Below are 144,179 nucleotides of genomic sequence, written 5' to 3' on the forward strand. Positions count from 1 at the left end.
ACCCCTGCAAGTTTATTCTTCAAAATTTCATGACATTTCTGTGTCTCATAGTCAGGTGTTCAAAACCCACATCGACTGACTGTAAGCACTGTGTGTCCTTATACTGTTGTACATGAATGACATCCACAACTGTTATAATGCGTACAATTACAGAGGAAGATGCCTCCTCCATCCTTTGTATTGCATACTGATTGTTTGCAACACAATCATATGATGCAATGACTTCACATAGTTGAAATCTCACAGTTGTGTTAAACCTTCCCCTGTGGTGAATGTGATTTATACATGTTTTTTATTCAGTGGATTTTTGTAGCTTGCTGTTTAATTCCAGCAAAGGGCAACATTATATGAATGTACTGACATCATAAAAACAACCCTGCATCAAGTTATTATTATCCATTTTGATATTGGACAAACAAAAATAAACATATTTTGTAATTTCATGATAGGGAAACTGTTTTTCTGTAAATATGGTGTGAGTGCTCCTGTACCACATGCCTTAAGTACTGGCATGAATAGTATATCTACACAGATAGACTGTAGTTCATTTCTGGGACATTGTGTGTATAAAACAATGGAAAAAAATTTCATTGACCAAAACATTTTGATACTGGACTGCTCATAGTTGTGTGACTATTAACACAGGTACATCCTTGTCATCATTCTGGCAAATTAATATTTTACAAATTATGATCAAAAGACTTTTCGTACTTCAGAAATTAATTTTAATTATTTGTGATAAGCTCCATTGCTATCTCCTGTAGCAGACACAGTTAATGCACAGCTCTGTAGAGTGTGCAGCAGGATAGGCAAGGGTTTGAATCTGATAAAACATGTCTGTCAGATAACTGTGTCAGACAGGACTGACTTAGGAAAAGATCATAGCTATGGCACAGTCAGAGGGCCACATTTTTAAGGCTTCATGCTCCATGATACGGGATCCATACCCATTACAGTATGAACGTGCTGTAAGCTTCTCAAGGATGTTCTTCATGACTCAAAAAGTGTACCTACTTCTGTGACATCAGAGGTTGATCCTCAGCTTTCTGTTATCTGCCCTGTCATGTGTTTGAGTCTGGCAAGATGCAAATGTTGATTATGTCATTGATTACTCACAGGAGTTACTTATTTTCCAAATAATAATGGTCTGTATTGCATGTCTTCATCCAAACAAGTATGTATGTATGACTTTGATTCTTTTCCTCACACTGTAGAGTTTTATAGGACATGAGGGCTTAGATACATATCTTACTGTATGACATGATGCAAGAACATTCTAGAGAATGATTGGGCCTGTGTCAGGACAAGACACTTTCTTGTGTGTTTGTGTTGTTTACATGTTTTATGGCAGTGTTCACACCGTTCTTTTTTTTTTTTTGTTTGTGAGCATGACTAAAATGTCAAGTAGTAGATGCACTCCATTTATAAATGGAGACCTTGAACTAATGTAATGTTATAAGATCTGACTTGTCATTTGTTACTGGTATATTTCAGTTGTTATTATATTACTGTTTAGGATTCACATGGATATACATCACATGTTTGTTTAATACATGTTTAAAGGTAACATACCCCCTTTTTATGGTTGCAAATGTGAAGAAATGATAAATACATGCCCTTTTCCATAGCTGGCTTTGGGTATCAGTGAACCCTGTGGTCAATAGGGGCCCCCTGCTCCTGGGGGGGGGGGGGGCTCCCAACAAGAGCAAGTTATCTTATCTTGATATTTTGTAACATGTCTGTCAAACCAACAAAAGCTAGTATAGCAATCTTGTATATTTAATAAACCAGGTGGGTAATAAGTCTTATTTGTATCTCCTTTATAATTCAAAGAAAGATATTTCTTGTTATAGTTATAGTTATAGTAACAGTGTTTTATCAAGTAACTGCTTTCACAATTCCATTAAATATTTTACCACTGAAATTGTGCCCTGACTTAGTTAAATCCTACTGATGGACGTTCTCTCCACTAAAACTAACAAAATAGCCAGCTTTAGTTACCTGCAATACCCATGGGTGGGGGGATATTAATCATCCTTGACTATGTGGAGGCTGACAGAAGCTGCTACTGGAATGGAAAAAATGTGGAGAAAAGATGTATTAGTTTCCTGATTATGTGCTTTAACCTGAACAGGGCAGTGATATGACTCTGTTAGAATAAAACTAATAATGAACACAAGCAAGGTAAACACTCGTGAGATTAGCAGCCCAGAGTGACTGATCTCAATGCAAACCTTGTATTTTAAGAAGAGCTGATACTTCCAATCTATAGGGATGGTTTTCTTTTTCAGGGTATTTTATAAATACTAGCAGAACATGAGATACTATAACTCTCATCTTCTTTGCTGAAGAATTCAGTGCAGTGATATAAATAATAGCAGAATAAGGGCTCAAAATCAGGAAACATTTTAAATATTACTCCAATTCACTTAAAACTTAATATAATAACACCTTCTGCATCAACGTGCATTTTTTGGACAATAAGAAATATAAAACTCTGATGTCTGGATATACTGACTGTATGTAATCCTGAATGATTTACCAGCAAATCAAACATTTTTGAAGGGCAGAAGGGCAGAACAAAATTATAAGCAAAATCTGGAATCAGAGAAGGTCTGTGAAATCAGGGACAGTGACAGGTATACATTACTCCTCAATGCGGTAAATAAAAGCGACTTACCCCTGCTGCTGTTTGACGACTGCTACACAGCAGTCACTGATCTAGTGTGGAAGTACCAGTGTTGCACAATGTATTGCTATTTGCTGAAATAGGCTAGTGTGTGTGTGTGTGTGTGTGTGTGTGTGTGTGTGTGTGTGTGTGTGTGTGTGTGTGTGTGTGTGTGTGTGTGTGTGTGTGTGTGTGTGTGTGTGTGTGTGTGTGTGCTCGAGCACATGCATGTTTGTGTGCAAAATATCACTGATTATTATCTATGCACACACCCAATAATGTCAGGACACATAAAATATGTCTGGGTATCAGCATAAATGCAGCTAACAAGTAATTATATCTCAAAAGTTAGGCATAAAATGTATCACAGAACATCTGGAAACTTAGACCTTTCAGGACTCTGTTGGCCCCCACTCCCTAGACTATATAAATGGATACCAGGATATCTCTTAATCATCCTTGACTGAGGTTGGGGAAAAATGAGAGGAAAAAAAAAACATATTAATTTTCTGATTATCCATTGTAACCTGAACATAGCTGTGATATGACCCTGTTAGGATAAAGCTGATAATGACATCTGCTCTGGACCACAACCATTCTAAACCCAGCCTTGCTCAGATTTGTGTGTACATAAAGCTGCTGTAGATTATACGGGAGGGGTGATCACTGTGTGGTTATTACTGCTTTAATCTTCACCACAGTCAAACCTTAGACGTGTTTGTGCACATCTACTTCCATTTGTCAAAAACCCTAATCATCAAATGCTATTTTGTCAAACCCTATTCATCAACACCTCAGTCCATCAAATTGGAATTTAAACGAAAAATTTTCCAGTGGGAAAAAAATGCTTGGCCAACCAAGCAAAATTTAAAACCCACCCAGGTGGAGGGCTGCGCTACCCCATAATCCCCTAACTAAATATACCAACTCCCAGATCACACTACAGTGGGGAAAAGGGCAAATTTACACTGATGGCCCACTGTTTCTTTTCCCTGGGAATTTTTTCACTTAAATGCACATTCTATGGACTGATTCTACAATGAATAGGGTTTGACAAAATGTATTTGACAATTAGAGTTTTCGACAAAATAAAGTCGACCCATTTTGGCTGAGGACAGCGTGTTCATTGTTTCTTTTACTTTTCTCATGGACCTCAGAACTCTACAAAGGAAGTTACTATAGCTTGTGTAGAGGGAAGGTAATTGTCTAGGAGCAGAACAGTAGAATACATTACTGGAATCTTCTCACAATTACACATCAAACACATATATAGATGGCTGTTTTTGGGGGTTAGGGGTGAGGAGTAAGGAGACATGCTATGTATATGTATGTCAGCAGTCAGTTGAAATACCTGACTATGGTAAATTGAACCTCTGTTTTCATACCAATCTAACACCAGAGGGATAAATAGGCAGTGACTGTTTTTTTTTTTTTTTTTTTTTATTTGTGAGGGTTAGGGAGGCAGGCAGATTTCACAGGTATGACATGTGATTGGCTTGTTAGTTTATTGTGAGCTACTATTTTGTCAACTTTTCTTTGGACACGACTTCCTTGAAAAAAAAAAATTGAAATACTTTTTACTCCTGATTTTTGTTTAGGTCACCATTGGATTAAAAGGTTGGAAAATGCTCTAAAATGCAACACAGTGCATCTATACCCCTATAGCTTTTTGGGCCCTGGCTTATTTGAGTTATTTCCTAAATGGTTATTACTGTGCTGCTTTGGTCAGGAAACGTATGTTGAAAGGAAGCTAGGAAAACTAAAGCTGAACAACAAAACTGAATTTCGTTCCTTAATTATAATTTCTGGTCAAGCCATCACTGGATGAAAAAGTTGTGTAAAAAGAAAAAAAAACTTAAAAACTTTTAAAGGCACTTCAGAGCACATAAAAAGTTATGGCTTCTTGAAAAAAGTGATGTGTGTGGTATGAGGAGCCCAAAATGGAGGGAAAACAGAGGTGTGGACTGGAGGGTGTACAGTATGGATTTGTAGGGGGGGTAAAAACTTGGCCTAGGGCACCATTTCACCTAAGTACAGACCTGTATATAGAATTGTTGTGATGTATCTTTGTTACAACTAAATGCCAGTGACTGTAAGTGTTTCTTTGTGAGATGAGCCAACACAGTGCGGTCGATAGGCCTGTTGTAATACAAGAGTATTGTAGTTACAGGTCAGTCTGTGCATACTACTCCTAAAAGTTTGCACCATGAATTAAAAGGTGAATGTGTTATATCTGAACTTTGCACCGTGTGTTCAATAAAGTGATGGATTTTATCATGGTTATCCATCCAGTGCCTTTTTTCTGTTTATTGATACGTTTTCTGGCACTTTTTCCACATTTTTTCATTTATTTGAATTAAAAGGTTGCATAGGATGGGAAGCAGTGATGCAGTGATACTTAAACTAGAAGTGCCTAGGGGGTCCCAACTTCACATTTGCTGGGAGCCCCCAAATGCTATCACTGGCCCTGTCTTTTCTGATGTGCATGACTCAATGGCTGTTGGGTTAATTTCTTCTTCTTGTTTATACATGATGAAGTAGAGAATAAAGCGGTACTGTTCTTTAGCACACATACATTTCCTGTATACACATGCCATATTCAGTAACTGCAGTTTGTGCCAATAGCTGCTAATGCATCTACTTTCCTTGCTGTTTTGTTGACATTTATATCACATTTACTCTTGCTTGTTTCACTGTTATTTTGTGCCCCTCTAGCAGCCTTTGTTAGTGTGTCTTTTTATATACGTCCATAAATCAAGAGTTGTGAATAGAATTATTATTACAACAGTTTGGAAGTATTTATGTTGAAAATATCTCTTTGTGGGATAAGCACCTTTGATTGCATTACCTAAGTACATTTTGTCCAGTTACCATCTCTTCTTACTTATTTCTACACTAATCCTATTGTATTGTGTGTTCATTCTTCCCATTTAACTTCCCCTGCATCTTAATAGTTTCCTTCAACTTACCCTTACTTTGTATAAGTTGCCTGTGCATGCTGGCATAATAAGTTTAACTGCAGGCAAGCCATTTTGTTTATATTGTGTGCTTGAGGTTTTCCTAATCCTTTCGATGGCCACCAACAGTTCTGCTGGCTACAAAAAAGAGGTGCTGATAAACATGTAAGAAGAGATAAGCATGCATATTCAATGCTTGCTGCAGATCATTGCGCTAATGTGCTTAAATCATGTAGGTTTCACGCAAGGCCTATGTGATTGTTAATGGATCCCAGGGATTGTCAATAGGAACAGTTAATATTAAAGCTGTTGATGTTCCTAGGCTATTAGAGAAATTAATGTGTCATGTCTGTGAATCAACTGTAGATAGTATTAAAAAGCACAAATTTCAGAAATGGTGGAAATAGAAGCTAATTAAAATATATGAGAAATAAACAGAGGCATGCATAATTTTTAGAAACACTCCACAGGAAGAAATAAGACCATGTCAAACAAATTCAGTAAAAACTTACAACCCAGAATTGAAATAGATAAGAATAGGTTTGAGAAATGTTTATCAAAGATTAAGAACAAGAAAGAATATTACAGTTATATTAACTCACAAAGCAAATACAGCTCAATGTATTACTCTGAAACTGGGAGATGACATGGAGGCCAGCCAAACATTATTATCTATTGTATTTAGTGATCAGTTTCCTAGAAATGTTGAGAATATTCCATGTGAGGAAGAGACTAGCCAGCCCACTATAACAAGGAGTGGGATCTGTCCTGTTAAAACTTCAAGTATGATAAAATATTTATTTATTATTATTTACATTTGTTTACCAGGAAATTCCAACTGGACACAGGTCCTTTTTCAGCAGTGGCCAGGGAGAAAAGCTCCACAGAACAATAAATGAGCAACAGAGTACATGAAGAACAATTGAATATACATACAATAGCAAATAATACGTACTTCAGCAAGCATTAGCTATACATACAATATGAAACATAGTAATGAACAGATATACCAATATCTAGCTAAAGGCTAGGAATAAAGGTAGGATGTATATACAGATAGTACTAAACTCAAACAGATACTGTTCTAAACTCATAAACCTTAATCTTATATATAAATATTGCACTAAACTCAAGCAGATATAAAGCAGGGGCTCCACACGAAGGTGGAACAAGCTAGAAGGGCTAATGAGATGGAAGGGGGAGATAGAGAAGTAAGAGGGGAGACTGAGTGAGTGGTATACGTGGTAGTGAGAGGAAGCTAGGTGTAAGTCAGTTGGATATGTATTTGGAGTTGAGATGAAGTGAGGTAGTTAAGCATGTTATAACATCTCTGAGAGATTGAGTGAAGAGGGAAGGGGAGGGTAACGGGGTGTACCAGAGCCTGCAGAGGAAGGAATGCAATGATTAGATGGTGTGAGGCAGGGCGGGTAGGGGAGGGGAGAGGAAAGGGAGATAAAAAGGAGGGTCAGGATTGGTGCATGGGCATAATCAGAGACTTTTTAAGTGAGTTATATTAAGTGAAATATACATTAAATAAAGTAAAAATAAATAATTCCTTATTACCTGACTTATTACCTGCAATTAGATCATTATCTGTATATCATATTTAGTAAGTTCATTATTTCATATGTTTAATAATTTATTTAGAACATGTGCAGTATCCATGGGATGGAAATTCATTAATATCACCCACCTTCACAAAAAGGGTAAAGAGAATGATGTAAATAGCAACAAACCTATTATCTTCACATCTGTCATGGGAAATGTTTTGAGTGTTGTCTACTTGATATTTTTAATTTAGAGAAATGACATCTGGAAGACATTTATATTTATTGATACGATTTACATTTCTAACCAAGTTGCAATGCTGAATCGATTTAGGTTTGAAGTCTGGAACACTCTTTTTAGATTTGGCTAAAGATATTGACTCCTTACACCAAATATCAGTCCTTAGAGAGTATAATGGTTATTTAATGAAATGGGTATGGAACTAGTTAACAGGGGAAAACAAGTTGTTATTATACAGTGCTTCAGGTCAAATGTAACTGGCATATGGTATAGTGTTCCTCAGGGTTCTAATCTGGGGCTGTTTCTTTTCAATTTGGTTTTTTTTTTGTTTTTTTTGCAAGCTTTGCAAAACACAATGTATTTTGAATAAACAAATATCCAGATGACTGTCAGGTGGGCTTCATAACTGTCAGTGAAAAGGAGTTTGATGAATTAAACAAGTATATTGCAGAAACGTCTGACTCCGCATTAAAGATTGGAATACAATTTTACTCAAATGATTGCAAGGCTTTGTTTTTTTTAACAAAACTTCTACTTATTTATCTGTTGTACCATAGGACTCAACAACAGGGGAAACTGAAGAATGCAAGGATTAGGTATTCTAATTACAAGCAAGTTAGATTTCTCTAAACATGTAGACTCAGTTGTATATCAAGCTAAATGGCAAGTGAGTATGATATTAAGAAACATAACAGCTAGAGATGTTAGCTGTATGATGACCTTGCACAAGATGTATACAAGGCCTATTTTGAAATGTGACAGCCAGTTCTGAACTTGTACTTCAGGACAACATAGATGACTTGAGTGTGTCCAAAAAATGTTCACAAAAAGGATAACAGCAGTATCAAACTTATCATATACAGTAAGAAGTGTTCATCTTAATCCTTTTTCTATATGTCACCTTTAAAGGTATCATTTTATAGGCCTATGAAGCTTTAAAAATGAAAAACTAAAGAAACTGTTATATCTTACCATTTGTGATGGTGAATAAAACATATAAACACTATAATAGTACATTCTGCACTGATCAGTGTAATACTGAATTAAGAAATCAGTTTGTAACAGATGGCATACCCTGAATCTGGAATATACTACCCTGTGCATTCAGAAATCAACTTCCTTTACAAGCTTTAAGAATAACTTAGATGGATGACTTGATAGAAAGATCCAGAATTCTCTGAGTGTTTGTTCCTTGGTGGTTTTTAGGCTGGTGAACAGTACTTAAAAACTTGTGAAACGTGTAAAAAACATGTAACTTTTTTCATTTCCATCCAACCATTGAGTCACAACCTACTGTACTCAGAGCATTAATTTCCAAGGGATGAAGAATTATTTTCAGATCTCCAATGGCAAGATCCATCTGGAGCGACCATCATCTAGGCAAACACCATTGTCTAGGCAAACACAGAGGACTTTATTGTTTTTGCTAGCATCTGGCAATGAAACCTGTTTTGTACAAATGGCCCTACTCTCTCCAGTTGGGTAGAGATGTGGATATCTGCTTCATTGTAGGAACTGTGCATTTTATTCTATCAGTCTATTAGTTTCCCCAGGCTTCTTTACATGGCTAACAGGGACTAAAATTACTGGCTTATGTTGCCACACTTAACTTTTTCTGGTTATCATCTACCCATTTCACACTGATTCTGTCTTCCTGCAGGATTAGGCTTGGATTGGTAGCTTGATCTAGCCAGGACCCACACCTTCCTATAAGGATAGCATACCCATCCTCAGAGCCATTCCATCAAGCACATAAGCTAATAATCAATCACAGGTTACCAGAGTCACACAGCATTACCACCTACACAGGCAACATAGAAATATTCAGGGATCTTATCCAATATCTTCCAAAACAGGTTGTTATTAATTTTGTGGATGTCAAGAAAATGACTACTTACGCTAGTCAATTTTTTGAAAAGATCACAAAAGTTTTATATGATTACCATACTATCTATAGGATAAAGAGATCCAGCAGTTAGTGGGAGTGCTGGCATGCATAAAGACCTATTTATTATTATGAAAACTCTGGCTTTTTTACAATAAGAGATATTGTACCATGAATGACACCAGTCAGCCAGGGTTTGCAAAGGTAGGTTGCTGTACCAGTTGTGAGCTGTCCTCTCACTTCACTTATGGTATTTTTCAATTCAAAAGCTGTGGGTCTTTGGTGAAGTTCTGACAGACATCCCTTTATAATTTCCCAAGTTCCCAGTGCACTAAATAGGTGATTCACATATGTCAATCCAGTGATCATATTCTACTTGTTGGTAGTCAGATGAGATCTTCTTGCAGTCCTGTACAGAGAGTAGAAATCCCTTCATTTGATATCCAATCATGTAAATCTGTGTTACATAAACAGGCAATATAGCGGTGCAGTTCTGTTGACCTACTTGGGCCACTGAAGAGGCCTTTTTGATTCAATGTCCCAGGTTACTGTTGCAAGTTCTGGGGAGAAGACCACAACATGATAGTCCACTCCCTACCATTGTTTCTTCTATAAGAGTACCACTTCCTATATGGGATCTTGGATTTTAGCAAACTGATAAACTGCAGTTTAATGACATTTTATTAGTGAAATTCATTTCAATCATACCTCTCAACTGTACAGATTTTCGCAGAATGTCCAGATTTTTGGCTCATATTTTTGGTCTTCTCTTCATAAAATTTGTGGTTTTCTGGCAAATTCCTGGGATGATCTGAAGTCATTAAATGACATACATTTGAGTTTCAGACTTCAAATCCTTCAGAATATGTATGTTTAAACAAACCCTATTACTCTAGGAGCTTTCTAAGTTTATAAGAGCAATATTTAAAATCTGTCCCTATTTTTGGGCCTTTGTCCCCCATTTTGTTGGGCTTTGTCCAGATTTCTTGCACTTAGAGGTTGAGAGGTATGATTTCAATAGCAACTTGGACGTTATAACTTATAAGATGACTTGTGCACTATTTATAGCTACAGTTGTGTTCCACTTTCATGTACTGTTTGAGATTCAGGTTCATCAAAATATTGCTGCTATCATCAACATTGTTTTTATCATAGTGTGAAGGGAATTTAATAATGCTTCTTGTTCTCAAAAAAACTGATACTACAAAAAATATAAAAGCATTAACTTCTCCAATCAACATAACTTGTGCAGTCACTGCATTGCATTTGAATTTATGAGAAATGAGGTTTGGAACAGACCAATTTGTCCAGGGACATCTTCGGGGAGTGGTTAGATAGAGTAGCAGGAATTGGAAGGACAGAGGGAGGATAGGGTTAAACAAGTATGGATGACGTTTGGGAGTAAGCGAGGTAGGGGTAGGGAGGGGCTTAAAGGAGGTTAGGCAAGTGTAACTGAGGTAGGAGTCACATTTTGGTGTGAACTTGCTACTGCAGGTTTGCGTTCCGATGACCGGTAGGTTTTGTGGTGGTAGGCCTTGGTTGATGCTGGTATACTAGTGTATATGGAAGAGGGTACTGCTAAACATTTTTTTTTTTTGGACACGGTGTACTCAGGGTCTTAGGTAGTTTAAGGCTGTGTTTGACTGTGGGGTTGTTAAATTTGCATTTGGTTAGTGATAGTTGGATTTGCATGCAGTCAGTAATGCTGTCATTTTATAGTGGTTGTCCATTGACGGTCGCTTGGGGGATGCTGCGGGTTGTTGGAGTCCCCCCCACCATGGTCAGTGAGTGTTGGCGGGTTGTTGTTGGGAATTTTGTGGGTTGCAGCTTTTTGCTGGTTTTTGTTGGGGGCCCTTGCCATTCTGGATCGAGCGTGGCATTGCGGTAGAATTGTTGGATTGCTGTGGATGATGTTACGAATGGAGTGGATGTCTCCTTGCTCAGAGTTTTTGCATGTGTGTGCATTGGTTGACAGGGTGCAGCATGGAGTTTGGACAGCATACATTGTTGCAATGCGGATTTCGTGGAGGCACAGAGTTTGCTTTATACATGTTTAGTCCCGGCTTTCATTCAACTGTGGTTCTGGCGAAGTAGGGGTAAGTGATTGAATAGTGAGGTGAGGAATAGCAACAGATATTTTTGGTTTCGGACTTCAGACCATGGAGGGTTATGCTGAGGTGAAACCCGTTCTGACGACTTTGTAAGAGACAGCCTGGATCAGTTTCTTTGTTTCTGACTTAGATATTTTTTTTTTGGAGTCTTGTGTTTCAAGGGAAGTACAGATAAGTGAAAAGGAAGGGTCAGGTTGTCTCACTTCCTTTCAAAATGGCAGCTAGATGATGGGACAGTGCATCAGAACTATGAGGTGAGTGTAAAGCTTGGCATTTACTTGTCAGAATTTTCAGGAGGGCTGTATTTCACCTCAGATTTTGATCTATTTCTCATAAAATGGTGGAATTCTGGAAGGTGGGGGCTCATCATTATTGATGGCAGTTACAAATCACACCAGGTTCACCCTGTTATTATAGCAACTGATTTTCTGCAAAGACTGGTTTGGTGAGAACAAGCTAAAAAAAAAAAAAAAAAAAAAGAACTGTCCCTAGTTCAGATTGGGGATTTTCACATGGCGAGCAGATGTCAATTTTAGTCTGTTCATCATAGGACTTGTGGTTGCAGTGGTGGTGATAGTGTTGGCAGTAGAGTATTGGGGTGATTGCTTTTGATTGGAGAGGTTACATCACGAAGTGCTGTGGTGGCCTCAGCAGGGCTTTTGTGGAGATAGTGGGCCTTCTTCTCAGGAGTCAGTGGATGGTGGGCTGTAGTGAAGATCCGTAGGTGGGCTAGGGCCTAGTGCAGCAGGAGTACCTATTGTGGACTGAGAGCTGTGGGGAATGGCAGTTGCATAATGCACAGGCTTAGTGGGAGATGTGCTTGACCATAAATCCTTCTGCTCAAATTCTCATTCCTTTCTCGGCATGTCTTTGTGTGTTTAATACCAGGATTAGAATGGGGCCCGTCCCTAAGTCAAAGGATGATTAAAGTTCAGGAAATTAGTATTATTTCGCTCCTTGAAGTTAGTCAGAAGTGCTCTTTGCAGCACCCACAATATGCCCAGTATTAAATCCTTCTGCAATTGGGGGAAGGCATCTCTAGTTTATGTTTGCTGAAGTTGACTGCTATAAAATCCCTATCTAGCAAACTGGTAATAGTGCTGTGCTTTTAATAACATGGTTGGTTCACAATGTTGTATTATAGTCTGATAGTTGACTGATACAATTGCTTATTATAGATTGTTTTAGTTGGATGTTTTGGTTGAAGTTGATGTTGCGGCTGAATTTATAAGTAGAGCTCCGTTTAGTGCAGTTTGGCTCTTATGGCTGGACCTTACCCAACCAAAGCTGCAGGTAACAACTTCCAGTGTTTTTTCGGGCTTTTAGTTGATGCTGCCTATTGCACATGCAGGTTGTGGCATCAGTGTTTTGAAGGACGGCAGGGTTAATAAAAGAAGGGAAACAAAAAAACTAATGTGGCAGCTTTTCTGTGCAGGAGGTGGATTTACTTGGTGGCTGTATGCTTGCCTTCTGATACAGGGTGCAGACATGATGTAACATTGTTTGTTGCATCAGTGGCACTAACGGTCATGGAGGGAGGGGGGTTGAGGCACTTTCATCCTTGTGTTGGCCCTGTTATGTTTCTATGGAGACAGTGGGTCTGTAGCTGAAGGGGTGGACTATGGCGCTTATGAGCTCATTTGTTGATTAGTCATTCATTTTAGCTGTTACACATGGTAACACCAAATTCTTTACTCCTTACCTTACTCAGCCTTACGAAGCTGTAGGCAGGGTATGCATGCTCTGCATTTTATGCATTTGTCCTACCAGTTGGTGGGCGTTTGTGTTGGTGGGCTTCTGCTTGCAGATGGGAGGAGTAATGGGGGGGTGTCCAATGGCTGCCAGTCTGCAGCTCGAAGAGCCATGACTGTTTAATGTCAAGTGCCAAAAAAAAAAAAAAATGAAAATGGATCTTAATTTGGAGGTAGGCCGCAAGGGTTCCAGGTCTGTACTAGTTGCCTGTTCATGGTCGGTGAGGTCATTGAAGCAAATTATAATAGTATGCTGCACCATGTTTCTTGATGTACGTATATGTATGTTTGTTTATTTATTTACTTTTACTTATTGCTGAACACAAGAAAAGGTTTCTCGACCCTATGCCTTTTAAGTATAGGACAAATCCTTGTTGTTCATGCTGAGTGGTGCCCTTGTAATTGACTAGGCATAATTCTGGCCACAGGCCGGTGCTCCATGTTCAGAAACTTGTAAATATCATTACAGGCAGAACTACAAGAGAGGAACAATTTTTTTTTTTTTTTTTTAATAAAAGTAGTGAAGGGAGCAGTGCATAACTACTGTGTGGCAGATAGCTGGGGTCCCAATTAGGTTTGATACCATGTACTGAGCAGAACAGAAAGAAGGAGGAGTTGTAGGAGGAGAGTTTGCTCTGTGGTCATGGAGGGGTGCACCTTGGTTGTGGGAAGCAGGGATTTTGAGTCATATCTTTCATCTGTACAGGTTTTCGCAGAATGTCCAGATTTTGCCTCATATTTTGGTCCATCTTTCATAACATTTTGTTTTTTCTAACAAATCATTGAAGAATTGTGTCAGAAAAGAAAGACTTTTGAGTTGCAGACTTCATGCTCTTCAGAAAATTCATGCTAGTGGAAACTTGTTCTATTTACTTTCAGTCGGTAACAGCAATAATTAAAGACTGTCCCTATTTCTGGGCCTCAGTCACTCATTATTTAGTGCTGAGCACTATTAACAGTCAGTGAGAACTTTATTTTCAGCTGTAAGCTCGAAATAGTACAGGTGTCCACATAACATTCGGATGTTGCCTTAGTTTTGGTCTGTTCTTCATAAAACATGGGGTTACCTGGTAAATTACTTTGGCTAACTAATGACATGCATGTTGGTTTTGGATTCCATATTTCACAGGCAAGGCATGCTACACCCAGTTTGGTTAATCTAGCAAACTACTAAGTTTATAGGAACAATATTTTAAGATCTGTCAATATTGCAGGCATTTGTCCCCCCATTACGTTAAGCTCTCTCAGATTCTTGCATTAAGGGGTGGAGAGGAATGGACCCCTATTAGTCTATTTATCACAGAATGTGTTACAAAACCCCTTTCAATGTGGAGCTTCGAGAAGTCCAAACTTTTAGGTTTTAGGAGCAATAGCTGAAAGTTATCCCTGACGGGCCATTTGTTCTTCTTTTGGGTGTGACTTTGTCCAGCTTTAGTGGTCTAAATGAATAGTATGGTTTGGGAAATGGTTATTGCTGCATTGTTTTCCTGGAGTTTTTAGGATAAAAGAAGTGAAATTCATGTGCAAGGTGGCACCTAGCAGTGTCTATTTGTGAAAGAGTTTATGTGCACAGTTATTATTTTGTCTTTTATTTTGCAGATGTGAAGCACAGAGGACCATTAGTTGGTAGATTGTATAAGCGCTCTTGAGAGGTGATGGTTGCTAAGCCTACTTCGTTAAGCAAATCCCCACACATGTTTATTTTATAAGCACTTTCGTGCAAGTCCGATGTCTGCACTTATTCAGACAAATCACAGTCCCAGAATCCAATACTTAAATACAATTATAATTCAATTAATTAAAGTGATAACAATTATTTATAGATATACATCACTATTTTATAATATATGATAAAACATGATATAAATATTAAACTTTAAACTTATTCAACCTTTAACTAAGAATTTTATTTTTTAAAGCTGTTGAAGGCATGTAAAGTAAGGATTATGAAGTCAGATAAAGGTGGTGGACTTATTTTTATTGATGAAGATGACTATACCAACAGAATGTCTAACATGTTGCAATGTGATAGGTATGTTAGAGTTAGTATTAATGAAGCTAATATCACATATAAAAAACTGAAATATGCATTAAATGACCTTCTGTGGGAAAATAGTATAGATATAAATACATACAACTACTTAACTATGCCAGCACCATTAACACCGGTACTGTTTGGATCTCCTAAAATACATAAAGATTTGGCTAATCCACCTTTTAGGCCAGTAGTAGATGGTAGGAGATCCATAACGTACGCATGTGCAAAATTAATAGACAGCAAACTCAAGCCTATCATTAATAACGAATCACAGATCTGTAAAGATTTGTGGGATTTTTTGGAAAATGTTAACAGTCTAGAATTTAATAGTGGCTTTAATTTTTTAACAATGGATATAGCGGATCTACACAGAGTTATTCCCCAAAAGATAGGCTTGGAATGGATTAGGGATTTGCTTATTCTTCATGGAATCGAACATGAAGAAATTAATTTGATTGAGACACTGCTTGATTTAGTGTTGACCGATAACTTTATGATATTCGACAAACAGCTCTACATGTAAAAAACAGGTGTAGCGATGGGGTCCCCTTGTGGGGGTACCTTTGCTAACTGCGTAATGGCTTTCTGTGAAAGATAGTATTTGTTCAATAACATTGTGTTTAAGGAGAATGTTACCTGGTATACTAGATACCAGGACAACATGTCTTTTATATGGAAGGGAACAAAGGCTATAGCAGTTGATTTTATTACAACAATTTCAAAACAAACACAGTTTCTTAAATGTACATACCAGTTCAAATATGATTCCATTAATTTTTTGGATGCAAGGTTAACCAAGGATAAAATGTTTAAAAGATATAAGGCAACTATATTTAGGAAGCCCACTTACTCTAATGCATTTTTACATTTTTGCAGTAATCATCCTTGCCACCAAAAAAGAGCGGTGGTAAAAGGCCAACTGGTAAGAGCATCCAGGATGGACTCTTTGGATGATGATTTTCTACTTGAATGTAATAATTTGAAGAGTATGTTTATTAAAGGGGTCTACCTGTGGTGCTTTTTGAACAAAATTTTGATTTTGAAGAAGTGGTGATTAAAAGAAATAATGGACATTTTAAACCCATTTTATGTAAGGGGTTTCTAGTGCAAAGGGAAGTACCTGGGGAAGAAGAGCATGTTGGTTTTGGTTATCAAGTAAGCAGGATGAGCTATATAACCACTTTCTCCATAGATGCAAATTAAATAAGACATATTTTGAGCAAAAATCGGGCATTATTGCTTGAAGACTCTAATATTAGGAGATAGGTAGGGAATAGCCCACATGTAGTGTATAGGACAGGCCTTAATTTAAAGGCCTTACTAGAATGTAAAAAGAAGATTAATGGTATTCAGACTAATTGGGCTATGAATAAATGCGCGAGGTGCCAACATTGCTAACATATCTTGACAGGTAGTAGGTTTACCATAAAAGAAAAAGAATATTGTATTCATGGTAAGCATAACTATGACACAGTTGGTGTAGTATATGTTGCAATATGCTAGCTGTGTCCAAGTTATTATATTGGTAAAACAGAGAGAGCTTTTAAGCAAAAAATATATGAACACCAGTACAATATTAATAAAGGGTCCACTACAAATGCTTTAGCTAGGCATATATTAGAATATCCATTGCATAAATTCAAGTATGTTATTGCAGAATGTGTTGGTAAGGGTATTAGAGGAGGCCGCTGGCAATTATAACTGGAAGAAAGAGAGCTCATATGGCAAATTAATAGCAACGCATACATGTGCCCAGGGCTTAATGAATATAACTCCATTAAATGCATCCTAAAATTAAAAGCTTTAGATAGGTGAGGAGCATTGTATATTTGCTATTAGATAACACTTAATAGTTACAATTTAAAAGTTAATTACTTATTCTTTTATATAAATTTGGGTTTATTAATATGTCCATTTTTTATGAAATTTAACTTATTTTATATATTTTTGTCATATGAAATAATGCAATTTATTTGCAAAATGTTTTTCTTATGATACAAATAGTGATGATTTTTTAGATTTTAGTATTTATTATGTTTGTGATTCAGTTTCTTAGGTAAAGGTTGAATAAGTTTAAAGATTAATATTTATATCATGTTTTATATATTATAAAATAGCGATGTATATCTTTAAATAATTATCAATTTAATTAATTGAATTATAATTGCATTTTAGCATTGGATTCTGGGATTGTGATTTGTCTGAAGAAGTGCAGGCATCAGACTTGCACAAAAGCACTTACAAAATAAATGTGTGTGGGGATTTACAGCAAGCTGTCCTGTTTGGTATTCAGTTTGTTTGTTTGGATTTGCTTTTACTACTTTGGTAAGTACTTTGACATGTCAGATTTGGGGTAGGGTGCTGAAAGGTGAAAAGTTAACTTATAGGCAGGGTGAAGCAGGATTGGTGGTGTTCAAGGGGAGTTAGGGTAGCTATAAAGGAAGGAATTCTTGTAACATAATTTTGGGGCATGCTTTGGTTTTGGTTATTATGCACTTGTATTTGGAGGTAAGGTATTCTGCTGAGAGAGGCTGGGTTGATGTCTGGTAGATGGTATGTTAAGCATGTGTTTATTTTGTACTCATTAAGGCATATTAGATAATGCCGTGAAATACTTTAACTCTAAATTTCTAACCATTTTAGACAGCCATGCCCCATTACGCAAAGTTAGAATTAGAACCAAACCAGCACCATGGCTCACCAAAACGACCAAACAAAAAATCCTCCAAAGAAATAAACAATGGGCCAAATGGCGCTCAACAAAAAGCTCCTCAGACCACCTGCAATTCAGAAAGTTTAGAAATGAAACAAAAAAAGCCATATTAGCCGATAAAAGAAACTACTACTACCAACTACAACAAACCAACCAAAATAATCCCCAAAAATTCTGGCGAGGTATCAATAACCTCCTACACCCTGGATGCTCAAGTACTCCCTCTCCCTCTGGCTCTGATCACAACAATCCCATCCAAATAGCTGACTCATTTAATACTTTTTCACTGAAACCATACAATCCCTAGCCAACCAGCTATCCCCTAGCATCCCAGGCTCTGCCACAACCTTTACCAATAATTCTCATCAATTTCATTTTCAGCCAGTGCCCACTTCACTTATCTGTAACCTCATACAGAAACTTAAACCCACTACTCTCTCTGCTGATAAATTACCTGCAGAATACCTGCAAAAAGCTGCTAAAGTCATAGCCTACCCCATATCCATCCTCATTAACAGAACTATTTCTGAAGGACCTATTCCCCTAATCTGGAAAGTCTCTCACATAATTCCCCTGCATAAGGGAGGTAACTCCAAAGAGTTGTCCAATTATAGGCCCATAGCTATTCTATCTCCTTTGGCAAAAATAATGGAGAAATGTATACACATACAACTGTTAACCTACCTACTCGATCACAATTTATTAGCACCCTGTCAACATGGCTTTAGACCATTTCATAGCACCACCTCTGCTCTCTTATCCTTCACTAACCATATTAACAGCAATCATAATATTGATACTCTATCCTCAGCTGTTTTTATTGATCTGTCCAAAGCATTTGACATGGTGAATCACCACCTCCTTATAGACACACTCAAAAACCTGTCATTGGACAACCATACTATACAGTGGTTCCATTCATACCTACATAACAGGCAACAGGCTGTACTATGGGAAAATACTTTATCTTCCCACGTCCCAGTCACTCTAGGGGTCCCGCAAGGATCTATATTAGGCCCATTACTCTTCTCCATCTTTACAAATTACCTTCATTCTGTAATTCCTCAAGCTGACTGTATCCAATACGCTGACGACTCCACACTCATATGCGCTGCTGCTTCTCAATCAGAACTTCAGTCACTAACCCAAATGACCTTTAGTACAGTTGAAAACTGGCTCCTACAAAGACGTCTTATCCTTAACCCCAAAAAAACAAAAATGCTACTATTTACCCCCACCTGCAGAACCTCCCCACTTAACTTTACTATTACTTCAAATGATGGAACAATAATATCTCCGGAACCAACCACCAAACTACTCGGGGTACTAATAGATAACAACTTGTCCCTTGAACCTCACATTAATAACACCATAAAAATAGTAAACAAGAAACTAGGTTCCCTCTATAGAATAAAACCCTTTCTTACACCTCCAGCCAGGGTTACTATTGCTCATACCCACCTCATCTCTACCTTGCTCTATGCCTCCCCTATCTATACCAAAATATGTAGAAGTAATCTGAGTAAACTTACGTCCTCCTACAACAATATTGCCAGATTTGCAGATAGGTCCTCCTACAGAACTCATCACTGTATCAATCTGAATCAGTTAGGATGGTTAGAGCTGCCAAATTTAATACTTTTCAGTCAATTAATAGTAGCCCATAAGATCCTGTATTTACCTCAAAATACACCCATACTTACATCCCTAGTCATCCCCAATAATAACCTCAAGACCTTACGCTCAGCTAATAACCTACTTGTACAAATATCAAAATCCAACAACTTAGCTGGTGACACCTTGTTCTCCAATACAGTAGGTAAAGCCTGGAACATCCTCCCAAGCCAGCTAACCTCAATATCCTCTCTCAGCTTATTTAAAAGCAAGCTTAAACCCTACCTCAAATCACACTGGCTATGCCCCTGTGTTAACCCAGACTAAGTACCTAACTATTAACTAGACTCCCACAATTCCTAGCCTATCATGATCTTGTGTTGTCTCACTAATTTTTAGTGAGCTTAACCTTCCTTAGGATTTTTGTCATGTAAATAAGTATATACTGTGGAATGATCAAACACTTTCATATAGTATCACAACCTATGTGTTAAATAACACTAGAAATCCATCCTTGTTTGCTGTTCTTCTATACTCTATCTATTGATCTCTAGTGTTTTTCTTTCTTAGGTTTTTGTGAGACCTTAGTTTCTCTTATCATAAATTACTAGGTGTATCTAATTTTGTAATATGTTATAAAGATTTGTACTACACCATTTCTAATACAAATGTATTAGTCTTATTCATCTATTCTTAGATAAATTTTTCCTTTTTCCTACTGAAATATAAAATATATAATCTTAGGCTTGTACTATAATTGTTAAAACTTATGTACCAAATTATACTGTTATTGTCTTTGTCTTGACCTTTTATGTTGTTGTAATTTGTGGAGCTTTTCTCCCCGGGCCTCCACTGAAAATGGACATATATCCAGCTGGACTAGCCCGGTCAACAAATGTAAAATAAAAATAAAAAATAAATAAATTAAGGTTGGTACAGCTGGGTAGTGTAAGGCCAAGGGAGGATAAGGTATGTTGAGGGTAAGTTATAGCGGGGTTTAAAATTGCTTAGGGGTAGTTTTGAGTTCTTACTGGTGGGAGAAATGCAACACCATTTCAGGAGCAGGGGTAGTTACTAGGTTAATGGCTCTAAGGTTTTGCTGGACTAGCAAGCTTCAGGTAAGTAAGAGTCTTAATCCAGAGGGCATTGCATGTTGCTCTTATTTAAGAGGGACTTGGGCGATTGTTGCCTGTGTTCAAAAGGGATATAGGTAGAGCCGTGGGGGGGGGGGGATTGCACCTCAGGTTTGGTAATAGGCTATAATAACACGACTATGGATGGTTTTCTCTTGCCTTAATTATGGTTAACAATGTTATGGGGAACTATTTGGTTGGGAAAAGAGTGATATTTATTTATAGAACAGGCCTTTTAATGCAATCATTTGTTTTATTTTGTATGGGTATCAGTTGTATCATGAATCTGTGAGGTGTGAAGGACATCTTACGGGTAGTTTTGTTAACACATCTTAAGTTTCATTGGTGTTTTGTACATGGTAGTAACTGCATTTTAAGCAGTTGATGTAGGAGATATGCCAGTAGTGTGCACACTGTCATTAAGAAGTGTGATTATGTGTGAATGAAGTATTTACAGTTTTTTCTTTTTATAGATCCCTCTGAGGTTGCAAATGGTGATGGGCTGACTGGGCATTACTTGGTAGGTTGAAGGAAGGTGGCTTCAACAAGTGTGAGACGGGGTCGAGGATGATGTCGGTTGATGGAGTGGTGTGAAAAGAGGTCATGGTCTCCCAGCAAGGAAGCAACATATGGAATTGTTTGTTATATTTTCTTCCCAATAACTACAAAGTAATGGTTTGTTTTGCTTGTTTTGGGTGGGGAGCATCAGGAGTGAATTTACATTGTATTATTGGTAGTTGGGTTTTATTTATTTATTTGTTTATTTTTTTTCTTGGATTGGCTTAGGTACGGTTGCAGCCTTCAGGCATAGGGGATTACTGGGTTGTATTGAGTAAGTGGGTTCAGGTGGTGAGCTAGATGGGGTCTCCTTGCATGGAAGTGTGGTTTAATTTTCTGTACTTGAAGGAGAGAAAGGGTATGGTTTAATTTCTACATGCTGGATGGAGTTGGCATGTCACTAATCTTGTTTCAACCAGGTGGCATAGGGCATTTTCAGTCTGATATATCATTGGTGGCATTCAAGGGTATTGATAGAGCAAAGAGGGGTCAGACTGCTAAAGTTATCATGGGGTTTAGGTGCCTTACCGTTTATAATGGGTAGTTGGTGTTGGCAAGGTGGTTGTTAAATGGAATTTTTAAAGTTTTCAGGTTGTTTCTGCATGTCATTCCTGGTCCAATAGCAAGTAATGCCCTGGTAAGCATTAGGTAATTGCCAGGGGCTGGTAATGTCCTGGTAATTATTGTACACTGAATGATGTTTGGCCTTATCCCCTAATGGTGGCAAGATGATGGAAGTTTGGTGGAGAGATGGGGAACAGCCTGGTCAGGATGGTGGGCGGAGAAGAGGGACAGGTTTGCTCTTTTCTGTTCCCCCTCTGGTGTTGGATAGTCAATTCAATAAGTTGGGAAAGGAAAGTGAGTGATTACGCTGCTTGAGTACATAAGTAAGCAGAGGAAGCCGTGTTATTTGGTTGAAGGTATAATGCAATAAATGGTAACAGAAGTGAGCGGGTACGCTGCTTCAAAAGTAAGTGAGTGGAGGTATGGATGCTGCTTACTGATCAGGATGAGCAGGTTTACGCTGTCCTGTCCTATGATAATGTTACATGGATGTTATTTCACCCGTATCATGTTTGGTTGAAATGAATGAATATTGGTTAACATTTATGTTTATGGAAATTTAATAAAGGTCGACAAATGTCATATAGTGTGATGTGTTTCTTGAAGGGGACCGGGACAAAAAATAACTCAGACCTACATACAGCTGAAAAACGTACAAGTCAGTGGAAGCCTGGCTTTGGTCAGCAATTGAATTCTGTAGTATTAATGAACTAGGTGTGGGACAAATCTAGTTCTGACTTCACACCTCCCACAACCTCCATCTCCTCCACAGTTTCCTCTCTGAATCTGCTACCTGTTATATCCCTTGACCATATGGCATCTGGTCTTTCACAAACTAAAAACACCAGCTTCATGGGTCCCAAAAATATTTTTAGCTATCTGCTTGCAAGTAACAAAACACTGCCCAGTGCAATGTCTCCAAAATCAAAGTAACCTTATCCTCTCCACCTAAAACTTGAAGATCAGCCAGAATTTTGTTTCCCACCATAAGGGTAATCCCAAACCAGACAAAAATGTATAGGACTGTCAGCCTTAATATTATTATCTTTAGTGCTGTGGAATGCACTGTCATTGAATTGATCAACAATGATTCAGGTGACCTCAAGTCCCCTTGGCCCCAGTCAGTCTAAATTTGTTAAAATCATGTTAGTCTTGCTTAAGCTAGTCAATTATATGACAAGATTACAAAACCTTTGTATGATTGCCATACTATCCATACTGCCTACCTCAACCTTGCCAGAAGTTTTGAACCTGAACAACTTGTTGTTTGTTGTTTGTTCAACATTCAGAAACAACTGACTATTGTCAGGGTCTCTGATTTTCTTACTCCTGAAGTAGGAATGACAGGTGGAGTAAATGTGCAAATTTTCATGTTGGTATTTGTTCTAGCATTACTAGCCCTCACTTCCTCAAGTAACATAAGTATAATTCAGAATATGCTTAAAACATTATCACTTCGCTGCTTTATCAGAGACTTTGTGTCCGTGTCCATGTGTGTGTGTGTGTGTGTGTGTGTGTGTGTGTGTGTGTGTGTGTGTGTGTGTGTATGTAGGTTACTGTAGGTTTGACCTTATATTGTGGTATATAATTACCTGTTATCTGTGAATACATCATTTGTAGCACTGTTGACTTTTTCAAAAATTCTCCATTATGTTGCATGTTAAATTCAGGTTGACCTTCTACCCTGGCCATTGCTAGAAAGGGTCATTATATCAGTCCACTTACCAAGTAAACAAGTGAGAGTAAGTAAATATATGCAATATAATGCAATGAAAAGAAGACAAGATTTGCATGATGATGAACTGGCATTTAAAATTATTCCATAGGTAGTGATGATATAAAAGATGCCTGAAACATTTTGGAAATGTACTGAGAACAATCCTTAGAAGATGAGAATGCATCAAGATGAGGCTGTAGTAACAGCATAAAGCTTATATGAGGAAAGAAATGTAAATATTCTTTAAAGTTAAAGGAAAAAGTAACTGCTTGCAAGTGGTTACTTGTTCCTTTTTTCTATCTATTTTTCTCCATACCTTTATTCTGACAGCTGTCCCTGTGCTCCATGTTCTTGCAAGTTTGCTTGCACTTCAATCTACTTACCAGGGCCATCAAAGGTCTTAAGCTTGTATGGGTGGGGGTGGGGGTGCTGTCCAACATCCATACAGTTTTTTTATTATTATTATTTTTTTGCCTACCCCTTGGTTTTCCCCCTCTTTTCAGTGGTCTCCTGTAGTACTGTCTGTGGGGTGGCCATGCTATGTAGATGTGTAGTGTATCACCCACCTCAAGTGACATCCCAGCTGTATCACTAACCTGTCTTCCCCTCTCATGGAGACAACTCTCATCATTTCATCTCCAGCCTGCACCAGAAATTGACGCAAGAGGTCCACACAGAGCTGTCAACCCCCCCAGGAGGGTAGCACCCATACGTCTTTGCAGATCCTTCAGTTGCCCATACCACTAATAGAATCCAGGTCAGCTGGGCCATCCATGCTAGTAATAATACCCAGTCAGACGGACTAACTGTGCCACTAATAGAACACAGGTTAGCTGGGTGATCCATGCCACTAATAGAACCCAGGTCTGCTAGGCCATCCATGGTACTAATAGAATCCAGGTCAGCTGGGTCATCCATGCCACTAATATAACCCAAATCAGATGGGCCATCCATGCCACTAATAGAACCCAGGTCAGCTGGACCAGCCATGCGACTAATAAAACCCAGGTAAGCTGGGCCATCCATGCCACTAATAGAATCCAGGTAAGCTGGGCTATCCCTTCCACTAATAGAATCTAGGTCAGCTGGGCTATCCATGCCAGAAATAGAACCAAGATCAAATAGTCATATATTCCACTAATAGAACCTGGGTCAGCTGGGCCATCCATGCCACTAATAGAACCCAGGTCATCTGGGCCATCCCTGCCAGTAATAGAAACCAGGTCAGCTGGACCATCCATGCCAGTAATACAACCCAGGTCAGCTGGGACATCCATGCCAGTAACAGAACCCAGATCAGCTGGGTCATCCATGCCACTAATAGATCCCAGGTCAGCTGGGCTATTCATGTCAGTAATAGAACCCATGTCAGCTGGACCATCCTCTACACCACTGGAGAGTCTTAGGTTTCTTGCTCCTGGTTGATAAACTGATAGTGTCAAATCATTTTTGGAGTATTGGGAAGTAAAACAATGAGTAAAAAGGTCACACAGAGAAACCAATCAATAAAAACTACAAGAAAAATCTAGCCAAGCTACAGTTTCCACTTTTCCTTCAACATCTTGTATTAGAGACATATGGGGTATATGCAAATGACCCCTTAAGGACATCAGGTGTTTCAGCAATATGGAAGTTCTGAATGCCTTTGACTTTTTTCTTTTTAAGTTTGTTATGGACAAACTCAGGCCAATAAAGCCAAACCCCAATAGCTGTGGACATGCATGTTTCAACATTCTTATGGCCTTGTCAGCACAGTATAAGTGGACTGTTTGTGTTGTATAAAAGTTGCTTGTGCCATTTTTTCGCATTTTTTCATTTGTTGCTTTTAAAGTTGATTGCAATTTTTAATTAATTCAAATGATTATTAATTAATTAATCAATTATTGAATTATTAAGTTGATGTTTGTTTAAATATTAGTAGAGCAAATGGATTTGTTATTCAGTCTGAGGAAGTCTTTTACAAGACAAAAGCGCTTACTGAATAAGCGATTGTGTTTTCTGGTTAATTAAAGGCTGTCCAGTGGAATTATTTTGAGTAGATTCTTGTTTGTATGCTGTTTGCTGTTCTCCATTTTTGTATAATATCTTTGGGATCGGAACTATGAACAGCCAGCCAGAAAGCAGCTTTTTGGTTTTACCATCGGGTTTCACGCTCCATGATACACCAAATGGGTCTTTTATGTCAGACAAAGAAGACAATGGGCAGGATTCACAAAGGCTTGCACAGAGTGTAAGAGACGTGCAACACTCCATGCAAGCTTCGCGATCCAGGAAAAGCCCTAAACTCCGTGTAAGAGACCAGCTAAAACATCTCTTACATGGACTGGGCGTGGACATGCTAAATACCTCACTTGCAGCCGAAAGGTATGCAAATGAGGTATATTAGTGATCCACGAAACAGAAACCAGTCCGTGTAAGAGACGTTTTAGCTGCAGAAATGTACTCAGTTGACAACTGAGTACGTTTTGGCAAATTCCATAATGGAGCCATGTCAGCCCCAAAAAAAGGGTGCATATGACTCAGGCAGCATGCCAATGGCCAAATATGTGGCCATTGGCAAGATAACCCGATGCAAAAATATTAAAAATATAATTTTTTTTAGCACAGCCCCGCACAAACGGGCTGCGCTGTATAAAAACATAAAAAAGAAGGTTATAAACCCACAAATGTGGGTTTCATGCAATACATGGAATGACAATGCAGGGACCAGCAGACCAAAAACAACATGGCCACCGTGTAGTGGTTGCTAAGGGGGGAAGCTGAGTCTAAGACATGTAACTAAGCATTAGTAGGCAATCTCATGTAAATGAGGGTTAGGATACTGAATCTCACAGTCACATAGCAAATGAGCACAATCTGAGTAGTGTAAGAGATACATAAGGGGGAGGAATAGAGTAGGAGATAGGTGACATCACAGGGGGGAATGGTAGAAAGAAATGCAGTTCATCGGAGGTCAGTGTAACATGACAGATGACAGACACAGATCATGGAAAGAGGTGTGCCACAAGATAAGTCAGGGAAAGTCAAGAAATGGAAGGTGTACACTGTTACTTACACCAAAGTTTCTTGCTGGGCGTGCATGCGCACGTGTGCGCACCATGAAGCACGAGTAGGGCAGTGTGCACGCGTGTAAGGCAGACTGAGCATGTGGGAGTGTGTTGGGAGATGTTTAACACTGTTTGCACTGGTGTGCGCGCGTGTAGGGCAGGCTGAGTATGTTGGAGGCTGTTGGCAGACGTGTAACAGTGTTTGCGCAGGTGTACGCGCGTTTTAACCCGAATAAGTAGATTCTGAACCGTGTAAGCACGTGTGCGCGCATGTAAGCCACTGTGAGCGAGTTTCTGATGGTATGCACGTTGCTCCCCCCTGAGGAAACAGAAAGGAAAAAGGAAGCAACAGAATTAATAGGAAGCTAGCAGGGATAACTGCTGAAGCTAGCAGGTGAAAACAATTAGAAGCAGGCAATTACACAGGCAGAATAGTAACCCAGCCCAGCACTTAAAACTCTGCAAACAGTAGTGCAGGATGTTTCTTCTAAGAGACACTGCAAGACAGGAGTAAGCTAATAGAAGTGAAAACTGAAAAAGCTTCACTCAGAGCAGAAATGTTAGAGGCTGCCATAGCTGTCATAATGAGACATAGGCTACTTGCTGAGGGTGGTGACAATGCAGATGGTGCCAGACAACCCACAGTGAGGAGACGGAGAAGAGTGTACAGGCCCAGGGTCACCTACCACGGGTTACATGAGCTGGAGATAGTAGAGCGCTTTGGTTATAGTAGGTACTAATCCTTGCGGCCAGTGTAATATATGTAAATTTATCAAGCCATATTTTGACAATATTAATGGAATTCCATTTACTCCTAATAATAGTTTTTCATGTAATTCTGTAGGGGTTATTTATTGTGTTAGATGTCCATGTAAATTATACTATATTGGTGAGACAAAAAGAAAATTCAAAACTAGAATGCAAGAACATGTTAGAGATATTAAAAAAAGAGTATTAACTAGTCCTATTGCTGTACATTTTATGGAATGTCATAATAGTAATATAGAAATGTTTGAATGTTGTGTCTTAGAAAATATTTTTATTAGAAAAGGTGATGATAAATTAATTAAAAATATGTTGTTATTTAAAGAAACTATTTATATTTTGAAATATAATACTATGTCTCCTAATGGTTTAAATTTAGAAGTTAATTTGAAATGTTTATTATAAGCTTTGTATGAATAGTATTGTTATTTTTCTTCCATATTAGATATTTTTTATTTAAATGTTAATTTATTTTTTTATTGATCAATTTATGTAATTGCTTAATTAATTGTGTTATATATTGGAGTGGGTGTGTGCTTGTAACTTGTACTCATTGAAGGCTATTATGCCGAGGCGCTAAGTTGTAATAAATTTCATTCATTGAACTGGCGTTGTTTTTTAGGCTGTTGCCTTTCCTTTTTCGTTGTTTTTGTGATTTGGACATGGATACCAGTTCTTTATTAAACACTCCTAGAGTTTTTCGAGAGAATTTTTCTCCATCTGTTAATGGATTCACTGCTAATTTGGATGCTAATTCGGATGGTGACAATGGAAGAAATACTAACGCTGTTGATGGTAACAATGAGAGAACTGTTAACCTTATTAATGCTGCATCCCCTTCAGCTGTTCATGGTAATTGTAGAGGGGTGAATCATTTGTTTCCCGTTACTACAGTGGCTCCTGACCAGATTGTTAGACCGAAGGTTATGAAGGATGTTACAGGTGGGCTTCCTGCAATTCTGCCGACTACTGAAGGTATGGTGAGAGCGAATGCTCCTATGGATGTGCTGGGCTCTTCAGTAACCATGGATATTCAACTAAACAGCAGGTTACATGGTGCCGGCTCCGCTACTAATTCTTATCGAGCAGACCCTGCAGTGAATGCAGCACCTCATGGTAACGTTTCCTCTGAATATATTACTAAATTTTTGCAAGATAGGCAGCAGAAATTTATGAACCCTTTCAGTTCTTTCGGTGGCCGTACTGTTAATTCTACGTTTCCGCAGGACATTCAAGATAATATAAAAGAATTTGAAAAGCTGCTTTTTAGGGAAACACGGTGCCATTTTAATTTGTTAGGGCTTCAAAGATATGTGGATCTTGACATTTCTCCACGAGGCTTACGGGCTTTTAAAAGCCCAGCGACACCGTTTAATAATGCAGACAGTGATGATTTGATATTCAAAGACCGCTGGCTTTCGGCGGCCCACAACTGTGCTATGGAGTATGTTAAGATTCTTGTAGAAAGGGAACAGCTTCTTTTATTGAAATTACAAGAACAATTACATGTTATGCATTCCAAATTATTGGCTGATATTGGTATGTCTAAGGTTAATGATGTTTTTGCTAATTTGAATGATAATTTACACAAGTATGAGACTGAACAGATACAGTATAAATCTGTGAAAATTAAGAGAGACATTAAAGACTATGATAATGGGCGAGCATTCCTTTGGAAACGAAAAAAAGTTTTTCACCCCTCAAAAAACAAGTAAATGTTAAAAATAATAATAAAAAACAGCTTTCTGTATCTTTTGCTTCCTCTGATGGTTATGGTTTAACCACAGATTCAGATACTGATTTTCCACCTCTTCCAGCTGCTAATGATTCGTTAGGGCATCAACAGCGTTTTCGGAGTGATGGCAACAATTCCAGACGAGGATACAAAAAGAAAGACTTTGCTACGGGTTCTTCTCCGGGTGAAGGGCAATTTAGACAAACATTTAAGAGGGGTAGATGGACTTGATTTTTCTAGCCCTGTCTTACTGAGTGATAATAATGTTGTTAATATTTCTGGCTGTAATATTTCTAACGAAGAACAAACTGTATTGCAATATGGTCTTAAATTTGTTCCCACTGTCTTTCCCAGACACCATATATTGAAACAAGAGTTTTTTAAATTTGTTAGAAAACTTCATTTGAGATATTTTTTTTCAAATGATAAAAAAATTTCTGCTTGTGATGAGCCTGTTTCTAATATGTTATATGGTGATACTGATGGTGATTCTAGCATAGATAGCTATTATTCTTGTTTTTCTGATGAATCTTTGCCTTCTCTATATTCTTCAGCTTATTCTACGCTTAATACTGAAGGTATTAATTTTCATAGCAAGTTTATTCCTCCATATAATAATTGCAACATTATTCACTTCTCTGAAATGATTCATTTTTCATTACAAGAAATGTTAAATGTATGTAGGAATGATCAAAAAATATGCAATATGACTAAAAATGAATGGATGGCTATGAAAAATCTTTCAAGTAGACATGATATTGTCATTAAAAAATCTGATAAGGGCAATAAAATTGTTATATTGAATAATAAGCAATATTTAGACATGTGTATGGAACATTTAAATGATTCATCAACCTATGAAATTAGTGATTATGATAAGTATGTGACAGCCTTAAAAGAATGTACTACTTTATTAGATAAGGGGGTAAGATTGGGATATATTTCCAAGGATGACTTTGACAAAAAATTTTGTTTGGAAAATTGTAATCTAGCCACTTTTTATTGTCTTCCCAAGCTTCATAAAAATCTGAATAATCCACCTGGACGTCCTATTGTCTCTGCTAGTAATTATTTTTGTCAAAATATAGGTATAGTTGTCCATAATTATCTGTCATCCTTTGTATTTAAATTAGAATCCTATATTAGAGATTCTTTTGACTTTATTGATAAACTAAGTCATATTACTTGGACAGATAATATGTTTTGGGTTAGTGTAGATGTTGTCAGTCTCTACACTAACATTAAACATTCTGATGGTTTGCAGGCATTATTTTATTTTTTGGGGGATAATCCTACCACCCATTATATAATGGACTTAACTTCTTTCTGCCTTTCTAATAATTTCTTTAGTTTCAATCAATCTATTTACCATCAATTAAAAGGTACTGCTATGGGGGCATCTTTTGCCCCTATGTATGCCAATCTTTTTATGGGTAAATTTGAGTTGGAATATGTATATACTAACAAATTCTATAAAAATCATGTTCTGTGTTACTACTGCTACATAGATGATTTAATTTTTCTTTGTAGTGGTGGTATTGAATATGTTTATGAGTTTTTCTCAGACCTTAATAATAATAAATATAATTTACGTTTTGATGGTCTACAATTTGGCAGTAAAGTCCATTATTTAGATATTATGTTAACTGGTATATTGGGTGATCAGGTTCATACTACAGTATATCGTAAGTTTATGGATGGTCATCAGTTTCTTTATGGAACTAGTTGTCACCCCCCCCCATACTCTATCGGCTATTCCTTATGGAGAAATTATAAGACTATCTAGACTATGCAATAATGAATTTGATTTAGAACAGAATATCTATGATAGTATCATTATGTTCTTGAAAAGAGGATATAGCATAGATATATTAGATTTCTGCATTAATAAATTAATGGGTAAAACTAATCCTATTAAAGGTAATAAATTGATTATTAGTAATAACATAGAAATAAGTAATTTTCTGCCTTTTATGAATGAGGCTAGTTCTGTTAGCAGGAACAATAAATGTTTAAGGAGTTCTATACATGAAGTACTAGATATCTATTTTGTCACTATCTATAATTTGTATAGTGACAAAATTTGGAATATTATTAAATATTTTTGGAAATTTTTAATTTCAGATAAAAATCTTTATAAAATTTTCCCTACTGCTCCTAAAATATCTTTCAAAAGAGGTCAAAATTTATCTGATAAATTAATTAATACTTATTATATTTCTCCAGTAGATAATATATATAAAAATTTGGTTATAGTAGGTACTAATCCTTGCAGCCAGTGTAATATATGTAAATTTATCAAGCCATATTTTGACAATATTAATGGAATTCCATTTACTCCTAATAATAGTTTTTCATGTAATTCTGTAGGGGTTATTTATTGTGTTAGATGTCCATGTAAATTATACTATATTGGTGAGACAAAAAGAAAATTCAAAACTAGAATGCAAGAACATGTTAGAGATATTAAAAAAAGAGTATTAACTAGTCCTATTGCTGTACATTTTATGGAATGTCATAATAGTAATATAGAAATGTTTGAATGTTGTGTCTTAGAAAATATTTTTATTAGAAAAGGTGATGATAAATTAATTAAAAATATTTTGTTATTTAAAGAAACTATTTATATTTTGAAATATAATACTATGTCTCCTAATGGTTTAAATTTAGAAGTTAATTTGAAATGTTTATTATAAGCTTTGTATGAATAGTATTGTTATTTTTCTTCCATATTAGATATTTTTTCTTTAAATGTTAATTAATTTTTTTATTGATCAATTTATGTAATTGCTTAATTAATTGTGTTATATATTGGAGTGGGTGTGTGCTTGTAACTTGTACTCATTGAAGGCTATTATGCCGAGGCGCTAAGTTGTAATAAATTTCATTCATTGAACTGGCGTTGTTTTTTAGGCTGTTGCCTTTCCTTTTTCGTTGTTTTTATAACTGCTGAAGCTAGCAGGTGAAAACAATTAGAAGCAGGCAATTACACAGGCAGAATAGTAACCCAGCCCAGCACTTAAAACTCTGCAAACAGTAGTGCAGGATGTTTCTTCTAAGAGACACTGCAAGACAGGAGTAAGCTAATAGAAGTGAAAACTGAAAAAGCTTCACTCAGAGCAGAAATGTTAGAGGCTGCCATAGCTGTCATAATGAGACATAGGCTACTTGCTGAGGGTGGTGACAATGCAGATGGTGCCAGACAACCCACAGTGAGGAGACGGAGAAGAGTGTACAGGCCCAGGGTCACCTACCACGGGTTACATGAGCTGGAGATAGTAGAGCGCTATAGAGTGGACAGAGAGTTCCTGCAGCAAATTGTTGAGCTGTGCAGGCCATGCCTCACACACAGAACCAACAGAGGGGAACCCATCCCAGTGGAAACCAAGGTATGTGTTGGCCTAAGAATACTAGCAACAGGTACCTTCCAGAGACCAACTGGCGATATGATGGGGATATCACAGGCATCAGCCTCCAGGGTACTGCACCAGTTCCTGGAAGCCATGTCAGCACATGTCGGTGATCATGTATATTTCCCCAATGCTTGTGAGGTATTGGCCAGCAATATGTGTCTCTTCCAGTAAATAGCAGAATACCCTGCGGTAGTGGGTGCAATAGACTGCACGCACATACGCATCAAAGCACCAGCCGGTGCTTCCCCTCCATCAACTGCCAGGTCGTGTGTGATGCCCAGGGCATAATAATGAATGTGTGTGCTGGCTGCCCTGAGAGTTACCACGATTCCCACATCTGGCATTTGACGCAGCTGTACCAGACATTTGCCAATGGGGACATCCCACACGGACACTTAGTGGGGGATGCAGGTTATGCACTGGAGCCGTGGCTGATGACATCCATCAGAAACACACACACACCTGAACAGGAACGCCATAATGAGGCACACGCACAAACACGTAATGTAATAGAGCATGTGTTTGGGCTGCTCAAGTCACGGTTCCGGTGTCTGGACACATCTGGTGGAGCCTTGCAATACACACCAACTACATGTACCCAAATTGTCATGGTATGTGCTATGCTACATAATATGATCTTGCGAAAACAGCTGCAGCAGGACCAGCATAGGGCTGGGCCAAACAGCCCCCCACCATTGCCAAGGCCATCACAGGCAGAGCATGACTTGGAGGAGGAACAACCTGAGCCTGCCCCAGTAGGCAGAAGGAGGCGTGCCCAGTATGCCCTGGCCTTGGCAAAGAGGCAACGATAGCACATACACTGGCTCAGTAGGAACCCTGGGAATGATACCCTCTCTGACTCACTCAAATAATAACATGGATGCCTAAAATGACATGACCTGCTCACAAACATGTACAGGGAAGTGTAATATGCGCATCCGACAGAGGCAGCCCTGCAGCACCACCTGAGGCATGAATGCCATGTGTTAAGTAATGTAACACCATGTACTATATGCACACCTGAGCACCCTGACTAACATCCACCCTCACCAAGCATGAAGCCACAAAATGACGATGGGATGATCAAGTGCAATAACTGGCTGAAGTAATGCAGTTAGTCAAAGGGGAGCCAATGTGTTTCAGGCTGGGAAGACATGCGGAGCATGACATGATGCACCACCTGCTAGGGGTGGCGTGCCCCTATCATGCCATGCCCCATGGATACTGGCAAAGGCTGTCAGTACCCACAGCATGCCCTGAATAGGTAAGTCTCAAAACACAAACCCACCTTCATAGGTTCCACAAGGGATAGGAACCTAGATGTAATGCTACCCAATGCCAGAAGTCTAAACAGCAAGATGTGTGCAGTGTAAATGCACACAGTATGGATAATGTAGATACCAGTCCTGTAATAGAGAACTGGGCAAGGCTCACATCAGCACCCTAACACTACCAGGTCACACCTCATACTGTGCTGTACAGCCGCAAAACATGGAACAAGCTACAAAAGGAGGGTGACTAGCAACAAATGTCAAGGATAACCACACCCCCATGTTGGTACCACAACAAGAAGCAGCATGGATTAGCCATTGTCAAATACCAATGGCTAAAACCGCCTCCCAGTATACAGCCTGCTGCAGACTACTGTCCTAATACCAGGAACTGCACCTGGCCTATGTTGGAATACATGAATATATCAAGCCCCCCAAACCACATTATATTGCTTGACTGAAAATACCCAGACATACACCGGGAGCATTATACTAGCACCAACACAGTAGGAGAAAAGTTCCCAGAATCCATAAACCAAAATGCCCAGGAACAATGTACCACTCCCACAAGAGGGGTAAGCATACTAGATGTGATAATCAGCAACATGTGTACTGGATGGCAAGATGAGAAGTGTACCCCTCACCGGTAAGACCAGACCATAGAGTAATCACACTGGATATACACATCCTGACCCCAGTCCCTGGCCAGAATACTACAGTGAAAAACATGTGTAAAGCATAGGTTGCAGCCCTCCAAACTGATGTTGAATCCACGAAAGGCCCTGTGCAAGTGCAGAATATGGGACACACCACAGAACATGTTATACAGGCATTCCATGAACACAGCCAGGAATGCTTGGAGTATGCAATCACAAATAACAACAACACACAATGCCATACAAGCAGGCATCTGGCATGCTGGACTCCAGACATTACCAAACCATGCAAGAGAATGAGGAAGCTACCACATGATAGAGCAAACATAAAAAGGGAAGTAATCACTGACCAGTAGTATGGCAATAACATATGTCCACACATACAATCCACTAAGTCCAGCCACAACAAGTAGAATCTGTGAATCCAGAGGCAATGTGACACCAGTCCCAAGTACACAGACAACCACAACACCCCCCAATAAATACAAATATATGTGATAGATGCAACCATGTATCCAAACCAGAGGTTGATCTCCACCAACTCAGTACTGTCAAAACTAGTCAGAAGGAGAAGGTAACCACATACTCCACAAAACCAGTCCCACATAGACCTATCGCCACTGTAAACCAAACACATAAACACAGACAAATATACCCGGAGGCCTTAATTACAAACACACCACACCAACAGAAGCCTCCAAAGCAGATCACAAGCAACCACAATCTTCAAACATAGCACATGCAACGAATAGTACGCAAAGTTGGTGTGCCAAACAGTCACAGGCCAGAAGGAGAAACAACATGCCTGATACAGTTGTAATAGGTGTCTGTATAGGCAGACACACTGCTGTCCCACTCACCAGACTGAACAAGGGAAAGGGTAGAGTAAGCTGCCTGTAGGCTGCCACAAAATGCCACATAACACAAGTACGCAGGTCACCCCAAAGCAAGCAGAAATATGATCCACTCAATGTCCATGCTGGTGTGAATTACCTGAGATGTACCTCCCTGGTCAACATTAAAAGAGACATGGATGATCCCTATGAGTATGTACCCCAGGCCGGTATGACACTGGCTGTGTGCAGCATCCAACCCTCACCAAGAATGATGCCACAGTACAAACACAGAATGCTCATGTTTAACAGCTGGCACAGTTACAGCTGTCAGTCCAAGAGGGTCTAATGTCTGTCTGCTTGAGATGTCAAGCATGACAAGCCATGCTGCTGTTCCAAGGATGGCTTGCACCTGTTACCCCTGTGCATCTGGATACTGGATAAGGCCTTTGCTGCCTCCATAGAGCCGTATGTAGGCAAGGCCAAAAAGACTACCCACCACCTTAGAAAACATAAGTGGTATGAAACATAAGGGTAATGCTGACCAGTGCCAGATGTGTAAACTGCAATATGCATGCCCCTGAGGCACTTCCCATTATGGAGAACATCGATGTCTGTGCAGTGACAGAAGCCTGCTGCAAGCCTAGTGATAGCACACCAGCACTACTAGGTTATACCACATATCATGTGTTATGGCCCCAACACCTGCACCAAAACATCAAAGGAGGGGGAGTATCCATATGCAGCACAGACACCCATATGGCCAGGTAACTGACAATGCAAAAAGCAGCGGAGACCACCCATGTGCACCTAAGTGTAGTCCAAACTGCTGTACAGTCTGTAGCATGCGACAGACCACACTCTCACACACAAGAACTCCACCCAGACATCCTGAAGACACTGGACAGTATGAATGTCCCACCAAATACCAGACAAGGTACACACAAATTACCACATAGGTGGCAAACCATTATGTATGCAAGGAGTAATCAGGGACCTAGGTACACAGGTCGACAGTAATCTGTCATGTGACACTCACAATGCCAATGTGGCTAGGAAGATTGTCGATATTGGACACTGTATCATGAAAGGATTCACATCTACATCAACAGAGGTCACTGTGCCGCTGTACTGTTCCCTTATCAGACCCATAATCTAGTACAATGACTCATATGGGATGTACCACGTGACACCTGCAGCGGTTCGAAGACCTCATAGTTACCCCACCAACAGGATAAAGGGTGTGAAATATATGTCATATCCTGCCTGGCTGTAGACACCCAAGCTGAATGCAGTCACAGACTGCCTACACAGAGACATTGTATGTCTGTTGTACAAGGCCATGTCCAACACAGGAGTAATGGACATGCTCCACCACAGGAAATCAAAGCCATTGGAGCTGTGAGAGTGACAGATGTCAGCCTCAAAACATAATGAAATAAGATGTGCTGGAGGGACAGATACATAACCCAGAGGCTCCCCACACCCAGAAACAGGATCCCAATCCATGTTAGGCAGAGCCCCTCACTGACACCACTCAACAGGAATATTGCCAAGTGGATGGATGATCGTACATGTATACTGGGGGTCCTCACTGTGTCATGACCAGACAGAGGCACAGTGAAGAAATTCATAAATGGCCATAATAGAACATAGCAAGGGGTGGCGAAAGACACACACACTCTGGCTAGGCTTACTAATGGCCTAGGGTGTATAGCCTAGTATGAACCCATGAACCTATGAAGATACAAAATGTACAGGACACTAAGGATAATCACAAGGCTTACCCAACTGATGGTAGGAACCATGTTGGGCATCCACAGATATGCTCCGAATCACACAGATATTACAAACAACATACCAAACACACACACACATATTGCTAACATACAACCTGTCAGGTGCAGTGCAAACACCCCCAGAGTGCAAAATACCTATCCCAGCAGACTGATGGTCCCCTGACATTGCAGATGCTGAGGTAACAGCCATCATCTGCAAAGCAGAACACACAGCAGCAAAGGTATGTGATGGTGTCCTGGGCTGAGGACATCATGGACTCCAAGAATAATGGAATGCCAAATCACACTACTGCCCAATGTCAGCCTTACCACAGGATATGTGCCCAAAGAGCAGTGTACAACAACAGTGGTCCATCACAACAAAGGTGTTGCCTGAATGGATACTGCAAACTACCACCCCAGGATCCTGACAAGCTTGTTCTGCACAGCTATGGAAAGGATCAGTATGTACCACAGACAGAAGGCTATTGTGGACCTACTGATACTGGACCCTACACAGTGTGGCTGTCATAACTGCAGATCCTGCCCCTAAACATGTTTGGCCCATTTGAAGCAGTCATTAAGGTCATTGATGAGGGCAATGTGGTCCACACAGCGTAGCTGGACCGTGCACATGCTTCTAGACAATACCGTACGAGTTCAGTATGGATATGTTCACCAGCTTAAATATATACCCCTATGTCAGTAGAGGGGTTGAAAACCAGACCAAGGACAGAACTGACATGGTCAGACATGCCGCATCCATGTCAGACTACAAAGCAGATATGAGTGGCATCCCACAAGGCCTGGTCTTGCCCCCCCCATTCTGTATATATGTCCCATAGGTATAGGCCAACATGGAAGGACTGTGACTGAACATGTATGCAGAGGAGTACAAACAGCCCACCATATCCGACCCCCAGCTGACACAAGCAACCCACAAAAGGGCCACCTACAGACAACTGGAGCCATAGCCATGTCAGCAAGCTAATTGCAGAACTGTGTATAGACAACCACCGTGGATATACAGTAAGTGCCCACAAATTACCACACAGGTGTTAACCCATGACGTACCTAACATGTAATGTGAGACCTGGGTACAAAAGGTGATAGATATCCTGCACTGGACAAACATGTGGCTGTAGTGTTCGCAGAAACATATACTGTATACCCACCCAAACATGAAGGTTGGCAGATGTAGATAAGGGGAACTCACTGTGGCTCTGCAGTCATCCTCCATCAGCGTCACAATTGACTACAATAGCCCCTGTGGGATATACCACAGCAGACACCCCATCAACTGTAAAGTTCACAACAGTACCCCACCAGGAGTAGCAAAGAGCATGAACAGATGCCATGTGTTGCCTGAGTAAACAAACTACAGCCCCACACACTGCCATACTGCCCAACTACAGGCAAGCTGTGCCTGATGTATGAAGCCATGTCCAACCTGGAATCAATGAACATGCTGCACCTTGTACAATCTGAATGGCAGTGAGCTATGCACACGAGAGACTTGAACCCCAGCACTGACATACATAGGGCAAGCTGTACAGAATGATCCATAACACAGAAGGCACCCCCACTCTTCAGTAAACTCCTGGTACAGGTCAGCCAGAGAGTCACATATCGACACTCCTCAAGAGGAATCCTGATGAGTGGATGGGAGATGATAGGCTAACCCTGGGTATCACTGTTATGTCAGAGGTAGACGGAGGCACAGTATACTAACCATGACATATGTCATGGCAAACTCCAGTTACAATGTGTGTCGAAGGACAAACACACCCTGTGACTAGCATCAGAAATGGCCTAGGGAACATTGCTAGTGTTTGCCAATGTCCACCCATGTTGTGGAATACACTAGCAATGTTGGACGAGCCTGGTGTAGGTAGTACATATCTGAACATAATGCAACATGGTCATATGTGCACAACTGGCCCCTACACAGTCTGTTGTGCTCACTATGAAGTTGTCAAGCAGTCATAGTCTAAAGCCCAGGATACTGTCCACCACAGTGAAAGTACTGAACCAGTGCACTATACGGTACTACAGTGTTAGGTCATTATGAAAGTATGTTGAGAACTGTCTGCAAAGTATCCCATGCAATCCCTGCAGGCACAGTATAATCCCTGTTGTGGCAGACACGAAGCAGTTGGCCAGTTAGTACACAACATGACACCCAACACACAACCATAAACGTGAGATATTGTTGAAGTTCACACACACCCAAATATGTGGTGGACTTCAGAGTGCAACATATGGAAAGCTCACACTGGGCATGCTCGCACACTTTGATAAATGAGGCATATGTCAGACAACATGCCATGGAAAGGCTGAACTGGGCATGCTCACACACTTAGGCCATATCTCCGTTTAGCAGTTGGCCACACATATCTGGTATTTGTACGTGTCAGTCCAGGAACCAACCACAACACAGCAATCTGCCCAGTGCACACAGTAAATGACTACAGCGACATAAGTGATATAGTGGATCGCCATCATATGCAAACATCTTCCACAGATACACAAGTTGGTCATAGGAACAGGGAATGCTATGGCAATAAAGACCTGCAAACAGTAGAACAGCACAACAAATATTGTGCATCCGACAATTGAACATATGGGTGCAGAGGTCAATACTAGGCTTGTTGCCCTAGGGAATGACAGCTCAGCCAGAGTGTGCTTGGCATCTGCATCCCCAGGACAGTAGGCTACTGTGCTGCTGTAAAGTAGGTCAAAGAAGGCAACATGTGAGACTAGTGAGCTGTGCCTCTGTCAAGCAGGGGCACCGTGGAGGTCCCAGGGATTGAATGTGCTAAGCCACAGCCATGTTGTCGGTGTGTGCTGGGAGAGGGTTGCTGAGGATCTCTGACAGTAGGTGTCCGTCAATAACAGACTGAGGGGAGCCCTATCTGCATTCTCTGGACGATTCCACTGTCAACACTGTGTTGTAATGATTATGTGTGAATGAAGTGCCGTGCCGGAACTGTTCACAGATGTCCTCCCTCTGTGGGCTACAGCTCTGCAATGTATTAGCTCACTCTGTCCGTTGTACAGCATATATGGCTGGTGTACAGCTGACAGGTGTCTTGTTGTGGAGCAGTCATGGGTATATGTGGGATAGCATGATCAATGCAAACCGTACACATGCTCATAGAATGCAGTTGTCAAGGATTATGCTGAGTGGCCAGTATAGTCCCCCAGCATGGGTCCTCTGAAGTCGTCCACCCCAGTCTTCACAAGTGTAGAGTCTGCTTGTGCTAAATACAGTTTGTATGCAGTGACAACCTTGCCTGGGGGTGGAGATGGGATATGGATGTCCAGGGAAAGGTGGGTATGGTCAGATATCAACAATGGTGGTCTACCTCTGGTGTGGAACAGTGAGTACCCACGTTGCAGATGGACAGGTGCAATATGTATTCCCCCATGTGGCTGTGGTGTGTGGTTCTGCCATAGCACATGGACCCACAAATTGTAGTGGCTGCAGGGTAAAGTGGTAGAGGCCTGAGTAGTTCTCACACACAATATGCCTGTACCTGATGTTAACAACTGGAATGGTGTATGTGAACACCTGCATATCCTGGCACTGTCCCCAGGGAAGCTAAGTGTGTGTCCTGGATGTGGGTGTGGTGTTCTGGACTGGTTGTGTTGTGTGTAACAGGCCCTGTGGTCACAAAGTATGGTATAGAACATAACCTGCCAGTGCAATGTGCATATCTGACCCTGACATAGGTGGCTGCAAATGCATATATATGCTATCCCCCACCTGACAGGTAGTACTACATGTACATACCTCTGTAGAAATAAAGATGTCAGCACCCTATAAATACTGCAGGTGCAGAACAGATGCCCAGTAATTCGGATAGTGCGCTCTGCTAATGTGTCTCCCTCAAGTGTCATAATATAGTTAAGTAGGGGTTTGAATCCTGCAAATGCTCAGTGTGTGCGTGTGTGTGTGGGTGAGTGGGGTTTGTGTGTGTGAGAGGGAAATGTCCCTTTTGGCAACTGGGAAAACACACTACAGGATGCACATTCCCCTTTCTAAACACTGATGATGTCAGCACCCTATAAGTACAGCAGGAGAAAGAAAACCTCCCAGTAATGCGAATAGTGCGCTCTGCTAATGCATCCGTTTCGAGTGTCATAACGTAGGTAGGGGTTTGAATCCTGTAAATGCTCACTGTGTGTGGAGGGAGTTGGTATGTGCTCAAGACTGTATGAAAGAAGTATCCCTTTTGCCAACTAGGAGAACACACTACAGGATGCACATTCCCCTTTCTAAACACTGATGATGTCAGCACCCTATAAGTACAGCAGGAGAAAAAAACCTCCCAGTAATGCGAATAGCGTGCTCTGCTAATGCATCCATCTCGAGTGTCATAACATAGTTAGGTAGGGGTTTGAATCCTGCAAATGGCAAGTGTGTGTGTTTGGATGAGGAGGGTTAGTGTGTGTGCAATTATGTGTGAGGGAAATGTCCCTTTTGGTAACTGGGAGAACACACTACAGGATGCACATTCCCCTTTCTAAACACAGATGATGTCAGCACCCTATAAGTACAGCAGGAGAAGGAAAGCCTACCAATAATGCGAATAGCGCACTCCGCTAATGCGTCTGTCTCGAGGGTCAGAACATAATAAGATAGGGGTTTGAATCCTGCAAATGCTCAGTGTGTGTGGAGGGGGCTAGTGTGTGTGCAAATCTGCATGACGGAAATATCCCTTTTGGCAACTAGGAGAACACACGACAGGATGCACATTCCCCTTTCTAAACACTGATGATGTCAGCACCCTATAAGTACAGCAGGAGAAGGGAAACCTCCCAGTAATTCGAATAGCGTACTCCGCTAATGCGTCTCTCCCGAGTGTCATAATATAGTTAGGTAGGAGTTTGAAACCTGTAAATACCATGTGTGTGTGTTTGGATGTGGGGACTCTGTGTGTGTGTGTGCAATTCTGTATGAAAAACATGTGCTTTTTTGAAATCAGGAGATCACACTACATGATGCACATTACCCTTTCCAAACAGTGATGATGACAGCACCCTATACATAAAGCTGGAGAAGAGACATCTGCCAGTACTCAGAATAGCGCAACCTGCTACAGCGTCACTCTTAAGTGCCATAACATATTTAGGTAGGGGTTTGAAACCTGCAAGTGTGTGTGTGTTTGGATGTGGGGAGTTTGTGTGTGTGCATTTCCGTATGAAAAACATGTTAGTTTTGGCAATCAGGAGATCACACTACCTGATGCACATTACCCTTTCAAAATACTGATGATGTCAGCACCCTATAAGTACAGCCAGAGAAGAGGAACTATCTAGTAATCCGAATAGTGCGCTTCGCTAATGCATCTCTCTCACGTGTCGTGACCTAGTTAGGTAGGGGTATGAATCCTGCAAATGGCAAGTGTGCGTGTGTGTGTGTGGGGGTAGTAGGGTGTGTATAAATGCAAGTGTGAGAAAACAGATCCGTTTGACAAATACTACAATACATCAGATGCTGCATATTCCCCCAGTAAACACAGAGGTTGTCACCACACTATCAGCACAGCCAAACAGCGCTAGTTGGCCAGTAATGCCAATAGTGCGCTCTACTACTGTGTCTATTACCATTGTCAGAGTACAGATAGGTATGTTTTGGTAACCCACAACTGCCACGTGTGGTTGTGTCACACATTATGACCTTGTGTGGGTCTTTGTACATAACAATGCATGCCATTGCCTAAACCAGCAATGGCATTGCACACATGATGTATGTGTGTGACACATACACATATATACCTGTGACCTGCAGTAGTTACCATGTCTGACACATGCCTCAAGTGGATAAATGGTATTTGCAATGTATACCAATATGACTGTGTCTTACTGTGCAGGGCACGCGGGTATGTGTCTATACAGTGTGGGTGTATATGGTAAAATACCTACAGCAGGGGATACACATCTGGTCTGGGCCATATAGTCTACATGTAGTCGATGTACAGGTGCTGCATGTTTCCACCTGTTGTGGTAGTGGTAACATGTCATTCCACTGCAATTCAGTGACCACATGCTGTGAACCCTTCAACTAGTGTGTTGTAGCTACAGTAATGCTCAGGCACAATGCTTGGCTGGATGCAGTCCAGCCATATAAAGACAGTTCTTGAGACTGTCATATTGCCAGTGTTGTTATGGAGGATAGGTGGTCTTCCTGTGTATGGGAGGGTTGTGTGTGCCAGGCTATGAAACAGATGGCAGTCCAACACACTGTTAGCTGCACATGATTAGGCCCTGATGCTTTGTGCTGTGCCATCAACCTGGAGGTGTGTGTATCTGTGGTGCCTTGGGATACCACCTCCCTGTCCATGTGTGTTACATGTGTAGGGGACGACAGGCATGGTATGGGGCATAACCTGTCAGTGATGGGTAACACCTGTGAGCCATGAATCAGGACTCTGGTACTGCACAGACATTGCAGTTCACTGTGCTGAGGACAGTGTCCAGTGCATGCATCTTGCGGTGTACACTGCTATTGTTGTGTAGCAGCACTGTTAGTGTCCTAACCTGTGTGATACCCGTGGAGGTGGCTATGTAAACCGTGTCCTGCAGCATAAGGCAATATGTGTGTATCAAGGAGCTTTGCCAATATACATCGGGCCATGGGTGTCACGTGCAAGATGACCCTTGCACATCATTGTGGCTTCCCTAGCATGTAAGCACACATTGACAGCCAGCGGATACCCTATGAATGACATTGGAGACTGAGCAGAATGTAGACATACAACACCCTTCCCACATATAGCGGTAGCATACCTGGTGAGGGTATGTTGGCAGCCAAGATCAGGCTCATACTGGCCTGTGCCACATGCTGAGAGATCCATTCTATGTTCCCTATCATGTCGTCCAGGGAGGTATGTCTCAGGTCAGCCATAGTGGCATGGTGAATGAGTGAGTCATATGTGTCCATGCCTTTGACTGACCTGTATGCATGTGTTCTGTGGTGGACCATAGTGCCCCTGAGGCATATCACTGTGACCTTCACCAGATACAGCCTGCTGAGCGGGACCCCAGTGCAGCACCCAAGACAGGTACCTGACACATCTGTAGCAGGTGTGTTGTGTAGCCCTGCAGGCTGTGAGTGTGTGGCACACAGGATGTGTGTGCCATGTGTGGCATGTGCTCTGTTCTGACGGAACATATGCCTGTGTGCCAGCTGCGGAGGTGTGTGATGCTCAGGCAGGATGCTATTCTGAGTCCCCACGTATGCCCCAGTGTGTTCAGCATGCTGTCAGTGCATGTCAATGTCTGACTTGTATTGTAGTCACTGTAATATTCTTTATTTATTTATTTATTTATTTATCTTACATTTGTTGACCGGGATAGTCCGACTGGATGCATGTCCATTTTCAGTGGAGGCCCGGGGAGAAAAGCTCCAAGGGTAAGCAGATACAGCATTACATAATACCAGCATTACATATTACAAACAGATTATTTACAGAGATTACATAAGTAAGCAAGTTAAACAAGTTCCACAGGTTAAAGTTAGTCCTGAGCACAAGTCAGGATTAAATTAAATTACACAGTAAACTGGTTAACAGATTTTACACATTCGAGTTAGCCAGGCTTGATACATTGACATAGCCAGTTAAGTGACAAATGTTGTTTGAGTCTAGGTTTAAATTGACTTAAGATGGAAAGTAAGGTAATATCAGCTGGAAGTGAGTTCCAGGATCTACTTACAGAGTTTGCAAAGAGAGAATCACCGGCTGTGTTATTAAATTTGCTTGTCTGAATTAGTAGTTTGTTAGAGGATCGAAGCGGTCTAGGATTGTTATAGGGGGTGATAATATTTTTAAGTGCAGGAGTATTGTCCGGATTATAGAGGAATTTATAGGCCATAATCAGTTGGTTATACTGTAGTAGGCTAGGTAGTTCAAGCCAACCAAGCTGATTTAGATTGATGCAATGATGTGTCCTAAAAGGCAGCCCAGTGGCAAACCTGGCAATGTGGTTGTAGCAGATTGAGTGTTTGTTAAGGACAGTCTTGTTCATATTCGAGAGTAGAGGGGAAGCATACAGAAGGGTTGAAAGAAGGTGTGAGCGAGCTATGGCAATTTTAGCTGGAGGGGTTAGGAAGGCTTTTATTCTGTAAAGTGACCCTAGTTTTTTATTGATGGTTTTGATAGTTTGGTTAACATGTAGGTCACATTTGAGATTATTGTCTATGATGACACCTAATAGTTTAGTAAATGGGTCAGGGGAGATTATTGTGCCATCATTTGATTTTATGGTAAAGGTGAAAGCGGTAGACCTACGTGTTGGTGAAATAACAGCAGTTTAGTTTTTGGGATTTAGGATCAGACGATGTTCAGAAAGCCAGTTTTCTATTGTATTAAAGGTGGTCTGGGTAGCTGACCATAACTCTACTGGAGATGTGGCTGAGCAAATCAGAGTAGAGTCATCAGCATATTGGATACAGCTGACTTTTGGGATGACAGTATAAAGGTCGTTAATGATGATGGAGAACAGCAAGGGCCCTAGTATAGAGCCTTGTGGTACTCTGAGGGTGTTAGGTAGAAGGTTAGAGAGTTTGTTCTGCCAGAGGCCAGCCTGCTGTCGACCATTCAGGTAGGATTGAAACCATTGGAGGGCTCCAGGATCTAGACAGAATGTTTGCAGGGTGTGGATTACAAGTTGGTGATCAACCATATCGTATGCCTTGGAAAGATCCAAAAAGAGGGCTGAGGATATATAATTATTGTTGCGATTATGGTTTATGGTGTTAGTAAAGGCTAGGAGGCCTGAAGTAGTGCTGTGATGAGGATGGAAGCCATGCTGAGTGTCTGCCATAAGGCGATTTTGGATTAGGTGGTGCATGAATTGTCTATGAATACATTCTTTCATAATCTTTGCAAGTGGAGAGAGTATAGCTATTGGCCTATAATTGGAGAATTCAGTAGAGCTGCCTCCTTTGTGAAGTGGGATTACATAGGATATTTTACAGATGGTGGGAAATTTAGCTTCTACCATGGTTCGTTTGATTAGTTTTGAGACGGTGTAAGCAATAGCATCAGCTGATTTTTGTAGGTACTCGGCAGGGAGTTGATCAGCAGAAAGTGTAGTGGGTTTTAATGTTTCAATCAAGGTACGGATAAGTGAAGTGGCGACTGGTTGGAAGCTGAACGCAAGTAGGTTTCTAGGGGTGCTACTTTCAGGACCAGGGGAGCTAGGAGGTAGTTGGCTAGCTAGGGCTTGAAATGTCTCAGTAAAGAATTGGTTAAAACTATCAGAAACATCTTCAGGGGTTTTATCAATAGTAGCAGCAGGGACTGGGGTTGAAGTTTGTCCAGGATGTAGTATATATGACATGCCACCTGACAGGGTATGGCATTACTGGGTTCAGAGAGCTCAGTCCCCAGATTGGCTGTGTGGTGGCATCCCACACATGTGTTGTATGTTCCTGGCCAAGGGTGATGGCTGACTGCATACATGTGGCAGCTGTGACATTGCCACATGACTCACATAAACCACAACTGGACCATACAGGTGATTCACAGGTTACCTTTGCACATGCTACCTTAGTAGTGTGATTGCCATGGTGAGTACCAACACATAGGGCCAATGGGGAACAACATACTGAAGGTGTATATGTGTGGGTGTACTGCTACTGATTCATAGCACTGGCATATATGACTGCACACATGGGTAAATGCCAGGTAAGACATCTGCAATGTGTCACAGGCAAAGTACATGCGTACAGGACAGACAGTGATGTTCTGTCATGTGTAAACTTTACATATGTATCGTATGCTATGCAGATGTCACTAGGAGTCTACAGAAGCACTGTAACTCTGCATTGCAGGTGTAAGCAGTGTTCCAGGGAACCCCAAGTGAACATGCATGCAAACAAAGCTACAGTAAGCAGGGCTGGAAGTAGTGCATTGTACAACAAAGAAGGGGTCACAATAACAGTAAGTAACAATGCAAATATGTAGGCACTATCAACATGTACCCAGGAATACACAGCGCAGATGCCCATGGTAGAAATGATATTATGTCATAGTTAATTGTGATTTGGATTACATTGGTACTGCACACATATCAACATGCGCAAACATCCACATTGCATAGTTGTTGTGGGCAACTTGACACCATTACTGTACATGTCCACCATTGCATATCACTACCTGCATTAGCTTCCCCCCTGTGCTACCCATGTATGCGGCTCTCTGTTGACTTCCTTACCACCGGCATGCAATTATGTGCAGCTGTTACACTTTGGTATGTACTATGGGTGCAGATAACAATTCAGGACATTCATACGGTTACTGCATCAGGCATGCTGGGATATACACACAGTCATAGCAGCACACTGTACTGTTACCAACATGATACTACTAATACACGTCTATGTAGTCACCCTGTGCATCAGCAATGTGTTTACCTGTTCCCGCAATGATGTTGGAGATTGCAGGAGGTGGCACAGTGTCATCATATGCACAGGGTGTGAATTCAGTATGCCTGAGTCAGCCACTGATCCCACCAATTGACATGTGTGTGTATGTGTGTTGGTGAGGGGCAGTAGTACAGGGTGGGGCAGTGTTGGTGCAGTGTGTGCATGTATGTGTTCGACCTAGGTGTTAACATTTCGCATGTGTGTATGCACGCACACAGTTCCACCTCATGGCTGCCATATACAGGGGTTTGTGGACAGCCACAGACTGCACCTGGCAGGTCATACAGATCAGTGTCTGTGGGCATGGACACGGTACCTGTGCCTGGCATGGGTGCTACAGACCGTATCCAGTACTAAGCCAGACTGGGTACTGTCATCAGAAGCGGGAGTGTGTTGACTGGACACAGGTCCCTGTTGGGACTGTCCAGAGCCATGTGCACATGGTCTCCTGGGGCGTTCCGATGACAGCACAGACCCAGCATTGCTGGGGCTGCTGCTGGCACTATGGGGGCGTGCGCGGGCCTGTTGTCCGTGCCGGCTACCAGCTGCTGCTGTTGCTGGCATACGGCCACGTCGACGCCGCAAACGCCCACCATTGCCCTGGCTCATGGACATTTGGTTGTGGAACTGCTGTAATATGTCCCCACAACATCTATGACATCGGTGAAATTACGGATAGCATCCGTGATGTCATGCATACTGTCAGTCATGGCTGTGCGACATGCTCTCAGCTCCTTCAGACCCTGTCTGGTGTACCTTTCCATATGTGACTGTGCCTGCATGACAACCCGAAACATAGCTGAGGTTGACAGACCTCTTTGGGCATGTCTGCCAGAGGCAGTATGCCCATGGATGCTCCCACGAGAACCCATGGGCAACTGTCTGTGTGGTACCATCGCAGGACCCTGCCCATGGCTGCTGTGTGGGGACGCATGTGCCACAGGTACCACATTACCCTGGTCAATGCCCACTGTATCCTGTCCATCACCTAGGGACAATGGTGACAAAGGATGTACTGGCAGGATGACTGTGCGCAATGATGGGGTTGACAGCTGTGTACTGTCAATTGGCTGACCAATGGCGGACCCTGACACACCTTCCTGTATTATTACACAAATATCATCATTACCAGTACCTGTGGCACCAGATTCAGGTTCCCTGCTGCAGGACACCAGAGCAGCACCAGAACCTGTGGGAGGAAGACAGGAAACACAGTTTACAGTCTCCACACATTGTTACCAGTGATGCACTTATGCACACATGCACACATGGACACATGCACACATGCACACATGGACACAGGCACACATGCACACATGCACACATGCACACCACGCAGTATACACACAGAACACTACTGAGTTACACTACTGTTACTAGCACTATCAGGACTATTATAGTTATTGTTAAACACACTCACCAGCATGGATGGCCTGCCTTGCTGTAACCCCGGAGGGACCTGCAGAAATGATGAGATTAATGTCAGTTGGCACAACTGTGCCATTGATATTGCATATGATACAGTGCAGTAGTACACCAGTTGCCTTTCACACGTCAGCTGCTGATATTGCCAGTATCACACATGCACAATTACATACTATGATGACAGATACATACCACGGACACACCTTACACATGCATAAACTAACAGTGTACAGAACAGTCAAGTGTACATATGGCATATTACCTGCACGCTCCATGTCGTGCTGCTGTGTGGATCCAGCCTCCATCATGATGCAGGTGTACTGCTGTTGCTGTTCCGGGGCTGGAGCCACAACACTTAGGAGTAGCCCCTCCAGTCTGGTGATGGGGGGATGTGTGGCCACCCCACCTCCTGTGGCAACCTGTTGCCTGTGGATATCTGATGCACGCTGACGGACACTTCTGATTAAATCACTGCATATGTCCTATTATGCATGCCAATATCATTTACCCTATGGACAAGGTCTTGCCACAGTGCAGCCCTCTCCTGCTGATTCTGACTGGTGCGGGAAAACAGGATGTCATACTCCCACACCAGGCTCTGGTGTATCTCCTCATCTTCCACTGCAGAGTAGGCTGGATTACGTTGACGCGCCATCTCCCTGGAAGAGAACACAAACAGGATATCAGCAGACTATGTCAGCAATATATGGCACACATACTATACATGATACTAATGTGTAGTGATATACTACTACTCCCATATGTTGCATGTGTGTGTGTCGTGGTGGATACACAAGTACATGGCCAGATATCAGTGCTCAGCCAACACCTGTGCAACAATACCTGCCACATTCCACACAACATAGTAGCATGCCCCATCGGTCAGCACACACTGACAGGTCCAATGCACAATCTCACTCTGGGGGTTCAGCCCAAGGTACTGTATGTGGGCGCCATCCACTAGTGTGATGTGGACACAAGTTACTCGGCCTGGATATACATATCCCACCACCACCACCAGCACAGTAGACTACTTTGATATGTATGTGATTAGAGAGTTATTCATTTGTTAGGACTGAGATGGTATCCATGCAGCACACTGGGCCAGTGAAAGCCACAACCCACACTGCTGATCCCTTTGCAAATGCTTACCACGGACATGCCACAGATTGCATGGAACTTGCACATACATTTCTAACCCAGACCCTATGCACAAAGGTTAGGCATCCTGTCCGGTGGACCCCAGACAGAGGCAGATTGTATAACAATAGCAGGAGGCTACTGCAGGACAGAGCAGATTCACATTAAGGGAAGGCATCTGTGGTCAGCACTGGTACTATGCTACGGTCCCTCATAACAATGGCCACGGCCTACTCTGGGAGGGAAATGACCACAAACACTATGGATAACCACAAGGCCTTCTTCAGTTATGTTACACATATGGACCAAATGCCTCAGATATGCTCTGTGTTAATACACACCTACTTAACATTCACCAAACACACAGATATTGGCAACATTCTTGCAGACAGGTTCGGTGCACGTATCCCCCTCCTTCTCCCCCACCAGTTGAAATAGTTATCACAGCTGTATGTAACCTCCCTATCATCTCACATGTCCAGGTGAGGGCCGCCCTCAGCAAAGCAGAACACACAGCATCACTGTGACCTCATGGTATCCCTGGATGTGTGCTACCTGCACTCCAAGAGGACATACAACCGCATATAAGACTGATAATTTATCTTGGCCGTACTACAGGATATGTACATGGACAGTGGCATACAGCAACAGTGGTCCCACACCACTAAGGAGGCACCTCGACTGACCCTGGGAACTACCACATCATATGCATAATGGGCCTGGTCTGCTAAGCTATGGAATTATGCAGTATGGGATGCATATGCAGTGATATTGAGTACCTGCAGACACTTGTTCCCAGCCAGTGTGCCTTTGTGATGGGCTGATCCTGCCTTTTGAACCTGGCTGACCTTTGAAAGCGGTCACTACAGCCATTGCTGAGGGCAACGCACAGACAACTGCTGCCAGGATCATGGCCTAACACTGATTGACATGTGATGTATAGTCATCCCCTTTTGGCGGAACTACGTACACACAACATATCACATGGACATACCTATAGATACAGACCTATGACACATTTGGAGGGTTCACAGTATGCACACTATTAACCTGCTACTTTGCATTACCTGTGTTTGTTGCAGCTGGTTGCATTACCACTGCTTCTGATTCCTGCTGCTACTGTCACTGCTGACAGCTTAGAGTCACAGTGTGTATCGTGTTTTTTTTTTTTTCTCTCTGTCTCGGTTTGTCTCTCTCCCTCTGTCTGCTTCCAGACAGTGCAATGAATGTATTGCATGTGTGGAGTGTTAGTACAGGATGCTTTTGTAGGTATCTGCATAGGTCCATGTGATGGCCTCTGCACCAATTGTAAGCCAGCATTTGCTAATTGCATACAGCCAGTTGTGTACTGATTGCAGTTCTCACTGTGATTTCAGGGCAGTGCTATAAAAGGGTATGTGAGATAGGCATTGCCCTTTCAGATTGTAAGGGCAGGGACCATGCTGGTATGCTGTGGACACTGTTCTGTGAGTGTAAAGGTTAGTATCTCTCTCATGATTCAGGCTGTGTTGTAGATTCACATTTCTCCATTCCTCTCTCCTGTTCCCTGTAGTAAGTGTGTATGCACAATGACACCTACAACTATATATATATATATATATATATATGTACATATACATACATTTATATATGTACATTAACTGACATTATTACCTACAAGCTACCAACTAGCATGGCTGTTTCTGTTCACACACTACTATTATGGGAATCCAGTGGTTTTGACAGTAATTCTAAATGACATGCTTTGGGTACTACACATCCTATATTCCCTTTACATTCATCCCTACTATTACATGTTATATTTATTTTAGCACAATGCTCTTGTATAAGAGTCATGGCTTAGTGGTAGGTCATACAGACTACTATTTGCAAGGTCCTGGGTTCGGGACTGACAGTGGGATTTTATTTTGCTTTTGAACTGAGTACAGGACCTGTCAATCAAAGTGACTAAGGCACTTTTAAGCAGTTGTAACCGGGTTAGCACTGGTTTGCGCGGAGCTCACGCATGCGCACTGGCGGTTAGCTCCATGCACACCCGCTTACAACCGCTTAACAGTGCTTACTCTGGCGCACACCCGTGCTATTTTCTTTGAAAGAAATGAAAATGGGGAGACAGGAAAGTGGTGAAAAAGGGGTCACAAAGAGGGTAAGACAGTAGGGAAACAAGCTTGGGATTTGCAGGAGGGATGTAGGTAAGGCCCATAGCTGCCCATTTCTTCATCAGCAACAGCTGTGCATATGTATGTAATTTGGTGTGACATTTGAAACCTTCCACCCCTGAGAGAAGTGTCAGGACAACAATAATACTTGTTGTACAGCCAATTGTAATTGATAGTTTCCATGTCCAGCAGACATGTGTGTGGAATGGGCAGCTATGTATGGGGCGTAATTTTTTTGTGGATACAGAGTGCCCTTTTTTTTTTTTTCAGGTGAGAGTGGTATGTCAGGTGAAGGAAGTCAGTACAGCTGGGGAGGTAGGTTGGGTAGGTAAACAGACAAGACAAACAAGACGCATACAGGGGCAGTGTATGACACGTGTGGGGGGGTTACACAATTGACGGGGACGGAGGTTTGGATATCCAGTGCCCATGAACCCACAGATGGCAACAGTGGAACTGATATCCCCACCCATAGGCAGTTGCCACTGTTCCTTCACTGCCCAGGACGGGGCTGTGCTGGGGGCTGTGTAGGCCGGGCAACAGGCATGCCCATAAGTTGTGCCACCCGTGCCTCAAGCTGGCGTAGGGGCTCGAGAACAGAGTCCCGAATCTCCCTACGCACCACAGTCTGGATGCTACGGAGGGTGAGTGGTGGTTCTCCTCCGGCCACACTTGCAGAGGGGGGGGGCGAGCCCCATCCCCTGCAGCGCTTCCACCCACAGGTGGCACAGGGCCACCGGAGGAGGGTCCAGACTGGGCACTAGTGCCAGGTGCACTCGCCAGCTGAGGTGGGAGAGGTGGATCCACTGGAACCCGCCTTCCCTGTCATCCTATGTTTTGCATTACGTCATGACAGTTTGGGTTAGTGACATATAATACCATTCACAATTAGTTGTAACAGCATGCATTAGTATTCCCATTAACCAAACACCCAGATATTCACACCATTGAACAGCGAGCATAACACATGCATAATTTGAACAGCAATACACAGTCCAACAACATGCAGGGTTGATTGATGGCAACAGGCCATCAGGTTTGGATATATGAACAGGGCAGATGCATCAACGGACATGCAAATATATATGACCCAACAGGACAAATGTCCAGGGGTGTTAATTGTGATTGCACATACCATTTTCACATGGAATGGGTTATATGTGGTTATAGGGTGGGGTGAAGAAAATAATATTAACACCTTGAATACCAATACATATGCTGTACATTTCTAATAGCTGCACATATATACACACTACTGTTCTAACTACAGTTTCCTATATGATAACTATTTCAACTTGGTGATAGGACTGTTACTGCAACATCAATATACATTTTATTGTACTTCATACACATTCATATCTAGCTTTGTTCAGCTACATCATCCTGCTACATTTGCTTTATATAGCTGTAGACAAGTGTGGATGTTTGGTATATCAGACATTCATACTATCTGCATATTGCAGACTGAGAGCAACATATCCAGATTTTGGGATACACATTCCAGATGCAGCAACACTTTGAACAGCTTTTGCTGTTTGGTTTTGATTCTCACATGCATTTCATGCTGTCTTGACTGCAGTATACTTTATTCAGGGGTTATTACTACTGTATTGCTGGATTGGGTTATATGTGGTTATAGGGTGGGGTGAAGCAAATAATATTAACACCTTCGAATACCAATACATATGCTGTACATTTCTAATAGCTGCACATATATACACACTACTGTTCTAACTACAGTTTCCAATATGATAACTACTTCAACTTGGTGATAGGACTGTTACTGCAACATCAATATACATTTTATTGTTCTTCATACACATTCATATCTAGCTTTGTTCTACATCATCCTGCTACATTTGCTTTATATAGCTGTAGACAAGTGTGGATGTTTGGTATATCAGACAATCATACTATCTGCATATTGCAGACTGAAAGCAACATATCCAGATTTTGGGATACACATTCCAGATGCAGCAACACTTTGAACAGATTTCGCTGTTTGGTTTGGATTCTCACATGCATTTCATTCTGTACTGACTGCAGTATACTTTATTCAGGGGTTATTACTACTGTATTGCTGGATTCATGACACTTTCTCATACTCTCTCACTTGTTTTCATTTTACTATTCAGGATGGTACTTACTTCTAGGCTTTATTGACATGTTTTACCTGTAGTTATTACAATCCTTTCCAGCAGTCTCACTTCTGTCATGTTTCAGTATTTCAACAGGGATATATTTCACACATGTGATTTCATCATCTTCTGCAGCTATACTTTTCATCCTGCTGCAGGTTGTGTACTATTTTCTTACAGGTGGGGCATTTTTATTTCAGAATTTATGTCAGACATTTTCATTTTTCTGTTTGGCTTACAGGCTGCAACACACTTTTGTAATCAAGCAATACTTGTAAACACTTCCACACTGTTACTTGCACATTTTATTCCTTAGTGACTACACTGCACTCTTTTGCTGACTGTCATACTTTTATATTTCTTTACAGTTACTGGTAGTGGATTACTGACCTGCCTGGTGGTGCAACCGCACCAGCCTATCGCCATAGGCTCTGCAGTTCGCAGAACAGACACCTGCAGCTGTAATATAAATGAAGTAATATTGGAATACACATCTCCATAATATCAGCTAGTTTAATTTCTTACATACATAATTAAATGTAACTTACTCAGTAGTGGGGCATTGGGCATTTGCTGGGCCTCCTGGATCCACAGGTTCAATTGGTCCTGCTTGCATCTCTTCAGGTCCGCATGGTGGTGACGGACCTGCTCACCAGTCCTTGGAATCCCTGTGGCACTGGTGAGATCATGAGCCAACCGGTCCCACACCTCAGCCCTGTATGCTCCCCACAGGACCTGGCCCTGCATGAGTTGGGCCTCATGATTGTGGACTAGGAGCCAGACCATGTACCTGGACTCCTCAACGCCCCACCTCTGTGCTTGAAAGCAACTACCCTCTCCTACTCCTGTCATTCTGGCTGCAAGTCAGTTCTACAATCGTTTATGCTGTGTATTCCCACCTATGGGGCTTATATAGTCCATTTTTCCCGCACATATCTGTGATTGGCCATTTTGGAATTGTATCAACTTCAGTAAACCTGCATTGTCATGCTCCAGTTTGTATTCATTCCTATATATTAGCTATTAATGCATTTATAGGTACTGCTGTCATGGCTTAGTGGTTCAGTACCTTGACTATGGTGTATTGTATCCTGGGTTTGAACCTGGCCACTACTTTTTATTTTTTATGACTGTCTAGACAAGCTGAGGGGTGTGTCTGTGGAAAGGCAGTTTTGATACGGCTTGCTCAAAGTTGCCCGTCGGTTAGCTTGTTTGCATGGTGTGCAGCTCCGCACAAACGGGGTACGCTGGTTTAAGCCTCATTTGGCTGTCAGCACGCATATTACGCTCAGCTACGGGCACTCATTTTGCACCAGTTAAACCACTGCTCACCTACGGGCAGATGCACTCACCCTGTTAAACTGTAGCTCAGCTATGGGCACATCTGGCATTTTTCATTGTTTTGTTACCTCACATTTCTTCAATATAAATGGGCTATTTCATTACATTTTACATAAAATGTGATTTTATGTGTACATATTTGTCAGGGACTTGTTTCGTGCTTATTTTGCTAAAAATAAAAATTGGTGTTGTGGGGGCTCGAACCATGAATGCCTGCTCTTCAGCCAACATCTCTACCGCTACGCTATTGCTTCTTGGCTTACTTTGCATATTTAGTTCTTATATGCTTTCCCACTGACTGCTAACTGTAGCTGCACTACGGGCACGCCCGCGCAAACGAGCGCACTCACGGTTAAACATCTTTACAATTTAAAAAAAAATTATGTGATGTTCATTTGTACATTTTATGTTCGTAGTCTGTGGGGACGTGTTGTGTTGTGTTTATTCACATTTCCGTGGACTCTGTCGTGGGTGTTTACTTTGGGCACTTGTACTCTTCTGGGGGCGTGTCCGCTTACAGGGCTCGGCCTATGGACACGCCCCCTACTGTCTTACACAGACCGTGTTAGCCTTAGGTGTGATTCAGCATGCTCTCATGAATATGCAGAGCATGCTGACATCACTCCATTTAACTGCAGCCTCCATGTATGAGTTATAACTCTTACACGGAGGCTTCGTGAATCCTGCCCAATGTGTACAGCACTAAGACTGCAAATAGTACTTTTTCTACCAAAGTCAATGCTTCAGTGACTTTGCAGCCTGTTTTTTGTACGACCAGAGATGAACTGTTAAATGGTTGCCTTGCTGCACCTATTAATCCGTTCATGGATAGTTTGAGTAATAAAAACAATGTTCAGTCTACCAGCATTAATCTCACTGAACGCTTCTCATTGTTTAAGAAGTCTATGGTTAAGTTAAAAAGATTACAGTGGGATGTTATGTTTTTTGAGAGTAGCATTTTGGTCAAGAGAGTGCCGAGAGGTTTAAGATCAACAAGATGCCAGTAGGAAATGACCTACCAAAGGAGCTCATTGAAAAATGGGTGGAACTGAATCAAAGAACTGGTATTGAGTACATGACTATGTTGGTAGACTGCTATCATTAAAAAATCCACAAACTAGATGAAGAAATCAAAGATAAATATTTTTCCCTTAAAAGAGATACTACGAATGAAAACTTTGAAACACAAATCTGTCTGATACAAGATTGATTAATCAAAGAAAATGATATTCTTAAGCAAAGAAAGCTTAAGAAATATGAGAGGGATTGTCTTGAATATGAACAGGGTGTGGCTTATATGTCTTATGTTGCAATGGGCAATTTGAAAGAAAGTGAATCAACTACAGGGCCAAAAGTTCAGATGAGGAAGCCAGAGCAGATTGCTAGAGAGAGAGAAATACAGAGTGAGACTATAGAAAATGTTTCTGCAAGTACAAGGGTGTAAACGTCTATCAAGATCCCGGTACAGGAAGGAGATCATGGGCTCAAGTAACTATGGGGCCAGCGAAGGGAAACAGACAACAGAAAAAGAGGAAAGCCCCATCAAAAGAACACATCGTGGAAGAAAAAGAAAAGCAATCACTAGATGAAGGTATTTTTTTCTGAAAGTGATTTTAAAATTGTTAATCTTTCACATAGATGTTTGGGGCATTATGAGATCTCTGTTTTTTGCAGAGGTTGGACTTTTGTACCGACGTCAAGAGCACATATTTGTGAGACTTTAAATAACTTGAGGGATTTTGTTAAAATGTTATATTTGAAATGTATGTATAACAATGAAAACAGTGGTGGAAATGTTGTATTATCGACTGCTTGTATTAAGCCGAATTGTTTTAACCCTCCGTTGAGGCCAGAATTTGAGGCATTTCAAAATGTAATGGAAAAACAGCTGAGAGATCTTTTGTCAAAGAAACCTGTTAACAAATATTATAACATGTCATATGAAGAAAGAAAAGCAATATTAGTATTGTAATATTAAAAGCTGATAGAGGCAATGCTGTTGTGCTTTTTGATAAAATTGCTTATTTGAATGCTATGATTGTTATTTTACAAGATTATAAAAATCTAAACCCAACAGGGTAATAACTAAATAAAACAAACAAAAAAACAAATTCACAGACTGCACCAAGCTGTTTTAATGAAGAGCTAAAAGGCTCCAAAATACTAAACACTTTCACTATCAACTGATGGCTTCTTCAGAGTAAAAGGAGCTCATAATCACATTGTTTAAATACAAAATTCCACATGCATATTGACCAATCAACTTCCTTGATTAATTACAATCCCTATAAACTTACTGTTGTATCTTCCAAATAAACCATAAAACATGCATGCTAAACTTGCTTAAAAGCATGTATTAAAACATCTATGCACTCACTTTAAACACACTCATTAAACACATATCAGTATTGAAACCTTTATTTAAATTATTACTGGCTTTTCCCCACTAAAACAAAGCAAAATGACTTTAAACAACCATAGCCCTTTGCTTCAAAATGGGCTTAATAGAAATATGGTCGTTGAGTCCAGGGTAAGTTGTTGCATCTAAAATCACCTGCCATTTAAATTCTAAAGACTCAACTCTGATGTTGTCATCACCCCCTCTTTCACTTGTCATCACCCTATCAATTACAAAAAATATAAACTTTTTAAAGTTAACACAATTCTTGGAATGTGAATGCAACGTGTTATGATTATCCTTATTCTTAATAGCCCTCTGGTGTTCTGCTATCCTTTCCCTTAATCTACGTATAGTTTTCCCTATGTAAAATCCTGCACATGTCGTGCAAGTCGCAAGGTAAACCACTTTACAAGATGTTCACTACTATAAAAAGGTTAGTTTAAACCAAATAACATGGTCTTGCAAATTTATAGATTCTATGATAAAAGAATGGTTATGTGAAGGGAGGATTTCTATTAACGAAGCAAGTTTTTTTTTGTTAAAGAAAATCCAAATATTAGTAAAATATTTGTTTTGCCCAAAACATATAAAAACTTGGAATGTCCCCCTTTAAGGCCGATTGTGGCAAGTGGAGGATGCAAAACAGAGGCGATGGCCATTTACATAGATAAAAATTGCAAAAGGTAGTGAAAGCTGGAGATACGTATATCACAGATACTTTTGCTTTTGCTAATTGTATTAAAAGAATGGAGGTGGAGCAAGGTGACTATTTGGTAACTATGGATTTTAATTCCTTGTACACCATTACACTCAATGACATAGGGATGGACTATGTTAGTAAGTAGCTTGTGGATTTCTGATGCTATACCAAGGAAGAGATTTCTATTATTATAGAGATATTAGATATTATAGTATCTTATAATGTTTTTAAATTTAATGGCACATTTTTTCAACAGACAGATGGCGTGGCTATGGGTGCAGCAATGGCCCCTAGCTATGCCAATCATTTTATAAACACATGGGAAAAGTTATATATTAAAAATAATAACTATTTTAATTATGTGTTATATTATGGTCAATTTATTCATGACCTTTTTTTTGTCTGGAGGGGAGAAATTAATGAACTTCCTTGTTTTTTGAATGAGATTAACAATGCATGTGATTATTTAAGTTTTACTTAGAACTATAACTGTAGAAGTATTTGCTTTTTAGATGTAGACATCTATAAACAATGTAATAAATGTAGTGCTAAAATATATAAGAAAAATGTTCAGAATAATGCATATCACAGATATGATAGTATGCACCTTGGTTATGTCAAAAATAATATTGTAAAAGGACAGTTGAGGAGAGTGAGTGACTTAACAGATTGCAATGAAAAATTTCAGGAAGAAAGCAAAATGTTATGTGAAAAAATTGTAGTTAGGGGCTACCCAAAGGAAATGCTGACAGAAAAATTAATTGAAGTGAGTCAAAATAGAGAAAATGTTAATAGTTGCAATACAATAGAAAATAGTGTAACAGTATAAGTGAGCTAGAATACTCATAAATGAATATACAAAAGTAATAACACCCAAAGGATGACAAAGCATACCCGTTTCAGCATAAAGCCTTCATCCGTTCCCTCTAACAAACAGTATAACAAATATATATATATATATATATATATATATATATATATATATATATATATATAAAACAGCCAAATAGTGCACCACACAATTATCCAATCACAATTGTTCATTGAGCTGTTAGATAGCACTGATGAAGGTTTTATGCTGAAACCGGTATGCTTTGTCAACCTTTGGGTGTTATTACTTTTGTATATTCATTTATGGGTAGTCTAGTCCACTTATACTGTTATTTAAGTATTTTTGCTAGAATTTATTGCTGGCCTGCTTGTTTTTTTGATCTACATGTTTTGGTTGGGCCATGCACTTTGCCGTACTTGCATGGGTTTCATTGTCCCTGTTTCCAACATGGCTCCTCTCTTCAGATGTTGTTGGTGGTTCTACATTCCAGATATCATTTGTGTGTGAAGAAATTTGGCTATATAGCTTTGGAACCTTGTGTTGGGCTGGCTACTCATCAATGAATTGACATTTGAGGTTATATGTGCACCACAAAGGGAATCATAGGTTTATTTAACCAGTTATTTGAAGGTACTGTTTTTTTGGATTTTTTGTCTTCGATTGAGACTGGGAGTTTGTAACTTGTGGCCATTGGTTTATTAGCATTGGATTTTTGGCTTTCTAAAGCCTCTCTTTATCCGCCTGGTTTTAACACATTTCTTTTGTGCTTAACAGAGCACATGTTGAATAAAAATATTTTTTTATTTTGACAATGTTTGTTATTTACAATTGAAGGGTACCTCCATGGGAGCATCTTTCTCCTATTTATGCGGATCTGTTAATGGGCTATGTTGAATATCATTTAATTTATGACATCAATCATAATCTATTTCTAGAGGAGATAGATATTTGGCACCATTATTTAGCTGATTGTTGGCTAATATGGAGATCAGATGTGCATTATTTATTTGAGTTCATTGAGTATCTCAACAAAAACAAATGGGGAATTCAATTTACATTGAATTATCATTGGGAGAGTGTGACTTTTTTGGATGTGGAGGTCAAGGTATTAGAAGATGGTACTTGGAGCAGTAATGTTTACAGGAAATATCCACAGTTTAACAATTTGCTATATGCTTCTAATTGTCACCCCCTCATGTCATCAATAACATTGCTAAGTATCAGTTTTTAAGACTAAAAGGAATATGTTCCACTATGGAAAATTACAGTCTTCAGGCATGTGATATGGCCCGCAGATTTTATGAACGAGGTTATCGTAAATATGATGTTGATTTAGCCAGCAAGAAAGTCTATGATATTAATAGACAACAGACCCTTTCATATAGAGATAAAAGTTCAAAATCTGAGTTTCATCTTAGGTTTATCATGGAATTTGGGGGTAACACCAGATACTTACAAGATATTATACACAAACATTGGGACATTCTATATATGGAGGATAGATTAGCTCGGTTTTTGCCATTTTGATGTAGCTTTAGATACAGAAGGGGAAAAACATGGGGGGGGGGTTGGTTTAACCATTACAAAAAGAGTAATCAGGTGGTGCAGAATAGTTTGCAAACTACACTACAGGGGAGGCCCAGTTATGGGCAGTTTTCCATAGGGACACTGCAGGTTTTGCAGCATGGTCCTTAAACAAAGCTCATTCACTTCCTTTAATTGTCCTAAAGTATATGATATAAGGGATTTTGGAAATTGTAGAACTGATTGGGTGATTTACTTGGTATATTATGTTGGGCAGACTTCTCACCCATTCAAACTTAGAATATCAGAACATATGAGTGACATTAAATGTCATAGGAATACAAATGCTTTATATAAACATCAGGCATTACATCCTTCTGCTAGGTTTAGGTTTACAGTTATAGATAGAATATATAAACCAAATACCTCTTCAGAAAATCTATACTCTCTGTTGGATTATAAAGAAAAAATCTGGATAATTACATTGGGTGGCCTATATTCCCCAGGACTCAATGAACAATTGTGATTGGATATCTGTGTGGTACACAATTTGGCTGTTTTATCTATATATATATATTGTTATACTATCTGTTAGATAGCACCGATGAAGGCTTTATGCTGAAACCGGTATGCTTTGTCACCCTTTGGGTGTTATTACTTTTGTATATTAATTTATGGGTATTCTAGCTGACTTATACTTTTATTAAAGTATTTTTGTTAGAATTTATTGCTGGCTTGCTTGGTTTTGGAGCTGTTATTAACTCCTCAAGTGATGTTGACATCCTACAGAAAGGCCTCTGAGATCAACGACTAGTGTGAGAACCATGGCCTTAAGCTCAATGCCAAAAAATGTGTCATCATCCCCCTTGGGAAAAAACAGTTCCCTTGAATTACCACATCAATGGTAGTCAACTGAACACAGAAGGCATTATAAGAGATCTGGGAACACAGGTTTACAGCAACCTCTCTTTGACCACCACATTGCCTCTGTGGTCAGAAAGTCATTCTATGTGGCACATCTCATTACTAAGGGTTTTGCATCCAGGAAGAAATAAGGTCATTGTCTCCCTCTACTCTTCCCTCATTAGGCCAATCATTGAGTACAATGCCCCATTTTGCATGTACCTCACTAGACACCTGCAACAACTGGAGAGGCCACAAAAGTACCTCACAAAGAGGATCCTAGGCCTTAAACACTTGTCCTATATGGACAGACTCAAAAAACTCCAACTATTCTCTGTCTCATATCACCTACTTAGAGGCGATCTCTGCTTGACTTACAAAGCCATGTCTGACCCAGCTCTGTTAAAATGCTGCATCTAAAGAAATCTCAATCCCTCCACACCACACACTCCAGAGACTTCATCCTCATAGACACAATCAACAGAACATGCTGGAGGGACAGGTTTATAACTACCCATGGAATAGACTTTGAATACATGTCAAGCAGAGCACCTCACTGGCCTCTTCAAGAGAAATCTTGATGAGTGGATGGGAAATAGAAAATTCACCCTGGGGATCACTCCAGTGGCACTACTCGACAGAGGCACTGGGAACTAAGGTCGGGTGGCACGATGCCAGGGTAATCCTATGGGCTAGGCTTGTAAAGGCTCCAGGGCCATTAGCCTAGTACAGACCTATGAACCTAAGAGAATGTCATTACTATGTCAATTTATAAAAAGGAAGTGCATGCAAACAAGTACACACACAGGACCTGCATGCATGCTAACCATGTGTTTAAGGGTGTATTAAAGAGTCAGCTATTGTGGGTTAGTAGATTAAATACTAGTAAAGAGAGATGTGATCAACAAATGGATGGGATGAGATAATAGTTCTGCTCATTTCCATGCCATAACTGCTCATGCTGTTCTGATATTCTGTCTGATAATGAATTTATACATCCCCTAACCAGGAAAATATGTCTTTAAAGCATCAGCTACATGCAATACTAGCTATCACCAATACCTACCTTGCTACCTGGAGTGGTAGAAGTTAATGGTTGAATGATGTTAGCACATGGTGTTGGGATGGAAATAAGCATGTAGGATGAAGGTTGGACACTGCTTGATGTGTTAGAATAAGTAGGTGGGTGGAGGACACTGCTTATTCAGAAAGGGTGAGCGGTGATACGCTGCCTTGATGAATGGTCAAGTGATGTTTGATGCCATACAAAGAAAATGAAGTTATAAATAATAATGTTATGATGCAATTGTTTTATATGTGCATTCAATAAAGATCATCAAAGGTCTTTTGGTGCTTTGTCTGCTTTTTTCTTTTTTCTTTTTTTTTTAAGTGGAACGTGACAAATATATATAACTTGTAACTACTACATCTATAGTGTATCCTATGGAAAAGGATAGATCTAGTCATCTGTGTGACTTAACACGTGAGTACATAAATTTGACTGGGTGCTACATGTAATGCTTATATCTGGTTTGGAATGAAACTAGACTGCTTGATTTAATTATGTCTTTAACAAATGTGTTTTGCATGGAATACGGTTATTTCAGAAATAAGAAGATGTTGGGGAACTCACCATCACATCAGTGCCAGGAATGGTTGACAGCATTTATTCTAGTAGATTTTGCCAGAGAAATAGGAAAACAATTTTAAAAGTAGATATGTATTTGCATATCTAGTGAAGAAAAGTACTGGGTTTGTCAGAATAAGATGACAAACAGATGTAAAAGGCATTCTGTGACAATCCCCAGTGGAATCTAGAAAGAAGTTGTGAAAGACTGTACCTCACAGTGTACAGTTGACAAGACTGAACTTAATGTTGCACAGCTGTTGGATGCTGTGTGCCAACAAGCAGCACACAGCTGAGATGACCCCTGCTAAATTAAGAATATATTTATAATCAGCTTTCAGAAGAATTGCCAGCTAAGAATTATGTTATAAGGATGATTCACAAAATATGTGGTAGAAAAGTAAAAAGTAAGCTATACATTGCTAGAAGAAGGCTGATGTCATGAACACTTAACTGTTGATTTTTTTAACTGTTAAAAATTTCTCAACTTTATCAAGAACTGTAATCTGGATATAAGCTGGGGCATTCATTACTAAAGACATAGTTATGAGAAAGTTATATTCCATACATGGTTTTCCTGTTATTGGTTCTTGTTATCAATATGTACATCTTATATTCTCTGTGTGATGAATAAGTATACCATAACATTCTTTAAATTAATGCAGGATCATGTATTCAAACTGTTTGTGTGTTGTGACTTACCTTCCTCTCTAGCTTTCATTTTAATGTGGTCTGAGAATTGCTTCAATTAAAATGGTCAGGTGTAACTCTTCAAGATTAAACAAAAGGTATATCTGTTCCATTTGGTCAGGCTGCCTCAAAAAATGACCAGGAGCGTGACTTTACAATGCACTATTCTTTAAATCTTGACTTTAAACTGCTGGCAAATGTCTTATTGCTCTAGGCTTTTTGGATATACGTAAAATGGGCAGTGCTTTTCCTTTGTTAAGAGAAGGGTTTGCTGATGTTGCCTCTGACTTCTGCATGCACTTTGAGGATGTACATACATTAAGAACATAAGGAGAGTAAGACAAGAGCTTGTCATTTGCTATGGCTGCCACCTGAATTTTATCGCCATTGAGGAATGTCACTGACCTTGTGTCCAGAAGATTGTAAAAAATGCAGAACTGCTTTTTCTCTTTTGGCAAGGAAGAACTTTGGTCTGAATGTTGTCTTATCCTATTACACTATATGAGGGAAAAATTAATGGCAAGATGTCAATCGTTATCTGCATGTCATTTTCAATATTTAAAGAGGATCATTTGAGAAGATTGTTGGAACACGAAAAAAAATAATAATCTGCTTGAATTTCTTAATGCTGAAGCATTTTCAACAGATACTTGCTGGTTCATTTTTTTATGTCACATTCACCTGTGTTTATATCTTCATAATCATTTTTTTTATTTTATTTTTTGTCTTTTCTTGATGCAGATACAGAGAATTACTATCACTGCTTAGCACAACAGTTTTTTGATATTAATCCTCATTATGTATAAGTGAAAATACATATATTTACATATAAGCTAATATGTGTATGATAATTGGTGTTACAAAATATTGCAGCACCAACTGTTGATAATAATTTTATTTTTATTATTTATTTATTTATTTAACATTTGTTTACCGGGAAAGTCTGACTGGGCTGAACAGGTCCATTATCAGTGGAGGCCTAAAGTGAAAAGCTCCACTACAATTTTAGAGCATTACAAGAAATATAACAAGGAATATAACAAAGAAATATTTTTACAAGCAATATTATAAGTAATATTACAACAGATAAATGGTCATGCATAAATAATAATAACAAAAGACGTTTGTAATATTAGAGAGACTGAGAGATTTGTTTGAGGAGGCAGGAAGGATAGATAGAGGAGGTAGGAAGAATAAAAATAAGATAAAATATTGGTAGTTGGTAGGGGGAAGTAAAGGTTGGTTGTTTAGTTTGGGTTGGAAGGTGTACAAATCCAAGAACTTGCTAAGTGTGTTTTGAGAATGTTATTGAAGGTTATTTTGTTGGCTGCAGTTCTAATGTTAAGGGGCAAATTGTTCCAGGTCACTGTTTTTTCATCTGGTTACATTGATTAGTGATTTCTTACTGGATAATAGCATGTGTTTGTTTGAGTACAGGATTAATATGTCTTGAAGGGCTGGTGTTTTTTTTTTCAGTTTGGTGAGTTATTTGATGGGACACTGTGAATTGGCTGAGGGTGAGCAGATTTGGTAGTTCTAAACAGGATAATTGTTTATAGGCCTGGCAGTGATGAGATTGATAGGTGAGACTGTTTGCAAATTTTGCTATTTTGTTGTAACAGCAGTTTTGTTTAGTTTAGTTAAGTCGGATTTGTTAAGGTTAATGAAACGGGGTGATGGATAGAGACTAGGTAGGTTCTAGCAATAATTGTTTTAGTATTATTGGTGAGGTATTTAGTGCACCTGTATAGTGCTTCAAGTTTTTTATGCACTTTCTATATAGCTTGGGCAATGCGCATACCAAATTTCATGTTTTATCAATGTTGACCCCTAGAAGTTGTTTTTGGGTGACAAGAGTAATGTAGATATTATTATTAGACGTGATTGTGAAAGAGGTGGTGGGAATAGTAGTTTTGGTGGGTTGAAACAAAATCAGTTTAGTTATGTTTGGGTTAAGTATGAGCTGAGAATTTGCTAACCAGTTTTCAACTGCAGTAAAGGACTATTGTGTTATTTTTTGAAGTTGCTGGAGTGATGAGGCAGATCAGATTAGGGTTGAATCATCTGCATATTGGACTAATATGGCATGTGAGGTGGCAGTATGAAAGTTGTTGGCAAATGTGGTAAAAATATATGGTTCAAGTCTAGAGCCTTGAGGAACTCCTAAAGTAATAGGCAGAAGTGGAACTAGGACATTTTGTCATTTTACAGCCTGAGTATGACCTGACAAATAGTCTTGGAACCATGTAATAGTGAACTAGTTCAGATTAAGATCAGAAAGTGCAGATAAGAGTTTATCATGGGAAACTGTATTGAAAGTGTTAGAGATATCTAGAAAGATAGAAGAAGCAAGCTTACCTTTGTTACGGTGACAGTTAATGGTTTTGGTTAAGCTGAGAAGGCCTGTTGTAGTTCCTGGATAAGGGTGAAAACAATGCTGAGTGTTTTCCATAAGTTTGTTGTGTAAGAGATAATGTAGGATTTGTGAATTAATGCATTTTTCTAGGATTTTTGATAAAGGGGATAGAATGATAATGGGCAGTAGATTGATAGTTCTGTAGTTACCTCCTTTATATAGTGGTATTATATGAGACGTTTTCCAGAGTGTCGAAATGTGGTATTCTGACATTGATTGACTGAATAGAATAGAGCAAAAAATAAAACAAAAAAGAGGCAAACAACTGGAAACAAACTGTTTTTTTCTATGTTAGCACTTTCATCAAGTTTAATAACTCAACTTCTTCAGACAAACAGAACAACTGTATCAGATGCACTTAAATACCAAATACAAAATCACATGATCAAGGGTAAAAGTCACATGCCAAAGCAATATTAAACTTTTAAAGTGACCACATTACTTTTCTGAGAAAACTTTTTTGAATGTATATAAAGTCATTTAAAATACATTTAAAATACCATCTGCCCTCTGAAAAACATTCAGCATCCTCATTTTTTAAAACATACACAAATAATATAAAATTATAAACTTTTCAATGAGTCAAACTCTTCAATTTTAGCACACAGACTATAGAACACAGATCATTTAATCCTGGTTGATTATACGCATGTGTTCTAATCTGATAAATTAACTCACGCTACTCAAGTATTAGGGTATGTGAACTTCCCCTTTCATCATACTCAACTTGATCTATCACTCTGTATAAAAATGAGTGGCCTGGCTGATTGATCACATGTTTAGCTAAAGCACTTTCCAACCTCTGTTTTCTAATATTATATAGGTGTTCATACACACGCTCTCTTAATTAACGATCAGTCTTGCCTATGCAAAAACTAGGACAAGACTGGCACTGGGCTAAATTCACCAATGTACTAGAATTACAGTTGTAGTTACTCTTACAAGAATACTTTCTCCCTTTCACTGTGTATGTATAACCTACATCCATATGCTTACAATAGGCACAGGCCTCACATTTAAACATACCTTGTTGTCTTGTCAGTCCCAAATTTTTAAATTCTAATAACTCTTTCAGGTTTTGAGCTCTTCTAAAAATAAGTTTAGGGTTAGCCCCTAGTTTATTCAGTAATTACCCCTCTGATGCTATTACACTCCAATTCTTAATCAAGACCTGTTTAATGTTGCCAGCATCAATAGTATAAGGGGTTATAAAAGTCAAGGGATAGTTTACTATTTCACTTTGTTGGATATCATCACTCACTGTACCCCCAGTTTCCATCATACATTGTCCACCCCCTAAGATAGCTTTGAAATAGCCGACATAACTTTTCATTTGAACTTCATTCACCAATTCTTCGAGTAAGGGTGCTGGGTAGTGTCTCTTCAAAAAAATCTGGACTAAGAAGTCACATTCAGTCATGAAATCAAAATTAGTAGTGCACATTCTGGCTGCTCTTATAAGCTATCTCTTCACAACAGATTTTTTCTGATACCAAGGGTGAGCACTAGTAAAGTACAAAAAGGAGTTTGAATATGTCTCATTTCTATAGATCTTCACGTTATAACATCTATTCTGTCTATCCTTAGCCAATTCCATGTCTAAAAATGCTAGCCTCTCTGTATTGAATATATGGGTGAATGTTAGAAATTATGTTGTTAAAGAGATTATTACTAAATACAAATTCACTCTCCAAGCATGCCATAAATAAGTTTGCTAAACTAGCTCCTATTAGGGACCCCATGGCTACATCCTTTTTCTGCAAATAATATTTACCTTCAAACAAGAAGAAATTATTGCTCAAAACAATATCCAATAATTCCTGAATAAGGGAAACATTAGTGTTACTAACACCCCTCTTAGCTAAAAGTAGGCTCACCCATTCAATTCCTAGGTCTTGCGGAATTACAGTATAAAGGTCCTTCACATCTACAGTAGCAAAGTTAAAATCAGGATCAGGATTGAAATTCAAACTATTGATGTTTTCCAAAAAGTACCATGAAACTTTGGAAATATGAGGTTCCTTCACAAACTTAGCCAGGGGGTATGTAATGGAATTCCTACCATGCTCAATTGGCCAGAAAGGGATTTTTACCAAATCTTTGTGAACTTTCGGAATCCCGAAAAATGACTGGAATCTGAGGAGCTGGCATAGAGTAATAATTCAGTAAATCAAGGTCAATACGATTTTCTATAAACAAGTCATTCAAGTAAATGTTAATTCTCCTATAAGCATGGTTCAATTCATTCAAGGAAACCAAAATATATGTCAGTATTTAACATATTGAGCATTCTCTCATTATAATCAAAAATGTTCATAAACACAAGTCCCCCACCCTTATCAGGTTTGGAAACCTGCACTCCACTTTTTCTTAAATTTTCTAACGTTTCCCATTCAGCAGGTTGAGCATTAATACAATTCCTCTTTCTGCTCTTTTTATTACTATCAATACTCCTTAAATCTATTTCACAAATACACTCAAATAAATCCAATATTGGGTTTAGTGGTGGATTAAAAACACTTGGAACCCTGAATTTGGAAATTTCACAATTATTCCCATTAAACAACCGAGGTTCAACTTATGAGTGTACAGTTTCAAGTCAATCAAAGTCCTGCTCAAATCAAAATTTTTACTTGGCACAAAAGTCAAACCTTTTGACAAAAAGTCTACTAAGGCAATGTTTACAGTATAGCTTGAATAATTAAATATGTTAATGTCCATGTCTGAATTTTTTACAATATTCAGGGACCAATCATTTCCCCTTCCATTTGGAACCCTATATTCAGTAGTCAATTCAGTTATTGCAGTTTGATTAGAATAGAGACTGGGAATGAAATGACATTGACTATGATTTTGAGGAATTCAGCTGGTAAATTATCTGCTGCAAATGCATACCTCTCAACTGTACAGATTCTGAAAGAATGTTCAGATTTTTGCCTCATATTTTTGATGTGTTCCTCCTAAAATCTGTACTTTTCTGGCAAATAGCTGAGGATTGAAGTAATTAAATAATGATGAACATTTGAGTTAAAGACTCCATATCCTTCAGAAAATTCATGCTAATGCAAAACTTATTATTCTATCAACTTTCTAAGTTTGCACGAGCAATATTTAAAAGCTGTCCCTATTTGTCCTTCCATCATTTTAGGCTTTGTCCAGATTTATTGCTCTAAGAGGTTGAGAGGTATGTGGAAGTGTAGTGGGTTTGAGTTTATTTAGAATTTTTTATACTATTTGTTGGGATGGTTGTATGGAAAAATGGTTTGGAGGAGGTGAGTAGCAGTTGTTATTCATGAGGGCTAGGATAGATTCAGTAAAGTATTTATTAAATTATGTGGCAATATTGTCTGTAGAGTTACTCGTTGTTGGGTAAGGGGTACTAATTTTGCCTGGTTGTCAAATTTTATTGATGGTGGACTAGAATTTTGTGGGTTATTTTTTTGTGTTTTGAGTGTTGGTGTATTGGACTGTTTTATCAAGCTTGATTTGTTTTTTTGTCTTTATTCCTTAATTTTAGGAATTTTTGTTGATTTGTAAATGTCTTATTGTGAATCCATGTCTCCTAAGCTTTATATCCTTGTTTTAAAATACTTTTATCTCTTTGGTGAGCCAAGGAGCATACTTAGATTTGATTCTGATTGTTCTGGTTGGGAATAGTTGATTTAGGATGTTAAGGAAGGTTATGTTGAACTGTTCTACTACATTATCTAGGGGGAGGGTTATGAGTGGATTCAAATCACATTGTTTAAGGATAGATACAAAGGCTTGGGAGATGAATTGTTTTGTATAATGGATTTCTTAGAATGTTTTGTTAGGTTTAGTTGGTGTCAGAGAAGGAAGGTAAGGATGAGGTCACTAAGATTGTCAGGGAGGCACCCTGAGTGAGGTGACAGTTCTGGATGGTTAGTGAGTATTCAGTCTAGGATAGACTCTTTTTTGTTGCTTTATCTGTTCTGGTGGTAGATTGAATCATTTATATGAAACTGTGAAGGTTGATATGTTCAGTTGGGTGGGATGAGTTACAGGAGAACTAATTTATGTTAAAGTCTCTCATGATGATTGTTTCTTAGGGTAGGGTACTTACTGTCCAGTGTACGATAGATTCTAATGTGCTAATATTATTGCCAGGGGGAATGTAGGCTCTGATTATATTTAAGTTTTTCTTTGAGCTGATTTTAAGTTTGGTGATCAGGAATTTTCCATTGTTGAAGACAGGAGGGGTGTGGTTAATAATATCAAGTGTGAGATTATTATTTTTTTATAATAGAGCAATACCCCTGTGTCTCTTTTTTCTGTCTTGTCTGTATATATTATATCCTGGTGGGAGTATTTTGTTACTATTGATTTCTGCTTTGAACCAGGTTTCTGTTATTAGAACTATGTCCAGGGAGTAAAGTGAAAGGGTGGCATGAAATTCTTGTACTTTGATGAGTATGCATATAAGATTAATATTTATAATGATTAGATTGGATCTTTTCCTGGGTATGTTTAGTAGGTTGGATTGCTGGGTGCTGGGTGTGGTTATGTTAGATTCTGAGCTTAGGTTTGGGCAAATGTCTCCACTGAAAAAAAGTTGGGATGCTATGTGCAGGATTATGTTTAGGTATTTAGAAATCAGTTTGTCGTATTGTACAGATATTCTTGAATGTGATTGTTGGTGGAATATTAGAAATGGAGCAAGCTGTATAGTTGAGCAGTTGAATATAGATGGGATATTTTTAGTACAGAGGATTTTGATTGTAGCAGGTTGGGAAGTGGGGGGATAGTGATTGGGTGTAGAAGTTTAGTTTGCCTGATAGTGTGCTATTTGTGCTAATATAGAGAGGGTTAGAATAATAAAGCAGTGCAAGATTAACATTTTGTTGTGCAGAAACTGGGTAAGTAATCTGTACTGGCGGTAGTGTAGTTGGGGGTAGTGAGTTGTTTTTTTTAGTGGAAAGGAAGTAAGGAGCTGGAAGATGGATTAATTTTATGTGTAGAGTAAGGACTGTGATGAGTAGGGTAAATTTAGTGATGGTCCAAAGTATGTGTAGGATTATTCCTGAAATAGGGGGGGGGTTACCTGATTGGGTCAAGTTGTAGAATGTTTAGGTGAGATTTGATTGGTTTATTGAAAATTGGTGTTGGGTTTGTTTACAATAAATTTGACTGTAGTGGGGTTTGGTGGGAATTGGGGGTAGGGTAGCAGGAGCAGAGTGACCCCAAGCATAGCAAGGGTGAATGGAGCGGGTTGAACTTTCGTGTGGAAGGTAGATAGTCAAGATTCTATGAGTTATGTTTCTCTTACTGCTTTTGTTTTGGTATCAATAATGTTGATTCATTTTTTAGAGTAGCACCAAGTTAGACAACACTTGTGCACTTTACCCCTGCTAACCAAATTGAATTGCCTAGCTACTTCTCAGTGGGTATACATTTAGAAAAATGTGTTGGAACCTGAGGCTAGTGAAATAGGATGCCACTATGAGTAGGGGCCATACAATGCTACTTACAAAAAAGGGAAAAAATAGAATTTCAGGGAGAAGGTATCAGTGATGTGCTATGTCACAATTCAATTTCTGATGGCTATAAATTCTGAAAATTTCCTTAGTTAGTGAATTCAACCCTCACTGATTTGCCAAAAAATCCAAAAAATGACAAATTTTATGAAGAGCATATCCATAAATATGAGTCAAAAATCTGGACATTCTGCAAAAATCTTTAGAGTTGAGAGCTACATTTGGGTGAGATGGGAGACAACCTTTTCAGAAGTACAGAGGATGATAATGTGGAAAAGGAACCAGGTGATGTGGCAGCAGTTGATACTTATGCAGCAGTGACAGAAAGTAAATGGAGAAAGCAGCAACAAACTGAGAAGGTGTCTAGCTTTGTGGCAGTAAATAATGCATACAAAAAAAGGCAGCAACAAACTATAAGTAAAACTGTTTTTAAAAAGAAGAGATGACCATCTATGAGAATAAGAAAAAAAAAGATAGCAAACACTTAGCAGCACAGGAATTTTGCTCTGCTTCTCCTATACATTTTTTTTGCCATTTTCATCAAAAATCTTTCAAATAAGCTGGAATATTGTATTGGCAACCTCTTGGGACATTTTGGTGGAAAAAAATATTTATGTTTCAAATATTTTCCTGTCAAAGCTTCAAGATAAAGATTTACCAAAGGAAGATGAACCACTCTAAAATAGTTTCACAAGAAAATTCATTGAAGAAAGAGTTACAGTTTACTTTTGGTAGTATACAAGACATATCCTTAGAATGGATATGTCTTGTATACTACCAAAAGTAAACTGTAACTCTTTCTTCAAGGAATTTTCTTGGTGCTGTGGTAGTGTTGTCACCTCACAGTAAGACGCTGTCCGGTTCTATTTTCAGCTAGAGCGTCTTCTGTGTGGAGACATACGTGAATGGGTGTACCTTTGTTGAAGGTTGTGCGTCAGGCCTGGCAAGCCGGTACATAAAAATCAACTGCCAATTATTAGCGGACCAGAGTTCTTTGCAGTATAGAATTGATGAACTGGAAGAAAACATTGTTAAGAATTTAAGTAGGGTCTGTGTGAAACTCTCAAAAATATTGTGAAAGAGAAAGAGAAACTTATGGAATGAAGGTAGAGTTTGGAAGCTGTTTTTAAATGTGAAAAAAAAATGGTGACACACTTGCCAAGTTTCATTTTTGTGACTGATCAAAGAAAGACATTGTGATGTGCTAGCTAACCAAAATCATATTTCATTTGTGGGGACTTTCTCATTTAATTAACAAGTGTGACAAGGTACAATGTAAACAATGTGTGGAGAAAGGGTATACAGCAAAAAATTGTGTGCCTGAATGCAAGTTGTGTAAAAAAGGGGCACTTTTGGATGGATTGTCAAGGGCAAACAGTAAATAGTAAAAACAAAGGGAAAGGGAGGAAAACATACATGTGAGAGGACAACAAGAGGCTGTGGAGAGTATAAAATAGGTGAAGAAGAAAAAAATATGAAGAGAAAAAGAGGAGTGAGAGGGCATGCAGGAAGCGAAGTCAGGAGAAAGAACTGATACTAATAACTTTTTTTCTGAATTTCTAGCCAGTGAAAAATCTGATTCTGAGGATCATGGAACACGTTTACATAAACCCAGGAAAACTATTAATTTGGAGAAAGAGTAAAAAATGAGAAAAAGAAGATTTAAATATATTTTCCCTAAACTCAAAAAGAAGGAAAAGCAATGACTGTAGGGTACTTTCGGTAAATGTAAACAGTATTATTAACACTGAAAGTTGGATTTGGACACTGGAATGGTGTTTTAAATGTGGTGTGGATGTTATACTGTTAGAGAATGTAAGATACCTGACAAGCGAAGAAAGACTGCAAACAGAAAATTTGTGGGGTAGAAATAAAATATGGAACTTAAGAATTGAACATTGTTCTAGAATGGCTGTGCTATGTAAAAAACAGTGAAATTACTACATGTAAGATTGGTAAGGATGGGAAGGTTGAGTATTCTGGCAGTGAGGTGGAGAGACCATGTTTCTATTATTATAGTGTTATATACATTTATAACTAACAAGTAAAGAGATTGAATCTTTTTAATCAAATATTAGACTATGTGGTGGTTAACATGAAAATTCTGATTGCAGGTGTCTATAATTCTAATTTAAGGGGAAAGGTGTAAAAAATGCAGAAAACGGTGAAATGGTGTATATTAATTCTTTGGAATAAAAGTCAATGGGCTTATAGAAGGGGGATACTAGGATCTGAATTTGATTATATTATGTTATCAGAAGGTTTGGCAGTAGCAGATGGTGAGGAAGTTGTGATAGGTTTTTCAGATTATTTAGCAATATGGATGGAGGTGATAGAAGAAATGGAATGTATTAAAGCAGGAAAGGAAGTAAAAAAAAATAAATGAGAGATAATGGGATGAAACCGCAGAGATGAAAGTACTGCATTTAAGGAAGGATCATATAACCATGTAATTTTCTATAAAACTGGTCTGAATGATGGATTGAATTTAAAAAGAAGTATACGTGTTTTTTTTTCAGTAACAGGATGATGTATGAAAGGAGAAGAAAGGGAAGTATAGGAAAATGTATAGAAATATTTTACAGAATTTAGAGAATAGAAAAGCAAATATGACATGGAAAAAGAAATATATAAAAGAAACCGAGTAAAAATAAAGGCATCACTGTTTAGGTAGAAATATTATTTAGAAAGGAGAAGGGAGGAAGTATCTATATTTGGGTACAATAGTAAAGGGGGATATTATTATAGGATGGAAATGAAAGATGCAAAAGAGGTTAAAAGCACACAACAATAAATTATAAAAGATGGAAAATAGGAGAGAATAAGTCTTTCGGCTTTTCCTGGTTAGGGGTCGCCACAGTGGAACTCTCATTTGCTAATGATTGGCAGTGGATTTTTACAATGCGGAGTTGCCAGCTCAACTCCCAACCTTCAAAGAAGGCACACCCATTCACGTATGCCACCTACCTGCATGTCTTTAAGGTCACTCAACCACGGGGAGGACATGCAGACTCCACACAAAAGAAAATAGGAGAGAATGGAGTGTAAAAAATCAGAATGAGTTAAGGAAGAATTTGAAAAAGAAATTGCTATGAGTGTATTGAATGAAGTACTTAGGAAAATCAATGTTGATTCAGTATCAGGCTGAGATGGTATAGAGTATGGAATGGACAGGAAATGAATGTATTTGCAAAGACCATATTTTGTAAATGTACTGAATTAATGGCTAAATTAAGGATTTGTGTATGGAGAGTTGTATAATGGGGTTTTAAAATTTATATGAAAGAAACATGAGAAGAATGTAATAAAAATTGAAGACTCATCACAATAAAAATATAGATTATAAAATCTTTTTATGCTTTTTATGAGCATAATAGAGGAGAATGGAAAGCATGATGAGGTATAATATGGAAGAAAATATATGTTGTAAAAAAGGGAAGGGATGTTAAGAATTGTTACTGGCCGTGGGAGAAATTGTGGATGATATTATAAGTAAAATGGAGGCTGTGAAACTTATGGTAGGTAATATTAGCAAGGCATTTGGTACAGTAGGACATAATGCTTTGTGGGATGCTATGGAGAATTGTGCAATAGGTAATAGCATTAGGAGTGTGTGCATGTTGACATTTCAAAATAATAGAGTGTGAGTGTTAGTGAAAGGGTGGCTCAGTAAGGAAATATGCATTGAGTGTGGTATAAGACAAGGATGCCTCAGGAGCAGAATTTTGTTTGTACTTGTACTGAATATGATGCTTAGTGAAATAGTTTACAGGGTAAGCAATGCTAGATATGAAATGCAAAAGGAGCTAGTGATTTCAGTAGTTTTGACATCCACAGATAATATAGTTGTCATTCTAAAAACAAGATATGGATGTCGGATGTGTTGGTTGGTCTACATGGATGTTTAAAAGAAATGGGAACGACCTTGAAAAAAGATTAAAGTAAGCGTTTGGGGGATGTTGCATAATTGGGGGGTGTGTATAATTTTCAGTGAATGAGGTAACTTTGTTAAGTGTAACATTTGTGAAAAATTATATAATTATGATGCAAAGGGAGTATTTGATAAAATAAATGAAAAATATGCATTCTGTGGAAGACGTATAGAGTAGCATTCAGTAAAAAGATTTATTGTGGTAAATTTTGTATTAATGGAAAATAGGATATATGTAAAATGTATATAGGAGCCCACAAAAATGTGAAAAATAATTCTGTTTTATTAAACAAGTATATAGTGTAACAGTGGGTAAAGCAAGAGAATGAGAAATTAATTATGAGAACAGACATGAGAGCTGAAAAAAGAGAAAAAGAATGTCAAATGAAGAAATTAAAAAACACCAAAAAAATACTAAAATGGAAGATAAAAATGATTGATATAGAAAAGGATGTAGTAGAACAATTATATAAAATAATATTATCATGTAAATCCATAAGACAATTTACCAGAAGAAGAGACTAAAGCAATTAAAGTCAGGAAAAAGTGGCTTGCCAAGATAGAATGTTAGGATTTTCTTTGAAGACTGGTAGAAACTTAACCACCAGTAAAGAAAAATATGCCATATAAAAGAAAGTTGAAAAGTGCATTTATTTTGTGTGGAGGAAGAGGCAACAGAGCAAGAATTTTTGAAATGCAAAGAGTGGTGAAACTCTGGTAAGAGTTGTGTGAAGAATTATTTTTGAGAATATTAATGACAAACTATATAGACATGGATATGAATATGATTATGTATGGATAGAATAAGAACAAGAATAAAAAGTATATGAGAAAGGTAGTAAGAATCTATTTTATATAGTAAGGGTTATTTGAAATATTGAATGATATTTTAAACGAAAATAGGTGGGGGCTTCACCCCCCACACCCCCCAATGTGGAGGGCTGTGACCCCCACCCCCCCTAACTATATATAACAACTCCAGGGTCACACAACACTGGGGAGGGGGGCAAATCCCTGTTAAATGCCTTGAATACTGGTTGTCGACCAAATGAGCTGTCAATCAAATGAATGTCGATCAAATGGACTGTCGATCTTCTGAAGTAAACACACACACACACACACACACACACACACACACATATATATATATATATATATATATATATATATATATATATATATATATATATATATAGTCGCTCAGTTGGATGTAAAAGATTCCATGGCACCTATTGAAAAGAGTAGCAGTCCTACATTTTGCACAACATAAAAATAAATACTTGCTTATATATTTACATGGGTCTACTATTTTTGTTTAAAATGTGTATTTTTTTCTTGTATTTTCATGCTTTTAAACAAATATAGGTGGGGGGCTTTGCCCCCCACACCCCCCCTAACTATATATAACCACGTCAGGGTCGCACAACACTGGGGAGGGGGGGCAAATCCCTGTTAAGTGCCTCGGATATTGGTTGTCGACCAAATGAGCTGTCGACAAATGAATTTCGATCAAATGGTCTGTCGACCATATGAAGTAGACTCGTGTGCACATGTGTGTGTGTGTGTGTGTGTGTGTGTGTGTGTGTGTGTGTGTGTAAAGATTTATATAATATATATATAAATATATATATATATATATATATATATATATAGATCTAGAACATCTCATCGAATGATCAAACATCCAAATCCATAACCATCAAACACACTTTATCGAAAGTGCTTTCATCAAAAAAGTGCTTTTGTTAAAGCGTGTGAATAAAAAAAAAAAAAAACACTACATTAACATTTCTTTGGGGGGGATGTACCCCCCACACCCCTCCTACTTTAATATTCTCCCTCGAAGACTGCACAGTGGGGAAAAGGGAATGTTCCCTTATCCATACCATAGTACTGCCTTTGCAACAGGCATACTTATGCAAAAGTGCTTCTTCAGTGAAAAGCACTTTTGTGTAAGTATGCTCACCCTAAATGGATTTGGACATTTGATCATTCGATCAAACATCCTAGATCTATATATATATATATATATATATATATATATATATATATATATTATATATCTAGGACATCTCATCGAATGATCAAACATCCAAATCCATAACCACCAAACATACTTTAACAAAAGTGCTTTCATCAAAAAAGTGCTTTTGTTAAAGCGTGTGATTAAAAAAAAAAAACACTACATTAACATTTCTTTGGGGGGGATGTACCCCCCACACCCCTCCTACTTTAATATTCTCCCTCCAAGACAGCACTACAGTGGGGAAAAGGGAATTTTCCCTTATCCATACCATAGTACTTCCGCGGCAACAGGCATACTTATGCAAAAGTGCTTCTTCGGTGAAAAGCACTTTCGTGTAAGTATGCTCATCCTAAATGGATTTGGACATTTGATCATTCGATCAAACATCCTAGATCCATATATATATATATATATATATATATATATATATATATATATATATATATATATATATACACACACCCACACATACATATATTTAGATAGATTGATATATATAGATAGATAGCTACATATATATATTTAAATTATTGACAACTTTAGCCTCATTGAGTGTCTCATGCATCCATTATGTGGACTGTTAATCTGTACACTTCTGTCTTAGACTGATGAAGATGGCAGGATGTGGTCTTGTATCTAACTGCATCTGTATTTCTAAATTACAAAATTACATACATTTTCATGAATTTAAGGAATGTGGTACCCTTTAAGCAGCCTGGTTGCTTCCATTCCTGGAATTGGTGTGGCATGAACCAACTGCCTCTGAGCAAAGCCTCATTCCAATCCCCCCAGTAGTATCTTTATACTGCTAGATCCGACTATGCACTAACAATGAATTCTGCAGGTATATGCATTTGAGCTGTTGCAGAAATGTCTTCCAAACATTCACATCTTCCTTTACTTCTTTGCTCAACTATCCCCAATCTTGTCCTTAGCTTAGTGTGTGTTTCAAGTGTTCCACAAAATCCTTCTGTCATTGGCTTCATGTTCAGACTGCCTAGCAAGAAAAAACTGTGTCTCCTAGCATCAACAACTTAGATCTTGTTCGTAGCTAAAACATTTTCAGTCAAAGTTGTTGGCATCTTAAATTACCCGCCCTGAAGATCCATTGTGATCCCATAAAAATCAAGAGATTGAAAAGGGGTAATTATTTTTCTAGAACTATGGCATCATCAAAAATATTCAAAAATGTATTTATTTATTTGTTTAGCATTTGATTACCAGCATGGTCTAACTGAGATTTCTATTAAACTCAATTTTAGCAGATTTCTGGGGGGGGGCTCCACATTGACGAGAAGGCAATACAAAATGTGTAAACAGGCTACACAGGTAGTTTTTATGATCATAAGACTAAGCAAGATACCTAAACATTATACATAGACAAACTATATATGTACATTTATAGGTGCTAATTCATATAGTGTTATGCATTACATTATACTTGGGTATAACAGATGAGATATAACTGAAATAAGAGAAAAAAGAGTGCGCAAGAAAAAGATGCCCTGCCAGATAGTCCCAAGACACAACTGACCCCAGGAAAGATGTACCCCTCCTGGTAGAAGCCAGTACCTACTACCCACGATCCTTGACCACAAACAGGGAATGAAATACATCCATAACTGACCTCACTTTCTTCACAGTCCTGCCAGAGATTCCCAAGACAGAGCTAACCCCAGGAAAAATATATTCCTCCCAGTGGAAGGCTGTACATACTACCCAGGATTCTTGACCACAAACAGGGAACATATGTGTAACAGAACTTCTCTTTTTTAATCTTGTATTCATCCCCTGGTTTCAGTCTACGCAGCTCATTCGTACATCACCTCTCACTTTCCCAAGTTCTCTCAGTTCTATATCTCCCTCTTAGCCACATGTTGTCTAACTGAATACCTCCTGTCTTGCTTTATATGTACGCTTATAGAAACTTATTATAGTCCGCCAGCCGATATAAGCGTATCGCTTGCCTTACTATCTGCATTTAATACCTTATCTTCCCTTCTTCTCCTTTCTTTGACAACTTACACATTTATGAGTCTTCTCTGCACTCCTACCTGATACTCTTTATCCCCAACTAATTCTTTCCTGCCTCCATAAGGCAAGTTTTACCTCTGCAAATAACTCTAACAACCCCTTACATCCTTTCCTCACTACTATTCTTCCACTTCCATTTTATTTTAACTTACCTTACGATTGTACTTTTAAACGTTCGATGTACTCATCTTCATGATTTCACTTTTGGTGTTGTGTTAATTTATTAAACTGAGGTAGACCAATATACACAGATAGAAAGCTGTATATTTATATATATATATATATATATATATATATATATATATATATATATATATACACACACACACACACACACACACACACACACACACACACACATATATATATATATATATATATATATATATATATATATATATATATATATATATAGAGAGAGAGAGAGAGAGAGAGAGACATGCACATCTGTATCTATATGTCTGCATCTATAGCTATATCTATATCTGTAGGTATGTACATAGAAAAAAACTGGCAGCAGTTTATTCTAAGGGACTGAAAAGTTCATCAATTTGGTTAATAAATAACTAATAAATAAAGTATATACATATATATATATATATATATATATATACACACACACACACACACACACACACACACACACACACACACACACACACACACACATGCACACACAAGCACAGACGCACACACACACACACACACACACACACACACACACACACACACACACACACACACACACACACACTCACACACACACACACACATGTGTATGGTTCCCCACAATGAGAGGGAGACACCGTACAGCTAATCTCAACACTTGAAAAATCTTTGATTCAGTAAAAAGAAGACCCCCTCCCCTTCCCAAAAAAGTGAACCCTGAAACTCACTGCTATCACTCAAAGTTCCCTGGGTGAATTAATGTGCAATGAAAGCTTGATGGACAATGAGAGCACCTAATGTCTGCACTAAGAGCAGGTGCTATCCAAAGAAGTGTTTCTATAATTTTTTCCCCATCTGCAACTTACATGATATATCTACTTTTACAATGAAGTCAGACTTTAAGGCAAGCTTTTCACATAAATGCACAATCTCCATAAATGGAGGTTCTGTGTAAAAGTGGTAAAAATATGTTATAGCCATCAGCCAAGAAAACTAAATATCATCTTTGTGACCTGATGATTCAGCGTATTTCAGCAGAAATTCTGAAACAGGATTAACTTCTAGAGAGTGAAAAAGGCAGGATATTCCTGGGAATTCTATAAACTCTGTGTATGCTTTGCATAAAGCTTGCATGGAGTTTATGTATTAGCACGATGAGCAGCAGAGCTAATGGCACATTTATACTGCTCATCATGCTTGCATGAGTACAAGCAAGGTTTTGAGGCTAGTAACAGTGCTGCTGCTACAAAACCATGCGGAGCAGCATGATCACAGAAACATGAAGCACTCAAGGTCGCCAGTGCGGAAACTTGCTGGGGTAGATTGCTTGGATAGCCACAATGACTACCAGATTTGCAAATACTACAATAACTGCTGTAATAACACAGTGAAAAAGTGGAATGAGTGGAATGTGTAGAATTGCAGTTATTTGCAGAACAAAGTAACAGGGGACAGTAAGGGCAAATACAATGAAAGATACACTAGGCAGGATCATGGGATCATATGATCATAAAAAGTTACTAGGCTATTGGCCTTGAGGTCCTTACAAGCCTAGCCAAAGATTTAGCCCATGTTCCAAGTCAGCACCCTAATCCACTGTCTAGCAGGAATCCCAGGGGTGCATTTTCTGTTTCTCATCCAGTTATCCAGGTTGTGCTTAAAAAGGTTTAATGAGGTACTCTGCTTTACATGGAGAGGGGGTCTATTCTACAAAAGAGGGTGTCCCTAGGACACAAATCTGTCCTGACAATGAGTCAGGGAAAGTGTATTGATGAAAATGGGCAACAGGCGTGAATGATATTAAAGAAGGAAGGAAGATGTTGTGGTAAACATGGCAATGGCTCCAAGATAGGATATATCAATATATGTACATTTCCAAGAAAAATCAGTAGCAGAACATTAAGCACATGTGTCAATAGCAAGGTAAGTACTGCTGTTTACACCTGTGTTACTACATTATATCCGCACACATGGTAGTATATATGTGATGGTCACACAAGGTTACATGTCAATGGAGGTGAATGATTGTGATCTAAACATCATTGATATGCTCACTAGTGAGGACATTTAGCAAGGGCAGTACATAAATTAGGAGAGGTTGTGCATAGTGTGGAGATCTAAAAAATGACTTGCGTGAATATGACTGATACGTCATCATAACTCTCAGCCAATCCTAGACACTTAACAACAGACTCCTGGGCAAATGTAGACAGAAACAGGCACAATTAGGGACATTTTTAAAATATTATTTTCATTAATCTGCAGATTGACAAATATGTGAGTGTAACCTACACATGTTCTGCATTAATAGATGTGTACAACTGTAATGATTGTCAGTATTTTATAAGGTCACCATCCCTTCCTCAAAAATTTGTGCATTTTATAGGGGTTAAGGTGGAGAGTGTTAACGTTAAAGTTACAGGCAATCCTGGCCAGTTGAAAGGTCTGTATTATGCAACAGCCACAATCAACACCTGCAAGAATAAAATCCATGCCATCAAAATTGTCAGTGAGCTGTGTTTTTACTGTGTGCAACACAGAAAGACATATCACAAGCATCTAGTAGAACACTTTGAAGGAAAGTCTGTACTGTCAAATCCTAATGGATATTCATCCCAAATAATAGTTATGTATGGCTGGCAAGATGTGATACCTTAAACCTCTTGTATAAGAGGCAACATGGGATATATGCAAATTACAAAAAACAGATCACCTGTAGTTTAGTGTTATCAAACGTTGTAACCGTAACTCAACAAAAGAAATGAATGAGTAGAAAATGCTCACTTTATTAACAAAGATAATAAAGCTTTCAGGAGATAACCCTTCTTCAGTATTCAAACATTACACTAAAAGCCACCATTTTTATATAAAATATCACATGACACAGCCACCAATGAAATTACAAAATAATTAACATTAAAATATTAAAATATTAAAATTCGAATCTATATACATTACTTTTTAACTTCATAAGCATTTAAATGTTCATCATAAGCTTATAAATCATCATTTATACTGTTTCTTTCTAGCTATTAAAACAGGTTTAACAGTTATATTGTTTAGTCCAAGTGCCCTATTCGCTTCAAGTCTAACAATCCATTTATACTCAGACATTTCTAGCTTATTATTTATATCACCCTGTCTTAAACTTTTATATACTACCGCTAAAACCTTAAATTTAAAATTATGGGGCATCCCTTTATATAAGCAAATTACCATAAGAGGGCAGAAACATGCATATCCACAGCTAGAGGGTTTTGGCTTTATTGGCCTGAAATTGTCTATAAATAGACTTAAAAGTAAAGGAAAATGTCATGAACATTCAGAATTGCCATTTAGCCGAAATACCTGATATCTTTAAAGGGCAATTTGCATATAATTCCATTTTGCCTCTGATACAAGAGGTTTAATGTATCACACAGTGGAAAGTATAGCTTTGCTAGACTTTTCTTTTTGTGTTTTTTTAACCAATTGTTTTTTTTTTCTGTGTGACCTTTTTACTCATTGTTTTAGTTTGTTAGTTGGGATATTTTGTAGACACCCTAATGTTTGTGTATATCAGTTCAGAACAACAACCCTGTGTTTCCAAAAGTCAAACATTCTGCTTATGCTGTGCTGATGGTGTTATAAGAAAGCAGAAATGTGCATGCTCACAGTTAGAGGGGTTTGATTTTATTGGCCTGAAATTGTCTATAAATAGAGTTAAATGTAAAGGAAAAAGTCATGGACATTCAAAACTGCCATTCAGTTGTAGCACCTGATATCCTTGTAAAGTAATTTGCATCTATCCCATAGTGTATTTGATAAAGGAGGTTTAAGGTATCATGCAGTAGAAAGTCTAGCTTTGCAAGATATTTCTTTTTGTGTTTTTTAACTAATTGTTTTCCTGTGTGACTGTTTTATTCATTGTAAGGGTATGAAGTCTGAAATTCAAATTTCTGTCATTATTTTCTAATTTAAGTCATGAATGATTTGCCATTAATTTGCCATAAAACCACAATTTTATGAAAAACAGACCAAAAATATGAGGCATAAATCTGGACATTCTGTGAAAATCTGTACAGTTGAGAGGTATGAGACTAGCACCACTACACAAGTCTGATTTTAACATTGTCAGAGTGCATTTATACAGGATGACACCATCAGTGTCTGCAGAGAAGAAGATGTTGACAGGAGTGCCTGACATAGATGTGGACTCAAATCCTGGTGTATAATTGTCTCCAGACTGCTACATGAATGAACACTAACACTCAAGTTAACTGCTGTGTGATTAGAACCCCTACCTGTCTAGCAACACAAACTACAGAACACAGTGCTTAATACAACCACCACTGCACAAGTCTATTTTTAACACTGGCAGAGTGCATTTTATAGAGGATGATGTCATCAGTGTATGTAGGGAAGACGTTGTTGGCAGGAGTACCTGGACTCACATCATGATGTAAAATTGTACACACACACACACACACACACACACACACACACACACACACGCACACACGCACACACGCATGCACACACATGCACACACATGCACACACACACACACACACACACACACACACACACACACACACATGCACTGAAGATGACTGCTGTGAGGTTAGAACACCTAAGCTACAGAACTCCTACTTAATTCTTGTGCAACCACAGATGTCTCATTTTAACAATGAGAAGATTATGCTGGGAGGGCTGTACAAAACTGCTATGGAGTCATATAGCAGTGTAAAGGCATCTTCTGAATGCTACTTGAATGAAGGCAGCAGGACCTATAGTCATACTCTTCTCTTTCCGCACACACACACACACACACACACACACACACACACACACACACACACACACACACACACACACACACGCACTCTGACTGCTGTGAGATTGGAATCCCTACCTATGCAGTTACACAAGCTAAAGAATACAGTACTGAATGTTCATTGTTACTATAAACCCATACCAAATGTAACAATGTGTTATGCTATGTAATTGTGGAGTCTATTTGACAATGGCCCAAGTACTGATATATCATCTGTAAGTGCATTGCTGCAGTGCACACATGAATATTAGAAAGTATGTGCTCAGGAAAACACATGTCACTGCCCTTCTCCTGTGTTCATCCATACATTTCCATGTACTGGAGGATTACAGCCCAGTTACCAGAGTTAGACATGCTATATACCATTTCACAAAGTGTATCACTGAGCAGCTGATTTGTGTGGATGATGGCAAAGTATTTGCACATGCATGGTTCAGATTTCAGGAATTCAACTTGGACTTATAAAGTAGTGGTGTCCACTGGTGCTCATTGCCAAATTGTATACAACTATTGATAATACAGTAACTGACCTGATTGGGATTAACTGCAAAATACATGTTTGCTGTTAATGTTTCATCTGTCAGGCTTGCATCCAAGAAATTGCTGGCAGATATTATGATGAACCTCCTGTAATCTATCTTTGAAATGGTGGGGCCAAAGTTTTATTCCATAAATAGTTGTTGGCCTTGCCTATCCCACTTGCTTGATGTTAAATGCCAAGCAAACTTGGGTCTCTGCTTAACTTTAATTTTGATCACATTCCTTAGTACAAACAGGCTTAGTGCTGATGCATGGGTGTCAGCACTCTAGCCAATATGAAGTGTGGAAAGCACATGTGCTGCCTAGCTGTCTCTGTGGCACAGGGTGTAAGAACAGAGAGCTCCTGGTTCAAATCCAGATTATCTGCTTTTTTACAAATGGGGTCATTATGTCATTAGCTAAGTAAATGCGATCAGGACTGAAACAGTGACTATCAATGACTACACTTAAGTATATGCCTTCCCCAAATTGTATCAGTAATGCCTACTTTAGTAACCTTGTACAACCAGTAGCTGTTTTGCAGGCCTCACTGTATATCACAAGTTAGTTGTCTATACAGCTTGCTACAAATGACAAGGGATGGTATATCTTTTGAAATGATTAGTATGACTGAGAATATTATCTGTATTGGGCCAGATATCCCAAATAGTATGTGCAGTATGCTTCTTCACAGTAAGGACAGTTTCTACATCATATTAGATGAACATTGCATCCATCACCACCTGAACATGCCATAAAAGGAATAATAGAATAGATTTTGAAACCTTGCACTCTGCAGGAGCATTGATCACCTATTGACTCAAGGTAACATGTTTGTATTATCCATTAGCAGAGTCATTTCAGTATACATATGCAGAAATCATAAGATGACCTGTACATCCATCAGCCTAATAGATGCATACCCATAAAGAGGGGTGGGAGTGAAGGGGTGCATACAAGGAAAGATGGGCATTCACATAAAAATGTTTGGTGTAATGGAACATTCATGGGCATGTTTTTCGTCTGTTCTCATGATTAACCTGCCATACTCTGCAGCATGAAGTGACTGACATGGGGGTAAAGAAGGATTACAAGAGGGATAATAGGCTTATGCTAAGCTGAACAAGGTTGGATAAATATCTCATAGTTGTGGGGATGGATGGATGTCAATGCAAATAATATTTTGAGCAGTATCCAATATATCTCCATGATAACCCCAAAACTGTGACAGATGTTAATATGTGGATGATTAAACATATCGTTGATATATAACATCCCAGTAAGAAATTATGTGAGGTGCATCTGGAATCAAACCCATGATGCTATGGGCAAAAAAAAATCTTCAGTCAAATGATTTATGTTAGCACTCCACATAAGCAGTTATACTTTATTACATCCATCAGTGTACAGAACTATCAGACTAATTGTTTCAAAGTAGTGTCTGTACTCTGTTTTAACTTTGTGTTCCTATAGTGCAGCATATTTAAGCACCATTGCATGGAGATAACTGGACTAGTACGGCTGAAGGCAAAAACTCACCAGGTTTTGTCATAAGACATGAAGAGCCATTCACTGCCACTCAGCACTGGTGCATGATGCCAACCTCTCTGCAAATGCAGATGACAAAATGTAACTTTTTTTGTCTGCCATTTCTGACCACGTATGTGTGTGATTCTATTTTTGGCCAAATTAAATGTGTGAAAATGAGATTGAAAGTAAAGTGGTAAAATGAGGAAACAAACACAAGGAAGAACAAAGGTGGAGCAATAAAGGAATTTGCAGGAGGGAATTAGGAAAAAAAAACATACATATCCACTTCTTCAGCACTGTAATGTGGACATGTTGAGAAATCTTCATGAATTTAGACTGTTACTACAACACAGATGGGTGTGAAACAACACTGTGTATTGTCAATTGGACCAAATTAAGTGTGTTGAGAAGGCACATATGTGAAGTTTTTTTTGGGGACAGGTGTCCATTTTTTTTTTCTTTTGGATTTCAAAAAAGAGGAATACTGGACAAGAGACTTAGAAATCTGAGGGTCAGGTAGGTAAAGTAGATGAGGAAGCAGGTCAAACAAGACAGACACAGGGATGGTGATAGACACAAAAGGTTTGGGGACATTATGATAGGGGATTGATTAGGGTACATCACAGGCACATGCCCATCAAGTGTGGGAAGAGTGCAAATCTAGTCTTCACGCTCAAAACTGTCATCATTGTCTCCTTCCTCATTTTCCAGTGAGACTGCTTGACATGGGAGTCTCTTTTTTATTTTAATGAGCACCCTCTCCAAGTGGCTAATGCGGGCATGAAGTGTCTATTAGATCATGCACCATTCCTGGCAAAACCTCGTGTGTGACATAATCACCACCTCCATCAATACTCTTGGAGAGTACCACTGCGCCAGTTGTCGGGGTAACGCTACCTGACGAGAATAGACCAGGTAGGGCAGGGGCTGTGGAGACAGCACTGCCAGGTTGTGTCACAAAGGTGCTAGGGTTTGGTGAGGTAACCAGTGGGGTGGTGGGTTGTGGCAGGCAGAACCACAGCAGATGGCCCACCTCTCTTTGCTGAAAAGCATTGGGCTTGTTGACAGAAAGGTATGACATCAGAATGGTTTGATTCCAGGTAACCCCCCAAAAAATAATAAATAAAATAAAAGAAAGCTAAGGGGTGGGAGGAGACAAAAAAGAAAATAGAATATTAAAATGATAACATGTCACATTTGTGATTTTCTTATTATAGTAGCTATAGAGCTTTCACAACCCCAAAAATGAATGTGAATTGTTACAAGTAATCCTTGGAATATGCACATATTCCATATATGCTTTTAAAGATATAACAGATTAACTTAACCACATGGCATTAAAGCCAGCACTGCTGCATTTCAAATTTAGAAATGATACTTGTTGAATGTGAATCTATAGGCAACTTGTGGGAATTGAACCTTTATAATCTGAAACTCTATTACACTTGCCTAGTACAATTACCAAGAGGTACAGAAAAAAGCATGCATGCTTAGTGTTACCGTTAAGATAAGCATGCTGAACATGACACTGATCTATGGAATCGCAATATGTTTATTACAATCAAGGTCACTTGTGATGCAGACATATCTCTTGCTTTTCTGAGTTGCTACAACCCCTCAGCATATGCCTCCTGTTTGCCAAGATTTCCTCTGCAGCTGTAAAATAGAAAATGAAAGACGAGACATAAAAGTAATATGTATACCAATTTTGGCTGTATACAACATTTCATACCATTTAATGTTACTTAATCTCTACACTTACACAACTGGGGGGGCATGTCAGCAGTTCTAAACTCATCCAGCCATTGTTGCGCCTGCTTGAATGTCTTTAGGTCAATGTAGTGGTGTCTACAGAGCACCCCAGTGCTTGTTCTGCCAATCCCACCACAAAAAGCCTTGGCTAGACTTTTCCAAGCCTCAGCCTTGTACTGAGACCCAGTGCAGTCCTGCTACAGCAGCCAAAGGCTGTAGTGCTTCACAAAGCATGCAACAAATATTTTTGACTCCTCCATACCCCACCTCTGTTCCCTGAATTTGGCACCATCCTTCCCATCTCCTGCCATAGCTGCATAGGTCTTCCAACAATAGTTGCAATGTTTTCCCACCAGTGCAAAAACATGCACAACCATGTCAACATAATGTTCATGATGGCAAGCCTAGAGAAACATTGCCATAGAGGATGGGAGTTTATATAACAGCAGTGATAATGTGGTATTTGACATTGATTTATGGCATGTGAGCTGCTATACCATGTCACACCTTGTTCAGAGCTGAACACTGAAATGCTAAATGGCTTGACATTTCAGCCATGACTTTGGAGGATCAGTGGAATGACTTGACCCATATTTTGTGGGGATTTACACACTATTAAAAGGAATTTGTATAATGTGGAATTCAAACATATATAAAAGAGAAGGTATACATTTCCACACAGGTAATTATTCCTCATTTCCACACTAACCATGTTTGTCAGCCATTGTCATTAAAGATATACAGCTTAATTAGTGACTGGTGCTGCACTTCAATTTGGTCTGTACATGTGTATCATTAAAAGGTCCTGGCTTATGCATTCTCAGGTGTGATACAAAACCAATTTCTGACATTATACTGGAAATGGATAGACTTGCAAAACTTGAGCTTGGAGTTATGATAAATACCTCACAATACATTCTGTTTTACAGTTATACTTGGGTTATGGGAGGGGTATAGATGATTATCAGTAAACTACTGTGTCCATCAGAGATACATAATTGCATTTTTATGACAAAATCTTCATTGTCACGCTACACCAATTGCACACATAACACATGTGCATGCAATCAGTAATGATAATTTTTTGTAAATCAATATGTTATACATTTTATTTATTTATTATTTAATTTATTTTACATTTGTTGACCGGGTTAGTCTGATTGCGTCTAGTGGCTCATTTTCAGTGGAGACCCTGGGAAAAAACTCCACAGTAAGTTAAATTTAATAACTTAGTAGAATAAAATTTTGGATACAAAGTCAGGTAGCAGTTCACAATTAACATACAATATGAGTTTAGCTTTACAAAGTTTGTAATAATGAGGTTATGCAAAGGGAATAGCATTGGTATATAGTATTACCTTTATAACCAAAGATTTGTGAAAAATTACAGCAGGATACCCTTTCTAAAAAGTATAGAGTACTGGATTTGAACCTTGGTTCTCCTGTGTTCCAGCAATTAACGCAATGTGCTTAACACCTGCTGCTACTGGAAAAATGAAACAAGTGTATTATCCACACTCAGTACTTTCCAGAGTGCAGACGGCCATGCATTGTCACTGAGCCTTTTGGCACAAAGGAAGGTGAACCAAATTATAAAGTTTTCACATTTTTCCTTAAGCAGTGATCCCTGCTTGCAAATAGGTAGGCAATGCGCACATGTAAAAGGCAATACTGAACATGTATTACTTATGAAAATACTCATTATGATCATTCCTCAGTAAAAATAACCACTGTGGGACTCCAACCCTGCTTTTTATTTGCTTTCTGCCTTTTTTTTCAGCTCAGTGCATTTACACCTTGTGCCACAGAGACAGTCAGGTAACAGGTGGAATTTCTGTAGTCATTACCATCCATGCAACTGACCTCCATGCAATAGCACTAAGCATGTTTGCACTTTGTAAGGTGAATGAAATTAAATTTTCATTAAGTAGCTAACCATGTCTGTGCTATGCCATGTGCCACACACATGGGAAAAGAAGTAAAAAAGGATAAAAAAATGGAAGCAAAGTTTAAACAATTATACAGCTCTGGATATGAGCCATCAGACTACTGCACTTACCCAACACAGTTGTAGTGGGTAATCTCTATTTGCCACAGACACAGCTTTGCAATAGCAATCATATAATGTGCATACAAGTAATTAACATTTCATGCCCAGTAATAAACAATTCATAAAGTTGGCCATTCTTGGTTGACTGTAAATGTGTGCATAACATATTTAGTGGATTGAGTGATCACACATTATGAACAGGTTTCAAAACCACAGCTCTGCCTTCTCTTTGTATTCTGGAAATCATTCCCTTATCTCTGCTTTACTAGCATTTATGCATGCAGTCTCTAGTGCATATTATCTCATATGTATTTTAAGTTGTGATACAAATACATTAAAGTCAACAACAGTTTTCAACAAAGGCAGGGAAATGTGCTATTATGACAAGGAAATATACACGTGGGCTGTTTGGTTTTGTTTAAAATCTCATTGCAGTTAGTTGCAAACTTTGTAAGTGTATCCTCACTGGCACACCCACTGCAGAGAAGGTTGTCTGAATGTTGTTGTTTTCCTTCACTCAAATTAATCATTCACATTTGCAAACCATTAGCACTTAGCAATGGTGTAGAGGCTACAGTATGTTTACATCTAATATACAAAGTCAAAACTTTGGTATTCAGCAAGTCTAATGAGCTCATACTTCATTTGCATCTTCACGGTGCTCATAGGGCTGAAATTTAACCATGTTGCTAGGGAACTTGAATGGGAGGAGACTGATTTCAATCCTGCTTATTGCTTCACTTGTGGAAGTGCAGGGATAAGTATACCTTTTATTGTAATGTTTTTTTTTTCTATAGTGGGTATTTCAGTTTCATGGCCCAGGTTATTTTGGAAATTGCATAAATATATATTACACATGTCATTCATGTCAGATATTAATGGCATGGCTGTACAACTTACACCCATTCTACTTAGCTACATTTACAAGTGCCAGTTAGGCAGGAGGTATCTGCCATTAATTCCTGTTCTTACACATTTATTTTTTTATTACTGTTTCAACACTTACTTAGATAGCCCTACAGTTAGAACTATTGTTATTTGGGGGTGAGTCTGTCTGATGCTAGCAGTGCACAGCTATTATATGGGGAAGTAAAGGCTGTGAGCATTGCCTGGTATCAATTTTACTGTATGAATGTGCAGAGGATGAAAGGTGCACCCATTAGGTGGTCAGGATGTGTACTATCCGTTACCTCTTGGCCAGTACGAGGATATATTGTACATGCCTACATCTCCCTACACCCACAGAATCTGGGGGTTCCCTGTCTGACTAGTCACCTATGTGTGGATGTGGTGACTTAGAGAGTGGTGGTGGAACATTTGCTTCTTTCCCTTTGTATTCCTGCTGCAGCTGTTTTTTCAGGATGATATTGTGTAGGATAGCACAAACTGTGATAATTTTGGCATAAGTACTAGGATTATAATGCAGAACCCTCCCTCCACATACCTAGGTAACGAAGCTATAACTTCAACAGCCCAAACATATGCTCTTTGATAGTTCTTGCTTGAGCGTATGCCTCATAGCATTCCTCCATGGGTGTGTGTCCATTTCTGATGGATGTCATCAGCCATTGTTCGAGTGCATCCCCCGGTTTTCCCCTGGAAAACCTCTGGTAGAGCAATAAGGTGTGCCAGATATGGGAGTTGTGGTAACTGCTGGGGTTCCCAGCACACACATTCAGGTTAATAACCCTACCATTACGCACAACATGGCAATTAATGGAGTGGAACCCCTTTCTGTTGATGTAGTCCTTTTCTTGTTACTAAGATGGTGCATTGATCCCAATGTGTATGCAGTCTATGGCACCCAAGACTTCAGGAAAATGTGCTATGGGGTAGAACTCCTGCATTGTTCTAGCTCTGTCCTTGGGGGTTGTGAGAAATATATAGAGTCACTGGCATGCTATAGCTTAGCATTCAGGAACTGGTATATGATCCTGGATGCTGATGCCTGTGACACCCATCAGCATGTCCCCTATAGGTCAGTGAAATGCTTATGTAGCTAATATTCTAAGTGGTACACATAGCTTGGTCTCCACAGTTATTGGATTGCCCTCAGTTTGCCCTTTCTCTAACGTGTGATTGATAGATGCTCCAAATTTCCTGGAGTGTGCCTCTATCCACTCTGTAACATTCCACTATTTCAACCTCACGCAGACCATGAAATGTTAAACAAGGTCTAAATATCTGTCTCCTCCTTGCCAGAGGTATGTCATCATCAGCAGCAGCAGTAGAACAGCCTTGAGCTGTTGCAAAAACACATGCAGAATAATAGCAGCAGCCCCTAATATTTTCCCCTCCACTGAAGTTTCCATGGCTATATTCCAATAAGTTTGATTACACTAAATTTACATTATTTCTTTATATTTTGTTAAACAGCTCTGCCATCTTTAATTTGTTGATTAGCATACAATTCATCTGCTTTGCAGTAATTGGCATGCCACAATGTTTAGTGTGTTTACTCAGCTCTACACACTGTGTAGAGCCACTTACTGCATATAAATCAGTGTGCTGTTGTTTTAACATCATGGCGCAAAGCGCAAATGGTTTCAGTGAGCCATGTAGGGTTTATTGAATCCTGTCCGTAATTTTAAACTGAAAGCATTTATTTTATCATTGACTTTAAATGACTCTTCCTCACAAAGTGTATTCATGCCTAAAATGTTGTTGCAAAAATTAGCTTCATAATAAAACAAGATACTTTCTGAAACATTAAAGTGTGATTATGCATTTGTGTTTTTGTGTGGAAATGTAGTCTTTGTGAGAATTCTGTACTTAGGTGTAAAAAAACATGTTATGCATGTGAGGAACACATTTCCTCTCTTTCACTAGACCACCAAAACTTGCATGTTCAGTTTGCCTCCCTTTTTTCATTATAACAATTTTCATCTGTTATATGCAAGTGATAGCCTTTTCTTCTTTTTAATTCCTATAACAGGATTTAAACAATTCAAAGAGGAATTTAATGAAAGATGCAACATAATTCAGCTATGTTCTAAGAAGATTTAAAACATTTTCTAAATTTGATCTATGCTTTGTAGATCAGAGTATGTATATGTACTTTTAAGAAGCGTTTCCAGATGTAGCACATTCATATAAATAGTGAACACATGCAGGCAGCAGTGCCATTTTTGAGAGAACAGCCAGAGTGTTAACTTGTATGAGTGTGGTAGTCAGTTTATAAATTTATTTAAGTTACAAAGACTCATTTCTGGTGTGTTTGTGTGTAATGAAGCTGCTTGAACTGAACCCACGAATGTTTGTCTGTTTTATCCTGACCAGACGAGTGACATGCTTGTTATGCATTATTAGTGTATTCTATACTTAAAGTGCTCAGTGAAGGAAATATTTCACTTCAAAATGACATTTTTTAATAAAAACAAAAGATTCATACATATAAAACAGCAACACACATTCCCATTTTCTTTTGGGATGGGCCTAAAAACACCCTGGTTTCTCCATTATTTCCCTGTAATGCCCAATCTATTAGGCGTTGCTTGTAAAGTGCTTTTTTAGGGTGCATCTCCCCTGGCTTAATCTTCCAATGTTGGGAGTTTGTACATCATAGAAGTGAGAAGACTCTAAAATGCCACAGTTTTGGAACTTGAGTCTACCAATCACGCTTAAGTTTTCACAGTTCCAAAGATTGCACTTAATATTCTCAAACTTTGCACAGGAAACATTGAAATGGAAGGTAGGCTACAGAACAATCAGACATACTACATGGAAGAATGCCATCCTCTTCCCCTCCTCACGAAGCATGCATTCCTACATTTTCTTTTTTTTTACTTTCCATTATGATACTTTTTTTTCCCAAGATGTTTCTGTACAAATCCTTATTTGAACTTCATCTATATCTTCAGTGGATTGCATACCTGAGCCCTTTGAGCTACAGAAGTAGAGAATCTCTCTCAATTATTAGTTTGTCCTTTATCTAAAACAATAGTACTTATAGGAGAAGGAATATTCTTCCTCATGTAGGTGGCACAATCAGTCCCAGTGACTCTTACATTTCTAATGTGTATTTTCAATAACATATTAAATTAACATCACATCTAGTGCTAAACTCAGAATCATACATTCTGCTCTTGTCCTTGGGTTCTTATTTCATCCATATTTAAAGCAGTACCACTTTGTCTGCCACTTTTTAACATGTTCCCTTTGAAAAATAAAATGTAGAAATACATCTCTAGAGCTGTAGGCTGAGGAGCTATACAATGACTGAATGTAACAACTTTTGAATAATTTTAAATACTTTAAAATGACAGTTATCTCTCAAGCAGTTGTATTTACTTAGCACTATTCCTTTTGTAGCACAACAAAGCAATCCAGGTGGCTTAGCATGTTAATCTTAAATAGCCACACCACTGGTGATCTGGACCTGGCACTGAACCTTACTTGCAATATATATAGCTATTAAATCATGCATAAAATATGCTACAGCATTAAAAATTGATTCCAATCTGTACAGAAATTGTGAGCCCCAAAGGCACATAGTCTTTTTGCAGCCTTAGTGAGCAATGTCAAATCCTTGTAGCTATTATTAAAGAGTGGCATAACTGTGACTAATGCACACACTCTGCACATTTTTCAGTCGGTAGCACCTTCATCACAAACATTAAATGACTTTGAAATAGTAATTTGACTTCAAATCCAAAATGCAGCTACAGCCTCAAAGCTCTTGCTCATTCTGCAGTGTGAATAATCAACGTCAGTGTTTCTTTCAAATGTTCCTTACACAACCATTTTGCATTGGCAAGCACTGAACATGACCTGTGCTGTACCACCATTGACTGCACACTAAACTAATTAGTTTGTTCAATCACACTCACAAGGACTAGTTCTTTTGCAGGTTGAACAATTTATCCCAGAATGTCTTTGGTGTTTTCATTAAGCAATTGCCTCACTGGAGATAAAGGCCTGAATCATCACAGGATATAAGCTGTAGTAGCATTACACCAACATTAATGTGACACTGCGTTGGTGCATTAATTCAAAAACATACATTCATATACAAATACCAAATATTTCACATTTTGGTTATATGAGTAGTCAGTCCCAAAATACCTTATATATTCTTATTAAACTGCCTTGTCTCTGGTGCACTAGGCCAAAACCTGTCAAAACCTCAGATGTCTCATCACTGAATCCATAAACTAAAATGTTCATCTAATATCTGGCTCAAAAACATAAGTTCATCTAGACTTGTAAAGCACCATATTTTCTCCTTAAGGCATGATTATTTTGCTTTTTGAACACATAGTCTCACAGATCTTGCATGCTATCCTTAAACAGCTATATTATTAGTGCAACTGCCTGTCACAGCACATGGCCTGTTCTACAGTACCTGCCAAATGAGCAACAGTAAAGTATAATTAACTTGTTAGCCTTAAGTCATATTTTGAAGTTAGGTACTATTCTTTATACCCTTGTTATTTAGGTATCATTATTACAACAATCGAGAGTGCCTGCACTATTTTTTTCTATGTGACTGCATCTGTGGTTGATCTAAAACCAGTCCTAGCATGCTTTTCTCGCTCTGACATCATCATCATCAGAAACATTTAAAAAACACTGACTGCTATTTCACTCAAATTCCTAAATTCAGTTACAAAACAGTTGAGTTGTAGCTGTCTTTTCCTTTGAAGACTGTGTAAGCAATTATAGTGTGCATTCCATGTTCTCATTAAAAATTACATCATTGGTGAACTGGGGCCATGTCTAATATAATACCTTGAATTTAGGAGTTTCTTAAAAAACTACTAGAATTACCTCATATCTGTGTTGTTAATGTATTATCAGGAATTTTTACAAAGTAACACATTTATCTGTCACCCTGTCTATTTTTATTTTATGTCAGAAGTTCTCTGACGTTTAATTAACAGCTTTTTGGGATATACTGAGGCTGTGTCACAGGGGAGGAAGCAGACACACATTTATAAAACCATAATTGTGACATGTTTAAGGTTTGGATTTGCAGGATAGCTTCTTTTTCTATTAGATTACTTTCACTCATCCAACAGAGCTACCCTTTTTATGAACAAAACAAAAACCTTGCCCGTATCAGGTATTGAACATCATTTATAGCTTCCTTCTGATCTAAGGAGACTGAATTTTATTATATCTTCGTGTTTTTATCTTAGCCAGTCTGAGTCTTTGTCTGTAAATGCCAGTGTTCTGCCTACACAAACATACTGCCAAGGAAGTGACAAATTGGTCATACAGGACCTTATAATATCTGATGGATATTTATCCAGATGTCTTTGATCAACCTGCTGTTTACCTACCCTGTGATATTCTTATAGATTCTCCTTACTGTCCCATTTTTTTTCTAACTACACCTCCATTCTGAAGGTCAGCAGGCATCTCACCTCACCTTACTTTGAGATGTTATCTCCATTGCACCCCCAGCCCCAAATGTTCTAGGACATCTCCTCTTTCTCTCTGCCTATATCATGTTTCCATCTGTATATTCTGTCTCAATTCTCCTTTTCCTAGTAAAGAGTACATGGGACAGAAATATGAATAAAGCTCTTGATGTCAGTCTTTCATAGGGAAAACCACCAAGTCAGAGAAATTCTGGATAGCATCACTTGCCAATTTATTCAGAAAATATAACAGTTGGTTCACTGATGCATTGTTGTTTTTCTGGATAAGGGTTGGGTATGATACTGTTTTATACCAGCAATGAATCTACTTGATCACAGGAAACAGTTTAGGTATTAGTGGACCTGAGTATCAATGTACGGATACCACAATATTCAGATAAACAGATAAATGTTAGAAAGATTGAAGAAATCAGAACCTGCAGTCAGAGAAGCCATTATAACATTAGTATAGGTCGAGGCACTACAAAAACTACTTAGATCATAGACCTGATAATAGATTATTAGCTGAGCATGGTCAAACAAACAGTTATGTTTGTAAACTCACTGAAATGAAATAATATTTGTTATAACAAGTGAAACAGATTTTATTTTTTATCATAATGTCTGCTCACATTCCTTTCAGCACATAGGCTATAAGAAGACAGTCAGTATAAAACCACTTGGGGTAATCTGTTATTGAGTTATAAATTATAGCGACTGTAGTTATGCATAGACCTAAGAATGAAACATTTATTTTGTCTCTCAGTTCCAAAGTAAGCAGTAATTATAACTGGGGATTATATCTGGGTAAGTTTTATGTAGTTATTTACCTTGTCAGTACACAATGATTTTAAAGAGAAGTAAATAGTTAGTTGTCTCTCTAATTTAGGATGACTGAAAAAATAAAATACCTAAAGCAACCATACAAGGAAAGCCACATTTACCACCAAGAAATGCATTGCACTTTGCATTACACTACATTCATTTACTAGCGAGTTTCTTTTTTGCCCGTTTACTAATTCCCTCTTTTGGAATGACACTCAGTTCTGTTGTTCTCCAGAATAAAAATGCTATCAAATATTCATAGTTATCACATGTAAAGAGTAAGGAAAAGGGGCTCAGCCAGAAGCAGAAGATGTATTTCAAATATGTGTAATACAGCTGTTTGTAAACAGTTAAATTACCAGAACTTGCAGGCCTCCACTAGGTAAATGTTCTTCTTCGTTTTTCTTCCTTATCAATGTTCTGAAGAGTACAGTAATACTATTATGCTCGATCTGTTTAATTGTCATTTACGTCAACAATACAGTAGCATACTCTTGCTAACAAAGTTCTAATCGTAACAGACAAATGCTCAGAATCAGGAAAATAACACTTATACTGCCCCGTTCCTAAACTATGTTACAATGTCAGGCATTGCTCCACCACTAAATATTCAAGTCCCATATCTAATGAATGCTAGTGATACGAATAAAAGCATAGCATGTATATGAAAGAGCATGTCATACAATGGAATATTCCAGATAAGTATGATTTTACCTGTTAGACCACAATAAAATTGTACTAAAATATAGAGGCTCTTGTAGTGCACACTCATTGCTGGGAAGCATAATTTAATTACACTCATTTCAGAATACACTTATGGTTAGCCTAAAGCACCATTACTAATCATCCTTAGTGGATATAATGGTGATATAATGGTGAAATGGGGTAGTTATTAGAATAAACTGCCTTAGCTTCAAATGTAGTTAGTAGGCATGCAGTCCAGGAGACCATAAATGAGTGTAGCTCAAATTTCTAATTCCCAGTCCAAAACACTGTCTGATTAAAGGACATGCTGAAGGTTACACATTAGGAAAATAAAGGATGAGGAGATGCAACACTATACCACAAGTCCGGTAATAGTGCAGACCCATACTCCTCTCTGCAAACTATAAGTGTAAAAAACAATTCTTACCTACTGACTTTTTCAGTGTTTAAACCAGAGGTTGCTCTGAAATGTGTAAGTTCCCAAGCCACTTACTTAAATAAACCTAGAAATAATTTAAAATTTCAGAAAGTATGACTTATTTTATGTAGTTAATAAAACAGGAGTTAGATCTTGGGGAAGTGTCATTTATTACACTACTGTAGATTACAGATTATGAAAATATGTCTGCATGCATTATGCAACTCACTGGGAACATGCTGTTAATAAACACATCCAAAATGAAATATGTTAAAAATCAGGAAGGTTTATTGCAAAACATGTTGTGTAGTAAAATGTAACTGTGCTAACAGCATGGTATCCTGATGAAGAAAGGCTGCTTATATCAAAAAGTGCTGGTATGAATACAAGAATGATTTACACACATTTTCAAAATTTAATGATAATTTAAAAGGCAGAGGAAATAAATATTAGTTCATAGGTTAGTACTAAGCTAACTGCCCTTGCGAGTCATTTTAAGCCAAGCCAATTATCCCTTATGAGACTCAAACCCCACACCTTGTGCTTGTAAGCTAAACACCTTAACCATTAGGCCACCCTCCCAGTGTGTGTGTGTGTGTGTGTGTGTGTGTGTGTGTGTGTGTGTGTGTGTGTGTGTGTGTACATGGTGTGAAGGTGACTAATTGGCAAGCTATGTGGGTTACAACTTATTCTGATTTAAGATCAGTATAAAAGAAGGAAGATAAGTAAATCTGAAATGGAAAGTCAGAGGAACAAGGGACATTAACTAGTTTTGAGTGATGATTTGCAAAACAGAGGGAATATAACAAAATAATATTTGTGGTGAAAAACAGAAGTAGGAGGCAGATAAGTCCTTATGCAGAGTTGAGCAGTTTCCAGCATTCCACAAGTCTTGCGAGTGTATGTTGCTGGGTTGGAGGTATTGTAGTTTTGTGCCAGAATCAGAAACTAAATACTTGACAGCATCTGTTAATAAAGATAGATTGCATGTATCAGTTGCTACAGAGCAGTATCTCAAATATTAGTCTTCATCCAAGAGAAAAATTCTTAAGAGATATTAATGCCAATCAACACTGATCCTCATAACCCTGTTACTTTTCAGCAAGCAGCATAAAAAATGTCTTTATCTTTCAAAAAGTTATGGTGTACTGAAACTGCACACATCTGGCTGGAAATAAATTTTTAATGTAACTGTAGTCTCATTTTAGATATATCTATATTTTCTTCAAGATCAAAAATATCAGAAATGTAGCATCAATGAGTTTCTGTAAAGGAGTTATATGGCACTGCAATATATTTTGAGTGATGAACAACAACAAAATATTTGTCAGAATTGTACCTAAAGCAAAATAAATGCCTGTACATGCTATATATTTTTTCTAGTTTGTATTATTTCTGCCTCCAAATTAAAGAACATGTTTGTTTATTCTGTGTCAATCTACCAACACAGGTATAGCTGGTATAAAATGACTCTTCCACAAAGAAATCACAAAATCATCTTTATGGCTGGTATAATATAATAGTGAATCCATAAATTTTAAAACTATATTTCTGGCAATGCAGCATGCTGTCTCTAATCTAGAGCATTACTGTTGAACTTACAAAGGTAACCATTTTTTATTTGACTGCCAAAACAGCAATCTACAATTAAGTTCTGAGTATAGTTATAACAGCAGAAAGTTCTACTTTTCAGAAGTACACATTTTTGCTTTAATATAATTCCAACTAAGGACAAATATGATCTGTGAATAAAGTGCTGTTCTTACAATAAATATGAATAATCTCACATTTAAATAACTCTCATGTTATGAAGCTTTAAATATTGTCATACAGTGTGGCCTTTGCAAGCCTGCATAGTATGTACACACATATGAGGAAGGATTTCAATTATTTCACATCACTTAATAAACAATTTCCAAGGACATGTACAATGATAGTCATATATATTTTACACTTCATATGTAATTTCTAGTAGAAAACAGATCTATGCTGAAATCTAGTAGATACATTTTCCTTAATTAATACATACATTTTCTGCTGTAACATTCCTCTCTCTCACTCTCTCTCTCTATATATATATATATACATATACAGCTACAGAGTATGAACCTGCATATTTATATATCTATGTAGATAGATAGATAGATACACATACACTAACACATGTATGTTGTCATAACATTATTTGACATTACACAGTAATATTTTCAGGAAATTATATTTGGATACATCATATAAGACTATGTTGACACTGATGTAAGGTTTAATGTTTTACAGTCTTGGTCTGTGTTGATGTTTGGTGGACCATTTGCTTTTTGGCCATAGAAGGATTTTTGATATGCATTAAAATATTTTTTTGTTATGGCATTTATCTATATTTCCAGGTAAAGAAATCATTATTATTGTCTACTTCCATCCTTATGTTTCCTCCCTCTCTTGTTCTCCTTTTCTGTAATATTTTTAGAGCTGTTGTAACATATTTTCAGTGCATATATACTCTGGACTTAATATGGATTTTCAACTGTGATCACATGATAGTTATTTACCATTTATATAAAATGAATATTATGGAGCTTTGGAGAATGTCACTCATTGTATATTGCATCCAATGTCCCAAATACTGTATACTTACCTACATGTTGATTTCTGTTTTCATAGATAAACTTGCATAGATATAAATATGGTGGATAAAAATGTGTGATTTTTTTTTGTTCTAAAACAATATAATTTATGGTGTAAAAGTATTAACATTTGATAATGATCTGGAAAAAAACATGTTCAGCTAGCATCCCATGCACTGGTTGGTTAAATGGGAAGAGAGATGAATAAAAAGACTTTGCCTGTTTGCACTTTCTAAGAGGAAAGCAAGGGTTATGTGCTCAGGGAAGTGCAAGAGGCTTAGGTTCCTGATAGATAACAAAGCTGCTATATAAATGCTCACTTATAGAGAATCAGTCCAAGGTGAGGTCACTCCATAAGTTGGACTATGCCTTGATGGTGTGTATATCCCAGCCATAGGCACATTGTGGATATCCAACTGGAGTGGATAGGCTAACAATAACATTGTTTAGCCTTGCCAGAAAATATGATGGTCCTAGCTCTCTCACTTTCTACCTGGTACAGTTGTGATCCATACTTCTACTGGATCTGTGTCCTTTCACCATATAGAGGACCTTCCGAGTGGGGTCATCGTTGGTTAGTGACTCAAATAACATGAAGCTTCACCAAGACTGAAACAATAGGGAACAACTATGAACCTGAACTCAGCAGCAAACTTGGGTTGAAAAAGTGAGACAAGTGAGAAAAAAGTTCAAATATAACTTCTAATGTAGTGTCTGCATATATGCAACCTTTCTCACTGTGAAAAGAAAGTATCTCTGTCTACCTTATATACATAATATTTCAGAGCTTCAGGAGATGCTGACAATGTTGATCAGACTGCAATTATGTAGATTTGGAAGAAAATCCTATGTGAAATGAGAGAACGATGTCTGATTTCAGGTATTAGGGATGCAGCCCTTTTTAATGCTTTGTTAAGATTTTGCAGGAGGGGTTATACTAGTCTTCAGGGTAGTACAAAATAGGCTTTCTGGTATCTCTTTAGGGCCTGAAAAACTATAGTATCTAAAGTTATTGAGAGGAGAGATGATCATTTCTAGTACAATTTCAAGAAGGATCATATTGCAGTGAAAAATACACTGAATAAAATAATTATGAAGAGTAGCTGTTCAGGAACATTTTATTCACTATTTACTTGGAGAACAGTCCTCCTGAGAGCACAAAATTATCTGAAAATCAAATGTTTAAACGAAAAGTCAGTTAAAACAATGAATAAATTAACAAGCTAAAAAGAAATTAAGCAATGACACCCTTCCTATAAACCTCAACATTATCACCAGGTCTCAAAATCCCAAATTCCTGAATAAATAAACTTTCCTTAAACTACATAAAGTATTTCAAAGAGATACTTCTCCTACTGCTATAGTAAACTTGTTCCAAAATTATATTCTGTAGGCTTTAAATTTCTCTAATATATGTTTATATAAAAATATTGAGCTATAGCACTTTCAGAAAGTCTATTCCTAACATCACCTACATGTTGCTCTGACCTCCTTTTGGTTTTGCCATTTTCTAAAAGCTAAAGGAGCAAGTAATTGTGTAAATAACACATTCCAAGTTATAAGAATAATGTGTAGTTGTAATACATCTATTTTATGAAATGCAGAAAATAAATACTGACACACAGAACAACAACCTCATGGAAAAGTACCCCCTAAAGCTCAAGTTGGAAAATAAAGAACCAGCAAACAAAATAATCTGTATAACTTAATCCAAAGCTGTTTCCTCTATAGTGATACACTTTTGTAGTTTTACAGAAAGACTCAGAATGTAACAACTGCCAACATGTCTAATAGAAAAACAATTTAGAATTAAGCTTATACTAGATAACAAAGTGCATAGGCACAATATCCGCAGAACCAGCATTAAAAAATACAGAAAAAAGTATGTTTTTCATAATAATAGTATAAGAGATCAAAAATATATTTCCTACTCTTAGATGCAGCAGAGAGAGATAGGTTTATGTCACATTCCTCATTAAATAACATGCTTGAAACACATTCTTTACCTTCAAGTACAAACACATTAAAATTCCCATAAAAGAGCATTTCCAGTAAATATTCAGGATGATAACCAACACATTGTAAATAGTCTAGCATGGCTAAATATGTATATATGTGTGAGTGTGTGTGTGTGTGTGTGTGTGTGTGTGTGTGTGTGTGTGTGTGTGTGTGTGTGTGTGTGTGTGTGTGTGTATTTGTCCTGGTCCCCTTCAATAAACACATCACACCGAATGATATTTGACAACCTTTATTAAACTTCATAAACATAAGTCACAGTATAACCATAGTATAAAAATCCACCAACAAAAAAGTACAAACTGTGAATCCACAAAACCAGGCAAAGGGCCGAGCTTCAAGGACAAACAACTTAAGGTTCATAGGTTCATAGGTTCATACTAGGCTATCTGCCCTGGGGCAATTATAAGCCTAGCCCGATTCTGTATGGCTTACGCCACCCCTTGATTTGAGTATACTGTGCCCTTTTTAAGGTTTAGTTTACTGTGTCTCTGTCTAATAGTGACACAGGAGTAATCCCTGGGACAAACCTACGATCCCCCATCCACCTATCGAGATTCTTCTTGAAGAGATTCAGTGAGGTGCTCTGCCTCACATGAACTGGAATTCTATTCCAGAGCAAAGGGAGCCTCTGGGTTATGAACCTGTCCCTCCAGCAAGTTCTATTTATTTCTGTGCTGAGGTTCAAGTCCCTCGAGCGTGTGGCTCTAAGGGATTTAGATTTACTGAGGTGGAGCATGTCTATTAATTCTGGATTTGACATAGCTTTGTATGTCAGGCATAGATCGCCTCGAAGTAGGTGGTATGCAACTGAGTAGAGCTGGAGTTTTTTTAACCGAGCAGCATATGGCATCTGTTTGAGACCCTTGATCCTCTTGGTGAGATACTTTTGGGGTTTTTCTAATTGCTGCAGGTGTCGGGTGAGGTACATCCCAAAAGGGGCAGTGTATTCTATGATGGGCCTGATGAGGGATGAATAAAGGGGCACGATTACCTCTCTTGATCTAGATGTGAAACCCTGGTGGGCTATGTAGAAGGTCTTTCTAACCACTTTGGCAATGTGGTTTTCAAAGGAGAGATTGCTATCAACTTGGGTTCCCAGGTCCCTAATAACTTTCTCTGTACTTAATGGGTTTCCGCCTATGTGGTAATTTGTGGGCACATTGTTTTTGCCAAATGGTATGACTATACATTTTTTGGCATTTAGCTTTAAACCATGGCGCTGGCACCAGTTATCTGTCTCTGTGAGACCTTTTTGAAGGATGTTTGTGTCAGCTGGAGAGTCGATTATGGCACCCAGTTTGCAGTCGTCTGCGAACTTGGTGAGCCATAGTCCTCCCACGTTTGCCTGTACCTCGGAAAAGTATATACCGAACAAGAGTGGTCCCAGGACAGAACCCTGTGGGATGCCACTTGTGACCGGTTTCGAGTCTGACATGGATCCAGCAACTCTCACTCTGTGGGTTCTGTCTTTGAGCCAGTTTGTGACCCATCTTGTGACATAGGGGTTTATATTTAAGCTGGATAGCTTATCTATGATGCCCGAGTGAGGTATTGTGTCAAATGCCTTTGCAAGGTCCAGATAGGCTGTGTGGACTACCTTCCCTTCATCTATGGCTTTGGTGACTGTTTTGAAGAAGTCAACCTGGTTCAAAAGGCAGGATCTGCCCTTGACAAAGCCGAACTGGATAGGATCTAGTGTCTGTAGGTCCCCAATGTCTTTGTTTATGAGCTCCATGATGATCCTCTCCATAGCCTTGCAGACTAAGCTAGTCAGGCTTATGGGGCGATAGTTTCCAGGGTCCGTAGAGGCTCCACCTTTGTGGAGTGGGACCACTGTTGCTGTACGCCATTCTGTGGGCACATATCCTGTAGTGAGGCTGAGATGGTATAGCTGTTTTATTTGAGGGATTAGTTCCTGTCTTTCTTGGAGTTCATGTAGGACGCAACCTGGGACGCCATCTGGTCCCATGGAAGCAGTGTTTTTGCTTTGGAGAGGGCAGCCTTCACCTGAGCATCAGAGATGTTTGGGAGGCAGCCCTCTGCTGGGATAGATACTTGCTCTTTTGGGGGGGAGAAGTTTGCACTGAACCTGTCTGCCAGGATATTGGTGATGTCTGTGGGTTCAGTGTATTTTTTGTCGTTTAGAATCAACTCAGAACAAGTCTGGGAGTTGCATCTCAGGTTCCTAACGTAACTGGAAAAAGCCTTATGATTGTCTTTGGTGTCCTGTGCAATTTTTCTCTCGAAGCTGGCCTTGGAGGATTTTATGAGGGATCGTAATTTTTTGCTAGTACTGATCAGAGATGCCTTCCCTATTAGGGATTTTGCTCTATCATGTAGTAGCTTCCTCGTTCTGTTGTACAGTTTATTTATGGCAGGGATACACCAGACTGGATGCCTGCCTTTGGATGATTGGGTCTTGGTTTTGTTTGGGATAGCATGATCCATGCATTCCTGGAGATGTCCGTAGAATGCGTTTATATAGGATTCTGCAGTTTGGGCCATAGTTTCCACTGGCCCTGGGGCCTTGAAGGATTCCACTTCGGTTTTGAGAAGTGAGAAGTTCGCTTTTGAGAAGTTTTTCACTGTGGTTTTCTTGGCTGGGGGTGGGGTCGGGATGTGGACATCCAGTGAAATTAATTTATGGTCTGATCTTACCAATGAGGGATATACTTCTGGTGTGGAGCATAGAGTCCCCATGTTGGTAATGATCAGGTCTAGTATGTTGTCCCCTCTTGTGGGACTGGTGACTAGTTGTTCCATAGCATTTGAGTTTATAATTTCCAGGAACCTTTGGGCTGAGGTGCTGGGGCTTGAGTAGTGCTCCCAGTCAATGTTTGGGTAGTTGAAGTCACCCAGTATAATGGTGTTCGGAGAGATCTTCATGTTCTCCAATGTTTTCAGGAAAGCCGAGTGGGATTCCTGACTTTGAGAGGGTGGTCTGTAGGATGCTATAAACTGAAAAGCAGTCTTGCCCACTGTTAGTTGCACATGGATGGTCTCCGATACTTCATGCAATGCCACTAACCTGGAAGTGTGGATATCCTTGATAAATATGGAAACTCCCCCTCCTTTTGTGGTTCGGATCAGGTTTTGGGGCCTAAAAGCATGATATGAGGTATAGCCTGGTAGTGCTGGGGTGCTCTCTGGAGCCTTGAACCAGGTTTCTGTCACTGCACAGATATCAATGTTCTCCATACTGAGGAGAACTTCGAGTGCGTGCATCTTGAGGTTAAAACTTCTGGCATTAAGCAGCATTACCCTTAGTTTCTTTTTCCTTGTGCTGTCTATGAGGGTGGGTTTGACTTTTGAGCCTTGCCTAAAAAAGGCACTATGGGGGTGGCAAGAGCCTTTGCTAATATCCGAAAGCCCAGTGGTGACAGGTGCAAGCCATCCCTAGCAAAGCAACGTGGCTTGTCGAGCATGTCATTCCAGGCTGACAGACACTGGATCCCCTTTGAATGACACCAAAATTTTAGCCAATTGTTAAATCGATAATTTTGTCTTTGTACTGTGGCATCATTATAGGTGAGGGTAAGATGCTGCTCAAGGTCAGGGTCATACCAGCCTGGGCTACATGATCAGAGAGCTCCTCTATGTCTCTTTTCATGTAGTCCAGGGAGGTACATCTCAGGTCATTCACACCAGCATGTACAATGACTGAGTCATATTTGTATTTGCTTTGGAATGACCTGAGTGCTTGCATTATGTGACGGATCCTAGCACCCGACAGGCAGCTCACCATGACCTTCTCTTTATTCAGCCTGGTGAGTGGGACATCAGTATGTCTGACAATAGAGTCACCTATTACAAGAGTATCAGGTGTGTTATTCAGCCTTAAGGGCTGTGGCTGCTTGGCACACTGACTCTGTGGGCTATGTGTTGTGCGTGTTTTGTTTTGAGGTAGCGTTTGCTTGGATATCTGCTTTGGAGTTCTCTATTGCTTAGGTAGACTTTTATTTAGAGCCTCCGAGTATGTTTTTGTGTATTTATGTGTTTGGTTCGCTGATGTGGTGGGACTATGTGATACTGGAATTGTGTTGTGTGAGGTTACCTTCTCCTCCTGACTGGTTACACCAGTTTTGAGATGAGAGAGCTCAGCCTCCAGTTTGGCTAAATAGTTGCATCTCTCACATATATTTGAACCTGTTTGGAGGAGGAGAGGGTTGTCCGTGTACATAAGACAGTTGTAACATTGCCTCAAAATTCCCAGATTCACCAGCTGGACTGGAGAGGAAACCATTGACTGACCTTTGGACATGCTAGAGTAATATAGGGAAACTGAATTTAAGATGGACCAATAGAGGACAGGGTAATCGTAGAGAGTATAAGAGTAAGTAGTGCTTATGGTTTAATAGTGCTAACTTGTAGGATTACTTAATTGGACCAGTGAAGGGCCTTAGAATAAGAATATGGTGTTTAAATTGAGAGCTAGAGCAGTTCTAAGGGAAAAAGTGAAGAGCAGACTTTGTTGAGCCAGGAATAGTTTAAACCCAATTAGGCGGCGCAGCCCGCTGTTGCGCTATGCACAAAAACGCACAAAACCACGCAAAAGAGGGTTTTAAGAGAGGAAGATGAAGGAGTTTGGAATTGACCCAAAATGGCCAATAAAACTACAGTTTCAAGTCAGTAACCACTCCCACAGGGGCAGGCAGGCTGCTCAATGTTTTTCACTGCCACTGATCAACAGAGAGACTTCCCTTTATCCCAAGCAAACAATGGCCTCTAAGAAACTTACAAACAGTTCAAGAACAGCAAGCCTGTAACTGAACTTTTTTAAATCTCAGAAAAGTGGGAAAAAATCAAGATTTTTTTTGTTTTTTTGTTTTTTTTTCAGAGATAGCAGAGGTTCACAAGTATCAACAAGTTATAACAGTGCAGTAAATGACTCCACACAAGAGTGCTAGGCCAAAGACAGATAAAATGCAAGTTTTGAGAAAAAAAAGGATTTTAAAAATAAGTGCAAACAGGAAATTCAGTAAACAGCTCTAGGTTGTGCTCTAAATACAGTTACTAATGCAGAAATCAAGTTTAACAAGCCAGAAAATGCTCAAAATAGGTGACTATGCAGAAAAACTTAGCAAATAAACAGAGAAAAAATACTTAAAATCTCAAAAGTGGCTCCTTTATTCTCTCAGCATTTTCTCCTCTTGGTGGGTGCTTCACCAACAGCCAACAAGCCTGAAAAGATGCCAAAACCACGAGGCAACCAGGTTTTAAGAGAGGAAGATGAAGGAGTTTGGAATTGACCCAAAATGGCCAATAAAACTACAGTTTCAAGTCAGTAACCACTCCCACAGGGGCAGGCAGACTGCTCAATGTTTTTCACTGCCACTGATCAACAGAGAGACTTCCCTTTAGCCCAAGCAAAAAATGGCCTCCAAGAAACTTACAAACAGTTCAAGAACAGCAAGCCTGTAACTGAACTTTTTTAAATCTCAGAAAAGTGGGAAAAAAGCAAGATACTTTTAATGAAATATTAGTGCTTTTGTTTTACAGTTCATACAACTTCTTCAGATACAAAAAAAGCATAAAACTTAATCAGTTTAAATAATAACTACATCATATGACCTCACAGCTGTTACCAAAAGGTATATATCACATTGTCGAACTCTTAAAAGTTTAAACGTCATATTGTCGACACCATATGATTGAACTTTTAAAAGTTTGAATGTTTCAACAGAGCTCTCTGTACAGTGCAGAATGGGAGGATTTGCTTTTTCTGCACTGTAGTGCAATCTCGGTGTTGGTATATTTAAAAAGCGGGAGGTGTGGGGAGTGCAGCCCCCACGTGGGGGGCGCAGGGGGGCTTGTCTTTCTGCTTAAACCTTTCAGGTAGGTTTTTTCTTTGGTTTATTTTTTTTTATTACATTTTCAAACTTTTAAAAGTTCGATCATATAGTGTTGACCATATGATGTTCGAACTTTTAAAATTTCGATTATGTAATATAGACCTATTACAAAACTTAAAGTCATAACTTCAATTCCAGCAACCAAAAAGAATACCATGTAATATATATATATATGGAACCAAACCAACACTTAATTTAAATACAATAATAAAAAATAAGTAAAAGAAACTGTTCATATTTCCCAAATGACAGTTAACACAAAACAACAGGTTTGATAAATTTAAATGCTTTTCTAAACCTCATAATTTTCTTGTGCAAAAATGCTCATACAAAAAATAAAAGATTAAAATTAAAAATCAAATTTAAAATTTCTCTACCTTTCAATAGATTTTAGTTTAGTTTCAAGATAGGGGCTATACTGACATCTTCATTGAGACCTGGGTGCCTATAAGATTCTAACCTAATCTGCCATATTAGTACCTGTTTCTCCAAATAAGTGGACCTATATATATATATATATATATATATATATATATATATATATATATATATACACACTCACATACACACACAGACGCACACATATATATATACAGAGAAAGACATATATATATATATATATATATATATATATATATATATATATATATATATATATATGCAGAGAAAGAGAGAGAGAGAGACAGATGATTCTATTATGTTTAACTGAATCTAGCAAATGTTGAGCAAATTCAGCACAATTAAAACAAATCTAAAAGTGATGAAATATCAGAGTAGTAGAATTTTACAAAACACTTACATCAAAAAATACAACACTGCAAGTAGCAGAAATGTCAAAGTTGCATCCTACAAGCATTATAATCAATAACACATGGATGTGCAGCATATGTAAGTTGTACACCTTATGTACACATGAACCTTTTAAACACTTCATTATGACAATTTAGTAGTCATCTCTCGAAAATGTAAACAATATGTTGGTTTGCTTACCAAATGACAAAGCTCATGCTGGTAACAATTCAAAAGAGTTGTTTTGCCTGTGCTGTCTATTTGATGAGTGCATGCTCACACAAGTACAAATGGTAGTACACTGATCCCTAACAGGCCCAGTGGCAGGGCCTACACATACAGATAAGATACCTTTGATATGTATTATGCAACTATGGGTGACAAATTATTTATCATTGCATTATGCATTAAAACAACATTTTGCATTGGGTCATTGGTGGTCGGGGTGTATATTCCACTCAGATGATACACTGACCTATAGCAAAAAGTAAGGTACATAACTGGCTACATTTTCATCAGAATGTCTAAGGTAAACCCCTGTGGAAAGCTAATAACCCTGGGTGCAGTCGATGTGGCAAATTGATATTTGTCATCTATGTGTTACATTAAAATGAGAAATCATGTGCTGGAGACATTAAAAAGCTATGAAACATTGTGAAAAAGCAGAGCTTTGCTAATAATTAATGTTGTCCTGACAATCATAGCAATGAACAATTTCATTATCCCAAAAATAAATGATGTGCAATAGGCATATAACCTGCAGCTGTACACATTTATGTCATTGTTCATCGTTACCTTATCTGTCATAATAAGTGTCACACAGACATGCACACAAAAAAAGATTTCAACAGACAGATGTAATAATGCATATAACAGGTAATGTATTTGTAAGCCTGACTATGTTATGCATGGCAATATTTTTTACAATTTTGATGTTGTTTTTGCATTTAAGCACTTATTCTGCTCCCATTTTCCATAAAAGCACAACAAGCATATATTTTCATAAAATATAGTCAATAATTCGCACTTTAATGACCATATGCCAATTTAACAGCTGTATACTTGGTGTAAGCTATGAATATAGGTGATATTCCAGTACTTAGGGCACAGAAGCCATGTTATAAGTGAATAATAAACAACAAGAATGCAACAGTGTAAATGTGCATGTACAGATATGGCAAAAATACATTGCATAGTGACCTTAATGTTCTTAGGAGGTGCAAATGTCAAAATGAAGCATTCCATGCATTTATTCAGAATGTCCCATAACATGATGTTGAAAGAAATAGCATACTAGTAGAAGAATGTTAGCCATAACAGCATTACATCCTCATCACATACTTCACTAATGTAACCATAGCTAATTTTGATTACATTTCTAATGGAATATAGTGGAGTATTATGTATGACTGCATATTCAATAAGATTTATTTGAGAAAGTACAAAACAGATACTGAAAGCCTTTTCTCATGTATGCATCTGAGATTGCTCTCCCTGTCGATAATATTCTTCCTTGGTTGATTGAAGATATTGCCAGATCAGTAATGAACTCTAAATTAATTAACACAAGCCTGCTCCTTCACTAGACAATATATGATATCATTTATGTTGGTAGATGTTTGACCCATAAGACATTTGAGTATCTTATGCCATCCTAAAACCACATTTTGGACACATGGAAGACAACCTTCATTGACATCAAACACAGACCTAACCTTTGGCAGAAACATAGGTGGTAACTGCAGAGCAACGGAAAAGTGCAGAGAAAACTTACATTTCTGCCCCAAAATGCAATATTGATCAAATGAATTGATAAACTCCATAGTAGCTGATGGGAAGAATTGCAATAGCTCTTCAAATTTAGAAGGAATCTCTTAGAAGGGGACACATGAAAATGCCAGGAATTGCTTTACTAGTTGTATTTCACTATAAGACCCAATTTCTGCACCTTTCTCTATACATTCTGGCTCAAATGATAGCGCCGGCCCATTCCCGATGTAGTTGTACATAGAATTCAACCAATTAATGCACAATGACAAGTGTCAGCTGATAAAATTATCACATTTTATTCATCAATATATCAGCATTTGTCATGAGTCCATAAATGAAGCTATGTCATTCGCATGTTATATATTTTACCAAGTCTGATTGTCAAAGTGATGTATATATACTCATGGTTTCACTTCAGAATCTCAAATTTCTGAAAACTCGAACTTCATATGGTCGAGACCATATGATCGAGTTTTCAGAAACTCGAAATTCCAAATTGAAATAAAAAAAAAAGTCAAACACATCGTTTCTGTAGGGGGGCAAGCCTCCCTGCACCTCCCATACCACCCACTTAAATACACCAACTCCAAGATCTCGCAGTGGGGAAAAGGGAAATCTCCCATTCAGCACTGTATGCAGAAGGACAGAATGGGAGATTTCCTGTTTCCTCACTATAGTGTGATCACGGAGATGGTATATTTAAGTAGGGAGGGTGCTGGAGGAATTTCACCCTGCAAAAAACTTATATTCAACTAAATTAAAACCTTTTTTTTTAACATGTTACAATTTTGAGGTTCTGAAAACTCAATTATATGGGCTCAACCTTATGAGGTTCAAGTTTTCAGGAATTCGAGATTCTAAAGCGCTCCCATACTCATACATACACGTGTAATTATTTAACATACATGGATAACTGACACCTACTTAGGAAATGCTAGATTTAAATGTACACCAACAAACAATGTCTGCATTAGAGCCCAGAACCCTAGCTACATGTGGTATGCTATGCACAACTGTTGAATGAGGTCCTTCTCTACTTTCACAAGTCAGCTGCGTTTATCATTTAACCAACGAAAAACAGTTATATAATGTAACTGAAGAAAATAAGTACTTATTTCTTCTTTTTGGAAAACAACTACTAAATACTTTGTTAACCACGCAATTCCAGTGACTTCTGAATAAGCAAGCAAAATTCAAATTCAATAAATCATAATCAACAACAGATAAATGTTTGCCATCTATCTGGAATCGAAGTGCATCTTTGTCTTGTAAGTTTAAGCGGTGTAGTCAGCTACATGAAATCCCAAAGCTGGAGCTGCCCAGCAGAATCTATGGCTCAGTTTTAATCTACTACTTGAATAGATGCTATATTGAACCAACAAATTCTCTGGACTTTTTCCATGAACAACACCTTAAACATTTCTGAAAAAAAGCTTCTTATATGAAAGCCCAGTTTCATTGTCCCTTGTGTGAAACAATATTGAATGCCATATACCAATGTGCTGAATCAGTTTTTGAAACTTGGGGAAAAAACTGCACACACCACAAACCTGGGTGGTCCCTTTAAACCACTTCCACAAATGGAGGGGCTAGCTCTTAATTATGTCCATTGGGACTCATTGGTGCTCCCTTGGCTGCTAACAAAATGTAGAAATGTCCAAATTAAACCATATTGACCAGAGCTGAAAAAGAAATAGCACATTCTTACCTAAAATACATTATCTAATGCATTTCTAAAAGGCAGATGACCAGTGCGTGACATTTTTATAACCTCAAAGGACTGACCCTACCAAGCCAAATTAGTTGCTCTACCAATTCAAAAAGAGTCAAGTGATATGCCCAGGCTAAGCAGGTTCTGTACTTGTAATGCCACGTAAAGGTGGATACAAGAACTCTGGGGGTGATTCTTCTGTTGTGTAATCCTTGAAAGACAAAATCAAGAGTTGATACAGAAGAAGACAGGATTGAAAGGGTCCTGCCCCAAATAATTGAACAAAGTACTAAGAAAGGACTCATGAACAATTTAATTATATGTTCCTGAGACTGCTTATGCATCTTGGAATGGCAATGAAGACATTGTCAAGAAGACAGACATCTCCAAAAGTTAAATTCAGCAGTAGTTCAACTATGTGAAACAACCCCAATAGATCCCAATCGCTAAAGTTACATATGTGGTATACAGATGATAGCAGGGCATTATTTCATAGATATCATTAATAATGACCAGTAACAGTCGTCTGCTAATGAGACAACTACCATCTACAACCTGACTCAGTATTTTCCCCAACCCAAAAAGAAATTCTGGAGACCAATCAGTCTTTGGTAAAGTCTGGAAGTCCTAACATTTCCAACCAGAAACTGAGTGCCAAAATGTGGATGTGAATCATCTTAACTGCTATATTTAAGTAAACATCCAAAAACTAAAAACCAGCAGACAATCTAGGGAGACCAGATTCTGTATCTTGAAGGACTACTGCCTTCAAACCAGTAAAAGGTGGAAATGGAAGATCCATATGCTGACCAAGACTGAGAAACCAACAAGGCTGTCATAGTTTCTAAGCATCCAGAGAGTGTCTGGAATAGTTTGATGAATATCCTGTGCTTCTGTGAACAACTCTCTGAATTTCATGATCTGTGAGTGAAAAAGACAATCTGCTAATATGTTGGTCCTGCCTGGGACATTTAAAGCTCAGAATGACACATTTATTTTCAAGCTATGATGGATTAGCTATCTTAAGGTCTAAACCTTTTTTGAATTTAGACATTCTTTTGGTCAAACTCTGATAATAGGATGTACTGCCAGCCATACAAGGAGAAGTAGGGCAGTGGATGTGTAACAGATGCCAGCACAGCTAGCTGGAATTTTATAAAGAATTATATGTCATTTATATATCAAACTGATTTTGTACAAATGTTCGTTTTGAAAAATTTATTTGTAAAGCTGCTTGTGTTAGAATGTATCAACGGTGTGCCCTGCTGGAAAGAAAAGAATTGTACATGTATTACTGTAACTGAATTAAATGTATATGCTTTAACAGAGGATACTGGAAGGGAAGAGGTTAATCACAACCCATCTACAGCAAACTTTGAAAAATAGTTGAAATTAAATTAGGCCATAAAATTGTATCTTATAGTTCTGGTTGCAGCTAGAGACAAAATGTCTTGGAAACCAAGTATCAGGAAGACTTTTTTTATATTTTCTAGCAGGTAGTTAATTGCTACTCAGGGAGGGTAGTGATTTGAAATTGTTTTATGACTTCCAGGAGCAGCAGCAGATCTGAGCAAAGCTCTGTCTGTGTGGATGGTAACACATAGGTGCTTAGTCCTGACAGCTTTTAGCAATGTGGGTGCATGGGAACCAGAAGTCAGATGACCAGATGTATGTGATGTCATTCTGTACAGAAATAATGCTATAATATTAGAAGACACTGAAGTCTCAGGAGCAGTTTGTTCTCGGAACCTGATAAAGGAGAAAGACCATTCACCCCTGGGATTCAGATTACTGGCTAAGGCTTTTCCCACCCCTATAGTGCTTTTTTTAGGCAAAGTTCAAATGACAAAACCACCACCGTAACAGGTATAAGCATGCAAAATCTAAAGGTAATGCTACACAATGCTAGCAGTCTAAACCTCAAAATGCACTCTCTTGAGGCACTCCTAAAAATGGGGAACATTGATATCTGTGCAGTAACTGAGACCTGGTTTAAGGCTCCAGAGAGCACTCCTGCAAACCCAGGCTGCAACTCTTACCACACTTTTCAGCAACCAAACCAGGATCGAAACACTAAAAGTGGAGGTGTGTCCATATTCACCAAGGATATTCACAACACCAGACTAGTTGCCCAACACAATACATCTGAAATTCTCCAAGTGCAACTAATACTAGATAAGACTGCAATCCAAATTATAGCTTACTACACATCCCCCACCATGCCCCAAGATTCTCACTACACCTTTCTAAACATACTGGAAAATATTACGATACAGCCAAACACCCTAATACTGGGTGATTTCAACTACCCTGCCATTAACTGGGAAAACTGCTCATATACCAACACCGTTGGCCAACAGTTCTTGGAATTCATAAATTCCAGTGCCCTGGATCAACTAATCCTTAGTCCCACCAGGGGCTCCAATATCCTAGACCTGGTCATTATCAGCATGGGAAATCGATGGTCCACACCTATGGTCACCTCCTCATTGGCCAGGTCTGACCATAAGCTAATCATCTTTGACATCCACATCCCACCCCCACCCCCCAGTAAGGAAACCTCTGTAAAAAACTTCTCCAAAGCCAACTTCATGCTACTCAAGTCAGAAGTGACAGACTTCATGACATCCATGCAGACGGGAACTGAAAGTTTGACTGCTGAATCCTACACTAAGGCACTGTATGAGCACATCCACTCGTGCATGAATCGTGCCATCCCCAATAGAACCAAGACGCTCTCCTCCAAAAAAAGGAAGCCAATCTGGTGGTCCCTTGCCATAAACAAACTTTACAACAAAAGGAAGAAACTGTTGCAGAAAAGAGGAAGATCCCAGAATGCAAATAAACTCCCTTACCAGCCAAAGTAAGAAGCTGAGATCCCTCACAAAATCCCCCAGAGCTAGTTATGAAAATAAAATTGCCAAAGATTCCAAAGACAACCACAAGGCACTCTATAGCTATGTCAAGAATATAAATGACAATGCTCAGATTTGCTCTGAGCTACAACAGAATGGCATTGAATATACTGATCCCAAGGATATTGCCAATATCCTGGCAGATTGATTCAGTGCAAACTTCACCCCCCTCTCACCCTCTAAAGGGATCATCTCAATACAGAAAGATTGCCAAATTCCGGTAATAACGGCCACACAGGTAAAAAAAACGCACTCTCCAAAGCTAAGAATACATCATCCATGGGACCAGATGACATCCCAGGCTGTGTACTACATGAACTATAAAATGAATTGGCACCTCATCTAAGTGTCATGTTTAATCATAGCCTCACCTCAGGCTTTGTGCCTACTGAGTGGTGCACAGCTACAGTTATCCCATTCCACAAGGAGGGATCCACCTTGGATCCCAAGAACTACCACCCCATCAGTCTGATGAGCCTGATCTGCAAGCCATGGAACGTATTATCATGGAACTTATAAACAAAGACATTGGCAACTTTCAAAAATTGGAGCCCATGCAGTTTAGGTTCATGAAGGGCCGATCTTGTCTCCTGAACCTGATTGACTTCTTCGAATCAGTCTAAAGAGCCATGGACAAGAGTAAGGTGGTCCACACAGTCTCTCTGGACCTCACCATGGCCTTCAACACCATCCCCCACTCTGGAATTATAGATAAACTTACTAAACTGGGCATTAATCCCTACATCACTCGATGGGTTGCCAACTGGGTTACTGACAGAACCCAGACTGTAAAAGTAGCCGACTCCAAATCCAGCTCCTAACTAGTGACAAGTGGAGTACCTAAGATTTTTGTCCTGGGACTGCTCTTGTTTGGCATCTACTTCTCTGAAGTACAGGCCAACACTAAGGGACTCTGGCTTACAAAGTTCAAAGATGACTGCAAACTGGGAGCCATTATTTAATACCCAAATGATGTGGATATTCTACAAAGGGGCCTTACAGAAACAGATGCTTGGTACCAGAGCCATGGGCTCAAGCTCAATGCCAAGAAATGAATATTTATCCCCTTTGGGAAAAAAACATGTACCCGTCAATTACCACATAGGTGGCAGTACACTAAACATCAAAAGTGTGATAAGAGACTTAGGGACACAGGTGGACAGTGGTCTCACCTTCGATAACCACTTCACCATAACAGTCAGGAAATCCTTCTATGTGGTACACTTCATCACTAAGGGGTTTTCATTCAGAAAAAAAGGAGGTCATTTTCCCACTGTACTCATCCCTCATTAGACTCGTGAAACTACTCAGTCACAGGCAGCAAAGGAATGATGTCTACTTGTAGCATTATTTAATTTGAAAATTGGTACAATGAGGTTGGCATCAGCCCACCAGTGGATATCAAACATGTTGTACATGTATATATACTTTGGCAACCACTGGTCAATTACACTGAGCTCTGAACAATTATGCTGAGCAACTGGTTAATGTGGTGAGATTCAAGAATGTATGTGGATGTCCACAGACATGTTTATGAAACATTCTACAGTAATAAAGCTCATTAATTATGTGTAACAACAATGGTATTTAAGGGAAGTGTATGCTGAGGTGCTCATACTCTCAGGTATACCCACATGTATATACACTATAGCTCAAGGAGAGCTGCCTGTATGTAAGTTAATTGTATAAGTACTTTCAGAAAATGTAAATCAGAATTGTGTCATGGTCCAAGGCTGTCATATTTCTTTGCATTAACCATGTATTTCACCATTCACATAATTTAGCACATTTAAGTCAGACTGTAAACTCTTTTTTTATTAGACCTGTTACTCCTACTACTATTCAAACTGCCTAGGTATCTTTCTTCCAGATTGCTCTAGTTTCTGCCTACAAATCATGGTATTTTATGACTTTATGTTGCTCTGTATGTAAGACACTGTAATAACTCGATGTAGCAGTTTCAGTGATTAATGCTAATTTTCTTTTTTTCATGGACTATTATATCTAGTTTTCTTGTAGCTTTTTCTTTTTTTGAACTGTCAGTAATGGTTGATCACATACGATATAAACTTTCTCATTCTCTACAATATGGAAATGTTTGCACAACCGCACTGCAACAATCTTGACACATTATTATGCCTTTCAGTATGCAGGCCCTCTGCTATAAGTGTATCACGTCCAGTCAGAAGATGTATGACTTTTTCCAGTTCTTTTTTACAGAACCTGCATTTGTCTGATTCTCCTACATGTCCAGTGGACTTTGTAAACCATTGTGTATGTAGTCCACTGTCCTGGGCTGCCATTATTAACCTTTCATCTTTTGGTTTCAGTTTACCTCTCCTTGACCATTCCTCATCAAATCCTGATCAATGTGATGTTGTTCCAGGAAATCTCTGCTTTTGCTACAATTTTTATGCCTTTTTCACATTTCTTTCCTTCTTGTCTGATCCTTCTTATTATATTCTTTCGTTTTTTGTTTGTTTTTTTTTGCCATATTCAGTTGTGGTCTGGTTTTTGTATACTTCTGGATTGATTTTCATTCTCACTCGACACCAAAATCCTTATTCTAAACTAAGCAAAAAAGTCAACTTAAACTTCTGCTCATGTTTTAAAATGCTCACTATGTTTGGATCAGGCGAGATAAGCAGGCATGCATTCAGTCCCATGACTACATATCAACGCATGTAATCAATTTTGAGGAGTCCTATACTTCCTTCAGAAATGGGAATGTATAATCTTGGTATATCACTGATTTTTATACATCATTTGATAAGCATGAAGGATTTTTCTTGTTTTCCTGTCTATCTGATTCATTACCATTTGGGGACAGTCAAACACCGCAAAACCGTAAGTTAGGAAAGGAAAAGTAAATCGGTTTGCAACTTGGACTTTATTCCTAGATGGCAAGGCAGCTTTGAATATTAGTTTTAGTTTTCTGAAGTACTCTTTACTGAGTTTTATTCACATTTGGAAACGTGTTATTGCCAATCTTTCATCAATTCCCAAATATGTATACACTACCTTCTGCTTAACTTCCTTTATATCACATTCCTGTCCCAGACAGATATTTTCTTGGTGGTGCAGCTTCCCTGATTTAAACATTGCTTTTACACATTTATCAAAACCAAATGACATTCGTATATCATCTGAGAAAGTTTTAGCCACTTGCAGTTGTGCTTTCAATTCCTCATTTTATGACTATTCAGTTTTAAGTCATCCAATAAAACGCAGATGAGAAGTCGTTATTTTATTTGTGAGCCAAATGGTAACAATGGCTTAATCTGTTAATTAAATTGATTAATGGGTTAAGAGCAAGACAAAACAGCCGCAGTGACAGAGACTCACTGTGGAATACTCCCGGGATAATAATTTGCCCTTTATCATGTTTTAACTGCAAAGTGGTTTGTTATTGTTTCATGGGTGCTGTAGTGTAACTGATCAATGTAGGCTGTATTTTATTATTCTGTAAGCACTCCTTTATCCATGAATTTGGAATGATGTCAAATAATTTTTTGCAATCTACCCATGCTATACTTAGATTATTCCTTTTTTTTACAATTCTCTATTACGTTTTTTCTAGCAGCAAATGATTCTTTGTTTCATATGATTTTCTTTTGTTACCATATGTTCTACTGCTATAATTGAGTTTTTTTCTAAATAACTATAAACTCTGATAGCATCAGTTCCAGTATGTATTTTATATATCATTGGAAGGCAAGTTATTGGTCTATAGTTTTTAGGGTAGCTTGCAGGTTTACTCTTAAGGAGGAGTTTTGCTTTTTCTGTTGTTAACCAGGCTGGTGTCTGTTTGGGGTGTGCACAGAAGTAGTTATTACTCAGTTAAGTCTTTGTGTAGAAATGTTAATACTTTTAGCCAGAAGTTATGTACTGCATCTGGGTCTGTGGGTTTTCAGTCAGTAGCTTTTCTTAATTTTGTTTCAGGTTTTCTAGCCATTGCTTCATCCCATTTCATATCCTGTACATTTAAACTTCTTACTCTTTGTTTTACTTCTTCTGTCTATTCTAGAGTGTGGTTTATGACAATACAAAAAGAACAGGGCCGAGGACAATGCTGGATGTATGAGCTTTCACAGACAACAGATTAGATCCAAGGAAAGATTAAAGAGGAGATAATGTACTAGAGGGAAGCTGAAGAGAAGATAAACTAGGGACACAGTCAGAGATGGAGTATTCAGGGATATGTAGTCCGAATTTAGGAAAAGACAAAGACATGAAGAAGAGAAGCAGAATACATAGAGCTACTCAGGAAGCTAAGCCTCTCCCTTAAAGGGAAACACACAGCATATAAAAAATAGAAATAGGAGGAAAAGAGAAAGAAATAGCAATTATACAAGGATGCAAGCCAAAGAGCAATGAATGAAGTAATATCACCAAATCCAAGATTTAAAATGGAATTAACAGATGATATTAGTAAAGAGGAACAATGATTTCTTTGGGTATATCTCAGAGAGAAGAAAGGGAGCAAACATCCCAATAAGATAAACTAGGAAAGAGAGCAAGTCAAAGATGATATTGAGAATTCTGAAGTAATTTAATATTTACTTCATATTAGTAGCATCCACAGAAAATAAAGAGAAGGTACCATTTTGGGAGTGCCCAATTGTAAAACATGGTGATCAGTGGAGAAACCATTGCAAAAAGAGTTAGTGGTGCAGATTTAATAAAGCATACTTAGTGCACTAAAACTGTGCATGTTGCAAGCATGGTAAACATCCTGGTATGCTAATTACAGCATAAACATCTGAGCTGTATGCTAATCAACCAATTCAAGATGGAGGAGCTATTCAACAAGCTATAAATCAATTGTGTAGACTTGGTGCAGGTTTTACCTAAAATTTCAAAACCTGTTGGAATACAGCCACGGAAACTATTCTACACAGAAAGAATGTTAGGGGCTGCTGTTGCTCTTCTGCATGTGTTTGTGTAATAGGCCAATGTCTATGCTGCTGTTGCTGCTAACAGACCTCGGCCAAGAAGGAGAAGGCTGTTTATACCTGCTTAATCTTTCATGGTCTGCATGAGGTGGAAATTGCAGAATGCTAAAGGGTGTACAGGGACATACTACTGGAACTTTGCAACCTCTGTCGTCTTCAACTGGGAGCAAGGGCAAACCAATGGGAACCAATACCTGTGGAGAAAAAGGTATGTATAGCACTTACAATATTAGATACAAGAATCTTCTAAAGACCAACAGGAGATATGCTGGGGTGTCAAAGGCCTCAGCATCCAGGATTCTACATAAATTCCTGAATGCTATGCTACAACATGCAGTGACTACATACATTTTCTCCCTACACCTGAGGACAGATCTACAACTATGCAGGATTTTTACCCAGTAGCACACTTCCCTGAAGTCCTGGGTGCCATAGACTGCATGCACATTGAGAGCAAAGCATCATCCATCTGGGGAACAGGTAAGGGTCTACATCAACAGAAAGGGGTTCTACTCCATTGATAGGCAGGTCATGTGTAATGGTAGGATTATCATCCTGAATGTGTGTGATGAAAACCCCAGAAGTTACCACAACTCCCATATCTAGCATCCCTCACAGCTCTACTAGAAGTTGTCCAGGGGTAATGTGCCACATGGCCATTTACTGTTGGATACAGGTGATGCACTTGAACCATGGTGGATGATGCCCATCAGAAATGTATACAAGCACCCATGGAGGAATGCTATAATGAGTCATAAGCTCAAGTAAGAAATATCATAGAGCATGTGTTTGGGCTGTTGAAGTCACAGTTTTGGTGCCTAGGTACATCAGTGGGAGCCCTGCAGTACAAACCCCATACTTGTGCTGACATTTTCACTTTCTATGCCATCCTTCACAACATTATGCTGAGAAAACAGCTTCAGCAGGAACACCAAGGGGAAGGGGCACACATACCATCACCACTGACAAGGTCACCACAGCCTCCTGCAGGTGAAGATTCAGAGGGGGAACCTCCAGCTGCTGTAGGCATAGGTAGATGTAGATGTGCACAATATGCCCTTGCCCTGAGCAAGAGGCAATGAATAGCACACCTGCTCACCACCTAAGGGGGTACAACTTTCATCCTATGCAAATATATAAAGTACAACTGATGCCAGGCAATGCTCTCAACCTTTACTTAGCCATGTAATGACTGTGTACTGCTAGCATCGCACAGAATCAGCCCTGAACTAAAACACTTGTAGCTGCTGGACTATCAAGGTAAGTGCTGAACCTGAAATAGGAAAATAAATGACTAATAACACAAATGACTGTCAGATCCTTGCATACTTTTACTTGCTATTATAAATAAGTAGAAGGTGAGTGAGTGTTACAGAAATGACATCAATATGTCATAGCACTGACTTATGTCAACAGATTCTCTATCAGCTAACAATCCTCATGCATCAAAGATACCCACGATACAAAAATCTGTAAGAAAGCAATACAATTTTCAAAACAGCACCACCAACACATATATACTAAGTAGCCTGTTAGCTATACACCCTGTGCATCAAAACATATACACATGTATCCATGAATCCAAATGATAGAAAAAAGATATGGCACAGTTATCGTTATTTGTACAGGGTGTTGCAGGAGGTCAAGTCTGACACAAAGTAGTGAGTGTGTGTCAGTAAGAAAGACAGACAGGTATAAATTTAGATAAAGTATCAAATGGTTACGGAGACAGAATGAGCTGCAAGCCTCATGAATGACCCATGCACCTGTTACGTGTGTGTGTCTGTATAGGCACTCAAGGTGAAACGTGTGTGTGAGTGTCTGCAAGAACACAGACGACCTCTGTGCTAATTCTACATACTGTATGTTAGACATGTGTGAGCCATGCATGGTAGAGGTAACAGTTCATTGTCGTCACCCTCAACTGCAAGAACTGGCTCTGCCAGGAGTTGCAATGGCATGTCAATGCCTATGGTCATATGTACTACTGCTACCTGAATGAGAAATAACAGGATGACCACACATTTTCAAGAGAAAACCCTTGAAACACAACTTTTGTTGTGGCAAGACACAAACGGTAGTTGGCTCTCCACCCCCAAAACAATAAGCACATGATAATTTGTGCAAACCAAGGAATATCACATCATTCATTTGTTGTATATGCTTTCAACACAAAAGTCACAATGTGTACACATTTACAACACAAAAGTCAATATTATATGATTGTCAGTCACCTCTCACTGTGCCCACCATTGCCTGTTGGTGTGTCTGGGACATCTTAGAAGCATAACACCCTGTGTCATTGACATAGTACATTTCCCTGAAATAACAGAATATTGTAAGATAACAATTTTAACAATAACACTTGTGTTGAAAGTTTATAACTTGTCTATCTGAGAAATGTAAATGCCTGCCAAAAATGCCTATGCCAACAGTGAACTATAAGAAGTGCATACAGATAAAAGTAAAATTTTCTACTGCATACATTTAAAATGCTCTTTGTAACATGTTATAGTACCTAGAAAGTACTTGAAAAATACAACCATACCTTAGCAAGTTTAAAAGCCTTTGTTGCAGATAAATCAAAAGGAATAGCATTCTTCTGTTTTCTCCAGATACACAGGTCTCCTCACCTTCAAGTTCACCTGGCTAAATGTTTACCTTTTTACAATGTAGCTTTGGGCCTCTGAGCTTCATAAAGATGCAAACGAGGTGTGAATTCATTAGAATTGCTGAGTCACAAGCTTTTGACTTGATGTAGCAGGTGGAAACAGTGTTGGCACTACCTCAGTGTTAGTTGCTAATGGATTGTAACTGTGATTGATTGGGGGGGGGGGGGCAAAACTGCAATTCAGACTGCCTAACCTGCATGGGTGAGTCATGCTGGATACACTTACAAAGTGTAAAAGTAACTTTAGCAAGATTTTAAATGCAAGTGAATAGCAGACATTTCTAATTTTTGTTCACTAATAGCCAAACTTCTCTGCCTTTGCTGAAAATTGGTTTTCAATGTTATGTAATTTTATCATACATTTAAAGGACAATGATACAAAATGCACTATAGACTGCATGCCAGAGACAGCACACATAAGAGAATAATTACCACAATACAAAGAGAAGACAGAGCTGCATTGTTGCAGACAATAGTCATAAATGTTTGTGTGATCACTCATTGCACTAAATATAAGCCACACGTACAAACAAATGAGATTGTACAAGTGTATATATCTTTTCAATACTGTGCTGGAAATGGAAATTGCTTGTATGCACATGAGTTGCTTTCCTGTTGTTTGGCAATGAGAAGAAAGACACTCCTAGTGTGTTTTGTAGGTTAATTAATAAGGTGGTTCAAATCCAGAGTTGTGTAAAAATCTGTACCATGAAGTTGGTTCTATGATAAGGACATCATACATTAGAGCTGTATATCAACTCTTCATGTAGCACATCTGGTAAACATGGTGAAGCATACAGCACACAGGATATGTAGATTATGGTTCAAGTCCTAAATTTTTCCTTTAATAATAAAAATTACTAAACACTTTTTACAATAATAATCCATGTTGAGCTTCGCCTGTCTCGCATGTTGCTCACCTCTCTGCAAACTTGGTGTAATGCTGCAGACATTGTCAATTTGAAAAAGATACATCGTTACATATTTTTGCCTTCTATCGCACAAACATGCTAAGCAGTGTTGCATAGCAGTCAGTGTTATGTACTGTGTTCTGTAGATACTTAGGTAGGGGTACTAGTTTCCGTGCAGTCAAATGGTGTGTGTGTTTATTCAACACTCAGTATGGTGAAAATTTTAGAACAGCATGTGAGTCCACAGTTATGTCAGACTCTCCTACAAACAGCCTCTTGTAACATACACTGATGAAGTCATCCTGTATAAAGTGCACTCTGACAATATTTAAGTCAAACTTGTACTGTGGAAGTAACTTTAAGTACTATGTGCTTTTGTAAGTAGATAGTTAGGGTTTCTAAACTGACAGTAGGCAACTTGAGTGTCTATACATTTAAATAATATTTTTTAGACAATTTTACAACGAGATGCGACTCCACATCCATGTCAGAAACTCCTCCCAACATCTTCTTCTCAGCATACTATGATGCTATCATAGTCTATAAAGTGCAAAGTGACAGTGTCAAAATCACACATATGTGGTGGTGCTAGAGTTACATTGTATGGAATCCAGCTTCTATACCTGCACAGGTGTAATGTTCAAATCAGACCCAGTCTACTCCTGTGTGTGTGGTTGGTGGTACATTACAGTCATTGTATGATCTTTTGATTTGCTTTTCATTTTACTACTGCTGGACAGGGGTCCAGGAAAGTAAACATTGTAGGAAGAAATAGCCAGGGAATTGTTATGGCTAGGCTTGTATACGCCCTAGGGCTAATACCCTAGTATCAACCTATGAACCTATGAACTTAGGAGCACCTTTAATGTAGCCACATGCATCCAACATCCCCTTTTCCCCTCTGGCCACATGACAGCCTTCCTGCAGAGGAGTGGAGGATGCCCTCATCTCAAAGATGCATACACACATTATGATAGAGTCTTTCCATGAGCCTCTGCAGTATAGCAGATCAACATTCTATCCAGTTCTTATTGAATCATCACAGTGACACTTGCAGTATGGCACAGGTGTGCATGTATATAGCTACCATCATTAAATACTCTGTGACAGACAATAGTATAAAGCCATACTGATTAAATGGGTGCATACGTTTTGTTTCATCCACATGTTATAATGTTGTGATATATACAAAGATATCACAGGTTTTTATTCAATGAAACGTTGTCGAATTCATTGCATGCTCAATTGTGCTACTATTCCCAAAGATTATTGAAGTGGTCACCAGCACCATTGTGTGACCATCAGCATTTGTGTCGGTAACTGTTCTACATGAGCCACCACCAACTCATATTTAATGTGTCCATATATGGTATCAGGCCACTCAAACACAGATTTCCAATTAAAAACATGTAGGCATGTTGTACAAATGATGCAATCACACGATATTGGTAGAGTTTTATGACTGTGTGAAAAGTAGCACAGCGTATCATGTGATGCGTAACCAATGCTGTATTTATAAGTGTTGTCACAAATCATTTATTTAAATAACTGTGAAATGTTAAGCAGAATGCACAGCTAAGCAGAGAGTTGTTTGTGGATGCTACAAGCCATAATTAACCAGAGAAAATAGACAATCTGTTAGATGATAGTTTGTCTCACACTTCACCCCACTGTCTTCACTGGCCATCAGCCAAAGTATACATGCAAATATTACTCAATTTATTTTCTCAGGAGGACAACTCATCTGTGCACTTTCTAAGGCTAGAAACACATAATCAATGGGCCTTGACAACATCCTAGGTTGCCTATATCATGTCTTAAATCCTGACTTAGCAGAAACAGTTGAAATCCTACTTAACACAGCTTCCAGCAGCCTATGTTCTGGCAGGAGAGTGTACAGCAACAACCATCCATCTGAATAAGGAGGGACCATCACCTGATGCAGGAAATTATAGATCCATAATCCTAACTCCCCTCATCTGTTAAGCAGACCAATGACTCATGAAGAACCTTATCAAAAAGGACAACAAACAAAAAAGTCACTGTAAGTATGAACCTCTCACTCTTCAAACATTTGGTATTAGTACTGAAATCTTTAACACAGCAAACCCTTAAAACAGCTAGTTAAAAACTTTTGTCTTACAACAGGCTTCTTCAGGCATCAAATAAATCCACAGCTTCATCAGTTATATAGTCAGAAAGTCACATCTAATCACATCCACCTTATTTATCATACTTGTTTCTGGTACTCTTTAAGTAAACATTTTTAAAGAAACATATCCATTTAAATCAGGTTTAATATTTGCACCTAAATGTAAAATCCCAAAAAAATTCTTCAGTCTTGTATAGCCTTAATGTCTCCCCCACGTATTGTTTCAATAACAGCTTTCGATACTGAAAATTTAAAAGTATGTTTTGCTCCTTTTTCTTTTATGTGCTTGTATTGAGTATTGGTAGCAACTTCTCTTCTAATTTCAGATAAATGGTTACAGATACAATCTTTTAATTTTTGATTCATTTTCCCCACATAATATGCTTGACATATACCACATTGGGCCAGATATATCACATTTTTAGTGTTATAATCACCATATGCATTTAATTTATATAATAGGCAAAACTAGTGTCATGATTTATAAAACTACAGAAGGTACACACTTAGCGGTACCTCTCTTCTTAGATTGTATATCTCTAGCAAACTGCTTTTGTTCAGTTACCATACATCTATTTCCTGTCTGAGTCATACTTTTTTTCTTGACTACCATTAGTTGAGAACATAGGTTTAGTAGTAATGGTCCACTGTTTCTTAATGTTTTCACAAATTTCATGTACTTTGTTCTTATTGTACCATCTATTCACAAACTCCAGGGAAGCCGTACTTAACTGTATATTCACATGTTCATCAATTGTATTTAATTTAGCTGCCCTTAGAAGTTGGTTCTTAACTATGTTTTCAAACATAAATTGTGGGTGCATACTACCTCGTTGTAAGTATGCATTTCTTTTATCTGATTTCATATATAAACTGGTTCCTAATATGCCTGTACTGTCCTCAAAACTGTAACATCTAAGAAAAATCAATGCTATCTGTTGACATACTTTTTTTAAACTTATAAAATGAACATGTGAAGGATAAACAAATAAAATTCATTAAAAATGAACATGTGGAGGTTAAATAAATATATAAAATTCATTAAAACTATCAACATTCTCTTTCTAAATAAGAAATAGGTTATCTACAAACCTATGATAAAACAGGGTCTATATCAAAATATCGAAAGTTTACTTACCCGAACACCTAAACGCCGACACATATTCTGCAAACTGCAAATACACCGAACGCCCTAAACAGTGAAATTCAAAAACTTGAAATGTCATAGTTGTCCCATCCCACTGCCTGCTACATACTACCTATACAAACAAACTAAATAAACCACATACATACACTAAACAAAACCCTACTTCAAACTCTAAACTAAACCCTACTTCTAACCCTACACTAAATCGTTCATATACCACCAAGTATGCACTTAACTTAACCCGCAACCTAACCCTAAGGTCCGTAACTATCGCACACTTACCTTAAAAAGCTATACCCAAACAAACTAAATAATCCACACACATACACTTAATAAAACCCTACTTCTAACCCTACACTAAATCTAACATACATTAACATCTATGCACTTACCTTAACCTGCACCCTAACCCTAAGGTCCGTAACTATTGCACACTTACCTTACGGAGCTATACCGCAGAAAGGCCAACCCTGACGAATCAATGTTTTGAATTTCGTGCTTCAGAACGATCGATGTTTTTGCGGTTCGATGAAGACGTGTTGATGTTTAGGTGTTCGGGTAAGTAAACTTTCAATACTTTGATATAGACCCGATAAAATATAATGTTCATGCACAAGTCATTTCCTGATGATATCACATATTCCCATTCCCAAATAAACATAACAATATTTGCATAACTGTTAGCAACATGTGTCCCCATTGCTACTTCTTTTTTCTGTATGTACAACTGTTTTTTTAAATAAAAACACATTATTATTCAGCAATTGCGAAGCTGCAGCTCCTCCCTCTGCCATTCCATGTGATGTAGAGCCCTTGGCTATATGGAGAATGGACTATAATGATGGCAGAGCTGTAACACTGGATGGAGCTTAAGAAATCTAGGGTAAGTCAACTGAATAATAACTGCAGGTCGACTGTCAGTAACATTACAAATGTATTGAATGTTAAAGATTTTTTACACGCTTTGGATTCACTGTTTTTACCTGATTTTGGATTTTGGATGCATTATTTGGATTCATTAAAGGGATACACTATATTGTCTGTTATTTCCCACTTTGCTGCCTTTCACTGTCTGTTTTTGTTCTTAATGTATACACAGTACTATGAAGTAATATGATGCTTACCTTTTTTCACATAGTCTTTTATAGCTACATAATCCTTGTGTTTAGATACTTTATGCTTTTGCACAAAATAGGCATGTTTTGCAAAGCTCTTTTGCTTTTCCTTATCATAAATATGCTGCATTTAGTTCATTTACATTTGACTATACAGGTGTTTTTAGTTAATTATAGTTCAGTACATGCAAATTACTGGACTATGAAAACCACTGCTAATACTGACATTTTATGAAATATCAATCATTTTAAATTTTAAGGACTCATATTTTGCAACTCTGTTTTTCTTAGATTGCACTAGAAAATAAGTTTTTCCAATTAATGTAGGGGGTAATTGAAATCTCATATAATTATAATGGTTTTGTGGAGGGAAGGCAAACATTTGACATTTGGTATTTTCTTATATTCTGTTTCCTTCTGAATCATCAATGTTCTGTTAATGTTGTCAAATGCTTACCTTCCCTCCACAAAATGACACTGATCCATATCTATCAGTTCGGACATTCTTTTAGCCATTGTAGACATGAACACCTTATAGTCATAGTTTAGTATTGAAATGGGCATGTATGAAGCTGAATCTGATGGATCTTTATCCTCTTTAGGCATTACAGCCATCACTACTTTCTACCAGGAAGGTGGTACTTCTCCTCCTCTTAAAATACTATTAAAAAACCTTCCAGATATGTATAATTTTTTCCTCCTAGCTGCCAAACATGCACAGAAGTACAATCTATTCCTGGGGACTTTCCTGTAGATTTGTTATACATTACAATCTTTGCCTTTTCTCCTTGTATCATAGACATTAGTAGTTGAGCCTCATCTACCTCTAACCTTGTCATATTTAATTTTTCCATAAACATTTCCATTTGTAAATTTTCTTGATTTTAATATTTCTCTGCTTTATAGAGACTCTCATAGAATTTCCAAAATATTTATCATACCTCTAGAGGATCTCTTGTTGCCTTCCGTGTTATAGGCTCCCTAAGTTTGGTGACAGCCCTTTCTACTTTCTGTTGCCTGTCGTTGGGCTAAAAGTTTTTGTGCTCTAGTGTTATTATCAAAAATCAGTTGCTTAACAGCAATCTTTCTAAGCTTCTATATATTTTAGAGGTACTCCCTTATTTTCTGCCTAGCATTCTGCAGTTGATCCTCTTCTTGTTCTGTGAGATTCCCCCTATTCTGCAATACTTTAACATTTGTCAGTCCCTCTAAATAACTCTTGTTACTTCTTAACCATAGCAACCTTTCTTTTATTTCTACCCTATTTTTAAAATTCACCTTAGGTTTATCCCAATCCCTAGCTATATTTTCATGTGAAATTTTTGTCCTCTAACAGCTCCTGAATAATCTCCACTACCCTTCCCTTAAATTCCTCTCTTTTCAACAGATGGGTAGGAAAGCATCAATCTGTCATTCTTATTTCATTACCCCATGCTTTTATTTTAGCTATTATTGGTGCATGACCTGAAATAGTTATTGGATGAGTATCAAGACCTTTAATTAAATGGACATGTTCCTGTGAAATGCAAATTCTGTCTAACTTAGCCCATTTTTTAAATATTGGGGAATAATATGTAAATTCACTCCAAACTCCTATTATCAAATTCACATCATCCATGCCAAATATTTTCATAGATTTCTTCACAATTCTACCCTCTTTTGTTATATATTTCCCTTCTGTGTTCCAGACACATCTTCACCGTTGCAAATCAAATTCCAGTCTCCACCTTTAAGTAATATTCCTTGCTGAAAACTGATTATTTCTCCCAGCATTTTCTTTAGCTCCATTATAGCAGTTTTAGGTGGAATGTAAATACATGCCAGTTTAACCCTTCTCCCTTGCCAGTAGCCCCTTAGCACTACAAGACTGCCATTATTATATTTCTATCTTCTTCTGTCTCTATTGGAGCTCCTCTTGCAATTAATATATGCAATACTCTTTTACTTTGTCAGGTATTCTGCTGAATAACCATCCTGAAAAAACTTTCTTTATCAAATTCACATGTTCAGTTCTTTCTAAGTGTGTCACCTGTAACAAAGATTTGCAATCTACATTTTTTAATATAGTTCACTGTTCTTTCTTGTTTGTATTTCTCTTTGAGGCCATTTACATTTAAAGACATTAAAGAAAGCATGATTGTATTAAAAAGTTATTATTCACACTTTTTTATGTATAACACCTGTTTTGTTAAATGTCTATTTCCAGCTTTTGTGTTACATGCATACACTATTTGGCATGTTAAACTTTTATACAGTTGTTTCTTCTCATATCCATTTGAGACTATGTCAAATATTTTGTTTTATTGAAAGCCCTCAAAAAAACCCCACCTCCAACATCCACTAAAACCTATTAACTAAATACTAACACACAAAACTATGTACACCTTCAAATATTTAAGCTTTACCCTCCTAACAGGAACAAAAGTCGCAAACTGACACCCTTACTCACAAACATGAGATAACCTAAAAGAAAAGTTATCCATGCTAAAACGCATGGTGCAGCCTGTCCTTCTACTAAGTGCTGAATGGTTTTGTCTTATCTTTATAGCTCTCCCAGCTGGGAAAAGCCCTGAATGTTTTCAGAGAACATTATCTCCTAGCCAGTTTCTCTTCTCTTTTCTTTCCTCAGCCAATCACTTTCCACAAGACTGTAGCCAGTTTCTCTTTATCAGATTGTTTCCATAGAAACATGAAGACCAGCTGCAGAATTGTTACTCAGCATACATGAATTTGCTTGAAAAAAGCCTAATAATTTTCAATGTTCTTTTCCATTTACTTGCTGTCTCTCAAAATGTGTTACTAAATCAATTTAATGCCTTTAATCCAGGCATTTCCCCATTAAAGAATAAGAAAAAGTACATTATTTTTTCTTTTATGATGCTTTTTAAGCAGGTTTTTTTGACATTACAGTGCCTACATTTCTTACAATTGAACAAGAAGACAGAAGGGAGATAGAAAGGAAAAGAAAAGGGAAAAAAACAGCAGTGTCTGTTTACAATCCCCATTGCACTTAAAAATAAATGAGAAAAATGTATGCTTTATAGCATGTTAAGAAAACCACATGCCACAAAGTTAATTCTATTTATGAAAAAATCTTTACTTATAGTTAATTTTTTCCCTTGTCTTCCCTTCACCAAAGCACTTTTCCAAAGATTTATGACATGAATATGCTTTAGAGTCCCCCACAAGTTCAACCAATTCAGAAAAAGTCCAATATTTCCAAATTTTCTTGTTCTGTCATATTTCATAAATACAATTATTGCCTTGAAATCCCATATTAAGTTACTGGTTTTAGCACTGTTCATCTTCAAAATCCTGTTTTGGCTTAATTTCCAACTTACTCATGATTCTTCTAGTGTTTTGCTTCCTTTCTTCTCTCCAACATTTTGTGTTGAAAAATTAGAAAAGTTTTGACAGGCACAGTCCCTCTGTAGTCTTTATTACCAGAAGAACAAGAAGCAGAATCTTATGCTTCACAGCTTACTTTTTGTTGGACAAACTTTCCTCCTTATCATGTACTGCGTCAAATAATGGTTTTGACCCTCCAGGGAAGAATACCTTGAAGACAGCTGGGTACCTAAGTTTGACTCTCACACCTGCATCTTGACATTCCTTGAATAGTGGAATAAATTTGCTCCTCTTTTGTCTGGTGTACATTCTCACACTTTTATATTTTGCCATTGTACCACATTTTTTTCTGGATTAACTCATTCTGCAGGTAAGATTGTACCTTTACTATTAAGAGTCTAGGTTGCTTTCTTATAGCCAGGTTTGGAGCATACATATGATGTGCCCATTCAATTAAAAACTCCTGCTGTTTAATACCAGTCCAATTGCTTATTTATGCTTTTGAAAAAATAATGCAGTCTGCTCCTTCCAGCTTCTCTGGTATAGCCAAAATGTCAGGTTTTCCCTCCATGTCCAGTCCTCTGATTCTATTATTTATTTAAAACATCTCTTCCTGAGCAGTCTCTTATTCAGCTAGACTTTTCTTCATTTCAACCTCTGATTTTTGCAGCTTTATCATCTCATCTGAATATCTGTTTAAAGCTTCTTCCATTTTTTCCAGCCTTAAGTTGTTTGTGTTGCTATACTTGCTTGTATGCTTGAATATGTAAAATTCTTTAAAATGTATGTTTACTTAATGTACTGCCTAACAATTATATTCTAACATTTCAATGTATCTTTACTGTGGAGCTTTTCTCCCCAGGTCTCTGCTGAAAATGAGCCACAAGCTCAGACAGTCTAACCCGGTCAACAAATGTAAAATAAAATAAATAAATAAATAAATACTCCATTTGTGTTTTGTTTATTTTAACTAGCTCTGTATGCAGTTGTCTTATATCGTCCTGTAGGTTATTGGAAGTCATGTCTGAAGTTGTATTGCTTTTTTGCTGAATGGCTGCACAACCTTTCCCATTCAGTGTTTCTTACATTTTGTAGCTGATTGCTTTTCCAGGTCTTCTGTATTTGTTTATTCCTGGCATCCAGGCAGTGCACTTGTTAGCCAGTTACTGAAATGTACTAAAAACACAAGTCTACTGGCCTTCTCTGCTGAATGTCTGTTTTTCAACTGGGAAAGGTAAAAACAAGCTGTTTTTCAATGTGCAGCCATCTTGGAAGTGTAAATACTAGGCATTCTTGACACACATTCCTTACTTTCTACTCCACTGCAAAATAAAGCAGAAAGACAGAAAGCCAAGTAACACTACTAGCACCTACTAATAAATAAACAATTACCTTTGTGTAAACATTAGTAGAAAAGAGAAGTACTCCAATACAAAACAAAACAAAACAAAATAGCAAAAGAGCATTACTTGAATAAATATAGTTTGGGCACTGACTAATTTGTTTGGACATCCTAAGATGGTTGTGAGTAGAGGATAGGCTGGCTAGTTATAGAGGCAGTAGATTACAAAGTGACTTAGGATGAGTCAAGTTATTAAAATAAGCTTGGGATAGAAGAGAATAAAGATGTAAAGGGGTAGGGTAGAAGGAAGTGAGATCAGTGAGGAGCAGGGTTGAAGGTATTAACCTTACTGAGCAAGCATTGACTTGAAATTTTGGTGTGGGATTGAATTATTGTAGCAATCCACATCCAAAGAACCAGGAACTTGGTAGGCATGGAAGTTAAGTAACTTTAGTGAAGGGAAGAGTGTGCATTTTATAGGGAGGGAGTTAAGCACTATATAAGTTCTTTTATTTATTTATTTACATTTGCTTGGAGGATTGTAGTATATTATAGGGATTGATGCAGGGAAATAAATGGAGTTGCCACTGGATCATGTAATGTTATATTCTGGGCAGTTTTATTGCATCTGCTGCTGTGGTGAAACTGGCTTTGAACAGTATGGCTGCAAGTGGGGGTGGCCCATATATAAGCTATCATATCTAATTACAACCATCTACAAAGTGGGTACATTTCAGATGCCATTATTTGAAGTGAATGATTTGGACATTTTGGGGTAATTGCAGGTTCCAGGGTTGCCTAGATCCATCTTGTGTGGAACAAATGGTGCAGAGTGTCTGCACTTACCTAGCATTTTGCTGGTTTGGTTATCAGTTGTTGACCTTTAGGGGTTGATTGTTAAATGTCACTCTTACTGGCATGGAGCACATCACTGGACAAAGCATGCCATCATCTTAGTTGGCTTAGCCCATTTCACTGCAGTATAAGTTCATTGAAGTTACTGAAGTGGCAGCTGTTGTATACCACAGAAAGAGTAAGCATGCGCAGGAATAGTTATTTCTGTTTGATTTTTCATACATAACAGCAATAATTGAAGCTGCTTTGGTTAAGTGGGTGCTTACCTCAGTTTCTTGCATGGGTATAATGTGAGATTTGACAGGTGGTAAGGCTAATGTGCAGTGAAATGCTGCAGATGTTTTTAGTTATGCTGGTGAAGTGTACATGGTTTACAGTTAACTCAAAACATTGAATGCAGGGTTTCATTGTAATTTAGAGGCAATTTGTTGGGTTAGTGAGTTGGTTTGGGGTATATGTAATTAAAAAATAAATAAATAAAATAAAACAAGAGAAGCAAATACTGTTGATCTGAGGCAAGGGGTGTGTTGGTGGCTGGGAGTTGCAGTCCTGGACTCCTGCCCATGGCCCTCTTAAATATCTTTTCTCCTATGGAACATGCATCTTGGTTTGTTAGATTACTCAACTGCTGCCCCAGGTTTTCTCATGGTAAATTGATAAAAGTGTCTTTAGGGTCCTAGATTAATTTCTGGATGTCTTCCTGGTGCATTATACTTTTATCTCGATTGGTGGAGCTCTATGGTAGCTAGGTCTTCGTAATCATATGGGGCAACAATATGGGAGGGGGAAAGAGTAATTGGGGATGTATGTTTTATTCTTATAGGCATTTTGGTACATATATATAGATATCTGGGATACGTACTGCTCATCGAATCGCCGTTTCACTGAAAGTGAAACAGCTAAGCACACTTTTGTGAAAGTGCCTTTCATCAAAAAAGCACTTTTGTGAAAGTGTACTAAAAATAGAAAAACGTTGGGGAATGGCTGTTGCTGAGATCGTAGTACAGTGGGCATAAGGGAATATGCCATGTTCCCCATTGTAGTGCCATCTTGGAGTGAGAATATAAAAGTAGGGGGAGTGGTAGGTGCAGCCCCCCACATGGGTGATTCAGGGGGGCTTGCCCCCATGTAAAAGAGAGGAATATGTTTTTTTTTTATTTTGTTATTTTGATATTTTTTTTTCTTTGCACAGTATAGCAAAAGTGCTTTTTTGGTGAAAAGCACTTTCACTAAAGTGTGTTCGGCCATTGTAGTTTGGTTAGGTAGGATTTCGTGCAATAGTACGAGATCCAGATATCTATATATCTATTTATATATATATGTATATATATATATATATATATATATATATATATATATATGGGAGAAGAAGGAACAATGATGAGATTTTTACAACTGAGTGACAGCATTGATTAGGACTTGTAGAGAGGGGAGAGGAAGGCCCCTTGCGGCTATATATAGAGAGTGAGATACGCATATATGTATAAAAAAGGGAAGATTTACTGCTATAGGTAGAATACTGACAGGTGAGAGTTTGGGTTAGGGGGGTTCCTCTGATAAAAGATATGTATTTTTAACTGGTGTGTTTTCATTTTTAGATGGAACTGGCATCATTGAAGGAATGGTGGGTTAGAATCATAGCTCAGGCAGAAAGACTGTTAAAGAAGTAGAAGAGTCTTTGTATGCAGCTGCATCATAGGCAACAGAGGATGCAGGTTGCCAGATGAGAGATTAGTGGAAATAGAAAAAGACAGATAAGCTCTTCCAGGGACTAAAGATTTAACAGCCTTGGTGGCATATGCAGGAAGAGGCAGGGCAAGTTTAAGACATAGACCTGGAACAATTGGGCCATAGGTTTCATGTATTAGATGGCAGCCATTTTGGAAAAGGGCAGTTTACAAGCCTTGCCATTGCTGGCCTAAATTTTGATAATTAGGGAGGCTCAACACTTTTGTGCAGGAAATGCATGGATGTGGTATGACCAGAGTTTTTTTTCAAAAGAGAAAAACTATGAATAAAACTTTACACTGGGAAGTGAGACTTGCAGATTTTTGGCCAGCAACCATGTTAGATACGAAATTAAGTCAAGTTAAGTTTGTTAAGGATATAGTGGACACAGATGGGACTTGTTGGTTCTTTAACTGGGGTAGGTGTGTGTGGCTGGTTTGTCATTTTGCACATGTCTGTTCCAATTTTAAGGGAATGCATGCTGCTCAAAAATGCTGGCATAATGAGAGTGGGGCAGGGGGGTGCAATGCTTTTCTGCAGGAGATAAATGGACAAGTAGTTGCAAGTCAGCAGAATTTTTATGGGATAGGTAATTTTCGAGGCCAGAGGGGCATGCCATCCTTTTGAGAATTGTCTTTGCAGTGTTCCCATAGTACTACTAAGATGGCAGATTTGAGGAGGTTTTTGAGATTACAAAAAACAGGAGTTAGCATGGAAAGTTATAACCAGTTTGCAGTATGTTTTTCCTAATAAATCGGTTGTTGTGAGGACATTGTGTAGAAAATTGCAAACTTCTGAGAGGAGGTGAGATATTTTTAAAGTATGAGTTGACAAAGAAGTTGCAGCATGAGGGGTCCTAGTACCATTTGAATAACTGCCTTTTAAGTTTAATAGATTATCTCTATTGGGCTTGGTGCTCAAGAAGAGAGTGGGTGAATTTCAGCTTATTTACCATTTATCATTTTCCAAATGAGATTCCATTAATGATCACATTGTTAGGGATGATGCACAGGTGTAATGTGCTTCTCAGGATCATGCACTCAGGATTATTAAGGATGTTGAAGATCCATTGCTTATGAATCTTGATATTGAGGCTGCCTTTTGGTTGCTGGCAGTTAGAGCAGATTATTGCATTGTTTATTATTGTTGGGCATGGCTTTGAATTGTGCATTTTGTTTTGAAAAGGCCATGCCTATGGGTTGTTGCTGCATGTGCTATGTTTGAGAAATTTAGTTCATTGCTAGAGTGGATATGGCAGTAGTGTGTGGCTGGTCATAAGGCCGTTCATTATTTAAATGATTTCTTGTTGATGGAAAAGAACAGGAGGCAGCTCTGGGAGGTTTGGTTGCCTACCTCTATATGTGATCAGTAGGAAGTTCCCTTATTGGCTGACAAGTTGGGAAGTCCTAGTAAATCATTAAAGTTTTTGGGACTGATGGTAGATGTGGAACATGGAGTACTTCGCCTGCCCCAGGACAAGTTGTTGAAGTTGCGTGAGAAGATTGTGTGGATGCAAGGTAGAGATAAGGTTATGATTAAGGAGGTGAAGGCATTGTTAGGGCTATTGAATTTTGCTTCCAAGATTACTGTATCAGGTAGGACATTTTGCAGATCAATTTATTATTTATTAAGGGGAGGCAAGAGTAAATATTACTGAGTGAGAGTTATGGAAATGGTTAAGGCAGATTTGAGTATGTGGGCATCTTTTCTTGAGCACTTTAATGGGGTGTCCTTTTGTCAGAGGGAGTGGGTGTCTCAGGATTGTTTAAGTTTGTTTATAGATGCAGCAGGTGCATATGTTATGACACCCTTCTTTGACAGAGAATGGTTTGCAGCTGGTTGGCCTGAAGGGTGGTCAGATGAAGGGAGAAAGGATGTGGCTTTTTTAGATATCATACTAATTTGGGTGGCAGCAGTGGTGTGGATGAGTAAGTTAGTAAACCGAACAGTTATGTTATACTTAGATAACTAGAAGAAAACAAAAAAAGAGCATAACACCATAGACATAAAACTGGAACTTTAATACAACAAAAACAAGAACAGGATAAGCTACATGTTATATAATAGTTACGACAGCAGTGTTTTATTTATTTACTATAAGTTTTAGCATGCTATGCTGATTGTCTCTAACAAAATGTAGTTTTGTTCTAAGCTTGGATCTAAGTTATTTCAAAACATGTTTTTGTTACAAGTGCACTATGCAAATGGGGAGTAAGTATTGCTATGTTTCATTGCCTCATTTTTTAATCAGCCTGTGACTGTTGCTTCTTTAATATTATGGTTGTGAACCTGCTATGTTAACAGTATGAGTTCTGAGTTTTTAACAGATTCACAAGCTGTGTAATGGTTATGACAGCAGTGTTTTATTTATTTACTCTAAGTTTTAATATGCTATGCTGATTGTATTTAACAAAATGTAGTTTTGTTTTAAGCTTGGATCTAAGTTATTTTAAAACATGTTTTTGTTACAAATGCACTATGCAAATGAGGAGTAAGTGTTGCTATGTTTCATTGCCTCATTTTTTAATTGCTTAATTGCCTTTTAACTAGATTGGTTAGCTGGTTCTTAAATAGTTGTGTGTAGGAATTGTTTTCAGGATATGAGGAAGGCACATGCCGAAAGCGCTTATCCTGTTCTTGTTTTTGTTGTATTAAAGTTCCAGTTTTATTTATTTATTTATTTATTTATTTATTTACATTTGTTGACCAGGAGTGTCCGACTGGACGTAGGTCCATTTTCAGCGGAGGCCCGGGGAGAAAAGCTCCACAGTTAAAATAAACAGACAGTAGTTACATTGGATTACACAGCGATTAACAATTTAACATAGCAATTACTTACAACATATTTACAGATGAAGAACATAGTACATCAGTAGACAACTAGAATCTTTATCTGTAAAGTACATAACAGACATTAACAAATGTTACAATGAGAAGTTCCTGCTGTATAATAAGTACTAGGCTTATGAGCATCTGAGCTTGCTATAATCAAGGTAGTTAGTGGTAGTTATGTCTATGGTGCTACACTCCTTTTTTGTTTTTTTTTCTAATTTGTGTACTGGAGCATTCCTTGGTGGTGTTACTGGATTTTGGTACTGTATACTCAGAAAACTAGACTGTGGTGCAGGTGTTGGTGAGGGAAACTACTAAATCTGCCTTGGTAGCGATGGTCTAGTAGAAACTTGTTTTGCACAGTTCATTAATTAATTTTACCTTTTTTACAAGGTATGTACAACGTAGCGACAATCATATAGCTGATAGTCTTTTTCAGTTTCAGTTTCCTAGGTTTCAATCATTAGCACTGGTAGTAAGGGAAAAGCTAATAGTGATTCCATATGAGGTGTGGAACATTGGAAATCCACAGCAGTAGGGTTAATTCAGCACTCTTGGGCTGGGTCTACTTGAAAGGCATATAATTCTGCTTTAGCTGTGTTTTCATCATTTGTTTGTCAGTCGCCAGTTGAGCATAGGAGGTGATCATTAGAACTGGTTATGTGAGGTGTAGGAGAGGCAGGTTGTACAAGCAAGGTTAATTTGTCAGCCGTTAGTCTAGTGGTGGAAGATGTGACAAAAGCATGGGTGGTCATAAGAATATTGAGAGTTTGTGAAGCAGGTTCTTAGGTTGTTGCTGTAAGGTTTGTGCCAAAAGACTTGATGGAATACATAAGTTATGCAGTGTTGGTAGTAATTACACAGCAGCTAATAGAGTGACTGAATTGTTGGGCATGTTGCAGTAGAAGGATGTTTGTGTTATGGGTTCTGTATTACAGATCTGGTTAGTCAATCAGACTGATGACATGGAGCAAGCAAGGCCAGTAGTGTTGCCTGAGGAATGGGAAAGATTGTTATGTCTTACAGCCAGGTTTTAATAGCTAAAGAGAGTTTTTTGGGGGCAGGACAAGTATTGTGCTTTTATAATCTTATGGGAAGGATCATATTGGCACCACGATTCACTAGAAGTGTGCAACAGGCATTAGTTTGTCAGGGCCTTGGAGGAAGTAGATTTTCTGCCATTCTTTTTGGATTGGGAAATCTTCTGATTTAGAAAGGAGGGGAAATTGAAGGTGATGACTAAAGCATTAATAAAATAATTATTTTCATACATTATACTGTTAATACAGGAAAACACAACATATTTAATCTCACCATTGATTCGAATGCTTGGAATTTAAGCATTATAGTAAGAAGAAGTAAAACAAAGGAATTTTTTGGTTTACTGTCAAAATATGGAATGTCACAATTTTTTTTTTATTTAAAACATCAACTAATAATGTCGATTTTCAGAAATTTGTTTAAAACAAATATCGAACCTGGTAAACACGATGATCAACATTTGAACTCCCAAACTTCGGGATTCAAAACTCCACACCCCCTGCATATTATATATAGCATCTCCAAGATTGCACTACAGTGAGAAAAAAGATAAGTTTCCTGATCCGTACTGTACCATGATCTCCCTTTAGAAAGTTGACCATATTAGCAAATGTATATTCACATTCACTAATATAACTTTGACCACTTCCAGTTCAACATTGTGTCATTTTGAAAACAAGCATTCAACCAACTTGTATTCACCTACATGCCATTTCATATTTTTGATGATAAACCAAATGTTTTAATACATTATAATGTTAATACAGGGTAACCCAACAAATAGTTTAGTCTTGATATTAATGACAATATTTGGAATTTGAGCATTATACTAACATTTGAGTTTTTACTAGCAGGTGCGATATCTTTACAATTCCTGAAATCTTGCTGGACCAAGGTATCTTTTGAAGTGTAAGAGCTGTTTCACAAATTAAAAGTTGATGGAGATCAGTCCAATAGAGGTTGTGCTGCAGCAAAATTGGATAATTGTCAATGAAACAAAATTCTCTTCAAAAAGAACAGCTGCAGATCCCAAACATCTGATGAAATCATACTAGAATTGGAAGGATAAGCCAAATCAGACTTGATTGCAACCACTGTAGAAGAGGCAAGTAATGAAGAACTCTGTTATGAAGACAGTATAGAAGGGGAGCTTATATTGACACAGGAGAAGTACCTTCAAAATTTTCTGGAGTCCCTTCCAGATGCCAGCAAGGGTAGGCTAATTAACTTAGGTTTGGAAAAAAGGTTCATCTTCTTAGATGAACAAAGAGAAAAAACAGATTCTAATTACCTACAGTCGGCTCTGCTTTCCAAACCAAACACAGACCAATCTGTTATCACAATTGAGTAAAAACATTAAGCAGTCCAGAGTGTTTTTCCTACTGAGCAATGAATCCCATTTAGGCTGTCACCAATGGACCGTGCAGGCAGTACCTCTATAACTCTGGTGGATAATTCCAATAGCACAGGAATGCATATAACTGAGCAGATTCCCAAAATAATTAAAGATAAAAGACATTTTTGAGTTGGCTGGTGTGGCTGGGATACAAAGGTTGTTAGAAGCCAAGAAACCAGGTTTCAAAGATTCACTGGCTGCACTGGCAGCTCTAGGTAGATTACCTACTACAAACACAGAAGAACTGGGATTCATAGCAGCTGGTTTTCTAATTATTATGGCTGTACATTTTGAGAATTACCCTTATCTGGCATTTGAATTGTTCTTGATAGTACAAGGAGTGAAGACATATGAATGAGGACCAAACAAGCAGAATACTAGTGGATTGTGACACTAATTGATTTTAATCCTGGAATAAATGGTATAACTAGTTTATAGACAATTCTACAACAAAGACAGATGATATAAAAAGTAAATATTGTGTATGTAATGACATTATAACTTATTATATTTTATTATTTTTTTAAAAAAAGTTATTTTAGGTGTGCAATTACTTCTAACCATTGATGGGTTTTTTTTGTGATCATGAGACCTGATGGTTAGGATTTAAAAATTAATTTTATTTTAATATTTTGTAAACGTGATGATGCTTTTTGCAAACATTTTTGGAGCTTGTTTCATTAAACCTTGGCTGTAGATCTACCCTTCTTGGAGATATGAGCTCTTCATTTGGAGTTTAAAGCTTTTCCTGCTTCCACATGTCCAGGTTTCATTTACTCACACCAGAGATACTTCTTCTACCCATGCCTGTTCCACCTCAAATTTGGCTCCTTGGAGAAACTTGATGGTTTCCTTACTGTTTAATTTTGTGGCCTTAAGCAGAAAACAAGCCTGCATGTCTGCTATATATGAATTCAAAGCCTTCTCCTTGTCTTTACCAGTAAAAGATTGTCACTTGATGCATCACTTTATGATTTACTATTTGCAGCACAGGCACACCCTCATGGATTCTACCATATTCCTTTACATTCAAATTATTGCCCTAGGTTGGCTAGTCAGATGTTTAGACCTTCCAACTTGTCACTATGCTACGTCATCAATAGGTTAAATATAGGGTAGAGCCACATAAATGCTGCTCATAGATTTGAGGTGTCCCATAGGGTTTAGCTCCTTCCAATTTTCATAAAAGTAGTAAACATGTCAGGCAAAGACTTTCACATTTTAGCAATATGGGCTACTTTATTCACTAGCTCAATGCTGGGACTTCTACTGCCAGTGAAATATTCCAGTCATTATGTTGGGCTGATGCTATCATTATTTGATTGGCTGTGATAATTTGCTTAAAGAAATCTAAATCTGACCAGGCTGGAACAGGCCAATAATTCCATTACAACAATCAAAAATTTTGGCACCATGTCTAGTGCAGTGGGCCTGGGCTACTAAGCAATCATTAAATTATGTTTTTCCTAGGGAACTGGTGCTTTACCTGCCAGATGGGAAGCTGTAGATGCCAACATTATGCTGAGAAAAGCACTAGCATGTCAGAGCAATTCCAAGGAGGGGTAATCAGTACAAATGTGTAAGCATTCTGGTAGATGAAAATGTGATGTTTTCCATAGGTACATTAGATCATTTTATTTACATTT

Source organism: Protopterus annectens, chromosome 1.part0 (assembly GCF_019279795.1).
Source record: "Protopterus annectens isolate FY-2018-M chromosome 1.part0, PAN1.0, whole genome shotgun sequence".
Lineage (NCBI taxonomy): Eukaryota > Metazoa > Chordata > Ceratodontiformes > Protopteridae > Protopterus > Protopterus annectens.